General features: G+C 46.9%; 1 protein-coding gene across 4 annotated transcripts; it reads left to right on the top strand.

The window, feature by feature from the left end:
- Positions 1–6,832: 6,832 nt before the first annotated feature.
- LOC127007164 (uncharacterized) lies at positions 6,833–85,140 on the top strand. Of its 4 annotated transcripts, none has more exons than XM_050877874.1 (4): positions 6,833–6,954; positions 12,608–13,821; positions 42,258–46,588; positions 83,268–85,140. In XM_050877874.1, the coding sequence occupies exons 3-4, from the start codon at positions 42,444–42,446 to the stop codon at positions 84,316–84,318; spliced, it is 5,196 nt and encodes a 1,731-aa protein (XP_050733831.1). In that variant the 5' UTR covers positions 6,833–6,954; positions 12,608–13,821; positions 42,258–42,443; the 3' UTR covers positions 84,319–85,140. The 4 variants fall into 4 exon arrangements, with proteins under 4 accessions (XP_050733831.1, XP_050733834.1, XP_050733833.1 ...); XM_050877877.1 differs by lacking the exon at positions 83,268–85,140 and adding an exon at positions 54,778–55,251; XM_050877876.1 differs by lacking the exon at positions 83,268–85,140 and adding an exon at positions 53,357–53,562.
- The last annotated feature ends 58,041 nt before the right edge of the window (positions 85,141–143,181 follow it).

The raw sequence follows: 143,181 nt of genomic DNA on the forward strand, positions 1-143,181 counted from the left end.
AACGGATGTGTCAAGCCAGTCAGGGTCATCATTCATGACACTGCTCTTATTTTTCCCAAAACTAAGCATTAGTTAAACCCAATTAGAACTATAGGTACTATATTGATTATGAAAAAAATAATCTGATTGATAATCCTAATTTTCCAGATAATTTTTTGTTGTGAGGTGAACATCACTAAAGCTGCTGCATGATATAAATTCTTAATTGTCCTTTTGTTAGGATACACTGATGAGACAAACTGCTGAAACCACGGTAACACACAAGTGGAACTATTAACATAGGCTTCCCACCTTGCTTGTCCCAAGGTGGATAAAGAGTAAACTTACAAATACAGATTCCTTTCAACCATATTTACAATAAAAATATTCCTTCCACTATTCTCACATACCTTAGTGTGCTATTTAACCTTGCCCTCCATCAGACTCTTTCATTAACCACCTTCAGGAACATACCTAGTTATCAGTGACTGATTAACAATAATAAATTTGCAGCTTGGGACAAGCTCAACTGCTTATGCATACCATAAGCCATACCAAGGAGCATTGTACCATTAGCTATTTAAATAAGATACTGATTTGGCTGCTAGTGCTACATGTATGTTGCCTTGACACAGGAGCAACAGTAACTATGTAGGTTCAGAACAGCATAGTCCATGACTATTGCAAATACAGGAAGTATGTCTTTAGAGACTTTTACTGCCATATCAATAGAATTATGATATCTGGTGTTTAGAATGTAATTATATTATTTCCTCGTTTTGTAACAAGAAAGCTAAGTGCTTAGTCTGCTACAATATCGGAGGTAGAGCTAGTGACCAGACATCCCACTCCACCAATTCATCCAAATAGGTATTCAAAAGATATGATAGCTTTAGTTATAATGTGGAATGTGAGGCAGAAGAGTGCGGTCCACTATAGTTTCACAGCAACATAAAGAAGACCCACAATAAAGGTCATGGATAGAGGATCACTGTCTGTCAAGGTAAAAGTATAGTAGGGGCAACATGCTATAGTTTTTCATTGTCCCTCGTGCTCATCTATGTCCCATTGGCTCTGGACCTTTATCAACCACCCCAAAAGGTAGGATGAACAGCTGGGTGAGCTCTGTATCAAGTGCCCAGGCCCATGGATTTGTAGCTAGGTGTGCTAACCACTAAACCATGTAGTCAAGAGATTGTCTGGAATCTTAGGTGGAGGAAAATAGCGAGCTGTACTTGGAAGAAAAAGAAAAAAGGGAGGGGACAGGCCAATCTTCATAAAGGCCAGTTTAGCTTCAGAGGAGTTGTGATCATCATTTGAAAACTTTTGCATTTGAGAGTAGAATAAGTAATTCAAGTTTTTCCTAAGGCCTAGTGATTCTCGTAAGAAGTGAAGGAATTTTGATATTTTCTATTGGCAAAATGACCAGAATGAGGATAAAAGAAAGACTTCAGTAGCAGTGTTATACTTGGTAAGGGAATCATTCAGATAATCAGGTCAGAGAAGCAAGCATTTCAGTATTGGGAAGTGACCATTTTAATGAAAATCATGAGTAGGGAAAGTAAGGTAGAAAGCACATACTAAAACTGTTCAAAAATTGCACGAACACATGAGTAGGAAGCCTGTACTATACTTGTTCAGAAATTGCACTGAACGCCTTTCTTCAACCTCACATTTTGAAGAGTAGTTTATACAGGGTGGTCAAGGCCCCTGCGTGAAGTTAGCATCTGTGAGATAGAAGAGAACTGGTAGAGCAGAGAAAAAGTTAGGTGATATAGTTCAAGGAGGGAGAATGGAACAGAATCATCAGAACAAGAATAATTGCCAAGGAGATAGCAATTTTTTGAGGCATAATGCTGTCATAAAGAAGCTCGTTTCTGATGTGCAGTTTAGGGCATTCAGCATATAGGAGGCAAAATCGATTAATGGCATGTGCTTCACTTCACATTCAACCACCATGTCATTCACTGTTCCCCAGACCTTGATCAGAATATGATTACTACAGCTGCAGCATCATTACTACATACACGCTAATACAATAGTGGTTTCTTCAGCATCCTCCTTATCCATACCTCATTTGTATGCATGGATCTTACTAAAACTCATTAATCCTCTGTTTTCAAAGTTATAAACAAGATTTTCTTTCATTTCACAAATTTTTGGCTCCATACTTTTCAATATGATTCTACTTCAACATTCATCTTCCAATATTGCTTCCGCTTCGTTTCTAGCACACACTTCATCACACATTGGTATACATCAACATTAGAGCTCGTAAAAGCCTGACTGAGAAGATAGCATTGGTTCCTACTTTTAAATTAACAAATTTCATAAAAATCTGGCAAATACTAACAGGAATGATAAAAAAGATGATAGTTACGTAGATGAGGTGTGGCAAAACTATAAAAAATCAGGTACTCAACATCATAATTTGTGAAAAGCAACATTGCATTATTGAAAGTCCACCGTGGTTCAGCACCCAAATCAGACATTCTCAACAAGAGAGAAACTTATTATACAAGCAGTAGAAAGTGCAAAACTCGCCTGAAAATAGCAGACTATCATGAAACAAAGTAATGAGTTAAAAAAATTGCTAAGTAAAACACTGGTATGAGGGAAATGTTGCCACCTTTAAAAGTAATCTGGTCTTTCTTCAAAAATATATTAGAAGTGGGATTGGACATGTAACCGACAGCGTGGAGATTTCTACTTCTCGGGGATGGACCAGAATGACACCAGCATCCATGAATGTGTAGGTGTCAGTGTCTGCCATAGATTTGTGCCGAAACCCACACACCCTTGGTGGTGGGCAAATGGATGTCACTAGAAGTAGTGACATCCCTTTGCCCACCACCAAGGCTAATATTGCAAGGTCAAGAAGCTGTTGGGGGTCTGCAGTGATGACCACTGCATCTGTTGCTTTTGGACTATAGTGAAACCATTTTAGTGAGTCTGTTGAGGCGTTAGCTTCTGTGGGTCCTTTCCTCCCCTCAGCTCTGCCACACAATCCCAACACTTATCTCTTCCCCTCATGTTATAGGTAACATATGAGAGGAAAAGATAAGTGTTGGGACTGTGTGACAGAGCAGAGGGGAGGAAAGAACCTGTGGAAGCGAACACCTCAACGGACTCGCTAAAATGGTTTCACTAAAGTGGGGACCACTCTATCCTGCTTGGCTCTATCCTGCCCGGCACCACACCTGGAACCACTGCAGCCCTGCAATGTGTTGGAGGATCCATGCGAGCAGACCACCGTTGCTGGCTTGGCAGAAGGCATTTAGGCATCTACCTGGACTGCCAACATCACATAATCCCATTTTTAGACCCGCAGAATATGTACCTGGACCAGTGGACCAGTTGATGGTCAATAGGAGGAGGTGCCAGTGTACTTGAAGAAGACCTGGAACATCATTGCTCGCCATTACCAACCCCAGGCGGGGGCATGGAGTTTGAGACCAGCGATTATGGAAAGGTGATGACGTTGGAGACATCCAGGGTGTGGTTGCAGCGACCTGCGAAGAGGCATTTCACATGGTGCCTTCTCTTACCACCTTTGTTCTGATGACAGAGAAGCAGCTGCCTGCAGAGGCAGCCCCTGATGTGAGGAGACCACTCAGACAGTCAAGGATGTGGCTGCAGACAGGTCGTTAAGGGTGACTGGAGTGAGGGCAGCTCATATGTTACCTATAGTCGGCTACCTCTTTCGGGATTCTAAATGGTCAACCTCCTGATGATATACAAGCACTGATGAAGCAGACTGAGGGTAGAGCACTGTTACCACAAGATATTTGCGAGGAGGCTGCTGGTCAAGTGGAAGACAGTGCTGGCCATGATCTGCCCTCTTCTTGGCCACTGAAAAGGATGCTTGCCTTTTATGACTAGGTAGGGAAATCTTACTGGGTGGCCTCTCAGGCAGAGGACAGTGATGGTGAGGTCACATTTGGACGATGCTGCTCTTGGACGAGGGCAGTGGCCTGACCAGTGAGGAGCCACTGCAACTCATTGGCTAATTTTTCTGACTTTGTACATGTATGAGTACCATTTGTTTTTGTTACTTAACTCAGGTGGTTCCTCTGAGCCAAAACCAATTGGTAATTCAATTTTTTTTATTGCATTGTTTTCGGTATAGTATATGTTTTTGGTAAAATAAAACCTACATGAGTAGAAAGCCCTTTAATTAGCCATGAACACCACAACTGGTAGGTAACTTTGGCTCCATTTCAGTTATTCTATAGTGCTGTTGCTGCCCAATTATGTTACGCACCTATACAAGTGTCCTGCGCATTATCCATTGAGATCAAGTTCGAAAATTCATCATGCCTGACCTGGCAGATCAGTTAATTTAAATGTATTAGGTTGAAGTTGTAAGGAACTGTGTGTGTGTGTGTGTGTGAGAGAGAGAGAGAGAGAGAGAGAGAGATTTATGTCGTGTTCGTGTTCCAGAATGTGTGTATGTGTGTGTGTGTGTGTGTACTGCGTTTGCTTGTCTGTCTTTCGTGTTCACCTGTTGTGTGTGTGTATGTATTTGCCTATTTGTGGTTTACAGCTCGGGTAGTCCTATCTCCTTGTCTATATTTGTTCAACCTCTCCCTCATCTGATGGACACTCCACGCCTCCACAGTCTCCTCCTTTAGACCATTCCCCTCATCTACCCTTCTGTGTGTAAATTGTACTTTTTATCCTTCAGACATGTTCCCTATTTTTGCTTCTTATTGTGTCCTCTCTGCCCCCTCCTTCCCATTGTCACAACCAGGTTGCTTCTGTCTAATTTCCCCAATCCACTACAGTCTATTCCACTTCAGCTGACCCCAAATATGAAGAAACTTAGGTAAAATATGGAAGCACTATTGAGTGCCCACTCTCAATAAGGCTTTGCCCAATTTAGTTAGATGTAATCAATCACCAGCAACGGAGCGGCTATGTTCTTCCTACATTGTCTATAGGGAGGGGCTTCTCGCCTGATTTGGGGTCAACTGAGCTATTAAGTCTCCCCTTCGTCTCATCTCAAGCGTCGTCAGTTCCATTTCCTCCAATCTCTTCTCATATGGCAGACTCGACAGCTCCGGCACTATTTTGGTCTCTATCCTGCATGTGGGCGGACCAAACCAATGCTGCGTATTCCAATCTTGGTCATGATTCATTTCATCATATCCTTATCCATAAAATGAAATGTCATTCTAATGTTTTGCAACAAATTATGTCTCCAAATATTCTATTAATGTGCGGTCAGTGCATCTTGAACAATCACTCCAAGGTCCCTTTCGTTGTTTACTGCATCTATTACCATCGCACCCATCATATATGTAGCCATGGGTCTGTTCTTACTCTTCCCATTCTCATTATATGGCATTTCTCGATCTGGATCTGGACGATAATGCGCAGGGCACCCGTATAGGTGCATAACACGTGTTGAATTCCATTTCCCATTACTTACTCCATTCATGTATCTCATTTAAGTCATTTTGAAACCTCACAATCTTCTTTTTCCTTTATCCTCCTCAGAAGCTTGGCATCATCTACAAATATACTCGTATAGCCTAACACTTCCTCCGGCATATCATGTATATTAAGAACACCGAGCCCTGTGGCACTCCACTCGTCGCTGTTCACTCTGACTTTTCATCCCTCACCACCGTTCTTAGTTCTCTGTTCATCAAGTAATCCCTCATTTAGTTCCTTATACTTCGATCCCCCCACTTTCTCGCTGTTTCAATTTCCATAGTAATCTATTATGTGGTACTTTGTCAAATGCTTTTTTAAGTCCAGATATACGCAATCCGCCCATCCATCTCTCTCCTGTAATATGTCAATGTGTGTGTGTGTGTGTGTGTGTGTGTGTGTGTGTGTGTGTGTTACTATATGCCTGCTTGTCTGCCTTTCTTGTTCATCCATTGTGTGTGTGTGTGTGTGTGTGTGTCTAACAGAGGAGCTCATCTCGCGTGGACTCGCTTCTGGACAAGGATGCCGCGACAAGGTGGATGGTGTTCGTTACATACGTTCCTCCGTGCTCGGCCCGGCGCCTCCAGTCTCTGAAGTGCACCAGAATGCCACTTTTCATACCAGGCTGAACCATCTCCGCGCCGCCCACCTGACCGCCTGACCAGCCTGACACTCCCCCAGCTGGGCAGACGTCGGCTGCACTATGACTTTCTCGGTTTTTTTATCACATGCTTCCTGAGTGCTGGCTGCTGCTGCTGGTGTGTGTGTGTGTGTAAGATCAAATTAAGGCTAGGCCTGTACATGGAGAGTGAAGGACTGTCGTGAGGGTCTTATATCAATGGACCCGGAAGTTAGGGAAGCATCTCATAACTATGCCATTGATAGTCTCAAAACGCTTGCTTGCCTTATCTGACAGGCTTCTGATACGTGAAATAGTGGAAGAGGGCGAAGACACATGAAAAAAGGTTCATTGCGTATATTTTCCTCTAAGGCGAGATGCGTGTCACTATGAGGCGGGCGACAAGGCTACCCACCCTCCGTTAGCCGCCCCACCAGGCACCTCTAGGCCAGGCATACCCAGCGTTTCCATGCATCGTGCCAAAGGTTAGTGGGTGGCAGTAAAAGTGAGAGGGCAGGAGGCGTGGACCTTGAGGAATGCCTGATGTATAAGATGGCCAGTTGCAATGCGTGCCTTCCGTCTCTTGCTGTCGATCTTTTTTTATCTATAACGCTGATCGAGACGTAACTAACCACGGTGACAGACTTGCAGATCATAAACAGATATAAGGACATCACAACTGCGTGGCATTATCGGGGAAACACAACCAGCAACTATAAGAAAAAAGCTGTATAGGGGAGGAGCGAGGGAAATAAGTAGGTGGCAACTCCATGAAGGTAGAGGCTGGGCCGCGGGTGGAGGTGGAGGAAGGGGTACTGTCGACTCTGTTGTGGTTTGACACGCGCTCCGTCCCTCCGCACTTCTTCCTTCCTTCTGGTGTTTCCTCAAGGATTCAGCGGCGTGTTCCAGCGTCTGAGGTGCGCATGAATGTTTGTAGTACATAGTGTTCATCCTGTAAAGACGTTCGTGGTGCCTATAGAAGTGGAGAGGCTGGTTGAGGGCGTGTGAAGTTGTGTCGTGTTGTGATACAGTAACGTGGAGGAACCGAAACACCTTGACATTGAAGAGACTGGCATGTGTGGACGCCGCTAAGAGTGCCGACTGCAATGACAAATGTGTGGGGGCAGGTGTGTGTCTGTGCAAGGATCGGTGGTGTGGTTTAGACGAGTGAGCAATTAATAACCAGCAGGAGTTCTGTAACAAACTAATCCCCAAACCTTAGCACGCTATCAACTGGGAGGGATAAGTAGTGATCCGATGTAGTGACCCAGTGTTGTGTAATGTATCAGTAATAACCCGTGATGGTGACAGACACATCAGACTGGTGACAGCGATTTTAAAAGCAAGTAAGAACACTCGATCAGCTGGGAGGTTTGTATGTAAAGTGTCCGGCTATAGCAATCCAGTGAGCCAATTGTAGTGCAGTGCATGTGTTGTATCAGTGACCGTAACAGACACAGAGGGTGGAGCCAAGCCGTGCCAGGGGCCATCAGGGAGTCTCCTAGGGCCACGCCGCAGGGAACAATCAGACATACAGTAAGCAGCAGAAGTAGAGTTACCGCGAAGGAACTGATTAGAGGAAGTTGGTGTTCGTGTTGTTGTTGTGATCGACTTTTTTGGTGGTTCTAGGGCTCCAACACGCGCCACACTTTTTATAACCTTGCGTGCCGTGAAAGGATTAATAGTGATTGGCGGTTATTTGTGTACTTTTTTTTTTTTTTGTGTGTGTGTGTGTGTGAATTTGTCGACAACCTTGGTAGACGGGAAGAAATTAAGTTAGTGATGGACATACTTATCATTAATATTAGTGTGTGTGTGTGTGTGTGTGTGTGTGTTGACAACCTTGAACGGCACGGAAGGATTAACAGTAACGAACACCGCTTTATTTTTTTAATCATGAGCTAGACCAGCGGCACAATTCCTATGAGAATCGATGTAATTGAACGGGAAGTGTTGAGCAATTAACCAGCGATCGCTACAGGCAGTTATAGCGACATCAATTTCTTGCGTCACTATTTACTCTTGATTGTTACGCCCTGACGTGTGTACCCAGATACCTGAGGCGATGGCAGGAGGCAAGGACACCCAGACTACTACCTGTGTGCGTAAAGGGGCAGCAGGGCACTCATTTATTGGTACCACTGCCAATACGACGGAGATGAGCACTGAGGCCACGCGTAGCCATAGCGTATGCCCATAACCGTAACTTTACAGTGGATGAACTTCGTGCGTTTTCAAGTACGATCGAATACAATGTCAAGGCGACCAAGAGAATCACAATCCGTTCTTTCCCACGCTGCTGCTGGTAACTGGCTTGTATTATTATTATTATTTTTTTTTTACCTGCTGGGTTGAGTCAGCTCCACCACCACCACCACCACCGCCACAACCTGCTGGCGCCTCGAAGGTCTTGCCCCGAGCACAGGCCAGACGGGGTGTGTGTGCTCCTAACATTTCCTGTCCCCGCGAGTCCCGTAAACACTGCATGGTTGCCTTCCTTCCTTGCTCAGGCGATCAGCCTCAACCAATATCGTATAGGGGCAATGATTAGCGGCCTTTTTTTCTCATTACAATTTTTTGCCCTTGAGCTGCTTCCTTTGCTGTAAAAAAGTACAAGCAATGATGAACACTATGCTTTCCTTTCTCTCTTGTTCAGACGATCAATGTACGCAGGGTCTTAAGCAAGCAATAATGAACCTGTTTGAATATGTACAAGCGTGATTGATAGAGACGATCATAATTTGACGAGGGAGAACTTATAATTTCTGCTTGTGTAGTTTAGTAGATTCGCGTGTTCCCAGGAGGATGTTCAAGCAGAGGGGGAATGTTTGAATTCATGCACCTACTATGTGTGTGGATGTGGTGGAGGGAGGAGCTGATGATAAGATATAAGGTGAAAAAAGTAAACTACGGTACTGATTATTGCTTGGATGACGTTATGATACTAGCCTTGTTTATCCTCGTCCTCAGAACCATTTTTAGGCCGAGAAGAAACGTGTTTGAATCTGTGCAAACATGTGTGCGTGTTGAGGGAAGGGAGCAGAGAGTTATCAATAAGGAAATGATAAGTATTACCCTGCTTAATACTTGCATGAAGCTTAGACTATCGCCGACATTGTGATTTCACCATTAATCTTTTTAGTATGGGGGTACATTAAACGATAGAGATGTCATTGCTTATGAGTGCCTTTCTGCTTGATAAGTTCCGTTGCGGTGTTTAACGGGTTGTCTGGTATGCATGGGAAGCCCTGTTGATGCAAGATTACCGGTGTGCGTGTGTGTCGGGGGTAGGGGTGAAGGTAGGTAGGTGTGGGCGTGGCTGTGAGGGGAGGGGAGTATGTGTGTCTTGTATAGCGAGCAAGAACCAATATAGGAACACATGTCTGCTTGAGTATAGGCGTGAGGAACAGGAAAGAGGCGGTCCCAGACTCATATAAAGGCCTCGTTACATGGTCAGCGAACACTAGTGGTGATGAGACAAGGTAATGGAGCATTACCTGCAGTTGTCACGTAAATCTGATTGATTTTAGATTTCCTGCGATTAAGAAAGAGACAAGATTTAACCTTTAACTCGGTCCATTTAAACCCGCGCCAGACTTTTAAAGTGCGATAATCATTTTAAAATACGATAGTTAGCTCAGGTTTTAGGAACGTCGATTTATTCTTTCCGCTCGCCAAAATTCATCAGTAGTTAATGGTCTCAACACTAAGTATGATTAAAGTATCGTTATTTTTGTGGGTGCGACAGTTTCGGTGAGAAACCCAGCAAACATATTGTGCATAGTACAATAATCTGGTCACTCTGCCTCTGCTTCCCCCCGCCTCCTCCCCTCTACTCAAACAATAACAACCACAAAGGAACACAAAGGAAGAACAAACAACAGCAGACCTGCTGGTCCTTACGAGGTTGTTTGTGACAAGCTACACTAACTATCTAATCAAAGGTGGAAGATGAAGGACAGCAAAGGCGAAGGCAAAGCTGGCAGGAAAGGAAAAAAGTGAAGTGAAGATCATGGCCCGAGGCTTTTGGTGTTGGCGTCAAATTTATTCAAGACTAAAAGCAGTGTGTGACCGCCAGTGGCTGAACGCAGAATCCTGCAAAGGGTTGTTTTGTATGGATTAGAGGTACTGGTTATCTCTTGACTTAATAAATCATGACTATTTTTTTCTTTACTTGACAAACCATTATTCAATGATAAACTCGATAGGGCAGTTTGGAAAGGGTAAATAGATACCATAGAAGTAACCGTTGCCCCCAACAGGTGTCGTTTTCTCAGTCTATGTAGATGACGTTATTTGCAACTGCATCTAAACTTTTTTGAAGAGCCTTATCTCATTACGCATTGTCCTGTGGAATATTATGTTTGTTTGAGTATCGTTGCAGGATAAGTGAAGATGACGTACTTTTCCTGTTTCTCTTCCGCCATCATCTCCTCCTCCGCAATAAAACGTCTGTATACTCGTCCGTGTCATTGCTGGGAGGTGCTGAGCATGGATCCATAGATGTCGTACGGATCCTGGTGTTGAGGACCTAAAGACGTGAAGTGTGTAAGCATACATTCTCTCTCTCTCTCTCTCTCTCTCTCTCTCTCTCTCTCTCTCTCTCTCTCTCTCTCTCTCTCTCTCTCTCTCTCTCTCTCTCTCTCTCTCTCTCTGTGTGTGTGTGTGTGTGTGTGTAATTCACCACAGCCTGATCACGTGTTGGACTCGTGTGTGTGTGTGTGTGTGTGTGTGTGTGTTGGTTTCCAGAGATCATGCAGGTGCCGTGCTCACTAGACAGGTTTTTTCTGATGAACCGGAAAGAGCCGCTGACCGCCCGTTGACCGGCCGTAGCCAGCATGCGCGGCAGGTCCAGCAACAAGAGTTCGAGGGACGGTCACGCGTAAACTTCCAAGGTTCGCTATATTCGACCTCCAACTACCCCTCTATATATTCTGCCATCCACTTATCCTATGCATGGGGAAGCGGGGCGCGCTCGAGTGTCAAGCCCAAGAGAGCGGTAAATGTTGTCTCCTCGTGCGGAATGAGGGAAGGCGATGCTGGTGACGAGGCAGCCGCAGCGTGTCGGGTTTGTCGTGCTTGGAAGAGCTGACAACCGCGACGTGCACGCTCCAGCGTCGCTTCGTTCGCTTCTCGAGGCCAATGTTCTAACTTTTCTTAGTGACCCAGTTTTAATTTTAAGCGTTTCCCTCACGACCCTTCTGCAAGCCTGTCGATAGAGCACAGCACGGTCTGCCTCCCGTCGCCTGGTATTCAGTTGTCTATTTGTGAAGAAGCAGCAGGCGAGGGATGACAAATCAGTCGCGAAACCTAGAACCATATTGTGGCTCTGCTCTTGCCAGTAATCGACGGGTTCCTCATGTATTTATGAGCCTATTTTTGTTTTATCGTCAGCTGCTGTTGTTGTAATATAAAGCGTTAATGCTAAAGTTCACTTAGTTATAAAAAAAGGATTAGGCTAAGTGTAGTGCGCCATCTGGTTTGATCAATCATGAGCGTTGCATCACATGTCAAGACCCACCTTGGACGCGTTGTTTCCTCAAGCGAAAGTGAGGTGAAACAGAGGTGTGTGTGGGTGGAGGTGTGGGGGAGGGCAGTCACGAGTAGGGGCAGAGATATATTAGTCCATGATCAAAGCGGCAGGGAACTCACGGAGGCGGCGGTGGCAGGGAAAGTCATGAGCATGTGTTGTGGTGAAGGCGGAGGAGGAGGAGGTCATGTGAGGAGGGAGGGAGGGTCGAGGCGAGGCGACACTGCGGAGGAATTGTCTTTCTCGGGGTGACTTGCTCTTTTGCTCCCATCATGAATTAAAAAAAAAAGATTAAAAAAAAACTTCGCACGATGTTTCATGTTAGCGATAGGCCGTTATCTTTGCCTGTAATTACTGGTTTTGCTTGTAGGCTTTTATTTAAGAAGGTATGGATGAGGCTGTGGTTATGTCTTGGCTCAGGGAAATGGACGATCCTGCCCCCTTGTTTAATTTCGTTTCCTTAGCGTTAAATGGATTGGCGTTGGCCATTAAGGATATGTGGCCTGGAAAAAAAACAATGGTCCCGCTTCCTTATGGCGACTTGCTACCGTTAGGAGAGCAAGGCCAGCACATGGAAGATAGAACAGAGCTTTTTAAAATAACGACACGAAACGAAAACGGAGAATATTATTAAAAGATGCCGGTTAAGGTCAAATTAAGGAAAAGTGTCTACAATGGCAAAGACCGTTGGCAGAGATTTCCCAAACTTGAGTGCAGAGTTTGATCCTTTGAGCATATATTGTCGTACATGAAGCTGAGTAAATATTGCTGCTGCAGAAGAACAAAGATTTAGGTTTTCTTGCTCCTTTCAACGTTTCTGTCTTACCTTTTAACATACTAATCCACATTTCCGAAAGATCTAACAACAATTGGTCGGGTAGAACAGTGACTTTGCTTTCATGTGTGTTTTTATTCTTGTGCTTTCTTCGTTTTCTTCTCTTACTTGTCCGTTTTCTTCTTTTTTTGTTTTCTTGTACAACTCTTGTCCTATTCCATGTATAAAGTCCTAGAGCTGTTTATAATGTCCATGTATCTTGCAGGTGGAATGTGTCGGAACCCGTTGAGGAGAGTGACTATGAAAACACGAGAGGACAGTGCGAGTGGAGTGCAGCGCGGGTCGTGAACTATGTATGAGTGGTCGAAGAGTGACTGCGAGAACCCGGTGACTGGATAGACAAGTGGACAGTACAAGTGGAGTGGAGTGTCATGCGTGTGATGAACCGTGAGTCGTTGAAGAGTCACTACCAAAACCCGGTGACTGGATACACGCGTGTGAGTCGAGTGCCAGTGGAGTGTAGTGTTGCGCATGTGATGAACCGTGGGCTGGCGTCCTCCACCCGTCCTCCGCCCCGCCCATGAATGCCTCCCGTAAAGCTAACAAAAGAAAACGGTTAGCAAACAGTGTGTCACAAAGGTGTGTCAGGTTAATGGCAGCAACGAGGTGAAGTTAATGGCTCGCTTCCGTGTCGCCCGCCGCCGCTACTGCCTCTGCCCCGGGGACCCTCCTCAGGAATAGGCGATTGTGTGTTTGTTCATCCGCTGAAAGAGGAAATTTTGCCTCACTCAGGCTGAAAATTGAGGGTCCGAGTGTGGCGTCCTTGCATTGGCGTGTGTCCTGAAGTGATGTCGCCCCAGAAGTTTTGTTACACTGGTTCGTAAATAAGCCAAAGGAAGTTCTTCATTATTGAAAATTGTATATATGTAAAGAGCAGTAAATATTTTTATTGAGGAGTGTAAGCGAGATAGATAAGTGTGTAAAGCAAATATACTGAAAATCTATCCATCTAATTTTATGGTGATCCAACAAGTACATTTAAATAGAAGTGACGTCGGAAAAAAAAAAATGGAAACTAGATAGACAAAGAGTTACTGACCTTTGTACATGTGGTTAGGCAGAAGGGTTGCACAAGGAAACAAAGAAAGAAGAAAAGAGAGGCAAGTAAGAAAAGGAAACAATGAAAACACAAGAAGAAAACAAATAAAGGAAGTAAGTTTGAGCGTTGATAAGAAAACAGTTACGGTGAATAATAACATCCTGATAGAGTGTGTGTGTGTGTGTGTGTGTGTGTGTGTGTGTGTGTGTGTGTGTGTGTACGAGTGAGCGGGTGTGACCATCGCTTCTATTGTCGTCTTTATCGGAAGCAATAGTAATACCACCACCACCACCACCACAATCATCATCATCATCAGGACTATCTTGCCCTTCCACCTGTATGGCTCCTCGCTTCCACGTTTGCAACCCACGGAAAGCAAGGTAAGGAAGAGACGATAATTTTTTTTATACTTTATACTCTTTGTTATTACAAGACATATCGCCGCCAAAGAACACATATTTGACAAGGCTTTCGTAGGAGTGGTGGGCATTTCCAGGGGTAGTTTTATGACCCTGGTCGTAGTGTGAGTCTTCTTCTGTACCATGAACCTGAAAAAAGCACCCATTGGAGCCCGACTGACCCCCTCTTCGACCTTTAGAAATGGCTGATGTAAGAAGCGAGAGTGCCTTATAATACCAACCTATATATTTCTGTCCATGCAAGAACGTGGTTAGAATAGATTGTTACACACACACACACACACACACACACACACATACACCAATCCACACACCCTGCAGCATGTTTCCTCTTTAGGCTGTCGTATGCTGTCGCTGCGGTTGGTTCGTTCCCCTCGTGCTATCATGCTGTTAGTTCCACACGATTTCCCGCTTGGTTCCCTTAATTGCAGTGCTGGCCGCGCCTCCTCAGCCGTCTAGTCAGTGCCGTCTCGCTGCCAGCCTGTACCAAACACACTTGAGTCTCGTGGGGGAGCGAGAGCACCTTAAGAAAATGGAAATCAGAAGCGTATGATGGAGTTGCTAATCGTTGTTGGTCAAGAGAGAGGGAGAGTGTGGTTGGTTGTGTTGGTGTGCAGTTTTGGTTGTCATGGATGATGTATATGTTTGCTTACCCCTTTCCTCCCCGCCCCCCCCACACACAAACACAAGCACAGCAAGAGGCGTAGTCGGGTAGGTATCAAAATAGCAGTAAATAGATCCTGTATGAGTCGAACTAACGGTGGAATGTGCCAATAGACGTTAACATACTAGTAAAAGTGGCATAGATGCGTCAGATTAGTAGCATAAATATGAGGTAAGATAGTAGGGCTTCAAATTAGTCGTATAAGGTGTGTCTATGGGTCTAATTAGTAGCAAGACCAGGTGTGTACGGGTGCCCAATTAGTGTTAGCACCAGGTGGAGGCAACAGGTGAATGGAGGCTAGTCGGGCGGCGGGGCGGAAAAGCAGGAAGTCAGGAAAGCAGTCACGCTCCATAGCAGGAAGGCCAACACCCGGCAGACCGAAGCAGAAGGGGGGGAGGGGGGGGAAGGGAAAGGGAAGGGAGAAGGAAGGAAAGGAGAGGATTAAGACAGAGGTATGTGATTGAAAGTGACAGAAAGGGGGAAAGAAGGGGAGGAGAAGGGTGGAAAGGGGAAAGATTAAGAGGTAGAGAAGTTATGGGAAGGGGATGATGGATAGGAAAAGAAGGGGAAGGAAGCGGGAGGAGTACCTATAGGATTCAAAATGAGAGGAAGGGGTAAAGAAGGGGAGGAGAGAGATGGGAAGGGGAAAGAGTGAGAGGTAGAGAAGCATTAGAATAGGAAGGAAAAGGAGGGAAGGGGAAGGAAAAGGAAAGAAGCGGCAGGACTGTGGGATTGAAAGTGAGAGGGAGGGAGAAAGAAGGGATGGGAGGGATGGGAAGGGGAAAGATGTGAGTAGAGAAGATATTGGATGGGAATGAAAAAGAGGGGAGGGAGGGAAGGGAAAGGTAGCGGCAGGAATATGGGATTGAAAGTGAGAGGAAGGGAAAAAGCAGGAATGGGAGGAATGGAAAGGGGAAAGGTAGAGAAGATATAGGATGGGAAGGAGAAGGAGGGTAGGGAAGGAGGGGAAAGGAGTAGACAAGGATATGGAATTGAAAGTGACAGGGAGGGAAGGGAAGGAAAGAGTTGGAAGGGAAGGGATATAGGAAGGAAAAGGAAAGGAAAAACCGAAACAGGAAGGGAAAGGAAGAGACAGGGGTATGGAATTGAAAGTGAGAGGGAGGGAAGGGAAGGAAAAGGAAGAAAATGAAGGGAAGGGAACGAAACGGAATCAAGGGACGGTGGTGGGGAAGGGGGGGGGATAGAAGCCTCCTCCTCCTCCTCCTCCTCCTCAACTCATTCATTCAACTCGCAAGCGGCGTGTGAACGGCGCCGGCCACTGCCCTTTGCTGCTCACTGGCTCGCTCGTGCTGCCGCCACTTGACGGCTATCACGTTCTGGCCTCGAGTATTCAGTGACGAGTGGCCTAAGCGTGGGGGGCTTATGTAACTGGTAACTGGCTGTCTCGGGGTTTGTCTCTCTGTCTGTCTGTGGGATTGTCTGGTTTTCTTTGGTTTTATGTCTGTCTCTCTGTTTATCAGTTCTCTGTCAGTTGTAATGTAGGAGGATTATGCTAATATATATATTTGATTAACAATACTGGCATGTGGCATTTGGACATTTATCTCGTGCCAGTTATAATGATTCAGAGAGGAAGAGTGAAAAGGAAGGGAGGAAGAATGGAGGAAGAGAGAGAGAGAGAGAGAGAGAGAGAGAGAGAGAGAGAGAGAGAGAGAGAGAGAGAGAGAGAGAGAGAGAGAGAGAGAGAGAGAGAGAGAGAGAAGGAAGGAGCGGAGAATCATAAAGCAGTAAGGAAGGAAGGAAGGAAGGAAGGGAGGAGAGTCGAGAGGAAAGAGGGAAGAAATGAATGAAGGAGAAAACGGAAAGAAAGAGTAAAGGAAAAGGAAATTACTGGAGGAAGTTAGGGAGGAAGGAAGGGCATAATGAAAAAAATAACTCTATAAGATGAAGGAAAAAGAGGGAACGTACATAAGAAGTAGAAGGAGACGGAAGATGGAAGACGATGCGTGACTCATTCCTATTAAAAAGTGGCGGCGGCGGCGGGATGCTGAGGAGGAGGCTGCAGACCGGGAGATGAGGAGAGGACGGGGGGGGGGAGAGAGGGAGAGGGGGGGCAAGCATCCTGACAGCCTCATCTTCTCTCCCGTTTTATACCGAAGAGAAAGTGTGAAGGATCTGTGTATTTTGCGGCGGCCTTGAGCGAGTGAGGGAGACGGGTTAAGTAAGGAAGGTTTGGGGAAAAAAATGGACAGAGCTTACGGGTCAGCGGGTCACTTTCACTCTCTCGTGGGTCAGCTGGGCGTGAGTCATGGATATAGGGTGAGTAAGATGTCCCGAATTTACCTTACCTTACCTTATTTTACCCTACTTTTCCTTCCCTTCCTTTCCTTTCCTGCTCCTTTCCTTTCCTGCTCCTTTTCTTCCCTTCCCTTCCCTTCCTTTCCTTTCCTTTCCTTTCCTTTCCTTTCCTTCCCTCCCATCTCCCTTCCCTTCCTTTCCATCTCTCATCCCTTCCCTTTCCTTTCCTTCCCTTCCCTTCCCTACCCTTCCTTTCCCTTGCCTTGCCTTGCCTTGCCTTGCCTTCCCTTCCCTTCCATCTTCCTTCCCTTCTATTCCTTTCTCTTCCCTTCCCTTTCCGTTCCTCCTCTTCCCTTTCCTTTCCTCCTCTTCCCTCTCCTTTCCTCCTCCTCCTTTCCCTTTCCTACCATACCTTATCTCGCCTTGACCAATCTAACCTCACCTGACCTAAGACGCGTGAGTCAGGGATAGAGGGAGGCTGGGTAAGGGAAGATGATGCGCTAAGACGGTGGGTGCAGACTGTAGATGTTTGAACACACACAGAAGTAGAGCAAGAACAGGATGAACGAGAGGCACAAGAACAATAGTAGTAAAAAGAGAGAAAGAAAGAAGAAATGAAAGAACGAGAAGATTAGTATGAAGAGGATGACTATGCTGCTGGTGATGAAGATGAGGAGGAGGAGATGATGATGATGATGATACTCAGACAATGGGTGTGAATGCAAGGACACTGCGGGTAGTTGATGGCTTACTCGTGTTAGGCGTAATACTACACTAACTTATGGTGTTCAGGGTCACACTACACTTGCTAAACATGCTATACGGCGGGAGTTTTTATTTTTATTTTTACAGTAAAGGAAGTAGCTCAAGGGCAAAACAAAGTAATAATGAGGAAAAAAAGCCCGCTGAACACTGCCCCTATAAAAAAAGAGTTAAAAATAATGTTATCTTGAATAGTATATATGAGTACTGTATTTCTTTTTAGTATGATTTAACGCTTGTTGCCTCCCACCACTGCTCTCCTGTCGGCTCTGTCAGTCTTCGTTTTCCTTTTTTTACACTGTTTCTGATATTCTTAATTCTCTGTTTGCTTACGTATGTACCTTTAAAGAGAACTGCCAACTTTGATATGAGAAATTTACGAAAACCTTCTTAACTTGTATAACACACACACATACACACACACACAGTCCCTCATCATCCCAGCCAGGTCATTTTTCATTCATAATTAAACCCATTCCTTCCCTTTTCTTCTCTTCTTCTTCCCTCCCCTTCTGCTTCCTTCCCTTCCTTCTCCTCCCCTTCCTTCTCTTCCCCTTGCCCTTCCCTCCCCTTCTCTTTCCTCCCTTTCCTCTTCCCTTCTATTCCCCTTCCCCTTCCCTCTCCTTGCCCTTTCCTCCCCTTTTCTTTCCTCTCCTTCCTCTTCCCTTCTCTTCCCCTTCCCCTTCCCTCTTCATGCCCTTTCCTCCCATTCTCGTTCCTTCCTTCCTTCCTTCTCTTCCCTTCCCCCTTCCCTTCCCTTTCCTTTCCTTTCCTTTCTTTTCCTTTCCTTTCCTTTCCTTCCCTTCCCTTCCCTTATCTTCACGTTCATTTGCTCCAGTCTCAACACATTCCTTCACATGCCGCAACATTACCTTCCTTTTCGTTCCACACAGTCCAAACATTTTGAACATTCTCCATCAAAATACATAACGGAGAAAAATTATACCAGGTGTTTCGTGAGGCTAGGACTAAGGACACTATGCGACTAAGAAATCTTGGACCAACCTTCTGAAAACACTAACCTAATGTATATTCTTACCTTTTCTCACCCCTAATTACTTTCCCTTACCTAATCTTACCTGACTTACCTTACCTTACCTTAACTCACTTTACCTTACCTTACCTTACCGTACCTCACCTTACCTTACCTTGCCTCACCTTACCTTACCTCACCTTACCTCACCTTACCTTTAGATACCTTTCATTACCTTACCTTGTCTTACCTTATTTTCCTTACCTTACCCCACAATACCTTACCTTACTTTACCCAGATTAACCTAACCTAACTTAACCTAACTTACCCTAACTCATCTAAGAACAAATAGGAAATCGTGGTGCAAGGGAAGAGAGGGGCGAAAAATGCTGTTGTAAAAGGAAGTGAGGAGTTGAGCATCGAAATCTTAGGAGAGGGAAAGTGGAAGGGAGTGATGAAGGAAGGGAAGGAATGGAGGGAGGGAGGGAGGGCATGGGTAGTTACAATCCCCTATCCCCTATTCTTCAACAACACTCAGCTGTCACCTTCTTCAACACTAAACATCCTCGGTCTATCCTTAACTCAAAATCTTAACTGGAAACTTCACATCTCTTCTCTCACTAAATCAGCTTCCTCGAGGTTGGGCGTTCTGTATCGTCTCCGCCAGTTCTTCCCCCCCGCACAGATGCTATCCATATACAGGGGCCTCATCCGCCTTCGTATGGAGTTTACATCTCGTGTGTGGGGGCTCCACTTACATAGCTCTCTTGGACACTCTCACTTTGGACCAAATCTGGCGAGCACGAGCTTTTGCTGGCAGCTTTTGCTCGCGGGATGGCTTGCTCGCGAGTTTTTGCTCCTGCGTTTTACTCGCCGTTTGGACGGGGAGCAGCTCGGCGAGCCGCGAGCTTTGGTGCACTGATATGTGAATAATATATATTGCCTAGTGTATCGGATCCGTATACCCATGATATTAGAAAACTTATTCACATACTCGCTTTATGTTTGATGGTGTTTGTAATAATTTACGGTATGATGTTGTGAAAAGTAGTGTTGGTTTTTATTTTGATTACTGGATCCTTAGCCAAGACCAAGACCGCCCAGCTGAAATAAACACTCGCCATGGCCACCTTCGCTCCTAGTTCTAGAGTTCATTGGTCCTCCGGTATTGTGCATTCTTTAATATTTAGAGTCAGGGACCATCCCGAGTTATGGGACCACAGCCATCCACATTTCTGTGTCTAGGCTGAAGAAAGTTAGCTGGATGCAAATCACCATGGGTCTCCCTTCCGTTCAGTCATGACCGAGCCGAGACTCATCTTTTCTTCTTCTGCATTCGTTGAATAACGGCAAGTAATGCCGTCACAGCTGCACACTTAGCCGTAATGCGAAGCGTAGATGTAGTAGGCGCCATGGCTGAGGCTTTGTTTACAGTGTTGCTCGTCGTTTGCCGCTCGTCAGTGTGAGGACACCAGTGACTTGCTCACGAGCAAAAGCTGCCAGCAAGAGCTTGTGCTCACCAGATTTGGGTCCAGTGTGACGCCAGCTAAAGGCTCTTCGTCTCATCAGCTCTCCTCCTCTTACTGATAGTCTTCTACCTCTTAAATTCCGCCGCCGTGTTGCCACTCTTTCTATCTTCTATCGATATTTTCACGTTGACTGCTCTTCTGAACTTGCTAACTGCATGCCTCCCCCCCCTCCCGCGGCCTTGCCGCACACGACTTTCTACTCAAGCTCATCCCTTTACTGTCCAAATCCCTTACGCACGAGTTAACCAGCATCTTCACTCTCATCCCTCACGCAGGTAAACCTTAGAACAACCTTCCTTGCTTCCTTCATCTGTATTTCTTCCTGCCTACGACTTGAACTCTTTCAAGAGGAGTGTATCAGGACACCTCTCCTTCCGAAATCGACCTATTTTTCGGCCAATCATCTGAGCTTTTTATAGGAGCAGCGAATAGCGGGATTTTTTTTTTTTCCCTTGAGCTGTTTCCTCTGCTGTAAAAAAAAAAAAAAAAAGCTTGGAAAGGAGGCAAGGAAGGGAGGAATGGAGGGAAGGAGGGAGGGAGGGCATGGGTAGTTACAAGCTTGGGAGGGAGGGAGGGAGGGCATGGGTAATTACAAGCTTGGGAGGGAGGCAGGGAAGGGAGGAATGAAGGGAAGGTGGGAAGGAAGGAGGGCATGGGTAGTTACAAGCTTGGGAGGGAGGCAGGGAAGGGAGGAATGAAGGGAAGGAGGGAGGGAAGGTGGGAAGGAAGGAGGGCAGGGGTAGTAGTTACAAGCTTGAAACAGTGAATGAGCTTGGCGGGAAGGGGGCTGTTGCTTCTCCATTTCTTCCTCCTCCTCCTCCTCCTCCTCCTCCACGCAGGGTCACACTTCTTAACGGGACCCGCGTGTGGGAACAACTCCGTCTAGTTCCTCTGCCTCTGCCCCGACATGCCTGCCTACGTTCTCCCCTCCCTTCCTCCTTCCCTCCCTCCCCTTCCACTTATATCGGTGCCTCCGTGCTCCTCTGCAACCTTTTTTTCCTCCCTCCTGTGCCTTCCTGTCTCTGTCTGTCTGTCTGTTTGCTTGTCTCACCGTCTGTGTGCAATCTGTCTGCCTACCCACCTGCCCGTCTCTGCTCCTGCCGCCCTGTTTGTCTCCCTCTTCTACCTCCTCCTCCTTACCTCTCTGTCTCTTTGTCCGCCTCTTTGCTGGACTGTATCTCGCTGTATATTTCTGCATTCCTGTCTACCTGTCTCTGTCTGTCTGTCTGTCTGTCTGTCTATCTATCTATCTGTCTGTCTACCTGTTTGTCTGTCTGTCTGTCTGTCTGTCTGTCTTTCTGTCTGTTTGTCTGTCTGTCTGTCTGTCTGTCTGTCTGTCTATCTGTCTGTCTGTCTGTCTATCTATCTGTCTGTCTGTCTACCTGTTTGTCTGTCTGTCTGTCTGTCTATCTGTCTGTCTGTCTGTCTGTCTGTCTGTCTTTCTGTCTGTCTCTTTCCATGCCTTCGTTACCTGCCTTTCTGTCTGCCTCACCTGGTAATCTCGGGCACATTCTCTCGCACAGTAGTAATAGTCTAAGAATCGCGGCCTACCCAAGCCAGTACCCACCTCCTCCTCCTCCTCCTCCTCCTCCTCTTCCTCCTCCTCCACACAATACTGGAAGAGGTCGGCAAGGAGGCTGGAGGGTATGCTATGCCTCCTGCCTCTCCACCAGCGCCTCCACCTCCTCCTTACACCAGGCTCAACTTTTTTTTTCATGTAGCTGAAAGACTTGTCGAAAATAATTTTGTTTTCTTGCTATTTTTTACGTAAAGGGTCAACAGTATAAGGAAATAGTTAAAGGGACTGATATTGTCTTACCTTATATAATTATTAGTGTAAAATATGAGCGTTTTTGTGTGTTTGGTACTATTCGATTAGTTGTAACAGTTGTGGTGGTGATATAGTGATGATGGTGGTGGTGGTGGTGGTGGTAGTTGTGGTGGTAGTGGAATGTAACGAAGGATAGAAGGGGAGGGAGGGTGGAAGCTACGGGGTGAGGAGGCCGGGAGAGGGGGGGGGTAGGGGGGGTTTCAGGTTTAGTAACTTCCCCCCCTACTCCCCCTCCGTCATTCCTTTTCCAAACTCATTCATGCTTATAGTGTTTTCTTCATGCCTGGCAGTCACCACCACCACCACCACCACCTCCTCCTCCTTCTCTTATTTTCCACTTCCTCTTTTATAGTTTTCTCGTATTCATTCTCTTGTTCTCTCTTCCATCTCAGTATCTTCATCCATCTTCAAATCTTCATCCATATCTTCATCCAATCTTCTCCAGTCAAGTTCCAATCTTCTCCAATTCATCCAATATCTTCATCCATCTTCAAATCTTCATCCAATATCTTCATCCAATCTTCTCCAGTCAGTCTTCAATCTTCTCCAATTCATCCAATATCTTCCTCCATCTTCTCCAATGTTCTCCAATCAATCTCCAATCTTCTCCAATCAATCTCCAATCTTCTCCAATCAATCTCCAATCTTCTCCAATTCATCCAATATCTTCATCCATCTTCTCCAAACAATCTCCAATCTTCTCCAATTCATCCAATATCTTCATTCATCTTCTCTCTTCCATCTCAATAAATCTCCGCATCCACGCACGTTGAGACCAAGAATACCAATACCTGCTATAGTTTTTACCGCAAAGTCAGTACACACGAGTATGTAGGCTGCGAGTCTTGTGTGTTTAGTGGTTTTGAATTGAGGGGAGGGAGGGGACGCGTGCGTGGAAGAGGGTGCGGGAATGTGTGTGTGTGTGTGTGTGTGTGTGTGTGTGTTTGGAGAGAGAGAGAGAGAGAGAGAGAGAGAGAGAGAGAGAGAGAGAGAGAGAGAGAGAGAGAGAGAGAGAGAGAGAGAGAGAGAGAGAGAGAGGAAAAAAGTGGAGAAATCATACCAAATTTTTATGCAGTGAAAGTTTCCTGGGATACTTTTAACCCATGACCTGCTTGCTACCTCCTCCTCCTCCTCCTCCTCTTCCTCCTCCTCCTCCTCCTCCTCCTCCTCCTCCTCCTCCTCCTCCTCCTCCTCCTCCTCCTCCTCCTCCTCCTCCTCCTCCTCCTCCTCCTCCTCCTCCTCCTCCTCCTCTTCCTCCTTCTCCTCCTCCTCCTCTTCCTCTTCTTAAGCACTCGTGACCTCCTGTCATCACAAAACAGGAAATATTGAGCATGTAGACTCACTATTACCACTACTACTACTGAGATTCATGAAATAGCATCAAGGGAAAAAATGATGTAAACCCAGAGTCCTCTCAGAGAGCAGACATGGACATATAAAATAAGTCACAGTAGAATAAGAACAATGTAGAGAGTGCAATGTGGTGTTTTATTTTGTCATTCTTTTTGCCCCCCTCTTTTTTTCCTCCATGTTCTTTTTCTTTACTGTGACTGTTTTTTTATTTTTCATATCCATGTCTGATTTTGAAGAGATTCTGTTTGGGTTTATATATTTTTCCCCTGGTGCTATTTCATGGATCTTAGTATTAGTATTAGTATCCGCAGTAGTAGTAGTAGTAGTAGTAGTAGTAGTAGTAGTAGTAGTAGTAGTGTAGTCGTTATAGTAGTAGTAGTAGTAGTAGTGGTAGTGGTAACAGTTTAATAGTAGTAGTAGTGGTAGTAGTAGTAGTAGTAGTAGTAGTAGTAGTAGTAGTAGTAGTACTGGTTACAGTTCAATAGTAGTAGTAGTAGTAGTAGTAGTAATAAAAATGATAATGGTCGAGTAAGCGGGAGACCTAACCTCACGTATAACCGACTTACCTTTCAGACAATTAACCTGTTGGGAAACGTTGAAATTACACCCGGTGCGCATGTGTATACTTTGCAACGCACCTGTGCCGGGAGATTGCACACTTTCGATGCTTCCTTTGAATGCCGCTCATCCGCTAGGCTTCAAACTCTCTCTCGCCTGCGGTGGAAAGTGTTGCTCATGCCCCATATGCACATCGTTAGCTCATACCTTAATATTTCATGGTGTTAGTGTGTTAGTAAGTCGAGTTTGTCATTAATTTCATCTTGCCTGCAATGGAATGTGTTGCCCAAGTCCTCTATGCAATTCGTTAGCTCATACGTAATTATCTTATCGTGTTAGTGCGTTAGCAAGTCGAGTGTGTCATGGAATTCGTCACCTTTGTTCAGTCATCTATTCAGTCATGTATTCAGTCATCTATTGAGTCACGTATTCGGTCATCTATTCTGCATCGTATGTCGGAAAGTCTTTGGTTGTGTTTTTTCCTTGCTCTGGTACTTTTATTTTTTTACTGGAAAGAATACAGCTCAAGGCAATAAAAAAAAAAAAAAAAAACGAGAACGCTGAAAGAACACGCTGGCGCTTCTTCTGCAAATAGTACATAATGAGAATTCCAAAACAGAGGGTCAACTACAGGTGAAATTCGGTCATCCAATCAGCATCATCAGCCAGTCAGCGGGCGGGTGTTTTCCTCCTCCGCGCCGTGTCAGTGTAGTCAGCGGATGGCATTCAAGCGGCCGGTGCATGCATGGCCGGGGCATAATTAGGTGACTGGCGCTGTTGTTGGGGTCGCCCTCTCCTCGACCTCTTCCCAGGCGGCGGTGAAGACGGCCAGACGCTAGTTGTTGCCTCAGACATCCGCGGTGAAGGCATCCTCATCTCTGCTTCCTTCCTGTTGTATTGTTGATGTGTCTTGCCTCAAGGCTGGTTTGCTTGGCTTGGTTTGTTTAGAAAAATAAAGTGTGATTTTTTTTTTTTTAGCAGTGAACGTTTGTTATGATTTGCTTTGAAATTAAACTTTTACTATTTTTTTAGCAGCCAGCATTAATTATGATTTGCTTTCAGATTAAACTATGATCTGGTTTATTTAAGCAGGAAACGTTTATCATGATTGGCTTTTAGATTAAACGTTCATCATTATATTCTGGCACTAAATGTATATCATAGTTATTTTTAGCAGTAAGCCTCTTTATCATAATTGTATTATACAGAGTCTCTTGACCCTTCCTCCCCCCCCTCCCCCCTCCCCCCCCCACACACACAATACCGACATAAATATACTACTGTTCCCGTGAAGGTCGAGTAGAACAATATCAAAATAAAGAAAAATTAATACCGTTCACTGTTGCGTAACGGAAGACTTCAACAAAACGAGACTCTCCTCATAGGGGAAAAAAACTATGGAATGCTGCATTGGTATTTCGGACCTTAGTGTGTGTGTGTGTGTGTGGTATACAGTTAGTCACCTGGGTTGTCGACTTTCTGCGTGCGGCGTCCGTCCACCCGTCCACTACACCTTTCTCCTTCCCTCCGCCCTGTTCGTGTTGTCGTTCTTTTGTTTCGTATCCGGTTGCCGCCCTTCTCGCCCCGCCCTGCCTCGCCCTGCCCTACCGTAGCACCAGGCCTCGTATTCTCAAACTCTCGACTCTCGCAACGACTATTTTCTAAGACCACCACGCTCAGCTATTGCGTATGCCCCCAACTTTACTTTTACCTTACAGACAAGATTAGTCGGATTCTGAAGAGTGTTTTTTCCCCGTTCATGGCGTAGAAACCGTCGGATCACCACCGCGGTCTTGAAAACACCCATGGAAATCCCTACAACTTCTACGGGAGACTTTTGAAATATATTTACTAAAGCGTTGAGGAAATGTGTGAGAATGTGTGTCCTGGCCGCCTCTCAATCTACCACAAAAGACGAGAAGAAGAACGGGAGGAGGATGAGAAAGGGTGAGGGGAAGAGTGGCAGCGCGTCCCTGTCATAACATCGATAGGGGAGTAAAGGGGAGGGGGAGGAGTGAGTCGTGGCCGAGGCGGAGGGTGGACGACCGTGAAACTGGTACTACTGTCACCACTCCGTCCTCCTCGTGGTGGTGGTGGTTGTGTTGGTGGTCGACCCAGATTGCAAGGGAGGAAAAGGCGGGGATATTCACGCTGTTGTTTTGCGCTGAAGGTGTTGATGAGGTGAGGGAGGGCGCCGTATTAGCATCCTCAAGTCGGCCTTATTTTTATTTCTTTGGTGATGAAAGGAAGAGAGGACGGTACGGTACGTTAGCGTCTTTAAATCTGACATAGTTTTACTTCTTAGGTGTTTTTTTATATTGTGAATGTATTTGTTTTCTTATTATGGACCAAGAGAGAGAGAGAGAGAGAGAGAGAGAGAGAGAGAGAGAGAGAGAGAGAGAGAGAGAGAGAGAGAGAGAGAGAGAGAGAGAGAGAGAGAGAGAGAGAGAGAGAGAGAGAGAGAGAGAGAGAGAGAAGAAGAAGATGAGAATGCACTTTTGCCTTTACTAAGAGCCACGAGAGGGAGAAAAGGGAGGAAGGAAGAGAAGAGAAGGGAGCTAAATACGATACAAATAAAGGATGAGAAATGTCCCGTCAGTATTTTGTCACCGGGAGCTCACTTCAATTGTTATGTTATGTTATGTCGTTTATATTTTTACTTATTTTTCTTTTTCCTTCTATTTTAAAGCATGCTGGTGTTCCCTCTCTTCCTTCCCTTGGCTCATTAACGATACTCCACTCTTCACCACCACCACCACCACCACTATCATTATCATCATCATCATCATCAGCACCATCATCAGGGGCTCAATTTAAAGCATGTCTCATCTGCTCCCAGACTGTGACGTGTGCTCGGTCACGCCCTCTGCATTTCTTTTGTTTCCTGCTTCCTGTTTTCTCTTTCCTTAATCCCTTTTTTTTGTTTGTTTCTCGTGTTGCTTGTATGTATGATTATTTTCTTTATTTTCTCTCTTGGTTGTACTTTTACCTTAATCCTTTTCATTTTTTCCCTTTCTCTTATTTCATCATTTACTCCTTTTTATTTATTTCATCACTCCTTCCTCTTTCCTTGCCCCATTCTCGTCATTTTCCATTTCTTTTCTATTTACCATTTTCCCTTCATCTTATATTTGTTTTATATCTTGTCTCCTATTTTCTGAGGATAATTTTGGTAGTGATGATAGTGGTCGTTGTTTTCTTGTGGTGGCAATTAATTATGGTGATTGGGGTGATGGTGGTGATGGCGTTGGTGGTAATTATGGTGATGATGGTTGTGGTGGTGGTGGTGGTAATTATGGTGATGATGGTTGTGGTGGTGGTGGTGGTTGTAAAGGTGAAGGTAATGTCAGAGGAGGTGGTGGCGCAAAAGACACCTGGTGACTGATGGTTGTTCTGGACTGGTGGTGGTGGTAATTATGGTGATGATGGTTGTGTGTGTGTGGTGTGTGGTGGTAATTATGCAGAGGATGGTTGTGGTGGTGGTGGTGGTAATTATGGTGATGATGGTTGTTGTGGTGGTGGTGGTGGTAATTATGGTGATGATGGTTGTGGTGGTGGTGGTGGTAATTATGGTGATGATGGTTGTGGTGGTGGTGGTGGTAATTATGGTGATGATGGTTGTGGTGGTGGTATATATATATATATATATATATATATATATATATATATATATATATATATATATATATATATATATATATATATATATATATATATATATATATATATATATATATATATATATATATATATATATATATATATATATATATATATATATATATATATATATATATATATATATATATATATATATATATATATATATACAGCAAGGGAGACAGCTCAAAGGCAACGAAAAAAAAAAAAAAAAAGGTCCGCTAGGCGCTGCTCCAATAAAAGGAAACAGAATAAGAGCCCGTTTTATTTTATCTATTCATTCATATTTATGGTATTTTATGGTTCGTGTTCGTGAAGTCTGCTCATCTACCTATCTGCATGTAACGTGAAGATGCTGTCCGTCTCTCTCGTGATTGTTTTATAAGTAAAGAAACATACTGTCCAAAAGTTTCTGTCCCGCTGTTTGGATGCTGTTTTTACTATCCATTTCCTACCGTGAGTGTAGACTGTAGATGATTTCCGTCTTTGTGTGACTTTTTTTTATAAATAAATAATCGTATTGTCAAAAACTCTGTCTCTGTGAAAGATCTTGTTCTCTCTACTCTTGTCTGTCTGTGAGTGGGGATGTTGTTCTTTCTATTCTTGTCTGTCTGTGAGTGTGGCTGCTGTTCTTCCTATTCTTGTCTGTCTGTGAGTGTGGATGCTGTTCTTCCTATTCTTGTCTGTCTGTGAGTGTGGATGCTGTTCTTTCTATTCTTGTCTGTCTGTGAGTGTGGATGCTGTTCTTTCTATTCGTGTCTGTCTGTGAGAGTAGATGCTGTTCTCTCTATTCTTGTCTGTCTGTGAGTGGGGATGCTGTTCTTTCTATTCTTGTCTGTCTGTGAGTGTGGATGCTGTTCTTTCTTTATATCTGTGTGTCTATCTGTTCGTGTGTATGCTGTCCGTCTCTCTTTTGCCATAAAATTAATTGCAATCGCTCGTCCGTGTCCTCCTCTCTGCCTGGCCGGGTCGTTCTCCTCGTTAGCTTCCTCCTTATGCGTGCGGAGGTGTGGCTTGGCTGGCTGTTTGTTTACCTTCGTCCTGGCCGCTGCTAATGAGGTCACCGCCCGGATTAAGCACGTAAACAGCGGCGTGGCGGACCGCCTCGAAAATCAGCGCCCACCGAAGAATCGTGATTAGTTCCGATGGCTAAGTAACGTAACCGTGAAATTTGGCTGACGTGGGTTTGAGTTTAGTGTTGTTGTGATGTTTTCGTGACGTGACTGAGTTTTGGGAAGTGCGGGCGGGTAAGTGTGCCGTTGAGAACCAGAAACCGGGTGCGTGTGCGTGCATGTGTGCGTGCGTGCAGGGTGCTGAGACAACGGTGCGCCACGTTCCGGCTCTTTAATGTGCTGTTTTTTCCTCGGACAATCAGCAGCGCCTCGAGAGCCTCAAGAGTCTCGACAAACACACTCAGTTGAAGGTCGACTGAGGACGCGTGTGTGGTGAAGGATGGAGAGGCGAGGGGGATGTTGGGAGGGAGGGGCGAGGGAGGGGAGAAGGTAGAGGCTCGGAAGGAAAGGGAGAAGGATGGTAATGGGAGAGACTGAGAGGAAAGGGAAAGTCGGGGAAGAGGAGGAAAGGATAGAAGTTTGAAAAGAAAAGGAGTAGAGTAGAGAAAGATGCCGTGGGATGAGGTTTGGGAGTTAAGGGAGAGGCTGGGAAGGAAGGAGAGGAAAGGGTAGAGTCTGGGAAGGGAGAAGGAAAGAAGGATGGCGAGGGATGAGGCTGAGGAGGGAGAAAGGGAGATGGAGACAGTGTGTGTGTGTGGGGGGGGGGGGGGTAACGAGGGGAGAGAGGGAAGAAGAGGTGGTGAGGAGAAGAGGGGGGAGGTAACGAGGGGAGACAGGGAAGAAGAGGTGGTGAGTGAAGGGGACATGGTGGTGAGGGGAAGGGCATTGAGGGGAAGAAGGGCACAGGATCAGGTAGTGAGGGCGTGAGGCGAGTGCTTGTAAGAGAAGGGACACTGGACAACGGTAAGGGGGAGCAGGGGAAGGGGGAAGTCAGGGTGTTGGGAGACTGGGTGAGAGGAGAGACAAGGGTGAGGAAGTGCAGGAAGGAGCAGGAAGGTCAGTAGAGAGTAGACAGAGGAAAGCAGGTGAGAAAATGCAGGGATGAGAAGGAGTGGTTGAGTGGTTGAAGGAAGGGTAAGGGGGAGCTGGACTGGGCAGGGTGGCAAGGTGGGCAGTGTGTGGGTAGCAGGGTCGGTAATGGGAAAGACAGGGGATGACAAGGTTGAGGAGATGCAGGGGCGAGCAGGGTGGTCAGTACGTGGGCAGCAGGGTCGGTAATGGAAAAGACAGGGATGAGACGATTGGGTAAAGGGGCTGGCAAGGTTGACGAGATGCAGGGTGGTCAGTGTGAGTGTGTATGTGGGTGGGTGGGTCCCGATAAGGATGAGTGACAGACAAGCCGCCTCACCCTCCCTCCTTCCCCCGCCCTCCCTCTTGTGTGGCAGCCGCTCCTCGTGTGCCGCCCGCATTGAGACAACACTCCACTTTCTTCCCGCTTGTCCAGGCAGTTGACCATAAAGACAACCAGATGCCACGCGCCTAACTGGACCCTGAATTAGCCTTTTGTCTCTACTAGTCTTGAGGGGTGGAAAGAAGTCTGAAGGGCACGAGTTTATCCTCCGTGTGTTGCGTTGCTGCTGGGAAGAAGGACTCAAGGCCTCCTCAGACATGTGATGACAAAAAAGGCGACTCCTCCTCTTCGTGGATCTCTATTATATCATTACATGGGAAATTTGAAATGAAAGTGCAGACAGTTGCTTACAGAGTGGCCTTGTAGTGGCACTGTTATATATTTATTTAGTGTCTGGCACACCTCGATTATAATATTTTTAAATATTTACAAGATCAGTGAATGCGGAAGGATGACTTGACAAATTAATCTCGTCTAGTGTGCAAGAAGGCAGGCAGAAGGGAAGACAAAGAGCAGTGCCGGGCAAGTTCAAGTTAGTTTGTTCTTTACAGTCTTCTTGTCTGCTGAGGGGAAGAGGCGAAGAGGCAGAGAGGAGGGCAAGGAGGGAGGGAGAAGTGTTAGGTCGAGTTAGTTCGTTCTTTTCGGTATTCTTGTCTTCGAGAGGGAAGAGAGGGGTCCAGGGAGAGGGGTCCAGAGAGGGGTCCAGCCTGGTGTTTAGTGGTGATGCGTCGTCGTCACCCCCGGCACGTCACCGCCCGGGTCATCACCATAATTACTTAAGTGGTGTACTGTTGACGTCTGGCTCTCCTCACATATTTCCCCTCCACGCTCACCACCACTACTACTTCCACCACCTTCACCATAACCACCAGCGTCTCCTCCTCCTCCTCCTCCCTCCCCCTCTCCCCTGCACGTCGCTGAGGACACACCTAAATTACCCTGTCGCATCTCCACCCCGCAACATCCTTCACGGTGCAGGCTGGAGAGAGGTTGCGTGGGGGTGTGAGGGTGGCAGGGAGGGAGGAAGGGGGAGAGAGAGGGAGGGGAAGAGGGAGAGAGGAAGGGATGGAGGGAAGGGGGGGATGTGAGGCGCCATCCCTGCGCGCACACACACACACACACACACACACACGTCGGTAGTTTCTCGGTGGAGTCCTTAACAGCTCGATTGGGAAGGCAGCTTGTTCATTCATCTCGACACACACACACACACACACCAGTTACACTAAACTCGTCGATCTCCTTCATCACTCCCTTCTCCTTCCTCTCGTCTCCCTCTTCAAGGTCGTCCTCCTCGTCGTCTACTCTTTCCTCTACATGTCCTTCCCGTCCCTTTTGCGTGTATAGAGTTTCACGTTATTCCCCCAATCAACACGAGCCGCAATTCAGTGGGTGGAGGCATCACGCTGCCGCCTTGTCTGCTGTCTTGCCTCCTCGCTGCCTTGGGGTGGTGCGAGGTCGTGTAGTGGCGCGCCGAGGCAGTGGCCCGTGAGTGTCCTGTTGTTCTGGGTGAGGGTGACGGCGATCGCAAGTCACTGTGCAAACGTCAAAGCCTTCTGGATACTCTCTAGTGTTTTCTCAGGCAAGGCGTATATCCTGTGCGTCAGATAAAAGGGACACCACCGATTTGTACGTAAAGTCAAAGGCTGTTGGATGCTCTCAAGTGTTTTCTCAGGCAAGACGTTTATTCTCTGCGTCAGATAAAAGGGAACTCCGCCACTTGTGTGTAACGTTAAAGCTTCTTGGATAATCTTTGTGTTTTCTCAGCTAAGACCTTTATTCTGTGCGTCAAGATAAAAGAAAACCCACCGATTTGTATATTTGTCAGTCTGTGAAGTGAATACCTGGGAAACTTTACCTGTGATTGCGTTGAATATTATCCGTGCAAACTCATATTCAGTGTTTTCAGGTAAGATATTTGTACTGTTAGGTAAAGAAAAACTCACCTATTCGTTGCTTCACCAGTCTGTGAGTGCACGAGAAACAGTACCTTAAGTTTTCGTCCAAGGTAATTTCATGCGACTTGAAGGTGAGCAGGGAGGCGGGCAGGTGGTTAGCGGCGGCCCGAGGCAAGAGACAACTTTCATTACTTTGACAAGCAGAAAAATGTCTGAAGAGTCTCTGACCTTGAACTTTAACCTGCCGAATGTGGTGCGGCCAATTTGCACGGTGAGAAAGAGCTGTAGGATTTCCTGACCATCTTTCCCCTGTAGTATTTTCTGACTATCCACCGCCGCCACGCTCAGCTGTAACGTATGCTCCTAACTTTACCTACATTTTTAACCGTTAGTTTGTCTTAAAACATTTGAGGCTTTATGCACACACCCACGGAGAGACATTAATATCCCCCATCACACCACGCCCCTCATCCACGCCTCCTCTTGTAAGCTCTGTAGTATTTTCTGACTATCTATCCCTGTCATGTCCTTCTTAAAACATTCTAAGCCCAGAGAGACACAGTAACATCCCTCCTCTAGCCACGCCCCTCATCCACGCCTCCCCATGTAAGGCCTGTAGCATTTTCTGACCATCTATCTCCATCATGTCTCGTCTTCAAACATTCGAGGCCCAGAGACACACAGTTTGATACCCCGTCTCATCACACACCCCATGCACGCCTTCTCTTGTAGTTAGTTACATTCCTGCTTCATTCAACGCCTTAAGAGCGAACACCGCGGCCCTTGTTGGGAGCTGTAACTCGAGGTATTTGGTGATGGTCTGCGAAGTGTTCCTGGCCCACCGTGAACATGAGGGACGGGGGAGAGAGGGGAAGGGAAGGATGGAGGGGAGGGAAAGAGAGGAGAGGAAGGTAGGGCAGGACTGGGGGAGGCGGGGAAGGGGCAGGAAGGAAGGTTAGGACTGGTTATAGTAAGGGAAGGAAGGGAGGGTTAAATGAAGACAGGAAGGAAGGGAGGGAAGGGCTGATGGGAAGGTTGAAGGAAAGGCAGTAGGGGAGGGCAGAGCTTTAGGTGATGAGGGAAGGAAGGAACTTTTGAATGAAGGCAAGGAAGGGTACCGGGAGGAAAAAGTATATGAGGTATAGGGAGAGGGAACAGAGGGTAGGAAGGAGAGAACGGCGTGGGAGGCAGGGGTTGAGAGAAGTGGGAAGAGAAAGAAGAGGAAGAGCAGGACTGGAGGAAGGGAAGGAGGGCAAGAAGATAGGAAGTTCTCCAGTTCGTGAGTCTGATTCAGTCATTCACACTCAGACGAGACGAGGCGTCGGAGCACTGGCATGTTGTAAGGGCCACTGTGTTATCTCCTCCACGGGGGAAAGAAAACAATTGGACTCGTCACTGAAGCGTTCATTGCCTGTGTTTTGAATGGCATGGACGCGAGAGAGAAAGAGGGAGAGGGTCATTTGGGGGAGGAGGAGGAGGAAAAAGAGAGGGGGAGAAAAACCGGGTCTCCGACAAGTAGCAGGATGCGGAAGTGTAAAGAGCAGCGGGAGGTGGATGAGAGAAAAGGTTGTTGGGTATAAGAACAAAAAGAGTAAAAAAACGACTTTCAATGACCAGCGGCCGCGGAAGACTGATGACCGCTGGGCCCTCTGTGGGAGATAAGGGCCACACACACACACACACACACACACACACACACGAAAGAGGAGAGGGAGGAGGAGGGAAGGAATGGGATGTTACGGAAGGGGTGGAGGTGTGTGGGGGGTGAGGGTACGAGAGAAAGAGGAATTAAAGAAAGGGAAGCATAAAAGGACGGAAGGAAGGAAGGAAGGAGGGAAGGAAGGAAGGTTAGGGGAGAGAAGTAAAGGGTAAGGAAGGGAAATAAGAGAGTGAGAATCTAGGGAAGGAAAAAAAGGGAAGAAAAGGCTTAGCTATTATAGAAAAAAGAAGGGAAAGAAGGGGAGGAAGTGATAAAGGTTGGAGGGATGGAGGGAAGGCGTGGCAAGGTCGGCCTATACTAAAAGTGGGTGGGCGGGGGTGGGAGGGGGAGGTAATTTCTATCAGCGTGGGTGGAGTGCACGTGTGTGTGTGTGTGTGTGTGTGTGTGTGTGTGTGTGTGTGTGTGTGTGTGTGCGTGCTTAAAACCCTCACTTCCCTTCAGTCACGTTTGTATAATGAAGTTAAAAGTTCACACGAGAAAAAAAAAACACGTATTCAATTTTCGAGAGAACATTTTCGTAATATAGAAAGTCACTGCAATTCTTTTCCCACGTATTTAGTGTCATGTTTAATGTTTTGATTTGTAGGCTTTCAATGCAACTTTCTGACGTTCTTTTAATATATATTCTGTCGATTTTGTTCTCATTTTAATATATATTGTGTCGATTTTGTTCTCATTTTAATATATATTCTGTCGATTTTGTTCTCATTTTAATATATATTCTGTCGATTTTGTTCTCATTTTAATATATATTCTGTCGATTTTGTTCTCATTTTAATATATATTCTGTCGATTTTGTTCTCATTTTAATATATATTGTGTCGATTTTGTTCTCATTTTAATATATATTCTGTTTATTTTGTTCTCATTTTAATATATATTCTGTCGATTTTGTTCTCATTTTAATATATATTCTGTCGATTTTGTTCTCATTTTAATATATATTGTGTCGATTTTGGTCTCATTTTAATATATATTGTGTCGATTTTGTTCTCATTTTCGTCTACTAAATTTTCTAAAACTTGGTCGTCGAACTTTCAGATTTATTCTTCTCGTTGTATCGTATTCCCATCATGCTTTCTTTCTCCATGCCAGAGTTGCCGGTTTGTCAACATGTAACGGCTCGGGTATCACCAATTTCACGCGTAACGCAAACCTAACCTATGCCTAGTGTGTTTTCCTAACGATGGCCACAATATTTCTCGTTGTTTCCCATTTTCGTTCATCCCTGACGTTGTATGTTTTTGTTTGTATTATCAGTCGCATAATTTATAACTGAACGCTCCTGACTCTTTCTTATCATTATCTGAGCTTTTGTTTCATTATTTTAAAGACCCTAGAATATAAGCCTGAACATTCGATGAAAATAACTTTACTGACAAGCACCGTTAGAGTCTGGCGGCCGTGTTTGTGCCATTTTGACGAAGACCCCGAGTTCAGCATTCATGTAGGTGTGTGAGGCGATCCGTGGATGCTGCAAGAGTTTATAAATAGCTATTGACAAGCACCTTTGAAATGTAGTGGGGTCGTGTCTATAACAATTTGGCCAGTGATTTGCGGGCTTTTTTTTCATTGTTCTTTTTTGCCCTTGAGCTTTTTCCTTTACTGTAAAAAAAAAAAAAAAAAAAAAAGAGCCCCGAGTTTAGCTTTTCTGTGGGTGTTTGCAGCGGTCCGTGGGTGGTGCTGATGTTCCTGTGTGGCCCGTGGGTGTAGCCAGCGGCGGGGGAGGGCGGTGTCGCTTTGGGTGGAGGGGGATGTGGTGGGTGGAAAGGGATGTGGTGAGTCGAGGGGGATGTTGTGAATCGAGGGGGATATGGAGGGTGGAGGGGAATGTGGAGGATGGAGGGGGATGTGAAGGGTGGAGGATGGAGGGGGATGTGGGGGATGGAGGGAGATGTGATGGGTGGAGGGGAATCTTGATGTGGTGGGTAGAGGGGGAAGTAGTGGGTGCAGGGGGATGTGGTGTGTAGAAGTGGATGTAGTGGGTGGAGGTGTGTGTGAAGGGTGGAGGGGGATGTGGTGGGTGGAGGGGGATGTGGAGGGTGGTGGCACGCCGCGTGGTTTTGTTCCGCTGTGCCGCTTCGAAACACAAAAACTGCCACAACTCGCCCAAAATCAGTCTGCGCAGCGACCGTAACCCGCGGCAAAACATGAGGCGGAAGCGATGCATCTTGATGAGGTCATGGCGACGTGCTGGGGGTTGTTGTTCCACCGCCTCGCCCCAGGGAAGGACGCCACCCCGTGACTGCCTGCCTGTGTTTTTGACGGACTACACCTGACAGAACAGAATCAAACGAGAATCAAACGACAAACGGCAACTTACTCTGGCGTCTCCCTTCTCGTTTGGTTGCCTTGTTAGTTAGAGAAGGCCCGACAATTGTCCTATCTGCCTGCATGTGTTTTTTGGCATTAATATAACACTTAGAGGAACACCGTCCGTCTCTCGCGCTATAGACCTTTTATCGATAATCATGGAGCGTTCCTGGGCCAGGCAATCGTCACTGAGTCTTCCTTTTCTCGCATTTCTATTTGTGGGGGTCGTTTCTTATTGTTCGTTCCTTCCTTCCTTCCTCCCTTCCTGTAATGTCTCTCCTGCGAGCTGGCGAAGACCCGTTCAGCTCTAATTACGTTGTTCCGTGGTAATGCTTGGTGGGTCGCCGTGACGGAGATACGGAAATAGCTGCGTTATAATTGTTTCGTGACGTAAGCGGAGCCAAAGAAGCTGGAAAGTAAGGAATGTGCACGTGCCGGCAGAACCATAGCTGGGGCAGCCATTGGGAACTAACGAGGAGGGCAGGAATAGAGGGGAAAGGACCTGAACTGGATGACTGGCTGAGTGACTGACTGGCTGGATGTCTGACTGTCTGCCTGGGTGACTGACTGACTGGCTTGAGGACTGACTGACTTGGTGACTGGATGAATGACTGACTGGATGGCTGGATGACTGACTGACTGGGTGGCTGAATGACTGACTGACTGGGTGGCTGGATGACTGACTGATTGGGTGGCTGGATGACTGACTGACTGGATGACTGACTGACTGACAGACTGATTGACTGCTTGACTGACGGACTGGATGACTGACTGACTGTCCCTGGCACTTTCCATTTTAACCAGGACAGGAAGAGATTATATATTAGTACCTTTTTTTGTATACTGTGGAATCATTGTGTGTGTGTGTGTGTGTGTGTGTGTGTGTGTATGTGTGTGTGTGTGTGTGTGTGTGTGTGCTCGCAGATCAGCGCTACAGTGTTTCCTTGGAGAGAGAGAGAGAGAGAGAGAGAGAGAGAGAGAGAGAGAGAGAGAGAGAGAGAGAGAGAGAGAGAGAGAGAGAGAGAATAAAGATTAGGCAGATAAAAATGGCATTAACCTTCACCCAAATTACCTTCCCTTGAGGGACTGGCTTCGGGCAGGCAGGCAGGAAGGGAGGGACAGGGGGGAAGGGGGAGGGCTGCCATCAGTGCCCTCCGGCGGCGGTGCTGTCAACTGTCAACACGAACTCGTTGTGACAACTTAACTTTTATGTATTTATTAATTTATTCATTCTTGAAAAGATGCAGTGTTTCGATCACCTGTAGTACAATGGTGGAACTTAAGAGACACAAGACTTCAAAGTAAAAAATAATCATTGCAAGAGGTCTTCAAAACGTCAGAATTAAATTGTCAGATATTATTGAGATGCGCTGAGGCTGAGTCCTGTCAAGTGTCGGCGGTGGACGTGGCTGACTGACTGACTTGCTGACCGGCTGACTGACGGGCTGAAGGAATGACGTAACAAGAGCAAGACAAGTACACGGAGCGAAAAAAAAAGACAACATGAACAACATTTAATAAAACATGGAATAGGATGAACTCATGATTACTAGAAATGCAATGAATGATGTTTGAATGTGCAAAATTAATGTGCGTGTGTGTGTGTGTGTGTGTGTGTGTGTGTGTGTGTGTGTGTGTGTGTGTGTAGGCACCGTACGTAATAATTAAAGCGCTTGGTATCATTATCATTGCTTCAAGGCCACGTAATGAAGACAAGAAGGAGTGCAAGGGGAGGGAGGGAGAGGGTGGAGAGGGGTGGAAGGCTGTAAGTGGGTTGATGATGGGTGGGGGGAAGGCAACGTGGGGGTGATGGAGAGGGAGGGAAGGAGGGTAAGGGAGGAGAAGGAAAGGGAGCAGGATGATGGGTGGGGTGGCAGCTAACGTGGGGGTGATGGGGAGGGAGAAAAGGAGGGGTGAGGAGGAGGATAATGGGAGCGGTGGAAGTTATCGTGATGGTGGGGAGGAAAGGGAGAGGGAGGGATGGGGGGGAAGGGGTGAGGAGCAGGATGATGGGTGGGGTGGAAGCTGTCGTGATGGTGGGGAGGAAAGGGAGAGGAAGGGATGGGGGGGAAGGGGTGAGGAGCAGGATGATGGGTGGGGTGGAAGCTATCGTGATGGTGGGGAGGAAAGGGAGAGGGAGGGATGGGGGGAAAGGGGTGAGGAGCAGGATGATGGGTGGGGTGGAAGCTATCGTGATGGTGGGGAGGAAAGGGAGAGGGAGGGATGGGGGGGAAGGGGTGAGGAGCAGGATGACGTGAGCTTCCAGTACTTCTTGCTCACCTTTCTTCTCCCCTTTATTATCATCCCCAAAGTGCCTCGATGGTCTCCCTTTGGGCATAGCTTAGTAGTGTATGACTGTATGCCCTCGGGATGTCCTGCTCGCGGCCTTGACTTGATGCTGCGGTTGCTGCCTCGTCCAACATAATCCCACTGTTTTCCTCTTTCTACCTCCATTCCTTCTTTCTCTCCTCTCCCTTCTCTCTTCCCTATCTACCTATCTATCTATCTATATCTATTTAACTATGTCTCTCTTGTCCAGTATCTCTTCTTCTGTTCTGCTTGCTGGTAAGAAGTGGAGAAAATAAATGATGGGGATAGAAACGTGTTGTAGAATGCAGATATGAGACACAGCATGAACGTGGAGTTAAAATTAAAGAAGTCTGAATAAAGCAAGTTAGATAAGCGAAATAGTGATTGAACAGAAAATTAAACTGAAAAAGAACGATTGTGGTTTATGGGCTTCCAAAAACTTACCCTAGAGGAAATGTGTGAACGTGAAATGTGAAAAAGTCTGATAAAATACGGCTTTCAAGTGTGTTAGAGTGAAGGAAAATGTGTTATAAAAGATTAGTGCTATTTATTCATGGTCTTATTCTTATTCTCATTGAAGATTGTGGTGTTTCTGCCGCCGCTTTGCCTTGACTTTTTCCTTACATCATTATTAGTGTAGAATTATATCTCCTTCCTCTAGTTTTCTGTATTGCAACACTCGAGTCTGTTTAAACGCTTCCTCAATCTCATGTGATATTACTGACTAGCTCTTCCTTCCTTCATCCATCTGTTTTCCTTTTTATTCTCTCTTTTCCTCTCATCCTCTCCCTTTTACTTTCTTCCTCCCTCCTCCTCTTACTTTTTTCTACTCTCTTCATTCTGCTCTTCTTGCTTCCTCCCTTCATCTTCCTTTTGTCCTCTCTTATCTCTTATCCATCTCGTGTCTCAACCACTCCATTCAATTAAGTTTCCCTCTCGTCCTCCTCCTCCTCCTCCCCCTCTTTCTCTCTCTCCTCTTCCGGTATTTACTTCTTTTCCTCAACATCTCTCTCTCTTTTTCATTGTCGCTCTTTTTTTTAATTCTTTTCTAGTTTTTGTTCCTTCTCTCCCTCCTCGTCACTGTCATTATCATCATCATCATCATTACTCTCTTCCTCTGTCGTCTCTCTCCCTCCCTTCCTCATTCCTCCTCCTCCTCCTCCTCCTCCTCCTCTCATCTCCCATCCATTGTTGTCGATAGTAATTACTCTACACCTTTTTCCTCTTTTTGCACGCTTTCTCTCTCTCTCTCTCTCTCTCTCTCTCTCTCTCTCTCCTTCCGTTTCCTTTCCTCATCTTCCTCGCATTTTTCCCTCTATTTTTTTCTTTTTCTTTCCTTTTCTCATAATTTTTGTTTCATTTTATTTGCTTCTACCCATACCCTTTCCTTATCTACCTCCATCACTTCTTCCCCTACTCTCCTTTCTTTTTTCCCTATCTATCCATATCTTTCTAGCTACCTATGCCTTTCTATCTATCTATGTCTTTCTATCTCTCTATCTATCCATCTATCTATCTAACACTATGTCTGCCTATCCATCTCCACCAAGAGCTACACACACCCATCACTTTAACTTATTTACTCTGGCCGGCACTCGTGTTTTATGGCGGGCAAAGAAAACAAGGACTCAGAACCAGCGTGAGTCAAATTGTTCATCTCAAGTGACGGGAAAAACAGGCCAGGCGACGAGGAGCGAGTGCAGGGCGGGGCAGAGGCGGAGAAAGGGAGTTGGGTGACTTTACTTGAGGGTGAAGAAGAGGAATTATGTGCAGGGTCTTTACTGTATGAAAATGTAAGTTTGTGTTGGTATGTGTATGAGAATGTGTGTGTAGGGTTCGTTATGGTACGTCTAGAAAACAAAGGGGAGGCTTATAAGAGATGTTACTGTATATAAGGAAGCTATTGTTGTGTGTACTTGATATATGCCATGACACACACATACGTATAGCCTACATGCTTACATACATACATACACGTAGATAGGTGGGTTAATAGTTTATTGAGCAAAGAACTATTATATATCGTACAGAATATATTGATAAGATGTATCGTACACATTCAGTGATCCAGCGTGAAAATTCTAATAATAGGAACAACAGTAATAATCGGAAGGCCTAATTAAAACGACCTAAAGTAAAATAAAAGAGTAATAAGAAAGAAAATGGAAAAAAAAATGTATGTAAAAAAGACAAATTAAGAAGTTATATCGTCTATGAAAATATTAAGCTTGAAGAGAGAGAGAGAGAGAGAGAGAGAGAGAGAGAGAGAGAGAGAGAGAGAGAGAGAGAGAGAGAGAGAGAGAGAGAGAGAGAGAGAGAGAGAGAGAGAGAGAGAGAGAGAGAGAGAGAGAGAGAGAGAGAGAGAGAGAGAGAGAGATTGCGTTGATTGTCCTGGAGAAATTAAACACACACACACACACAAAAAAAAAAAAAAATGGAGCAAGTGGATAGCAATGGGCACGAATGGAACAGAAAGCGACTACAAAGAAAAAAAAAACAGAAAACGGGCCTGTGGGGAAGTAGGTGGACATTAGCATACAAAAAGTGGAAGTGGTGTGCGAGGCGGAGGAAGGGAAGGCGGGGGAGTACACCTTTGCTCCTTGAGGCAGTGTAACGAGCCAGGCAGGTGTGTTCCCAGCCACGGTTACAGGTGTGTGTTGCTCTGAACCCCAGGTGAAGCTCGGGGGCACAGGTGGAGGACGGGGGCGAGGGGGGGGTGAGTGCCGACCTTGGAAGAGAGAGAAGGAGAAGGGGGGAGGGGAGGCGGGAGGAGAGGTGAGGAGAGGTGGGTGTAGGGGGGTGAAGGGATTGGAGGACAGGAGAGGAGGAGGAGGAATAAGGACTGTGAGGGGTGGGAGGTGTGTGTAGGAGTTAATGTTATGTTGGGGGAAGGGAGGGAAGGGATGTGGATGGGAGAGGGAATGCTGGGTAGGTGGAAGAGTGGAGGGGGAAGACTGAAGGGGATGGGGGTCGTAAAAAGGCTGGGGGAAGGATGAGGATGGGGAGGGAGGCATGAGTGTGTGTGTGGAGGGGTTGGGTAAGGAGGGAGGGAGGGAGGTAGGGAAGGGAGGTAAGAATGATGATGTGGGTGGCTGGTCGGGGAGGAATGAATGGGAAAGAGTTAAGGGCTGTGGTATGTAGAGGAGTGGTGAGGGTGAGGGGGATGGTGTGGGCGATGTTAGGATAGGACCGAAGAGGGAGTGGCGGTGATGGTGGTGAGGGTGGGGATGATTCAAGTGGCGAGTGCTATGTTGGGCGGTGACAGAGGAAGGGAAGAAGGAAGGAAGGGAGATGAGAATGTCAATAGCGCGAAACGAAGGGAAGAGAATGATAGAGGGTAGAAATAGGTAGAGGAAATAGGAGGGTAGAAATCAACACCTCTCATTGTTCGTTCGACTGTCGACTGAGGGAGTAAGCCGTAATATAGGTTGTAGCCATTACCTCCCTAACCAAGACCAACGCCAGATGTTTCGTCACCCATAACTGATCAGGATTTCTTGGACAGTCGAGTGAGCAAGGAAGTCATCTCGGGCAGAGTGGTGAGGATGTTTCGTCACTCAACGCCTCGCCTTCCCTCGCCTCTCCGTTCCTCGCCTTGTCGGGGTGAAGCCTCTCGTTCAGGGCCATTTAGGTGGTGGTGTCCTAAGGTTGGGAGTCACGTGGGTCGAGAGGGAACATTACGTGTGGGTGTTTATGTAACCCTGGTGTACGTACATGGTGTGTGTGCGTGTGTTTGTATTCGCTTTGTTGTGGAAATGATATTGTTTACGTGTTGAAGTGTTGGAAAGATAAGATGCAAGGTTTTGTGGCCTTCATCGTTGGGAGTGAGGTGTATCGAGATTTTACATCTTTTTGAGAGCGCCTCGTTCACTTCTAGTCAGTCCGGTGGTGGTGTCAAGCATACTTCCTGTTTTACGGCCGCATGACAAGCTGTTTTGTTGAGAGAGGTAACGGGTGTCAAACACAACCCTGTACATTGTTTCATCACCCTAGCGTTAATTACATCAGACCAGACCCCGCAGGTTCCGCACATAAACATCCTCTAATCCCTTGTTACTTGTATTTTGATCTCCGTAAAGCTTATTTTTAGCAGTTAGTGCTGGGAGTGTCTCGGTGATGGTCTGACTCAGTGTTGTGTTTCAGGAACGAGGAGGACGAGGCCGCCTCAGGGACAGTGACCTTCCCGGCCCTCACGACGCCCCCGCCGCTGCCCTCTGCCCTCGGCCGCCGCCCTGCTCCAGCCCTCCAGCGGTCCATCACACACACGCTCATCCATTGTTCGTCTCTCAACTCTCGGAATGATTGTGAAGTGTTCTCGAGGCCTTGACAATGCCAAGCAGCAGAAGAGCAGGGCAGCATGAGCCGCTCTATGCCACGCCAACCCACCCGACGACTGGTTCAGAGGTGAGAATGGCCCACTCCGGTGCGTGGGTCGGCTGTGAGGGTCCCGGGGAGTCCGAGGCTCCAGTGGTCGGCCCTGCCCATAGGGAGGCTCCTTGGATACGAACGTCGGAGGTGAGGAAACAAGGACAGTTCGTCACGGTGGTGGAAGTTGAGAAGGACGGCGAGGAAACAGCCGATACGACGTGCCATGCTTGGCGGGCCACGACCCAGCCGGTTCCCCGCCCCGCCCCCAGAGGGTTCGTTACGGTGGTGGCCGTGGGGACCAACACCAACACTAGTCTTCACCTCGACCACGCAGGCAACCTCGCCGTCGACTCCAACGTCAAGCTACACATGGAGCTTCCCGGCGCGACGAACGCAGACTATGTTAACCAGGAGACGATTGACAGGGAACGGAAGGCCGCCGAGGAGCAAGAGAGGGACGCAGACACCCCCTCGAGTGTGCCGGACCAGGTGGTGGTGTACCGTCTGCCCGGGGAGCGGCTCGGGCTGGGCCTCAAGTTTGACGGCGGGATGGGGGCGCAGGAGTGCGTGAGGCGGCTCTTCATTCAGAGTGTTGCGCCCGACTCCCCCGCCGCTCGGGCCGCTGTGCCTTGGGGTGAACTGCATCCCGGTGACCAGATCCTGAACATCGAGGGTTGTAGCGTCTCCTCCATGACCAGAGTGCAGTGCGTGTCCTTCCTCAAAGATGCTGCCATGAAGATTACCATCGGTGTGCTGAAGGGGAACGGACAGCTGCCGGACTTGGACACGTGCACGGCGAAGGGCCAAGACTACGGGAAGGAGGAAGGGGATTATGTCAATAACGGTTCGGCACACCCACCGCCGCTAATCGTTGGGGAGATGAGAAAACGGATGCCGCCCCCGCCTCTCCCACCCAGAGCAAAACCCAGGAAATCCCCGGCCCGCCCCCCCAAGGACCCGCTGCCTCCCCCGCCGAGTGGCTTCCAGGACTTGGAGGATGAATCGTCAGGTCAAAAGGTCGCCGGCAGGAGTCGCCCTGAAGACAAGGATCACCCAGAATGGCGCGAGTTACTCTCACGTCGAGGTCGTTCCGGTGATCTTGAGGAGCTACTCGAGGACCTGGAGTTTCACCTCCCCAGCTCTTGGGCCGCAAAGAGGCTAGAGGATTCCAACGAACGTGGCCTCCCTCCACGACCCTCATTCTACCTGGACCTTGTGGGGGAGGAGGACGCTGCGGGGCCTTGTGAGAGTGAGAGTGACGAGACTAGCAGCTCCGTGTCCACCGTGATCGACAGGCTCTCCCTCTCCTCCTCCACCACAGTGTCGCGGAACTCCTCCTTCAACGCCTCCGCTGACGCCTCGAGGTTCGATTTGGCCCGTGCGTTGAGTCCATTCGAGCAGTTGGAGAAAGAACTCGAGACGGAGGTGAGTCAAGAGGCCCAGCCAGCCAGCCCTGCCACCGCGCCCCGGGAGGAAGTGGCTTCGGCGCCCCCTGTTGACCGCAGCACCAAGCCCGCCGCAACAACACCGGCCCCTGACCCAGCACCTGCCGTCGAGGCGGAGGTGACGACAGCCTCGGATAAAACTGTGTCCAAAACTAAGACTCGTTCCTCTATCAAGTCCTTTGCGTTGAGCTTGAAGGGACGTCCATTCTCGTGGCAGCAAGGGAAAAATAACACCGAGAGAGCAGAGCGTGGGGGCGGCAGCCGAGGAGAAGGTTTAGTGTCGATCAGAAGGCCTGGAAAGCGACCTGCGCCGCCTCCTCCCCCGCGGTCCGTTGCCGGCGGCGCCGACCCCGCCAGCACCCCGCCGTGCACCACTTCCGCCTCCGCCACTGCCGGCGTCAAGGAAACAGGTGCAACGTCAGACAGCACCGATACCGTAGCAAGAAACGATGATAGTTACATTGATATAGCTGCCGAAGTTGCTAAAGAGGCTGATATACATAAATCAGCGACCTTGCGGAGGAACAGACTTGAGAGACAACCCGCTATTGACCTCACAACGGAGGAAGAAACTGAAGACTTTTCCATTTCCGCCCCGAGTGAGCGGCCCAAGCCTGAGGCAGAATATCTTATGCTTCTTGACTCCCCAACCGGTGTGGATCAAGTGGACGCTCTGCTTGTGTCTGCACAAGATGATAAAGAGGAAAATAATGAAGGTGATGGTAAAGAGTGCGAGAAAGACTCCTTAGATCGATCAGAGTCATTAGTAAACTCTGAATCTAAGGCGGAGGAGGCTGAGGACGATGTCACTAGCCAGTCATCAGAAGATCACGATGCATCCTCAGTAGTGGAAGAGAATAGTTATACCGCTGTTCACGAGGAGACTCAAGCTCTTACTCTGTCGCGCAGCTATGTAGAAACGCAGGCTGAAGTCCATCACCAGCCTCGGGAGGGTCGCTTGAGAGGTCTAGAGGTGGAAACAGAGGGTCAGTGCGGAGAGGTGGCTCAGAAGGATGAGGGTGTGAAGGTTGACTCCTTACAAGACTCTGACACAGAGGCTGATGGTGATGATGAAGGCAGTGGAGACGAGCATCGAGGAGGAAGTGAGTCCGAAGTCTGTGATACGATTTTGCTTGGCGACGCAGCGACTTCTGATGATGATGATGATGGTAATAAAGCGAGTTCTGATGCTGTGTGTCACAAGCTTGGTCAAGAAACTAAGTTAGACGACACTGCTGAACGCAAAGAGGTCACCAATATTGACCTTAAAGACGGAAATGTTGCACTAGTCACTGAAAAGGAAGAGACTGCTAATGTAAAACTGCATAGCGAAAAGATTGATAACGAACTGAACGATTCATTAGTTAGTGAAGGGACTGAGTCAGATGATGTAAATGATAAAGGCGAACTGAAGGTAGAAGAGAACAGTCAAGTTAGTGATGCTGAAGGAGGGAGTGAAACTGACGTCAGCATGATAGAACACAGCACGAGGTCTGACGTCAGCATGATAGAACACAGCACGAGGTCTGACGTCAGCATGATAGAACACAGCACGAGGTCTGACGTCAGCATGATAGAACACAGCACGAGGTCTGACGTCAGCATGATAGAACACAGCACGAGGTCTGACGTCAGCATGATAGAACACAGCACGAGGTCTGACGTCAGCATGATAGAACACAGCACGAGGTCTGAGGACAGCATGAAGGCGGAAGGCGAGCCGGATGGTGAGAGAGAAGAGGAACATACAGACAAGGAGGCACCCGCAGAAGATGGAGGCGGTAGAGACGATTCACGGGAAGCAGAAGGAGATCAGAACCTTTACGAGGAGATTGACGATACGACCTGCTGCGAGAACCAGGACCAAGAAGATCAAGAACAGGAAATCTTCTACTCGTGCTCCTCGCCGAAACAATCGGCCGAAAACTCTCCGCGGGACCTTATTCTTAACGACTCGGCAACCGGAGAAGAAGAAGAAGACCGTGAACTGTATGACGACGTGCTTGGGCCGCCTTCAGACCAAGCATGGAGTGAGTCTCAGGATTCCAGCGACCTTCAGGGCCTTAAACTGAGCGGCCCAGAGGAGGAGAGCGGCGAGCAGGACACCGTGGACGAGTCATTCGAGTCTTTGTATGATGACGTTCTGGAGGGCGACGGAAGCGGCGTGACAGAGGGCGTGAAAGGAAGCACAGAGAACACGTACGAGAATGTGGAGGAGAGTGAACTGACAGAGGGGAAGGCAGATGACGTTGTTGTGAATGGTGACGGGGTTCGGGAGAGTAATGGAGGCAGTGTAATAAAGGGCGTGAAGGGAAGCATGGAGACAGTATATGAGAACGTGGAGGAGAGTGAAATGACGGAGGATACAGAGGTAACATTGGACGAAGGTGTAACTAGCGAGGCGAGTGAGTGTGTGGCCTCAGGAGGGGAGAGTGAGGCGCACCATGGCAGTGTGAAGACCGTGACGGAGTGTGTGCGGCACCGGAGGCTGCGGCAGGACATTGGTGACCTGATCCGCCGGGAGATGAACCTGGAGGATGACGTGACGGTGGAGGTGGAGGAGGAGGAGGAGGTGGAGTCGACGGTGGAGTGTGAGAACGAGGAGGAGCTGCTGCTGGTGATGCGGGCGCTGCGGAGGGACCAGCCCGGGGACAGCCTGAGGTAAGCATCCCATTCTTTCCTTCTTCAGCCCCTTCAGTAGCATTACTTAGTAGCTATGCATTAGAACTAAGATGGAAGTTTTTCGATTTATTCATATATATTTCACTTTAATCTCTCTTATATCGCTTATGTATCTTTGCCTTATAACCCTTCTCGTCATAATACTTAACTCATTATGGTTTGAAGAGCTTCCAACCCTTTCCCAATCCTGTTAATCGTCATCCTTCGTCGTTAGCATCCTTTCCAGACGTCCCCCTGAAAAGGAATAGTTGGTGGTGTTGCGTGGGAGAGAAAATGTTCCCACGTCCGCTTTCTCTGAACCATCTTAGGGCAGACTCAAGTGTAAGGCGAGGCAGTCGTGTCGCTCAGCATCCCAATCAACTCATTTCATGGTCTGCTACTGTGAGAAAGAAAAAAAAGAGAAATGCCCTCCTGGTTATTAGGACAGAAAAAAAGGACGAGTTACCATTCAGGAGGGTTACAGAAACACTTGGATGAGGCTAGACCTATAATACTATTTAAAGGGATTAAGTTATCATTTACCAAGGAGAGGGGCGAGTATGCTGTAAATTAGGTGGGGTGGCATTGATGTTTTGGTCTGGGATTTGATCAACGGCCGTAGCAACATGAAGACGCCATGCAAGGGGTACTGTGTATATTGCCGTGAAGCAAAGATAGTCTCCCCTTAAATTATTCGTTCTTTCTGGCAAATAAGTGACTAGATCTGGAGAGAGCAAACCCGTAATGTGCGTTGTCGTAGTATAGGCCCGTGTTAACGAGCTCATAAGGAAGTATAAAGGAATTTGTTGACTGATTATCGTATAAATTCTCAATGCAATGGCTTTTGTAGAACATATTCTCTTGAAGCCACTGTATTTATGACTGAAAAAACTGAGCTTCTGTTTGCCGTAAGAATGGTTTTGGTGGTCCTTTGGTAACCTATGATGCCCAATAACTTAAAATAGACCCCCCCCTTCTCTCTCTCTCTCTCTCTCTCTCAGCAGGTTAAAGGTCATGGCTCTCTCCTTCCCTTCCCTCCCTTTCCCCATCTTCCCCTTCCTCCGTTCCTCCCTCTGCCCCGCCGTGACCCAGGCCTGTCGAGGGGCAGCTCCAGGCCGCTCCAGTTTGCCTCACGCACCGCCACTAACTCATTCCCGCCCATCATTTATCTGGCCGTCCACAATGCGAACCTCTAGACGCCCTTGTATTATCATTTCCCTCTATTTCTTTCAGGTTTATTTCGTCTTTATTTCTTTCTGACCTTCGTTTTCTTTTCTCTCTGTTTCTTTTACTTTGGTTCCCCTCCCTCGGCTTTGCATTGCGTGATTGACTGCTACTCTCCTTCCTTCCATTCCTGCTTTTTTCCCTTTCTCCCTTTCTAGAAATAAAGTAAAAAGAAAACATGAACGTGGAAGTGTAGAAAACCAGGGAAAGAACAAAGGAAAATAGAACAGAAGAAGAATCAACAAGGACTTCATATTGGGAGCCGTTGCAAAGGCTTATCCCACGCCTTACAACTACCGGAATATAATTTACGGCTTCCTTTCTTACTGGATTCATAACTCAAAATCGACCCCGTACGGTAAATCTCCCGTGCTCCTGTTGCTGTCACTGCCCTTTTGTCCCTCCCTATTTTATTTCATTTTCGCCTTTCCTCGTCTTAACCCACCTGCTTTCTTGCCTACATGCGTGCCTGCTTGCCTCCTCCTCTTCCTGACTCATTACTCAGCATCCACCATTGATCATGAACTAACCCATCCATCACTCCCTTGCTGCCCCCAACCCTTCTGCCCCCTGCCCTTCGATCTTAACGCCCCCTGCCTACCCACCCCACTTGTGTATTGCCTCTCATTGCCCTCCTACCCTTCCCCTCCTCCACCCCATCGACCAGTCTGATGCACACGTCTGATGATGCAGCATAACAGGCCCCGGATTTATGACTGTTTGTACGGGTCGCATTACCTTAGCTTCGGCCTCCTCTTCCTCCTCCTCCTCCTTAACCATCACCACAGCAGTCATCATCACCATGTCTTTCGTATCCTCTACCTTTAATCTTCTCTTTTCCTCACCTCTTCCATTACATAACGTCACTATCACCACACTATCACCACCACCATTCAGCACTCTATACCTATTCACTATCACCACCTATACCCGTCCATTCATCAACCTCTTGTCTTTTGTGTGTATCCTCCTTCTCTTTCTCCATCTTCTTTTTCTCGTCTTCTTCCTCCTGGTCTTCCTCGTGCTCCTCATTTTCCTTCTCCTCCTCCTCCTCCTCCTCCTCCTTTTCCTTTCCCTGCCCTTTTTCTTCCTGACATTCGTGACTCTCCATCGGCCATCCATTACGTGCGTCGCCGTCCTGCCTCGGTAATTACATCCTGGCCCGCTATTTACGTTTTCTTCTCCGCGTTTTAATCAGAAAACGGAACTCCAGCTTCACGGAAATCCATCAAAGTGTTTTTTCCCCGTTTTATATTTCATGTTTTTGTTTCCCGCTATGCCAACACTCTGCGGGCATACGAAAAACGTTATGGTGAGGTAAAGCGAATAACGAAGACATAACTTTTTTGGGGTGGGTGGGAGAGTGGGAAGGGGGGGGCTTGTGTTGTTGTTTTAGCGGTTTATATTTAAAGTAAAATGAATTGACTGTATACTTGGGGGGTGAGATGAGTGTGTGTGTGTGTAAAACTAAATAGAGTAAAACTTCTTCGCCTCTTTCAAATACAACAAACACGAACGCGCAAGGGACGGCGAGGTCATATATAAACGTTGGTATATTCGGGTGCTGAGGTAGGTATCGGGATGAACCTCGGAGCAAGGGAAAGGCAGAAGGAACGAGGAAAGTCTTACATAAAATTTGCCGTGTGACTGACTTCGATGTACTCTTCGCAAAGGCTCGTGTTGACCTCTTAGCTTAGCCGCTGTTCCACCTGCTGACTCTGCCTCGCCTCCGCTACGCCATTACGAAACTAAGCCCATGTGGAGCCAGTCACGGGTGGCGGACACGGGGCCAGGCGATGATAGAGGTAAATATTGGCTAATGAAGGGAGGAACGTGGTGATGGTAGTGGTGGTGGTGGTGGGGATGGTGCTCTGTGTTCGTAACGGGGCTGGTTGGTGTGTTCCGTGATGTTGCCTGATGTGTTGATGAGTGTGACTGACTGAAACGCTGTGATTTGTGACTGACTGGAAAGGTGCGACTTGTGACTGACTGACTTGACTGACTGTGACTTGTGACTGATTGTGAATTGTGACTGACTGAAAAAGGTGGGACTTGACTGTGACTTGTGAGGGACTGTAAAGCGGACTGACTGAACATGTCTCTTTCCTGTGGGATAGAACGACGGAATTAAGCGTTAAAAAGAAGACCCATAACTCCTTCCTTCCCGCCTTCGCTATTCATAGGAAAGACAAATTAGGTTGTGACAAGACATACTGAGAAGAAAGATTGAATTATGCGTTAAAAAAGATCAGAGAGAGAGAGAGAGAGAGAGAGAGAGAGAGAGAGAGAGAGAGAGAGAGATGTCTCCTTCCTTCCTTTCTTCGATGCCTCATAACAACGGGAAAAAAAAAGAAGCATCGACAAAACAGATTTAAAAACACTTATCACTCGTGTTGAAAGTGTTGGGTTGAAGTGATAATTTTTTTCTGTTGATTTTCGGGCTTTTTTCCCATTGATTTTTCGCCTTGACCGCCTTCTCTGATGTAAAAAAAAAAAAAAAAAAATCGTACTGGGTCGTGGTGGATGAGGAATTTGAGGTTATCAGAGTCCAGAAGTGTAAGAATAGCAAGATAAACTCGGACCAACACACTAACCAGGTAACAAAAACACCAGGTAACAGACGCCTCCTCACCTGTCGACATCCTAAGCCTCCTAACCTCCCATTATCAGCTTCATAACTCCGCATAACTTCGTACCTATCATCGGCAGGTCCTCCACGCTAATTACAAGGCGTACAAGAGGCTCTACGTGTTCCCCCGGAGGCCTCACTGGTTGTCTAGCTGGCGTAGGGGTGTCTGACGCGACTAATCTCCCTATCAGTGATGTGGGCTCAGGTAACATCGACCTTACCTGCCCCGCCATGCTTCCTTGGGCGATGCTACGGGTGAAAGGGTGAGAGGGAAGGGAAGGGGAATGGTCTGTGTGAAGGTGAGGTATGGCGGGTGTATGGAGGGAGAGGAGGGAAGTGTATGTGTGCGTATGTGTGTGTTCAAAGAGGAGGGACACAGACAGACACACAGGGATTAAGGGAAGAGGAGGGAGGAAGAAAGGGATAGAGGAACAAAGGGAGGGGAAGAAAGGAAGGCAGAAAGGAGGAAATGAGCAAGGGGTAGAGAGATCAAAGATAGGAGAGAAAGAAGAGATGTGGGAGCAAGGGGTAGAAAAATAGAGATAGAGAAGAAAGGAAGATGAGAAGGAGGAGGGAAAGGAGGAAGGTGACAAAAGGTAGAGAGATAGGTAAGAAAGAAGAGAAAAGAAAAGACTGAGGCAGCAAGGGGTAGAGGGAAAGAGGAAAGAAAGGAAGGAAAGAAGGGAGGGGGGAAATACTTGGAAGGGATAGAGGTTCAAAGAGAGGAGGAAAAGAAAGTGGAAGAGAGCAAGGGGTAGGAAAATACAGATAAGAAAGAAAGGAAAAAAAGAAGGCAAGATATAAAAGAGATATATAAGGGAAGGGGGAAAGACTTGGAATGGATAGAGGTTCAAAGAGAGGAGGGAAAGAAAGTGGAAGAGAACAAGGGCTAGGAAAATAGAGAGATAAGAAAGAAAGGAAAGAAAGAGGGCAAGATATAAAAGAGAGATATACTTAAAGAGAGGAACAGAGAGGTGAGGGCGGGTGCAGCGTCCAGCAGAAGGGCGAGGCAGGTTCTTCAGCTTGGATGCCCGCCAGACGAGAACCGCCGCCAATGTGACACAAGCTTGACAACGCTAAATAAAGTCGCGTGTATAACTCCTCCCAGAGACAGAAGCGAAGGTCTGTTGAAGGGCGGAGGGGAAACAGAAGCAGCTAGTGATGGATCTATACAAGGAAATGAGGAAGGGAAGGGAGGAAGGAGGGAACGAGGGATGGGAAGGGAAAGGGAGGAGCGAAAAGGGTGTTGCGTGTCTGTGTTCATGGGTGTAGCGATGAGAGAGAGAGAGAGAGAGAGAGAGAGAGAGAGAGAGAGATTGTTAATAAAAGAAGTGAACGGGAGACGGACGACCCTGATTAGATTTATACGGATATTTTTCGTTTGTTAGTTCCTCTTGTTCTCTGCCCTGCTTTGTGTGCCATTACTTTCTCTCTCTCTCTCTCCTAACAAATGTCGTTTAAAGAATGAAATTTATATTTGTAGAGAAACTGCATGAAACTTGAGCTCATTCCGTCAGGTGAGAAATGTGAACGTAATTACTGCCAAACCGGCTTGCGAAAAAGAAAGACAGAGAAAAAGAACGAAAAATCCCAAGGCAAAATAGTGAAAACTGCATTTCTCGTTTCCTTTTTTTTTCCTTTTCACTCACGTCTTGTTTTACTCTTGTAAGTGAAAGGAAGGGAAGGGACCTTGATGTTTTTTTTTTTTTCTGAGGTGCGGGAAAGATCAGATGAGGTATTCTAGGTATTCATAAATGATTGAAAAGATAGGTTGTATAAATTCGTTTACGTTAAAGTTTCAGACGTACACGAAGGCCCACACACACAGACACACACACACACACACAGGATACTGAGTAATAGTAATAGAGATAAAGAAGACACGAAAGAATGTAAAGCAAGGGAGAGTTTACTTCAAGCAGATACGATGCACACCTTTCCCGGCCTGAACACGTGTGCCGAAACGCAGGTAAACGGGAGGGGAAGAGGAGGAGAAAGGTGAGGTGTGAAGGGATAGGGAGAGGAGAGGAAAGGAGTCTGTGGAGGATGACAAAGCGCTTCGCAAACAATGGTAGGCAGCGCAAAGTGACCAGCATGAGGGGAAAGCCGAGCGTGAGGAGGAAAAATGATAATAAAGTCAGAAAAATGCTCATTAAATGTTCGTCTTAAGGTGGTGGGTTGATTCCGCATGTGTGCGTGTGTGGGAGGGAAGACAAGGGGGGGTCGATGTCCGGCTTTGTGGCATGGAAGATGGTTGTAAAGGTTTGAATTCCACTCAAAGAGATGGTTAGAACTTTCGTTTGCTCACCTTTGTCTTATCACCAAAGGCCTTGAAAGAATGTATATAGAAAAAATTTGGAAGGTTGAAGTCTTCGTTTTTCTATTCAACATAAGGAAACTTTAGGAATATACTCAAAATAAGATAATTCGTACGTTTGTTTAAGCCTTTGCACTTGTTAAGGTCAAATATTATTTTTTGAGCTATTGAAGATTGTGATCATGGACCTTTTAGATGATTATGAATTCGGTCGTGTCTTCCAACGTGATAGGCAGAAACTCAGAAGGAGGGGAAGAAGAAAGCATGAGTAGTAAGGAAAAACCGGTACGTACTGTTTTATGGGTCTTTTCATCTTTCAATTTTCTGTCTGTCTCACCAAGATATTTCTTATGACCCGAGTATTCCCCTAAACCCGCAATCAGTGTCTTTATCAGGCTTCTCGCTCGTACTACTAACCGCTATTTGTTCCCGCAGGTCGTAACACCCGTCTGGCTGTGATATTATTCTCTTGTCAAACTCCACCTCCATCTCTTTCTTGTTTCTCTGTCGCGGTCATTCCTGTATCTCATATTCGATGTCATTTTCTCCTCGTTCGTGTCCAGTTCAAAGTTAGTGAACTGGTCTCTGTTCATTGCAGTTCGGAGGGATTGCCTCTTCAACGGCCCCTCCTCTTGGTACTCTTAGGGTTGGTTGTGCTGCCTTCTCTTCACTGCCTTCGAACGTTTGGACCAGAATTCTTGAATGTAATATTTAATTTCTTCCCTTCTGTTTATGTTTTCTAATTGTAGTTCACTAAGAATATTTTCTTTGTATGGTTGGCTAAATAAATCGCATTTGTTTCTATTTTCTTCGTATAAACTGCAATATAATAAAAAATATTGTAGATATTCTATTTCTGCCCCGCATTCCTTACAAGTTGTATCACCGTTATGAAATCTGTTTCTATCATTGAGAGCAACCATGTTGGCTCCACACCTGAAAAATGTCACTGATGAGGGCTGGTTGTCCATTACATCCTTGACGAGGACACTGCTGGCCACACAGTAGTCAGTTAGACTTTTTCTGCCTCTTGCTGTCCATGTATACGTTCCCTCACACTCTGTCATAGCATTTAACATTGTTAAATCATAATTATCCATCTCCTCCAATATAATTTCATCATTTTTATCTAGTGGTTGTTCTCCCAGAAAACCAACATGTCCATTCAAATCTCCCAGCATTATCAGTTTTTTTTTTATGTTTTCTTCCACCGTCAGCTCCTCTTCTATACGTTTCTTTATTTTTCTGTTTCTCTCACCCTCATTCACCGACATATAGAATAATATTAGTTCCATGGTTTATCTCAACATGTTAAAACAGTCACGTGCATGACGTCCGGGTGTTTCGCAGGTTTTTTGTATATTTCCAATTTGTTTCCATTATACAAAGTCATTAATCCTTCCCCTTTTCTGTCATTTACCTCCCTAAAACTTTCCACCTTGTTTAATTCTTTTGTTAATACATATTTATCAAATTTTTGTTGTGTCTCTGTGACACATACTGTATCCAAATAATTTTCTATTAGATTTTCCACCTCTACTAATTTAGATTTACTAAGCCCTTGTATATTAATCAACTTCATATTGTATTTACTAATTACCTGTGTGTTTTCTCTTTATGATTATATGTGCTACTTGTGTTTTCCTCTTTTCCCTATTCACGGGAAATTGCTTTCCTCTCATGAGTTTACCGTCCCTGATGTACCAGCCCAGTTCTCCATTAATTCTCTTTTCAAGTAACTTTTCATACAAAATCATATTTTCCCTCCTTTCTTTCTGAGTCAAGTCCTTCTGATATGACTAAAGGGGCTATTACACTGGGCAAATTTTCCGAGGATCTTGTCATAAAATCGTCGATTTTTGCCTACGTGAACACGCTACCGTCGTCTTCCCATCACACTTGCCCCGCACTCTCTCAGCGTTCCGTGGTCTCAACCGACGCATTTTCACAAGTATGGCTGACGTCCCTGTTTCCACCCCCGTTTTCACTGCTTTAACTCTAGTGACTCTCAATTTACAGAAGCAACGGAAAAAGAAAAGAATGTGGAGGCGGCAATGGCTTGCAAGAAGAGAGGAGGGCAGTGAACTGATGCAGTTGTTGCAAGAATTCGTCTAGAAGACGAAGAATGCGTGTCCCGTATTTTCTCAATTAAAGTGACCTCGGAGGCCTTGCTCCAGGCAACAACACTCATAGCTGAGCGAATGTATAGGGACAGTAGGGTGTAGCTTCTTCCTCTTCTTCATATGTTTCTTGTTATTGCTGATGATGATGATTGTGAATACCGTCGTCCTTCGGTGAAATCAACCGTAGCTACGGAAGATCGTGGACACGTCAGAAAACCATGGAAATGAGAACCACGCCAGCGGAAATCGTGCTTTGACTGAAGATCCACGGAAAATTTGCCAGTGTAATAGCCCCTCAAGTCATCTCCTCCTCCTCCTGCTCCTCTTCCTCCTCCTCTTCCTCTTCCTCCTCCTCTTCCTCTTCCTCTTCTTTCTCCTCCCCCTCCTCCTCCCTTTCCTCCTCCTCCTCCTCCTCCTCCCTCTCCCCCTCCTCCTCCCCCTCCTCCTCCTCCTCCTCCTCCTCTTTCTCTTCTTTCTCCTACCCCTCCTCCTCCTCCTCCTCCAGAAGATTGGTCTCTTGGCACCGAGCCCTGGATGCCTTCTCTTGGGTGGTGCCTCAGAGAGAAGGGGAGGGAAGGGCAAAGGAGGAGGAGGAGGAGGAGGCGAAGGAAGAGGCGGGGGAGGGATGGAGGGGGTTCGAGGTTACTCCGCTCGGCCGTTATCTTGTGTCCAGGTGGAAGGCAGGAAGGTCACGGTTGGTTGGAAGGTCATTTTTCAGAGCACGGGGTCAGAGTTCATCGCGTGTTCTCGCTGACCGCTGGCGTAACTTCCTACCGGCACGGAGGAGAGAGATTTTACCTATAAATGGAGTCTTCTATTTATGTAAGCCCGTCAAGAAAGTGTTATCATATCCCGGACCATTGAGAAGAGGATTTATTTATCACTTTGTTCTGTTTAGCAAAGTCTGTCAAGAAAATATCCTTCTCCAGAATATGAAGGAGAAAAGATGTATGTATTAATGTATTTTATGTATTAAAGTCAGCCTGGAAAGTGAAATTCAACCCAAGAACATGAGGGAGAAAAAGATGTATGTATTAATGTATTCTTCCATTTAGTAGTAAGCTAAGAAAATGATATCCTACCCCAGGCCTTGAAGGAGAAAAGGATGTATGTGTTAATGTATTCTTCTGTCGAGTAAAGTCAGTCAAGAAAATTATATCCCACCAAAGGACATTAAGGATGAAGGAATTTATCTATCAGTGTATTCTGCTATTCAGTAAAGGCATCCAAGAAAGTGTTTTCCCACCCTGTATCATGAAGCAAAAAGAAAAAATTCTCTCTCTCTCTCTCTCTCTCTCTCTCTCTCTCTCTCTCTCTCTCTCTCTCTCTCTCGAATAGAAAGCTCGTAAGAAAAGGCGTATTAAATAGAATTACGATAAAACCTAAGCGAAAAAAGAGACCCCCAAAAATAACAAAGAAAAAAAAAAAAGACATATGAAAGAGAGAAAGAAAAGTTACGGGACCGCCTCGCGCATGCCGACATATTTCACTTCATCCTTATTGTTATCACTTCCCCGCGCTCGGCAGGTCTTCCGGAATCTCTGTGATGATAATTTGCGACCACGACTACACGCTCGCCGAACGCACGCCCCGACCCGCTCCAGTGACCCCCGATTCCGCCCTCACGACCTCGCCCTCTCGCCGTTCTGTAGCTGCGTCAGGGGGCGAGAGGAACGCATTAAAATCTGCCCGAAGTGACCCCGCCAAAAGAAGACGAGAGAGGGAGGAATGGAAAGGAATGCTGGAAAGGGGAGATAAATAAAACTTGGGGCACGGGAGGGAGGGAGAGAAAGGGTGAAGAGGGGAGATAAATAAAGTAAAGTTGGAGGAAGGAGAGGTAAGGAGAGGAAAGATGAAAAAGAGGAGAATATAAAAGTAAAGTTGGGGGTATAGGAGGGGGAGAGGAAGGCTGAAAAAGGGAGGTAAGTAAAGTTGGAGTATAGGAGAGGGAGAAGAAGGAAGGATGAAAAAGGGGAGAATAGAAAAGCAAAGTTGGGGGTATAGATAGGGGAGAATAAGGGTGAAAAGGGGAGAGAAATAAAGTTAGGGGCACTGAAGGGAAGGAGAGGAAAGGGTGAGAAAAGGGAGACAAGTAAAGCAAAGTTGGGGAAGGGAGGGTAAGGACAGGAAGGGTGAGAAGTGGAGACAAAGTTAAGGGCAGGGGAGGGAGGGAAAGGGAGGGTGAAAAGTGGAAACAAAATAGTTTTGGGTAAAGGAGGAAGGGAGAGGAAGGCTTAAAAAAGGGAGACAATAGAGTTGGGAGAAGGCGAGAGAGGGAGAGGAATACTGGAAAGAGGAGACCAGTAAATTTTGGGGGGATACACTATAGGTGCGCGTGGCCTCGGTGCTCATCTCCGTCGCATTAGCCCTTGAGCCTGTGGTGGGTATGAAATATTTAGTGACTTAAATGTTGTCAGTGCTTCGTGGAGACAGTGGAGAGAGGAGATTGTGGTGGTTGTGGGTGTATAAGTGGAGGCTGGTTTGGTTGATTCTGGTGGTGGTGGTTGTGGTAGGCGTGTTGACTTGACATTGCTACCAGAAGAAGAAGAAGAAGAAGAAGCGGGTGTTGGTGTTTATATCTCCTGCTTTTTTCGGTTCCTCCCTTATCATGTTTTCGCTTTTTTTTCCTCCTCCTCTCCCCTCCTCCTCCTTTCCCCTCCTCCTCATTCTCCTGCGACTTGTCTTCTCCATTTGTTGTTCTTCCTCCTCTTTCTCCATCTCCTTCATTTCCTCTTTTCAATTAACCTCTCCACTATTCTCTCTTCTCCTCCTTCTCCTTTCTGCTCTTTGACTTTTCATTACTGCGCCACCTCATTTTCATACCGTCTCTCTCTCTCTCTCTCTCTCTCTCTCTCTTTTTCAGTTGATCTGCTCGCTCATTTTTTTTTTTTTCGATTATCACTACCCCCTTTTTCTTTCTTGCCCTCCTCCTCCTCCTCCTCCTCCTCCATCATCTCTCTTTCTCTGTTTCTCCTTTCTCCTCCGTCTTCTCTTGCGGTATAATGTTTTTCGGTAGCAGCGTGCAGAGCGGGTTCACCACCACCACCACTGGTACCACTACCGCCGTCACTGTTGTTTCGCTGTTTCTCATCCTCCGCTCACGACGTAGGGAAGGAGCCTTGTTCTGCGCGAGGGAGAGCTTATTGGCTTGTGATTTACAGCGCTGGTACCTCCGTGTTTGTGTTCAGTTCGCTTGCCCTCGCTCGCCCCCGCTTCCTCGCTTCCCCGCCCTCCTCTCCCTCGCCTCCGCCTCCGACTCCACCCCCGCCTCCATGCACAACACGTACGCACGCACACATGCATATTCATGGGCGGAAACACGTCAGGGGCGGGTACACACACACACACACACACACACACACACACACACACACACACACACACACACACACACACACACACACACACACACACACACACACACGCACACACGTAGCTCGTCAGTTGATAAGTAAAGTCCTTCATGTCCTCCTCCTTCACCTTCTTCACCTCCTCCTTCCGTGCACCGATAACGCCACCAGGTACACGCCCCTCCCCCCCTCACCCTCCACAAGCACACCTGCGGCAGCTCACCTTTGCCTGTCGCTGTAAACTCGGCTAACACATTGTCTCGATAATTGCCTCCTGAAGGTGGCGGCGGCCTTAAGGGGCGTGAAGGGCGGCCCCCGAAATAACGCTTGGAGGAGAGAGAGACAAAGGAGGAGGAGGAGAAGGAGATATAGTTAGAGAAGGAGACAAAGGAGGAGGAGAAGGTAACAAAGAGAGTGAGAGAGAGAGAGGAGGGAAAGGAGGAGACATTGTTAGATAGCGTGGAGAAAAAGAAGAGAGGGAGGAAAGAAGAGGGAGAGGGGGAGGAGGAGAGTTTGAGGAAGAAGTAGGGAGAGGAGGAAATGGGGAGAGACAAGTAGAGAGGGGGATGAAGAATTGAAGGAATAAGAGCAGGAGAGAAGAGTTAAGAGGGCTACGGGCGAAGAGTGAGGAGGAAAGGGGGGTGGTGGGGAGAGGTCATGTAAAAGAAGGTATATTATTGCACCCACTTCACTTATTTTAATCTACATTTCACCTTTACACCTTTATAGACGGAGAGTGGCAGCGTCCAGGTAGAAGAGAAGATAGGCAAGAGTCACCGTCTATCGCCCACTTTGACCCAATTAGTTTAAGGAGTCTTTATCTCACAATCATGGACGCGGGTCAGGCGGAAGAAAGGGCCATCAATTTCCCAGCCGTTCACGTCTCTGTTAACTCCGGGCCGTAACTCACCTCTCGCCTGCCACTTAGCGCTCTGGTGCAGCATCCCGAGTCGCTCTGATGCATGCCTCCTCCTCCTCTTCTACCCATCTCTTCCTCGTTCTCCTGCTCCACCTTAATTACTATGTAGTCGCCTAGTCGTATGCCTCCTCTACTTCTACTCCTCTCTTTCTCTTTGTTCTCCTACATTTCTAGTCACCTAAATGCATGCCTCTTACTCCCGACGAAGGCTATTCTTAACTCCTACTCCTCTTTCTCTTCCTCCACCTTGATCTCCTTCTCTAACAGTTTCTACCATTCCGGACGATGGCGATTCTTACCTCCCGGTCCTTCTTCTCCTCATACTCCTTCCTCCAACTCCTTAATCTCTTTCTAGCGGTCTTTATGTAGTTGAGGTCACGCTGGGGTCACGGGGAATCAGGGGAAGGGCTGGGGGAGGTAAAGAATGCATTGTAGGTGATGGAGATGAAGCGATTGAAGGAGAAGAGCGAGGAGAGGAGGATGCTGATAAGTGGAGAGGCAGGGATCGTAGGTTATAAGCGAAGGAAAGGAGTTTGATTAATTGGCGTTTATCGCAGGTGATGTTGAATAGATTGCCACGTGCGGTGTGTGAGAAGAGATTTTGAGGTTAATAATGGTGCGAGCAACGAGAGAGAGAGAGAGGGAGAGAGAGAGGGAGAGGGAGGAGTGGAAACATGGCTGGTTCGTTATTGATATTTTAACTTTGATATTATTCCGATAGCGTGCAGGACCTGTCTGTGTATATTCTCTCTCTCTCTCTCTCTCTCTCTCTCTCTCTCTCTCTCTCTCTCTCTCTCTCTCTCTCCGTTTTTTTTTCTCTCTGGGTATTAAGTGTCTTCTTGCGTGTGTGCGTGTGTGTGTTCTTTTTGGTGTGAGGGCGGGGCACGCAGACCAAAGAGGAGGAAGAAAAATGTTAGAAGAAAAGTCAGGTGAAGAGAAGAAAGAAAGAAGGTATGAAGGGAATGAGGAGGACTGGAAAGAGGGAAGAAAGGAAGGAAGAAAGGAAGGGATAAAAGGGAGGAACAAAAGCAGGAAGAAAGGAATGAGGGAAATAGAGGGAAGAAGGAAGGAAGGAAGGAATAAGTTAAAGAAAAGGGAAGGAAGGAAGGAAGGAAGGCAGAAAGAAAGTCTTCGAAATGTAAAAGAGAGGAAGAAAAAGATAAAGCCCCAAATTTAAGATCTCGTAGAAAATGTGGAAGTGAAAGAATGAAAACAAACAAGAACGGAAAAGGAGCCAGGCAAAGAAAAAAAAAAAGGTCGTTGAAAGAAAACGTTTAACAAGTCTTACGGGTCAAGAAACAGAGATCGAGGAGGGGGCACTGACCTATTCTCTGAAAGTGGTGGTGGTGGTGGTCTTGTTTCGCAAGCGGCATTTCCTCTTATCTAAAATTCTGACGATCTGAGTGAGAAAACCGAAAGAAAACGGACACTCCTTCTGGCCAAGTCGGGGTTACAGGAGCGGATCATATGAAGTAAAGGGGCCACTGACTTATTTTCTGGAAGTGGTGGTCGTGTATCTCAAGCAATGTTTCCTCTTATTCAAAACACTGACGACCTAAGAGAAGCGAGAGAAAACGGACACTCCTTCTGGCCAAGTCGCGGTTACAGGAGCGGTTACCTGAAGGGGGCACTGACCTATTTTCTGGAAGTATAAGTGGTGGTCGTGGTTTTCTAGCGCCATTTCCTCTTTTCCAAAACTCTGACGACCTAACTTAGAAAAGCGAAAGAAAACGAACACTCCCTTCTGGGCCAAGTCGTGGTTATAGAGGCGGATCAGTTGACTCGGAGGGGGCACTGAACTATTTTCTGGAAGTGGTGGTTATCGTATTTCTGAAGTGATATTTTTTCATAACCAACACACTTACGGCAGAATTAAGAGAGCCGGAAGAAAACGAACACTTCTCTGAGCCAATCAAAACATTAGACGCAAAGGGAATGGAGGGAAAGGATAGTAGGAAGAAAAAAAGGGTGAAACAAAAGTAGGAAGAAGAGCGAGAAGAAAGCTCTAGAGGAGAAAGGAAGAAAGGAATGGACGGAAAAGGAAGAAAGGAAGGAAGGGAAAAGGAAGAAAGGAAGGAACGGAAAAGGAAGAAAGGATTGATTGATGGAAGGAACGAAAAAGGAAGAAAGAAAGGAACGGAAAAGGAAGAAAGGTGAGACGGAAGCTTAAGAGAAAGAAAGGAAGGAAGGAAAGAAAGATAGAAGAAATTAAGGAAAGAAGGAGGGAATGGGTAAGGCTTGGGGAGAAGGTGAGAGGAAGGGGTAGAGGGTGACCAAGGGCTCCGGGGGTGAGGGGGAAGACAATGGAGGCTGAGAGTGACCTTGCTTGGGGGTCAGGCCACGAAACCAAGGCGGGGAACTCGTCCTGGCATGGAGCCGTTGACCTTGGCGACTTGGAAAGCAGAGTGCGGAGGAGGAGGTTAGGGTGTGGGGGTCAGGGGGGTGAGGGGAGAGGAGGGGATGGGAGAGAGAAAGGTTAGGGAAGGGAGGGGAGGGTAGGGAGGGGAAGGTAAAGGAGGGGAGGGGAGGAGAGAGTAAAGGGTTGGGTTGGGCTGGGCGGGTTACAAAGGGTGACAGGTCAGAGAGATAGAGTGAGTGGGGGAGGGAGAGAGAGAGAGAGAGAGAGAGAGAGAGAGAGAGAGAGAGAGAGAGGGAGAGGGAGAGGGAGAGGGAGAGGCAGAGGGAGACAGAGAGAGGCAAGAATCTTAACTCCCAAATCCCGTTTCCTATCCTTTAGTATAATTTACAGACTGAGGAAAGGAAAGAAGGAAGTGTCGAAGTGAAGGAGTAAACAGGAAAAAGGATAAACACGATAGAAGAGAAGAGGGTGATAAGACTGCTTCTCTCTTTGACTATTTCCCCTTCCTGAATCATCCAGTCAGTCAGTCAGTCAACCAGTCAGTCAGTCAATCAGTCAACCAGGGATATACGGACATGATATACGGCGCAAGCATCTTTCTTTCCGAACTCATGATGAATATTAACAACTCGCATATTACACGTATTAAAAAAGATCTCAGTCACGCCCCAGAGGGATAACCACGGCCGAGGGGAGATATATGGCCCTCTAAGTCTTGGCGGCCACATTTCGGGTGTAAAATATGATTGGCCCGAGATGAACGGTTTCTCTGCTCCGGCGCAAGTAGGGCAGCGCGGTGATCTATGAGTGGCGGCCGATCTATAGCCTTGGCATGGGAGGGGAAGGTAGGGAGAAGGAGGTAAAAGGAAAGAAAGGAACGAAGGAAGGAAAAATAGGAGGAGCAAAAGAAGTATGAAGAAAGGAGAGAGGAAAATAGAGGGAGGAAGGAAGCTTGGAAGAAAGAGTTAGAGAAAAGGGAAGGAAGGAAGAAAGGATAGAGGGAAATAGAGGGAGGGAGAAAACTTGGAAGAAAGAGTTACAGTTAGAGAACAGGAAATGAAGGAATGAAGGAAGAAAGAAAGGAAAGAGGGAAATAGAGGGACGAAGGAAGCTTGGAAGGAATGGGTTAGAGAAAAGGGAGGGAAGGAAGGAAGGAAGGAAGGAAGAAAAAAAAAGAATGAAAGAAAGGAAGAAAGTAGAAAAAAGGGAAGAACGAAGAACGAATGAAGAAAGGAAAGAGGGAAATAGAGAGAGGAAGGAAGCTAGGTAGGAATAAATTAAAGAAAAGAAAAGGGAAGGAAGGAAGGAAGGGAGGCAGCCAAAAAGAAAATAAGGAAATAAGAAAAAAAGAGATAGAGAAAACCCTAATGTGGAGGTGAAAGAAAGCAAGCAAACAAGAACGAAAAAAGGAGTTGCCGTAAAAGGGGAAGGGGGAAGGGGATAAGAGGAGGGGAAGATAAGGTTGCTGAGACTGGAAAAGGGAGGGGAAAGGAGGTAAGAAGGGAAGGTAATGTTGCCGTGGGAGTGGAAGAGAGAGGGAAAGGAGTTAAGAGGGAAAGGTAAGGATGCTGCGAGAGGGGAAAAGGGGGAAAAGGAGGTAAGAAGGGATAGATAAGGTTGCCGTGAAGGGAAGGGGGGGGGGGGGGCAGAAGAAGGCAAGAAAGCATGGAAAAGGAGGTACAGTAGAGGGTAAAGGATTGATTTAGTTAGGATGTGTGTAGTGGATTGGGATGAGGTGGAGATGGTGATGGTGGGAGGAAGAACAGTCAAGTCTTCCTCCTCCTCCTCCTCCTCCTCCTCCTCCTCCTCCTCCTCCTCCTCCTCCTCCTCCTCCTTTTCCCCTTCTCATTACTTCGCTGTTGCATCCCATGACTTGTTAATTTCGCGGTGCTAATTATCTATGGACGGCATAATTATCTCGCTCGAAAACACGCGCTTGAAGTCGTTATTAATTCTCGTTGCGGTGAGCGAGTACACATTTTTCCTTGCTCTAATTTTTTTTCTTCTGGTTCTTAATGTGTTTCTTTTGCCTCTCGCTCTTACATCTGTGGTCTAGACTCTAGGTGGATGGGTAAAGGGTTATAAGGAAGATATGCTAACCAGATATTGGGTTTTAAGATAGCATGTCAAAGGAACCCGAAATTTGTACCCAAGAAAGTAAAGAAAAACGTATCTTATTGTATTTCTTCAGAGCTGCTCCTCGCCGCCTCAGACCTGGGAAAGAACTCAAATTTATTACGTGTAGATTTATTTTCCTAATTTTTTTACGCTATTATTCTCACTGCGCGGGGAGGTGAGGGGCATATTTTTAGGTGTGTGGGGGGGGGGGGGAGAAGGGAGGGTTGTTGGGCGCCTGTGTGTGTGTGTGTGTGTGTGTGTGTGTGTGTGTGTGTGTGTGTGTGTGTGTGTGTGTGTGTGTGTGTGTGTGTGTGTGTGTCCGGAACAAATGGCCACACATAGGAAGCAACGAACACACACACACACACACACACACACACACACACACACACACACACGCACACGCGCACACACTTCTCCCAGGTATTTTGGTGACCCGAGGAGCATAACACACCATGGCGCCACCTCCTCTCTCACTCAGACGACTCTTTTTGAGCTTCAGTTTGGTGGCCACGAGGGGGCGTTGAAAAAGACGGTCCTTGGCCACTGGTATATATGCTTAGGAAGGGCAACTAACGGGAGAGGAGGAGGAGGAGGAGGAGGAGGGACAGCGGTGTTGGGTGTGGCCGAGGGTGGGTTGAATGCGCGCCAGAGGGACATTTGCAACAGTGACGAGGCAACATTGAAACATCTTTGCGCTCCCCACCACCTTCAGCGTCCCCCCCTTCTCCTCCTCCTCCTCCTCCTCCTCCTCCTCCTCCACTGTACCCTTTTCACGCACTCCCCTTCCTCCTCCACCTTCCTCTGCCTTTCCACACATCCACCCACACACAGATAAATAGTTCCTCTTTTTCTCTTTTCTTTCCCTTTTTTTCTTGTTTATTTTTCCATTTTTTTCTCATTCTTCTTTCCTTTTTTTTTCGTTTCCTTTCTGCTCGTTTCTTTTTTTTACTGTTCGGGTCTTTATTTTCAACTTTCTTTTTTCAGTCTTTTGTCTCTTTGTTCTGCTCTCTCTCTCTCTCTCTCTCTCTCTCTCTCTCTCTCTCTCTCTCTTCTAAATCATTCACAGTCATATATTTAAAAAGATTAATTCATGAAAACGCTTGCATGAGAAGGGGAGGCGAAGGCAAAGGCAAAGGAGGAGGAGGAGGAGAAGAAGGAGGTGGAGGAGGAGGAGGAGGAGGAGGAGGAGGAGGAGGAGGAGGAGGAACTCATTGGGATGCTGATAGATTTTGGTTTGACACGCGGAAGAAGGAGGGTGTGGCTCTTTTACACTCTCTCTCTCTCTCTCTCTCTCTCTCTCTCTCTCTCTCTCTCTCTCTCTCTCTCTCTCTCGTGTACGTAACTAGTTTTAAGGAAGGTTCTGCTTATAATTATCACATTACCTTCCATTTACAAGCTTAGTAGACTGCACAGGTGAGGGAGTCAGTCATCTCTCAGCCCTAGCAATAGTACACTTAGGTCAGGTCATATTAGGTCAGCTGGGGTGAAGCTTGTATTGGTTAGGCCATTATATTATTAGGTCAGGTGTGGTTATGTTTGGTAGGCCACATTAGTTTAGCTCTGTGGAGGTTTGTACAGATTAGATCATATTAGTTTAGCTGTTGTTATGCCTGTATAGGTTAGATCACTAAGCCACCTGGGGTTAGGCTTGTATTGGTTAGGTCATGTTAGGTTAGCTGAAATGAGGATTGGTAAGGTTTGATTATGGGTTGTAAGGTTTGCCTCTAAGGTTAAATATACTAGGCTGGAAAGAGGGTCTGGAATTATTTCATAGGCCAGGACATGAACTCGTGAGGGTCAGGTCAGATAGTAGCCGTGTCAGTGGTTAAGAGAGAGGAGGGAAAAGTGAGGTGAGGAGGAGAAGGGGGAAGAGGACGATGAAAGGGCAAGGCAGGAAAGGCAGGAATAGAGAGGGAAAGGAGGAAGAGGAAGAGGCAGGGAAAGTGAAGTGAGGAGGAAGAGGAAAAAGAGGAATAGGAGGATGAAAAAACAAGTCAGAATAGAGATGGAAAGAAGAAAGAGGAATGGGCAGTGTAATGTAACGGACAGGAAGAACAGGTCACGTGAGGAGAAAGGGGATGATGATGAAAAAGTCTCGACAAAGAGGAGGAGGAGGAGGAGGAGGAGAAGAGGGCAAAGGAACGGATGAAGGGGGAGAGGGGAAAGGGAGAGAAAAAACCGCCACCAAAACAAAGACTGTGTAACTAATTAATTCATCCTGACGCAAGTTCCGATAAGCAAAAGTGTGAAGGAGAGAAGAGGGAAGAAGGACGGAGGAAAGGAGGGAGGGAGGGACAGGAAAAAAGGAGGAAATACCAATGTCGTGTATGGGTATTGAAGGTTGACCGTCTCGTGTGTGTGTGTGTGTGTGTGTGTGTGTGTGTGTGGTAGAGCTAAGATTCTTCAACCAGACCAAACAACCAATTACACGAGCGGTTACTCTTTTATCGATATTGAATCAAGAAAAGGGAAGAAAGGGGGCGGAGAGTAGAGAGGAAGAGGAAGAGAGTAGAAGGAAGGAGGAGAAAAGGAAAAGGAGGAGAAGAAAGTAGAAAAGCGAAAGAAGGGATGAAGAAGGGTACAGGGGGCGAAGAAGAGGAAAAAGAGAAGAAAGAAGAAGAAGAGTAAGAAGAGGAGTAAGAAGAAGAAGAAGAAGAAGAAGAAGAAGAAGAAGAAGAAGAAGAAGAAGAAGAAGAAGAAGAAGAAGAAGAAGAAAAAAACCAAGAGATTTGGATCCTTGCTTTGCAGAAGAACGCCCCGAGTGACCTGAGTTGCCTCGTCTTGCCTCTTAATGACCACATCAGGAACTCGTGTGGCGGCTAATTGTCCTCATGGCGTGATGGTGCAGGAGGAGGAGGAGGAGGAGGAGCAGCAGCAAGAGTTCATGGTTTAAGCTGTGATGGTCCTGCATTGTCCCCGAGCTTTAAACGATTCCTCTTGCACCATCTCGATTTTATATATATTCCTCCTTTTTTCCATTTTTTTTTTTACCAAGAGAACTTATTTTGCATGTTAACAGAACCACCAAGAAATACAGGGTGAAAGAAATATATGTTTGCCGTTATTTGTAAACTCACATGCAAAGACAGCTCGCGTATACATAAGTAAATTCATGTGTATTTTCATTGTTTTATGCGAAGTTCATGAAATATTTCCGTCGGCTTGTGGTTTCGACATTCCCGTGGGAAGATTAGATGCCAGGTGAAGGAGAGATTGGTCTGGCGTGTGTATATATATTAGAGAGAGAGAGAGAGAGAGAGAGAGAGAGAGAGAGAGAGAGAGAGAGAGAGAGAGAGAGAGAGAGAGAGAGAGAGAGAGAGAGAGAGAGAGAGAGAGAGAGAGAGAGAGAGCAAGTCATAACATCATCACCGTTGCCGCAAAAACTGAGGACAGACCGTCGACTTTATACTTTTCCCCGGTGACTCTTAGGGTCTTAAGAATGACACGTTCAATTATAAAGAAAAAAATGATGTTGCCAAATCTGGAGAGAATGTCAGGTCGTGGTGAGGCTGCTGCGAGGAGGTAATGAGACACACCTGGGTTTTGTAGGTGAGATGAGAGGGGAGGAAGGATGGGGGGGTCATTACCGGGACAGGGGTTGTAGGAAGAGAGGACTGCAGGAAGGGAAGAGGGAGGGGAGGGAAATCAAGACGAGGGATTAAAACGAAAGGAGGAAAATGGAAAGGGAAAGAAAGAAAGGGGTGGAGAGGACTGCAGGAAAGGAAGAGGAAGGCGAGGGAAGTCAAGACGAGGGATAAAAAGGAGAGGAAGAAAAGGGAAAGGCAAGGAAAGGACAGGGAGTGGTGTGGAGATCTCTTTGGGAAGGGCGGAGACACACACAGAAAAGATCATTATTATTTGTTGCGTTGAAATTTCCTGAATAATTAATTTTGACATTAATATTCATCGGTGGTGGCGGTGGCGCAGTAAGTGACAGGAGGAACTGAATTGAACTGAATTGAAATGTTACATCTAGTTTTTCATGAGTCAATTGTATATGTATTACAAACGTAAAATAATTGTGGACCTGAGGATTTACACGTGACCTGACCTCACCGTCATCTGAAGAGACCGCACCACCGCACTGCACTCCCCTCGCCCCCCCTCCTCCCCACCCCAAGCTCCATCGCCCCAGCCTCCCCGCACACATCAGACCCCCGATCCCCATCCCCCTTCTTTTTGTACTTGTTTCTTTAGCGAAGTTAAAATGTATTTATAATATTGAGAGCCTGACGGCTGCCGCAACTAAATAAACCGTTTATTATTTATTTATTTATTTATTTATTATTATTATTATTATTATTATTATTATTATTATTATTATTATTATTATTATTATTATTATTACACTGCTATAGTGCAGTACTCACATACACACACATATACACATTTATACCACTTGCATATCATGTTACTTAATGCTACATAATTACAAGTTTTCCTTGCTTATCTAGTTTACACACTGAATAATAATTCTGACCCAATTTTTAATATTTGTGTAATAGGCAAGATTTTAGCGAGTTCTTAAAATTAGATGTTGTTGATTTATTTTGTATATCAATTGGTATTTGATTCCAAACTTTAACGCCGTGGTATCAGATCGACGTTTGGGATTGATTTGTATTTAGAAGTGGGATTTCTAAGGGATTAGAGTTCGTAAATTATATCTTTCGTTAAACAAACCTGCATTACTATAGTTGTATACTGACTTACATACGAAGATACCACTGCTATAAATATCAATATCATTTAGTTATAGTAGTTAAGACACTTGAACTAATCATTTGTGTGAGCATATTTACCTCTGTATGTAATTATTCTTGCAACCTTCTTTTGTGCTACTGGAATGCGATCCAACTTTGTTTTGCCTGCTGCTCCCCATACGGTGTGGGAATAGGAGAGAAACGGGTATGTTAGTGAATAGTATACCTGTTTGTGCCTTAGAATTGAAGTAGTTTCGGGTGAGGTATGAAATACCACACTGTTTATTTTGTTAATTATGTTTTGCATATGGATAAGAAAACAAAGAGGAGGAGGAAGAGGAGGAGGAGCTTAGAGGAAAAGGAAGAGGAGGCTGAGAAATAGCAGAAGGAGGAGAGAGTTTCGTCATGTCTTTGGTTGACTGTCCGGCCTCTTGAAGAGCAGGAGGCTGAGGCATTGTAATAATAAAACAACAGTGCAAATAGTAACAAGAAAAAGCATAGATAAATAAAGACAAAGAGGAAAAAGAGCACAAGGATCAGGACAAAGAGAAGAAAGAGCAGGACAAGGAGAGGCAAGAGAAGGACAATACAAAAGATAAGGAGGAGGAGGAAGAGGAGGACAAGGAAGATAGGAAGGAGGAGGAGGAGGCGTCGGCGGCATCAGATGAGTCACGATTCGTCGGTGTATCGTGTGCAGGAGACAAACAGAAGAGGTCGCAGGAGCACGGCCTGACCTTGGCTGACTCTGCTGCCGCTGCTGCAAGTCACGTGGTCTAGGCTGAGGCGTGGCGGGGCGAGGCAGCAAGCAAACCAAACGTGTTGTGTGCAAAAATAATACACGTCCTGCTCCGTCACATATCCCTTTCTCGCCCTCTGTGTCCTGTATATATGTGTGTATGTACGTATGTGTTTGTTCAAGGGGCGGGTCACTCTTGCAACCAGTCACCACCATCACCACCACCTCCACATCCACCACCACCACCTCCACCTCCGCCGCCGCCCATTCACAACTCTTCCTCCCTTGACTCCCTCCCACTCGAGTGACGTCATTGGCCTTTGTCCCTTCTCGTCGGTTTTGGCTTCGGCTCCAAGTTGAGGATCACGAGGGACGGGTTAGCTATATCCTGTGATGTATGATGGGAAAGGGACGAGAAGTGTAGAAGGGAAGAAAAGAGGAAAAAAGGGAGAAAGAGAGAGGAAATAACGGAAGAAAAGAGAAGAAAAGGGAAGGAAAGAGAAGGGAAGAAAAGAAGAAAAAAGGGAGAAAGAGAGAGGGAATAACGGAAGAAAAAAGAAGAAAAGGGAGGGGGAAAGAAGAAAGGGAAAGGTAGGGGGCGGACAGGGATGTAATACAGAAAAAAAAGAGGGAAAAGGAAAGGATGGGATAGGAAGGAGAGGTAAGGAAAGTAAAGAAAAAAATGGAATGGAAGGAAAGGAATAAGAACGTAAAGATAAAGAAAGGGAAAGGAGGAGAGGGGAAGGATAGCTAAGGAAAGGAAAGAGATGGGAGATGAAGGGAGGAAATAAAATGGAAACGGCAAGTAAGAAAATGAAGGGAAAATTAAGGGAAGGGACACAACACGAGCCTCTCTTCAACATTGCTTCATACCCCTTATTTATCACTTCTCTCTATGTCCCTTATCCCGTTCCTCTTCTCTGCTATTTGTTTACCCTCCCATCTCTCTCTTTCGGCCATATTTTTACGTTCTTTTACATTCCTTTCAGTTTCTCCGTTCTGTTACTCAAGTTCTTATCCTTCACATCTTTGCGGCTTTCAACGTCACTTTCCTCTTTGTCTTTTGCTTTCCTCTTTGTCTTTTCCTTTCTTCTATTTCTTCAATCCAGTTTCCCTTTTCCTTATTCGTACGGCCATACATCCATCTTCGTTAGTCTTTGTTTCCCTCTTTTGGTTGCTCGCTTCTGTTATTCATTCTTTGTATCTTCGTGATGTTACGTGTTATTACATCCCCTTTATTTCTCCTTCATGTCAGGTTTAACCTACTCATTAACTTTCGTCTTCTTGGTTTCCTTTGTTCTTTGCCTTCTTCCTCAGTTGTCATATGTTTCAACTATTTTCCCTTTTCTCTCTCTCTTCTCATTTAGTCAACTCTTCCATCGTCTTCGTTTTCTCCTCATTTCTTTGCGTATTCCTTTGTTTCTATTTTCGCATCCTCATGTTTTTGCTCTTTTCCCTTCCTATATTCCTTTCTCTTTCCTTCCCTCGTCTTCATATCCTCCTCATTTCTTCCCTTATTCATCCTCCTTCTTTATCCACGTATCCCTTTTGGTTCTCTTCGCATCCTCATGGCTAGCATTCCTCCCTCCTGAAGAAGAATTTCCTTGCGGTTGGGCAGCGTGACCTTTGCCCTCCGCTGCGCCGTGGCTCTAGTGCTTCAGCCTACCTCAGGACCTACTATACGCTCCCTCAATGCCTCAGTATTTTAGGCTAAGTCTGTCTCTCCCCTCCGAGCGCCTGTTATCTCTCTCCCCGTAAGTCCGTATCTCCCTTGCCCCTTTTGACTTTATCTTTTCCTCCTGTTTGTTTTCTTAAAGAGTATTTGCTCCTTCCGCATTTTTCCCGCCACTCTTTTCTCTTATCTTCCGCTGCCTCCTCCACTTTATTCCCGATGGTATCTTTTATAGGCCTTTATCTTCTTCCTGGAGGTTGTGTTTTGTGTACATGACCTTTAACACGCCTTGGGATTCTTTTATCTCGGCCGTCGCCTTGGTTGGCCCGAAACACCACAAAGAAAGGCGTACATGAGGTCACTTTTTTTCTTCTCGCGATAATGAAAGTCAAGGTTTAAGGCCAAGTATTTACGAGGGAGAGAGAGAGAGAAGGAAAATGGGTTTCGAGCGAGCGGCGGGAAACACCAGTGGCTCCGCTCACAAAGAGAAAACCTTGTAAGTAGGAAATCTGTGCCGAAAGAGTTTTCTTTTCATCGATGATTTAGAACGCTGACGACTGCTCTTTATCTTCCCATCAAGCGAGTATCTAAAATTATAATCGCTGTTACCTCGACGAAATAAATAAAGGTTTTCTTAATTCACTTCACCAGGCATCGGAAATAATCGCTGTTACCTTTGGAGAATAAATAAAGGTTCTCTTAGTTTACTGCACCATTACGGCATATTCTCCGCGTGCAGTGATCAGAAGTAATATTAGCTGCGTTGTCTTGGGAGTGGAAATAATCGCTGTTACCTTCCCTGTATACATTGAGAGCTTCCTTCGTTTACCATTCCATTAACTCGTGTTCTTTGGTTCCCGTGTTTACAAGTATTACTGGCGTGGCGGTGTCTCGGGCGCGGAGAGGCGAATAGGCTGGCCTCGTTAAAATGGACGTGGGAGGAGAGCGTGTGGTAGTAATTTAGGGCGTGGAGGGCTGGGTGTAGGAGCAGGTGGAATGCCGTGGGTGAAGGGGAGGTGGGTGGGTGGATGTGGGATGAGACTGGAAGTATTGAGTTTGTGTGTGGAACTTTTTGGTGGAGGTGGAATGCAGCAGATGTATGGGTAAATGTGGACCTCCGGAGATGAGAGAGGAGCGGATGAGGGTGAGTGTAGGAGTGACTAAGGTTATGTAGTGGATGAAGAAGAGATGGATGAATGAATGGGTGGACGAAGGAATAGGGGGGCAGGAGGGAAAAGAGAGGGAGAGGGGAATAGAAGTTAAGGGAATTGAAGAAAAAAACAAAACAATAGGAGGGAAGGATATAGATGGATGTATGGGGTTATGAAATGGATGAAGGAGAGCTGGATGAGTGGATGAAAGAATAAGGGGATAGAGTTGAAGAGAGGAGGGAGGGAGGGAATGGAAGCTAAGGGAATAGAATAGTAAAAAACAACAACAACAAGAGGAAAGTGTGTGTGTGTGTGTGTGTGTGTGTGTGTGTGTGTGTTAGGGATTATGGAATGGGTGAAGGAGAGATGGATGAGTGGATGAAGTAATTAGGGGATAGAGTGGAAGAGAGGAGGGAGGGTGGAAATGGAAGCTAAGGGAATAGAATAGTAAAAAAAAAAGAATGAAGTGGGTGGATGGGTGTGTTAGGGGTTATGAAGTGGGTGAAGGCGAGGTGGATGGGGTGATAAAGCAATAAGGAAGCAGAACGGAAGAGAGAAGGGAAGGCTGGAGTGGAAGTCGAGGGAATAGATGAGAAAACAATAACAGCAACAACAGACGGAAGGGCTTGTAACGTGAAGGCATTTGTTTGTCTTTCATATTTCTTGTATTTGTGTTGTTGTTTGCCGGAATTTATGCAGTGTCAACAACTTCATTTTTTCAGTTGGAGAATTAATCTTTGAAGTCACTAAAAGATGAATCGTTTATTTCTATTTTGCTTAATTCTCCATACACCGAACGCTCCTTGTCCTTGCCAGTCGGTGTATTTGTCGTCACTGTTAGCAGCTTGACGGGGCAGTTACACGGTACAGTGACGAGCATAACGCCAGCTTCCAACTAAGGGGCGAAGACAACATCAGCCTCCACCGTGTAGGGCTGCGGAGGCTCAAAAATTCGGTGCCTTTGTCATGTTTCTTCTAGCTATTTGATGCTGTCCTTTCCGCCCCTCTCCCTCTCCTCCTGTATTGCTCCATCCCTCCCTCTCTCCTTCTCCCCCCCCCCTTAGCCTCTAGATCGCGGGGGTAGGGCATCCAGCGGTATGTTGACACGCCCGGGTAGTGAGGATAATCCAGGCTCGTTGGAGCGGCAGAAGGACGTGATATAAGAGGCGATAAAGCAGGCGGGGGTTGTCTCGGTGTGGCGTGCCGCGGTGCCAGGGGCGGGGAGAAGCCAGGCACGGGGGAGGCAGGTCGAGGTAGGTCTTGGGTGGGTCTTGGGGGGGTCGCCCGTCATTACAGCGGCGGTTTATCGAAGACTTACTGTCGGGGAGCCTCGGAGCAGCCTGGGCGATCGGAAAGAAAGTGTACTACTCGCCGTCGCTTGATCGTGAGAGGCGCGCGGCTAAGTGGCCAAGATTAAAGATCATAGGCAAAGAAAAGACCCGCGTCGGTAATTTCAGAGGGTTAAAAGCTCACGAAAAAGCGGCAGCGGAACAGTTGAAGCAAAGGTAAGGGAGGCACCGAGGGAGGGAGGGCTGGCTGGCTAGGACGAGATAAGAGATGATGTATTACTCGTCGTGTTTGTCTGAAGAAATCGATCCAAGTAAGCGGGAAAAGGAAGCGAACACAGAGGGGAAAGAAAGAAACAAGTGATTGGGCGAGCGTTCGTGGAGGCCGGAGGAAGGAAGGAAGGAAAGGTAGGCGGAGGGGAAAAGTAAGAAAAATCGAGCGATTTGTTGAGAGTTCGGGGACGTAGGAAGAGGGATAGAAAGAAAGGAGGAGGGGAAATGAAAGAAAAAAGCAAGCGATTGGTTGAGAGTTCAGGGAGGTAGGAATAGGGATGGAAAGGAAAGCGGAGGGGAAACGAAAGAAAGAAGGAAGGTTGGAGGAAGGAAGGGAAGGAAGGCGGAGTGGAAACGAAAGAAAGAAGCGATTGGGCGAGGGTTTAAGGAGGCCGAAGGTAGGGAGGAAATGAAGGCGGAGGGGAAAAGAAAAAAAGGAAGTAAGCGACTGGGCGAGGGTTCAGAGAGACATGAGGAAGGAAGGGGTGGCCGACAGGAAAAGGAAGCGAAGGAAAGCCAAGAGAAAAAAAAGCAAGCGATTGGTCGAAGGGCTTGAGGAGGTTGAAGGAAGGAAGGAAGGGAACCAAGGGGTGGATGGCCATGCACCTCACGCCACTCTCTGCTGTTTTATTGGACGTGTGGGCTGTGGGGGGCGCCTAGCTAAGGGACACACGAGAAAGGAATGAGTCACTATAATCGCCTGTAATACCTCTTTTGAAGATTGATGAAGCCTTGTAATAGGAGGATCCATGTTTAGAGGCTGCAGGCGGGCGGGCAGCGGCGACCCGGGGATGCAGGAGAGGGAAAGACGATGCGGTGAGCTTGAATTGTGGGTAGTCTCGGCTTGAAGGGCTTCTATATATATGTTAGAGGCTGCAGAGGGCGAGGATCAGTAATGGTGCTGAGACTAGAAGAGAGACACTTTCGATGTAATGAAGAACGACAAGGATAAAAGTAATAATGACAGCAACAGGAACGGAGCCGTGCAGTGAAAAAGATGGATCGATAGATAGATAGAAAGATAGAAAGAGAGAGAGAGAGAGAGAGAGAGAGAGAGAGAGAGAGAGAGAGAGAGAGAGAGAGGTCAACTTATTTAAAAACCTGCTCGATCGTTAATGAGGCACGACAGAGGGATGGCAGGCTGCGGGAAACGACTTACAGACCTTCCTCTCTCTGCCCCGCCCTGAACGAGTAACAGACGGAGTAATCAATCAGTCTCTCTCTCTCTCTCTCTCTCTGTGGACTGGTAAGTGAAGCTGCTGACCCTGTTTGAACTTTAACCTCTCTTCGGCCTTACTGGAAATGGCGGAGGTCTGAAGTGGAGCCCTGCATGACCCCACGCGCTGCCTTGCTCGGTCACGGGGTCACTGGTGGTGGTGATGGTGGTGGTGGTGGTAGTGATGAACCGAAATAGTTGAATAGATTGGAATAATAAAGTATAGGAACAGCAGCAGCGGGGAAAGCTACTTGTATGGTAGCATTTTTATTTTTATTTTTCATAAGTGATGCCTGTAGCAAAGGTAGGCTCACTTGAGGGGCCTCTTGGACGGCCCCAGCCCGTTAGTGGCGTAGACAAATTTCATTTATAGTGGCTGCCGTGACATACTACCTTTGCTTGGCCCATGCTGGCCCCCGGTGCTCCTCTTGAACGAAATCGCTGAAGTTAGGGTTGATTGAAATTCTTGACAGCATGTGAGTAATCTTCCGCCATTCTGTGGTGGTAGTAGTAGTAGTAGCAATAGTAGTAGTAGTAGTAGTAGTAGTAGTAGTAGTAATAGTAGTAGTTGTAGTAGTAGTAGTAATAGTAGTAGTAGTAGTAGTAGTAATAGTAGTAGTAGTAGTAATAGTAATAGTAATAGTAGCAGTAGTAGTAGTAGGAAAAGTAGTACGGAGCGGCGATAGGATGAGGATTTACGACAATGGAAAGAAGGCAGGAAGGAAAGAAGGGAGGAATGAGGAAAGGAAACGAAAGGAAAATAAAGGAAAGGACAATAATAAGTGACCCTGATGAACTTGAGGGCAAGAGGTTAGGACTCGGCCACAAGAAGCTAACGGAGAGAGGGAGAGACACACACAGACACACATACATACATACACACCGCCACCACCACCACCGCCGCCGCCGCCGCCGCCACCACCCACACACAACACTACTTCATTTATTCCCAGCACACTCGGGAGGCGTGGTCAAGCCTTCATTTATATACACTTAAGACCTGGTGGGCATGACGCATACACACTACACAGCATTTTATAGCATCTTCTTCCTCCTCTTCCTCTTCCCTATCTCCTCTTCTTCCTTTTCTATTTCTTCATATTCCATTACTTTCTGCCTTTTCTCCTTCACTCGCTTCGTTTCTTCTTCCATCTTATTGAGTTTTCATTTCATTCTAATTTCTTTGCCGCTTTCTCTTCTTTCCCTTTATCTTCCTTTCTTTCCACCCCATTTCTCTTTCGTGTACTCATTTTCCTCTTTCAGTTTATCGATTTTTCATTTGTTTTCTCGCTCCTTCTACACTTCCTTTTCCTATACACATCTCCATATCCCCTTTTTCCTCTTTCATCCTCTCGATTTCTCAATTTTTCTTCACCCTTTTCCCACTTTCTCTTCTTCACCATCTTCCTTTCCGTATACTTTTCTCCACATCCTCCTCTGCCTCCTCCACCTTATCGATTTCACAACTTCGTTTCACCTCTTTCCTCACCTCGTTATCTTATCGGCCATCACATTTTGTTATAGAGTAGGCAACGCAGACACCACCGCAGGCGCTTCATCCCTCACGCTCTAAGGGGGACACTAATGCCTCGCCCCACACAAGGAAGTCGTTCAATTAGAGGGGAAGTGGACCCGTTTCTTGTGTTTATAGGGCCGAGTCGCCGCCGCCGCCGCCGCTCCTGCCAACGCCGCCGCCTCTCGGTTTTGGTCGTCGCAAATGTCTTGGTTCCCGATGAGGCGCGAGGGCTGTGGGAAAGGCCGGTTATGGCTCGGTAAATTTGTGTTGTCTCTTATACGTATGCATATGATTTGTTTTTCTTTCTCATCCTTCCTTAGTATTCATTTCCAGCGCCTCTCTCTCACTTTGTTCTTCTCTCTCTCTCTCTCTCTCTCTCTCTCTCTCTCTCTCTCTCTTTATTCTCTTCTTCCTCTCTCTTGTTTTGGCATGGAACGACCGACTAGCTCTTTTTTTTAATCTGTTTCCTTCTCTTCATATGCACTGCCTTTCTTTCGCGTAGTTTTTGTTTTGGCAAGGAACCGCGGCCCGCTATTTTTATGTTTTGTCCCTGTGTTTTCTTCTATTCCTATGCAGCGCCTTTCTCTCTGTATCTCTTTGTGTTTTTAATGTGGCGTAGGCAGGGCCGGTTTTTTGTTTACTAATTGGGTAATCGATAAGGTGGAATATGAAGAGGAAAAGAGCATGTGGAGGTGAATGGTGGAAGGTAATAAAGATGAAGAAGAGAAGGAAGAAGAAGAGAAAGGTGAGAATGGAGAATCGCAGTAGTGGAAGAAGGATAATAAGGATAATAAAAGACAGAGGGTGGAAAGAAACAAAGATAAAGAAGAGGAAGAAGAAGAACAGAAAGACGAGAGTTACGAGTCACAATGGAGGAGGAAAAGCAGAGGATGATAAAAGTGAAGGCAGGGTTTAGGATGATTAAAAAAGAGGAAAGATATACAGTAATAACAGCAGAGGAAGAGTATACGTGAGACAATAAAACATCTTTCTCTTCGGCTCATTGGCAAGGCACAACACACTACCTCCTCACCCCCAGCAAACCTCAGTCCAGTCCAGCAAGCAAGTCAACCCACCTCGCCTCTCCTCGCCTCCCCTCGCCTCCTCTCTGGCCGGGAAAGGCGTCTAGACAAGTGTAAAATTGCAAAGAGAAGCGCATCGCCCGGCCAGTCTCTCTCCGTAAGCGATGAACTCCTTCTTGGCTTTCATCGTTAGTACGCACCATTTACTTCGTTCCTCCTCCTCCTCCACCTCTTCCTCCTCCTCGTCCTGACCTCCTACCTCCTCCTTGTGGATGCTAAAACACTCGGGAACTCTACCAGATGGCGGGAGAATAGACCGGCATCACTGCATCTTATCCACCCACTCACCCACCCACCCACTTTGCCCCCACTCGCCGCCTTCTTTCCCCCTTCGCTCTCATCTGGTACGGTTTTCGGCGCCTGCTCGTGATGGTGGGGTCCTGTGTCACCGATTTGCGTTCTGTTCCGCCCTTTGTAGTTTAGTCGTAAGCCGCCCATCGCCAGGGAAGTGCGTCGTGCTGTTTGCCCTGCGGTACGCCTTTGTGGTAACTTAAGTTTTACAGTTGCTTGCCACAAGTGGTGGCGGCGCTTCAGTGAGGTGGAGGGAAAGGAAGGAAAGGTCAAGGGGAGTTGGTGAGAGGAGGAGGGGTATGAGGAGGAGAAGGAAGAACGAAGTGATAGAGAAAGAGGGGGAGAACGAGTAAAGGGGAAAGGGAAAGGAAGAGGTGGATGAACGGGAGAGGCAAGTGAAAAAAGGGGATAAACAGAAAGAAAAGAGAAAGGATTATGGAGAAAAAAAAGAGACGCTGAAGAGGACACCAAATAAAAGAAGGAAGGAGATGAGGGAATGGAGAAGGATTAATATAGTAAAAAGGAATAGAAGGAGGAGTCAAAGATGCGTTGGTTGCAGGGTTGAAGAAAGAGGAGGAAAAGGAAGAGGAACAACGAGGTGATGGAGGAAGTGGAGGAGGACGAGGTGAAGAAGGGGAAGGGGAGGAGAGGGATGGTAGAGGTGAGGAAGGAGAAAGGGTTGTCGAGGATGAATAGACACTGGAGAAGGAAAATAGGAGAAGAGGTGATGAAGGAACGAAGAAGAGGTAAGAGGAATAGAACGAGGAGTGAAAGATGGAAAGAAAGAAAGAGGGAGAAGGAATTATACACAAGAAACCAGGAAGGAGGAGCAGCAGGAAGAGGAGAAGGATAGGAGGTGGAGGAAGAAGGGTAGGATGTCTCAGGACCGGTAGGAGAGCCAGGGGTCAGGAGTTATTGCTTTCAAGGATCAGGAAATCGCCGCTCCTTGGTTCCCTCACGCTCCTTCACTCACTGATTGCCTTTCCTGCCTTGGACTTTCGTGTTTTTCTTCGCGTTTTTGCTTTACTGTTTTTTCTATTCCTTTGTTATTGTGGTTGTCAAAGGCTCGAAGTCACTGGCTCTCCTTTTGACCTCTCTCATATGTCTTTCGATAATTCCTTTGCTGTGTGTTTATATGTATTTTCTCTCTCTCTCTCTCTCTCTCTCTCTCTCTCTCTCTCTCTCTCTCTCTCTCTCTCTCTCTTACGGTAATTATTCAGAATCACGATTGCAAAACTTAATGGCCTCGCTTGCCTTAATATGCTCCTTCGAAGGGACCCTCCCCCTCTCTCCTTCTCCTTCTTCTCCTCCTTCTCCACCTCCTCCTCCTCCTCCTCCTCCTCTTGCTCCTCCATGCCTGCTCTCAGTGACCCTCTGCATATCGCGTAGCAGTCGTCGTCTTTTTCAAGTTGTGGAGGAGGAGGAGAAGGAGAAAGAGGAGAAGGAGGAGGAGGAGGAGGAGGAGAAAGAGGAAGAAGAAAAAGAAGTAGAAAAAAGATGTGGAGAAAATTATCTAAAGAGGCTTATTTTGGAAGGATTCACAGGGTGGGGAAGAGAGGGAAAGAGGGGGAGAGGAGAAAGAGTGTGGGAAAAAGTGGGAGGAAAATGGGGGAGGGGGAGGGGGAGACATGACGCGGGCTAACACACAGCATTTACACTAACCCTCCTCCTGGTCCTCCTCCGCCTCGTCTTCTCCTTCTCCTCCTCTTCCTCCTCCTGCACGCCGTCCTTGATGCCTTGTTTACCTTCTTCTACGTGTGATAATTTGTTTACACGTCGGTGGTTGCTTGGTTTCTTGGTTACTTTTCCCTTACGTTTATTTGGTCTGGGTTGGTCTTGCTTGTTGGTTTGGTCTGGGTTGGTCTTGCTTGTTGGTTTGGTCTGGGTTGGTTTTGCTTGTTTATTTGGTCTGGGTTGGGCTTGCTTGTTGGTTTGGTCTGGGTTGGTTTTGCTTGTTTATTTGGTCTGGGTTGGGCTTGCTTGTTGGTTTGGTCTGGGTTGGTTTTGCTTGTTTATTTGGTCTGGGTTGGTCTTGCTTGTTGGTTTGGTCTGGGTTGGTCTTGCTTGTTGGTTTGGTCTGGGTTGGTCTTGCTTGTTGGTTTGGTCTGGGTTGGGCTTGATTGTTGGTTTGGTCTTGCTTGGTCTTGCTTGCTTGTTCTCCTCTTTCTGAATCCACACTCCCTTTGATTAATTATTTTTCCTCTCTCCTCTCGTATACCATTTTCATATATCATTTCTTTGTTTATCTTTCTGCCCTATGGTTATTTTTTTTTTTATCCTGCCCTGTATACTTTTTCCTATATTATTCTACTTTTATACCTTTTTTTTCCTTCTGGGTTAGTTCGTTTCTCTCCTTTCTTATGCCTTTTCTTATGTTGTTCCATTTGTTTTGTCTCTGTCTTTTTTATGTATCTCTCTTTCCCTATTCCCTTTTTAAAGCACAAACATTAACTGAGCACTTGCACCTCCACAAACCTTTCTCTCTCTCTCTCTCTCTCTCTCTCTCTCTCTCTCTCTCTCTCTCTCTCTCTCTCTCTCTCTCATATCCTTCAACCCCCCCAACCTGCAGCATCCTTATCCGGCAACGCCCGTTTCTTTCCCCTTTGCGAGCGGTGTGACCCCTCCAAAAGCGAAGTAGGAAGTGTGTGGTGAATATACTCAGCCCTCCTCCACCCTTCCCTTCGCTCTTTTACCATCTTTCTCAACCTCCTATGTATTGCTCTAGGTAACACTCAACCACCTATTACAACTACTACTATAATCAGCTCTCCTTCTCTTTTTCCTCCTCGTCCTTCTCCTCCAATCTGCCTACCAGTCTGATAACCTCGTCCTCAACCTTCCATGTATTCCACTAGCTATTACGCCTTCAGCACTACCCTGGGAAGCTCTCGTCCTCGTCCTCCTCCTCCAACCTACTCAGCAGTATTTTAACCTCATCCTCAACCTTCCATGTATTCCACCGGCTATTACTCCATCTGTACTACCCTACACATCTCTCGTCCTCGTCCTCCTTCTCCAACCTACCTAACAGTCTTTTACCCTCATCCTCCACCACTCACTACCACCCACTACTACTACTATACCCTTCGTCTCTTCCTCCTCCTCCTCCTCCTCCTCCTCCTCCTCCTCCTTCTCCTGGTCCGTAACTCACTCACGTAAGCGCACGAGTAATTAAGACGACGCATAAATCACAAGCTCATGTCCGGCGCTTAATATTCACGGCCGGGAGCGGGTCGGTGGGCCTTCCTCAGCGTTGATTGAATATTTTTCACGCGGAGATTTACGAGCAGGTGCTGGGGGCGGCGCTCCCCTCCCCGCCGCTATCTGACGTCCGGGAGATATATTCTATTGGCCTGCCTTCCTTATCTTTCTTTATGTGCTTAACTATGTGGTGGATATACTGGTTAGGTTAAGAGGCTTGGCCGGGGAGGTGGTGGCGGTGCGTGTGTGTATGTGTGTGTGTGTGTGTGTGTGTGTGTGTGTGTGTGTGTATATATATATATATATATATATATATATATATATATATATATATATATATATATATATATATATATATATATATATATATATATATATATATATATATATATATATATATATATATATATATTATCACCTCTGAGTGTCTGGAGTTGAACATTCTAACATCGTGTTCCACCAACCTTTTGCTGAATGGTTAATCTAAAATTTTCGGATAGACGCTTTGTATAATACCATAACTATAGTATTTTTGGGCTAATATGAAGATGAGTACCGAGGTCACGTCTGCCCCTAAATTTACATTATCTAAGTATTTCGTCACCGCAGAGACAACACTTTAAACCATACAGGCGCTCAATTTTCAGGAAAATGTGACAGAAAAGGCTAAACTATTATCATCATTATTGTCTTTTTTCCTGTCTCACTGTTCCATTCTTTTCCTTTCCCATCTTATAATCATTACATCTCTGCCTCACGTCCCGAGCCGCGTCTCTTCTTTTTGGCGTCATAGGCAGTGGGTTAGGATCGAGTTAGTGGAAGGTGAATGTGGGTAGCAGGAGGCTCAGTCACATAAACCACAAGGAGAAGAAGGGAGTCTCTTGTCGCCAGCCAGCCAGTTAAGACCCTCTCCCAGCCTCCCTCCCTTCTATTCCTACTACTATATCATCCTTTATCCTCTCCTTCACCACCTTCTCTTCTTTGTATTTTTTTCCTCCCAAGCGTTTCTTCTTCCTCCACAACCCTTCGTACTTTCTTCCCGCGTGAAAGCTCTGAGCCTGAAGTAAAAGAAGAACCAGTTATTTCCCTCTTCCTCGCCCCGACCATTCATGCCTCACCTCGCCGCTCCCCGTCCTGGCTGACTTTTCTGTTGTTTTAGCACTTTGCCGAGCACCATTCTCGTGTTTTTCTTCGTCTCCAGCTTATTGACTCGCTCTCGTCTTCGTTACGCAAGACTAGTGCCTTCTCAATAGATGTTCTTCGGTTTTGACCTTTCCTTCGTTTGCCGGGGCCCTCCTCCTTCCCCTCCTCCTCCTCCTACTACTAATGTTTGTCTTTTCTTCTTCCTTCTCCTCCGCCGCCTTTCTTAAGATTTGTGGGTTGCGGGCGGTGGGCGGTGCTGGGCGAGGAAGGGCAGGGAGGTTGTGCTGAGTCACGCTCGAGGAAATGGCATGGAGGGAACATTAAGTGTGGCTGGTGCAATATGGTGGTGGTGGGGGTGGTGGTGGACCGGTCGTCTCACCTCACCTCACCTCACGCCCTCACCTCCAGCCATTACTTAAAGAATGATGAAGCTCTCGTGTACTGTCTCATTATGTCTGTGTGTGTGTGTGTGTGTGTGTGTGTGTGTGTGTGTGTGTGTGTGTGTGTGACTTAAATCTTTCATATACTCTTTGTTGCTCGTTTTCCTTCTTCTCTCAGGATCCCAAAGAGCTCGGGAGTCTTATTATAATTTACGGTGACAAAGTAGTACTGGTCAAAAACTCCCTCCGTTCCTATATAGGGGCTTTGGTAATGGGGACGGTAGTGGTGGTGAGTCGAGTGAACGGTGGGGCTTAATTCTGGTTGACAGGTAGAGCTGGTTTTCCGGTAGCAAAGGTTACGGTGGAGGGCGTGGCGGGTTAGTAGTGGTGGTGAGGGAAAGGACAGCAGTGATTTTGTGTATATGGGTGTGGGTGGGTGCCGGTGTGGGATATGCAATGGAGTAAGAGAAGGGAGTGGTCGTTTTGGTGTTAGTCTGTTGTGGTTGTAGCTGTTGGTGGTTGTTGTGGTGGCGGGGCGTTACATTGGTCTTGGTTGGGTGAAAATTTATTAATGAGGTGGGGTAACAATTTATTGATGAGGTGGCGGCTCGAAAGGGGACGAGGGAGATGGGGGTGAAAGGCAACAGATGCGAGGGGTATTTGTGGTAGTTTTGGTGGCTGTGGTGGGGATGTATGATCGTGTGTTTGTTGTGGTGGGGGCGTTGGTGGTGTTGGGGATGGTGTTATGATCGTGTGTTTGTTGTGGTGGGGGCGTTGGTGGTGTTGGGGATGCATGTGGTGGTGGGTGGCACTCAGGCGGTGAGCTGGCGCCTGGCGGAGTGGAAGGCAGCAGGTGTGACTTTTTGTGGAGACTGCAGCAGATGTGATGCCTTTTTCTGGCGGCTGCCGCTCCGCCTCCCCACTTGTACAGCTTTCCCTTTGTGTCGGGGACTTGGCAATGACTCACGGCTTGTTTTCCCCCTGCAGATGGCTGGAGGACGATAGTGACGAGGACGAGGGTGCGGGGGGCGCTGATGGAGACAAGGAGGGCACGGAGGAGAGCGGGGGCGAAACGGAAAAGAGAGGTCAGGACCCGTCAGGGAGCGCGGGCGACCCCCAGCCAGCACCGCCTCCCTCTAGGGGTCAGAGTGCTCAGGGGGACACAGGGGTGGTGGTGGCGCGTGCCCTGAGCGACCCCACGGGAAGGAGGGAGTGCCCCCGCGCCCCCCCTCCCTCCCCGCCCGCCCTCTCCGCTGCCGCTGCCCAGAGCCCAGTCTTCCCCGCCAGCACTGCCGCTGCCGCCGTCCTCCACAGTCTTGCACGGGGCACTAGCCGTCACCCACACCAGACCGCCGCCCTGCACCACCGCTCGCAGCCGCTCGCCCTCCCACGCTTCGTCGGCCCTCGCCCCGCGGACAGGGAGGCTGCGATCAGTGACGGATCGTGTGTCAGAGCCGCGGACAAGGCCAGGACTACCTTCCTCACGCCCATAGACGAGACTGAACTGGACTCCACGTGTGAGGACGCGAGTGTAGTGGCTGACGAAACACTCGGAGTCACAGAAAGTGCCAAAGTGAAGGACAGTGCGTCGTCTGAGGCTGGTGTGCCGCGTGTGGATGCTGCGCGGGGCCTCCAGGCACTGACACTCCCCGGGACACGCCACACGAGCCCCCCGAGCACCGCCGCGGCCATGGTGGCGCGCACAGACACCAACCAGGGCGGGAAGGTCGCCTCCTGCCCTGACGACCTGCAGTCCCTGTCCGTGCTGGCACTGCAGGGCAAAGAGGAGGTGGGCGCCCCCCTCCTGCCTGCCACGCATCTAACTTCCGCCTCTCCCCTGCACTTGGCACCTCAGGATTCTGAGGGAGCCGCCAGTGCCACATCATCAGGGGATGCTGCTAGTGACGGCCCCTCGACGCCCTCCACCTTCTGCAGCGACGGGGAGGAGCTGGACGATCTTGAGGATGAAGGACGCAGCAGCGACAACACTCCCGAGCCCCCGGACTTCACCACACACCCCGACATGACAGGTAAGTAAGTTGTCTGCCTCTGGTCAGCACCAGCGGCCACACTAATCACCAACACTTGCTGGCGTGCCCTATAATTCTTCATGAGCACCATCACAGAGCGCCGATGTAATGATAGCTAAGCCGCATCAACGTGGCACTTACGACATTCCACATTATTTTTACTTGGCTGCTTCTCCGCTTCCGTAAATTGGTAGTGAGTGTGATGAGGACCTCCCGGGCGGCCCATTCGTCAGGGTGGTCCTCGTGTGACGCTAATGACACTGTTGTGCGGCGTCGTCATTGTGAGGGAGCGTAACGATGAGTGGGAGGGGCCGGGGGAGGTGGTGGGTGGCCGCGGCGGTGCTTGGCGAATTCCTTGGTAACGCTTCCCGCCTCGCACAAACACTCGTCCTTCAGATACCCAGAGAACCAACCCCGACCCTGTCCCTCTGATACTGCCGCAGGTGATTAGACTGACATGTGTGGTGTAGGTAAGGTCCAGGCCGTGACAGGTGGTAGGAGAGTCTGCCACAGGTGTAATTCAGTGCTTGGCGGCGGCGGGCAGGTGGCGACGTTGAGGCTGACTCGTTAAAAGCCTTCGTCCAAGTGGCTGCGACGTTGACAATTCCATCACGTAGTTTATCAGGTAATATATCAGAGTTATGAGGAGGTGATGTCCGCCCTGCTACGTGAGATGACGTCGAATATAACCTTTTTTTAGTGACATGGTCGAGGGCATCGTCTGTCTCTCTGTGTCCGCGAGTGCACAGTAGCGAGGCGAATTTAGAGTCTTTGTCCTCTTGATAAAATTGTATTGCTGTTTTTTATGCGCTGGAGTGGCGGTTTGTGGCGGCCGGGAAGGGAACGTTTTATCATTGTGTGTGTCTGTTTTGAGATTGTATTCACCGTGTAGAGATTGTATTCACCGTGGAGAGATTGTATTCACCGTGGAGAGATTGTATTCACCGTAAAGAGATTGTATTAACCGTGGAGAGATAGTATTCACCGTGGAGAGATTAAATTCACCGTGAAGAGATAGAACTGTGAGATGAAGGACGGCTAGGGTAAGCAATCGAGTAGAATTTGTTTTAACTGTCAATAACATAGAGATATAGTATTTAAAATTTAGAGTCGCATCCGTTCGACAAGTAACATTGAACACACTCTCTCTCTCTCTCTCTCTCTCTCTCTCTCTCTCTCTCTCTCTCGATAACTTAACATAATAACCGCAGCATTACCACCTGACGCGGCTGCTGGGTGAGGGAACTCGGTACCAATCACGGCGGGCCCACGCGTGACGGCCGGGTCCTGTTCTGGCTGACGGGGAAGCAACAGTTTTTCACTTTCCTTCACGCGCCGCCTCGAGTGAGTCCAAGCGGCCGCGTGTGTGTCAGCGAGGTCATGTGTGTGTGTGTGCCTTTGGGGGGTGTTTGGGAGTTCGTGCGGTGGTTTTTGTATTTCGTAAAGAGAGGTGAGGTTGCGATATACCCTTTAGAGTGAATGTTTGCGCTCTAAATGGTTGTCGTAAGCTGTTGTACAGATCGCAAGGGTAATATTGTTTCATTTTATTGAGTAGTTCGTGCAGTGGTGTTTGTATGTTGTATGTAAAGGGAGGTGAGGATGTGAAATTGACTTTGGAGTAGATGTATAGGTTTTATATGTTTATAGTTAGTCTGAAGATTAAAAAAGGAAAATGTTGCAGCGTCATTTTGTATCACTGAGTTATAGCCAAGAATATAAACAAGTTGGCTGATAGATTTCTTTTAAAAGGAAGGAAAACGTAATTGCCTTAAGAGTGGCTGTGTGTGTCAACTGTTCTGTTGATTGAAAGGAATAAAATATCGCGGCGTCATTTTGTAACCTTGCGTTGCGGTAAAAACAAAACAAAACAAAAACAAAAAACAAAAACAAAACCAGCTGTCGTATGAATTTTTTTTAAAAGGGAGGAAAACAAATTGAAGTCATGTTAGCCCGGTGATTCCATGGTTCTACTAGTCTCTGTCCTTGTTCTTCGTCCTGACGCCATAAGCTGCTTTCAAAGGCGTCACCAGGGAATGTCTTTGCGGGTTCAGCAGGACGTGGCTCCGAAGAATAATTGTATGATATGATGCCTTACCGACCGTCACCCGCCGCGCCGAGGCCACGCGATGACTTGATGCTTTTTTTGTGTGTGACTTCGCCATAACGCTGGTCATTACTGGGGCCTGACCTCTCTTGGCCCGCTCTCTCTGCACCCCTCCCTCTTTATCCCCTTGTTTCTTTATTTCCTTCTTACTCCTTATTCTCCCTTCCCTCTCTTCTCTTTCTCGTATCGTTATTATTATGTCTACCACTGCCTACCACGTTCTTCCACTTCTTTCACTTTTTCCTTCCTCCTCGTCCTCGACCTCGTACTTCTCCTCGTACTTGTCTTTGTCCTCCTCTCTCTCCTCCTCCTCCTCCTCCCTTTCCTCCACTCGATATATCTCTGTTTACCGCTAAAATAAGGCTAATACGAAATACAAATTCATATTACGTCATTTTCTTCTTACCTGGAGGCCACAGCGACAGTAAGTTATCTAGGGAACTGAAGATCGGCAGGGGTTGATTTTTTCTCTTGGGAAGGACAGCGCAGTGCCCTAGAAACTTTCCTTCACTGGTCTTTATGTAACGGAGGGGGGGGGGGGATGATAGTGACGGTATGAAGGGGCGTGCAGGGGACTTAATACCTGTGAGAAGAATCACTAACATTTAAATGGCTTGAGAAGAATGTTGGTATTTCCTCACCGAAGGACATAGAGATCAGCACCATTTAAAAGGCTTCATGGAGACAGTGAATTTTCCCACAGGAGGAGGAAGAGAAGGAAGAGGTGGAGGAAAAGAAAACGGAAGTAATATTATGGTAGACTTTGATTTCCAGGGTTCATTATTCTCTCTCGGCAGGACTCGAGGCTGTGTGCTGACTGTCAATAGCTGGATTATACTATCACGCCTTCCTTCATTCGCCCGTTCCTTCGTTGATCAGTACCGTTTAAAAGACTTGACAAAGGACGTTAATTATTCTTGTGGGAAAGACAGACAAACATTACTTAGAAACATTACTTTACTGGTGGCGGTGGAAGTTGTGTAGTGTGGGAATGGCCGAGGAAGGTTAGGGGTTAGTTTGACCGGACTGAGAGGGGCGGACAGCTGAGAATAGGGGACAGTGCTGAGCGTGGGCCGGAATCTATTAACTTACACACACACACACACACACACACACACACACTGATCAAAATAAGACTTCGCTAGAAATTAAACTTCATCCTCCTCCACCCTCCCCCATCCCCTCCATTTCCTCCCCCTTCCTCTCCTCCTCCTCCTTCCCTCCATTCCCCAAGGCACGAAACCTGTGTGGTCGTAAGAGGGCTGGTAATAATGCTCGTGTGTGTGTGTGTGTGTGTGTGTGTGTGTGTGTGTGTGTGTGTGTGTGTGTGTGTGTGTATTAAACTCTGCTCATGCACGGAGGGAAGAAAACATGGCGTAGAGAGAGAGAGAGAGAGAGAGAGAGAGAGAGAGAGAGAGAGAGAGAGAGAGAGAGAGAGAGAGAGAGCAAGGTAGGAAGAAAGGAAGGAAGAAAGAAGGAAAGGAAGAAGAAAAGAAAGTAAAATGAAGGAGAGGTGAGTGGAAGGAAGAATTTAAGGAGGAGAGAAAGGAAGGGATTAAGGAACGATGGACCAGGCGAATGAAGGAAGGCGTGATAGTATAATCCACCTATTGACAGTAAGCACACAGCCTCGAGTCCTGCCGAGAGAGAATAATGAACTCTGGAAATCAAAGTCTACCATAATACTACTTCGTTTTCTTTTCCTCCACCTCTTCTTTCTCTCCTCCTCCTCCTCCTCCTCCTCTTCCTCCTCCTCCTCCACCTCCTCCTCCTCCACCTCCTCCTTTTAAGTGTGGTTCGTCTTGGACCTGACAACGCCTCTTTACGCCTCTCTGGAAATGCTTTTTTAGGTTTTGTAAATATTATCACACGTTTTCTTTGCCCGGCCACGTTTTTCGGCCCCGGAGCAAACGTTTTATCAGCTTTTTCCAAACTATTTTACGGACTTTTTATTTGCTAATGTTCCTATTTTTCTGTCAGTTATCTTGCCTAGGCTCTCCCTCCCTCTCCCTTTCCTACCTACCCTACCTACTCCATACCTGTCTGTCTGTGTCTTTTTGTCTGTTTGTCTGTTTGTCTGTTCAAGCCCCGTCAGGTAATATATTCCTTCCTCCTCCTCCTCCTCCTTCTCCTCCTGTTTACCTTCCTTTTTTTCGCGTTTCCCCGGAATACCTTTTTTTTTCTGCACCATCGTCTGTCAATCTGAGCTGCAGGTGTGCCAAGGGTTTCTCCCTCCTCTAACGTCCTTCTCTCCTTTTTCTCCATTTCTTTCTTCTCTTAGCTTTCCCTTCTTTTCCATTCCTTCCATCTCTTCCGTCCATTCTCTCCTCATTTTCTCCTGCCTCTCTCCTCTCCCAGATTTCCCTTCGCTCCTTTCCTCTCTTCTCTCATTTTTTTTCCATTTTTTCCCTTGTCTCTCCTCTCTAAGCTTTCCCTTCTCCTTCCCTCCCTTGCGTCCTCACTCTCTCCTCTCCTAGACATCCCTTCTTTCCTTTCTTCTCTCATATTTTTTCCATCTTCTCCCTTCTCCTTCCCTCCCTTGCGTCCTCACTCTCTCCTCTCCTAGACATCCCTTCTTTCCTTTCTTCTCTCATATTTTTTCCATTTTCTCCCTTCTCACTCCCCTCTAAGCTTTCCCTTCTCCTTCCCTTCCTCCCGCACTCTTTCCACCTCCTCCTCCACTTCCTGACCTCCCACCTTGCCAGGCTAGTCAGCGTCAGCGTACTTGACGACACAACGTAAGAGGCTTGGGAGGGTCAATCCGGTCTCTGCCCCCTCGCCCTTACCTCCCGTCACCTTTCCCTTACGTGTAGCGGGTCAGGGCGGCGGCACACGGGCGCACACGGGGGGCACACGGGTCTCAGCTCAGCCTCGTGACCAATCGCGCTCCGAACGGCAGGATCATTAAGGCGGAATGGCATGTTAATGAACGTTTACAAGGAGGAAGCGGGTTTTGATGGTCCTAATTAAGGCGGGAGTTATGAAGTGCGCTATTGTCAGCCGCGCGATCCGCCGGCGCTGGGGGTTAATGGCTGACTGGTGACGGGGGGGGGGGGGGGTTAAGTCGTCGATTATCCTTCTTTCGTTTCTCTTCTCTTTCTCCTCTTCTTCTCTTCCTCCCTTCACTCATCTCTCTCATTTCATCCTCTTTAATCCTTTTGGTGTCTCCATTCTTCTCTTCCCCTTCTCTTCTTTATTTCTCCCTTCCTCCCTTCACTCATCTTCATTTCATCCTCCTCTATTCTTTTGCTATTTCCAGTCTTCTCTTTTCTTCTCTTCTTTTTTACTCCGTTCTTCCTTTCACTCATCCCCCTTATTTCATCCTCTTCTCTCTCCCTTCTCTTCTTTATTACACCCCTCTTCCCTTATATCGTCTCATCTATTTTCTTCACTCTTGTCTTCTTGGGGTCTCATTCTTGTGTTGCCCTTCTCTTCTTTTTTAATTCCCTTCTTCCCTTCTCTCGTCTCCCTTCTTTCATCCTGTTGGTTAATGGCTAACTGGCTAGTTGGTGGTGGTGGTGGTGGAAGAGGAGGAGGAGGAGGGTAGTGGAGGGGGTGGGGGTTGATGGGTCCGGGAGGCCAGAATCAAACACAGCTCCACTAACAAAGGGCCGCTGATGGATGAATAGCGGGAGGCATCAGCGTGACCAGATATACGATAATTATCATATTAATGCGAGAAATTAGTGTCTGGTAGAATATACGATAACGTCCATGGGAGATACGATAATTTCTTGACGGCATTAAAACGAGTAACTCACATAATAGGACTGACTAGGAACGCGCCCGTACCTCGCTTCCTTCCTTACGAAGCACTCTTGTAATGTCATAAAGGCCCATATTTTTAAACGTTTCGGGCTCCCATTACGTTTATTTTCCATGGCCACAGAGAAGATGAACCGGGTTTTCATATGTGTTCTTCCCGTCCATGGTGCAGAGGTATAAAACTATCACTGGGATCACGAAACTGTCCATGGAAAACCCGGCAACTTCTACGAGAGGCTTTTCAAACATGCGAACTGGGGCGCAGAGAGGCTTAGAAATGCTACAGTCTTCTACTAACCTTCAAACCTGTCGGAAAACCATGAAAACGCGTGAAAAAAAGCCAGGAATTGACCGCACTGACATGTTCGTACCGCAAATATTGGTTTTATAATTCAGTACGATAGTTTAGGCCAGACCGGTACGATATCACTGTCACTGCCATCTGGTCACGCTGGAAGACATACGTAGACAGTGACGTAATGCCCGGGCCGAAGAGAGGTGGACGCGCCGCCTCACCCAGGGACACCACCAGCGCCCTCTCGCGGCTTATAAGGAAGGTTAAAAGTAAAGCTTGATTATAATGCGCCGCCCCGACCCACCGACCGACCGGATTACTCGACGCTGAAGAAAGTTGTGGAGGAAAGAGGGAAAGCGATTAGCCAGCAGGAGGAACTTGCGGTCAAAGGTCAAAGAAATCGCTTGGTTGGGGAGGGAACTGGAGGAAAGAAGGAAGGAAGGAGAGGAAAAAAGAGGAGAGAGTTGGACGAGGGAAATAGGGGAGTGAGAAGAGGGAATAGGTGAAAGGAAGGTGCGATTAGAAGAAAGGAAAAAAAAGGAAGAGAGGAGAGAACAGAATAGAACGGGAGGAATAAGGGAGGAAAAGAGAAGAATAGTGGAAGGGATAGAGAAATGTGAGATACGAGATAAAAGAAGGAGGAATAGGGAAGAGAAAAGAGAGAAGAGAGAATAGGCGAAGGGGAAGAGAGGGAAGAGAGGATTAAAGAGAGTAGGATAGCAGGAAAAAGAAAGAGATAAGAGAAGAGGAGAAAAGAAAGGAAGGGAAGAGAAAAGGAGGATAGAAGATTAGAAAGGGAGGAATAGGAAAGAGAGAAATGGAGAGAAAAGAGGAGAGAAGAGAGGAAGGGAAGAGAAAAGGAGGATAGAAGATTAGAAAGGGAGGAATAGGAAAGAGAGAAAAGGAGAGAAAAGAGGAGTGGAAAAAGAAAAGGAGGATAGGAGAGAAGATTAGAAAGGGAGGAAGAAGAAAGATGGAAAAGGAGAGAGAAGAGTGAAGAATGGAAGGGGAAGAGAAAGGGAGGATAGACCACCACTACCACCACCACCACCACCAACGCCAACACCACCACCAACACCACCACCACCACCACCACCAATCATCTGCAATTCTTTCCGGGTCACATTCCAGGGTCAAAAGAGGTCACGCTCTGGCTGGTGTTGGTCATGGCAGGTCAGATGGGTCACCACACTCAGCTTCCCCGCCCCCATTGTCTCTCTCTTCCTCCTCCTTCTCCTCCTCCTCCTCCTCCTCCTTGAATCATTGGACATCGGGCGAGGTTTCCTATTCTGGCGTGTCTTTGTGCTTCCCTTTCCTCCTCCTCCTCCTCCTCCTCCTCCTCCTCCTCCTCCTATTCCATACTTTCTCTTCTTATCCACCCCCACCCCTCCTATTCCTCTTTCTCTTCTCTCTTCATCGCATCTTTAAATCCAACATCCTCCTTGTAATTCTCTTTTATTCCATTCTTTTATTTATTCTTTGCATATATTGTTTTTTTTGTTTGTTCTTTGTCTCCTCGTTTTTCACAATTATTTCTCCTTTTTCCTTATCTTTTCCTTTTCGTCACGGTTTCCTTACTCGCATCTTTTTTTCCCTTTCTCTACCAGCTCCTCATGATCTTCTGTGTCTTTCGTCTATTGTTCGTGTCTATTTTTTCTTGTAGCCTTCTTTTCCTTATTTTTTTAATCAACCTTTCTCTCGTCCACTCCTTCCTCTTCTGCCGTCTTCAGTATCCCTCTTAGTTTGATCTCTCTGCAGCTTTATTCTTTTCCCTCCTCCTATTCCTCCTTATCAACATCATCATCATCATCATCATCATCTTAGTAATACCTGTCGCATGTAGACACAAATGACCTGGTGTATACGAGGCATCATAAATACATACATACATACGTACATACAAGCATACTGTGAATCATGTTTTCTTTGATTTTTTGACATTACAAAGACTTATTTTTCTCTCTCAGCGGTAGACGAGGCAGTGTTAGCTAAAAAGAAAAAAAGAAAACGGGCCCTGTAAGCGTCAACTCCCCCCCCCTTTATCTCCTGTTGTCTCCCCTCCTGCAGTGTGTGTGTGTGTGTGTGTGTGTGTGTGTGTGTAAGTTGAGGTTCCGCTGGTTTGGTTTGCTACATGAGGCTGGGAGAGAGGAGGAGGAGGAAGAGGGGTAGGGGGAGGGGGATTTGTGCTCCTCCTCCTCCTCCTCCTCCTCCTCCGTCAGGGGTGGATGGGCCTAGGTCAACACCACGCCACTCACAATTCCCGCTATAGTTTACTCGCCTATTCTCCTCCTCCTCCTCCTCCTCCTCCTCTCCCTCCTCCTTCCTCTATAATTCATCCTTTTCCATTTCTTCTTCCTGCTCGTCCTTCTCTTTCTGTTTTACTTCGTTTACGCTCTCCTCCTCCTCCTCCTCCTCTATCAGAACATGACTTTTTCCTTTTTGTTTTTGCCTTCGATTTTTTTTTTTTTTTTAACTTCAGGTCATTCCTTTGTTTCTGTTTTTGACGCAAATGTCGAAGTAACTGAGTATCTTTCTTCCTGGGCTTGTCAATGTTACACTCAATCTGTATTTTTTTCTTTTTGTTCGATAGGTTTGATAATTAGTCTTTTAACGTCACGCTGTTTAACAAGTTGGCAACATTGAGCGAGTTTTGCGTCTTCGAATTTATGGTTTCTTTGTGTTTGTGAGGGGAGGGGGGAGGGGGTAGGTAGGGGGGACAGGGAGGTTGGCGTTATAAGTCTTGTGAATTATCAAGTATTGTGTGGGGGAAGGGGAGGGAGGAGGGGAGAGGGGGGACTATGTAAAGTGAATTATTATGTATTGTAACGTTTCATTCGCGGACAAATACCAGTGTTTATCAATCCCACGCATTCCTTTACTTAACTTGCAACCCACCTCACGTTATCGCCCAATATTTGCAAATTACCCGAAGGAGAGATTTTTCTTATATGTATATTTAGACGTCTTGCTCGGCTGGGAAGCGTGAGACAAGAGCTGTGTATGAACTTGCACTCTCGATCCGTCACCATTGCATGAGAAGAGTGCAAGTGTGACCCGGACGAAGGTGGGATAACTGTATTAATGATATGTTCGTCTGTGTTTGCTTTACGGGACTTTGCCAGAGACCGACCGCGAGGCATCTTTTTCATTTTTGTGTTCAGAAGGAATGAGGAAAGGAAAGGAAAGAGGAGGAGGAGGAGGAGGAGGTCAGATGAAGTGCTCTTATTGGTAATGTTGTTGTTGATGGTGCTGGTGTTATTGGTGTTGTACAGTAATAGTCACAGTAGCAGCAATACCAAAAGGAACAACACCAGGACACGCTAGTTACTGCGAGGCATCTTTTTCATTATGTTCAGATGGAATGAGGAAAGGAAAGGAAAGATAAGGAGGAGGAGGTCAGACGACGTGCTCTGACTGGTAATGTTGGTGTTGATGCTGTTGCTGGTGGTGTTGTTGAAGTAATAATTTTTGTAGCACCAATACCAAAAGGAACAACACCAGGACACGCTAGTTACGTACCTTTACCTATCCCTTCACTCATCCACCCTTTAGAACCTTTTAGAACGCTTACGTAAGGAAGTAAAACCGACGGAAAGAGGGAGGGAGAGGGAGAGGAAGAGGAGGTTCAGCGGCCGTCTTGGAGCAAACATACAATCTTCATCTCCCCTCCTCTCTCCTCTCCTCCCCACGGCCACCTGCTTCAGCCCTACCAATGCAAACACGACCGAGCGGCGATCACGAGGACAAAGACAGAAGGAAAGAATGCCTCTGACAACACGAGACCTAACGGGATCAGGACCAGAAGGAGGAGTTTTCGGTGCATCTGACCAGACCTTAATTCTAAATGATGGGTCAGGGGAAGGGAAGGGAAAGGAAGGGCAGAGGAAGGGAAGGGGGAAGGGACAGAGGAAGGGAAGGGGGAAGGGACAGAGGAAGGGTAGGGGAAAGGAAGGGCAGAGGAAGGGAAGGGGAAAGGAAGGGACAGAGAAAGGGAAGGGGAAAGGAAGGGCTGAGGAAGGGAAGGGGAAAGGAAAGGGCAGAGGAAGGGAAGGGGAAAGGAAGAGAAGGGGGAAGGGATAGAGGGTCATATTCTTAAGCAATTCGGCGCCCAAACACACATATTTGACAAGGCTTTCGTTGGAGTCGTGGGCATATCCAGGGGTAGTTGTATGACCCTTTTGGTAGTATGATCCTTCTGTGCCAAGAACCTAAAACTTTCCCCCTAGAACTCGACTTATCTTCTTTTCGGTCTCAGGAAGTGGCTGATGTGAGAGGTGGAATCGTCTGAAAATACCAATTAGAAGAAGGGAAAGAGGAAGGGGCAGAGGAAGGGAAAGGGGAACGGGTAGGGAAGAAAGAGGGAGGGAGGTAAGAACAGTTCCTTCAAAAAAATAATAAATCCAGCCATCACGTTCTGGTCGCCATGTTCGCTGTCTTGCTCGCTGGTTTAAATTAATTCGACTTGTGGTGACGGTCGCGCCTGTTTAGTCTCCTTTTCTCGTCCTCCACCCCCGCTTCTGAGCTAACCTTGTCACCTGGCTCCCCAGTAGAGGCTGTCTGACAATGGGGTGCACGACTGAAACTCGGGCCAGGCGAGGTTAGGTGTGTGGGGGGCGTGGGGGGGGGCAGTTCCGTAACCAAAACAATAGCATTAGAAATATTACTGATGTGATGCACCTCAACACGACTCAGCGCACTCACCACCCTCGGGTCTTATTGAGAGTTACAAGTGTACAGACGAAGAGAGACAAGGAGAGTATCGATACACCTCTCCTCCAGAAATTGACCTCTCTTTTTGGCCACTCTTTTAAACTCTCCTCTGTAGGGTCAGTGATTAGCGGGCTTTTTTTCTCATTATTTCTTTTGCCCTTGAGCTGCTTGGTTTACTGTAAAAAAACAACAACAACGCAGCAGCAAGACCAAGCGACCAAGACCAAGACCAAGCCACAGCAAACAATCATTTCAAACCACTCGATAAATTTTATTAATGGGACTGGCGATTACATGAACAACGTTTCTTAAATCTCGAAGCGTCTGTGTTTACATCTCTTGAGCTTATGAGGCGATCTGAGTTGCATCTATTCCTGCCTCGCTTTGCTTAGTTACGTTGGCAGAGGGCGCTGTCGGTGGGGCTGACGGGAGGAAGTGAGGGAGAGAGGGAGGGAGGCAAGGGCGAGCGTGACCCCTGCAGAGCCCCCACCTAGACTCCCTTCCTAGGCGGCATCAGGCAAGGCGGGGAAGCAGGTTTAGCTCTGTGTACTGCCTTGATTACACCACTAGGGAAGGAAGGAGGGGAGGGGGACGGGAGGGAGAGAGAGAGGGGGGAGGATAGGAGGCTAGCACACAGAGGAGCTTGTATTGAGTTGCACACACGGAGATGGAAAATTTATTAGCCGACTCGTGTGATGGATTAACAACGCTGAGGGAGTGGCTGGTGTGTGTGTGTGTGTGTGTGTGTGTGTGTGTGTGTGTGGTAATGAAAGATACAGAAGGTAAATAGAGTGTGTTGGTGTAAGAGGATGCGAAGTGCGAGCGAGGAGTAATTTCACTGGACTCTGGAGGCGATAAAGAAGTTGAAGGAAGTGTGAGGTGGTGATGAGGTGGCGAGGAAGAGGAGGCGAGGAGGTGGCGAAGAGGAGGCGAAGCATGACAACAGAAGTGGGAAAGAATCACCTCCCCCCTTCTTTCCTTCCCTCCCTCTTCCCCTTTCCTCCCTCCCTCTCTAAAACCTCTCCCTATCATATTTCTTGGGAGGCGAGATGAGATGCTGAGATCCATTACAAGGTTTAGTGTCGGTTCTGTAAAGTGAAGAAGACATCGTTGGTTTTTGCTCGAAGATTTTTATGACCATATAAGGAAGGTAGAGAGAAGGAGAGAGAGAAGGTTTGAGGTGTAAGAAGGGAATGGTATGGCTGTATGTGTGTGGAGAGAGCGAGAGGGAGAGAGTGGGGAGGGAGGAAAGAGAGTGAAGAGAGATAGAGAGAGGAAGGAGAGAAGACCATTGTGTGTGTAAGACTGTACTGATGGAGGGAGAGCCTTGTGCAGGAAGTAACACACACACACACACACACACACACACACACACACACACACACATACACTAATGTTCCACACACGCCACGCCGCTGGGAGATAAGAGGATGAGGGGGAGGAAGAGATTATTACTCCTCCCCTCACTCACTCCCCTCCCCACCCCTCCCCTCAACCTCCCCTCCCCTCCTTAACTCCCCTCTCCCCACCCTATACAAGGCGAGGATGGGTGATGGGGTGATGAGTAAGGAAGGAACACTCTGCCTCAGCTTCTTAACAGCATAGAATCGGTAAACCTACATCGATTTTCTTTGCTTTATTTTCAAACCTTGCAATAAAAAAATTAAAAAAACCGGAAGTCGGATAATTGACGCCATTCACGTATCTTATAGGGTTCGGTAAATAGACTAAAAGGAAGGTAGGGAGGAAAGGAAGACGAAAAGAATAGAAAAAACAGTAAGAAAGAAGGGGTGGGGAGGGGGGAAGGAAAGGAAAGTAAGGGGATGGAAAGGGAAGTAAGGAGAAGAAGGGGGTGGAGGAAAGGAGAGTAAGGAGAGAGAAAGGAAGGAGGTATTTGTGGTTTATTACGCTTTCTATGGTAAGAGGAGTCGGATTTAAACCTTAATACAGAAGATAGTTGCCCATTACGTAAAAAAAGGACGGGAGAGAGAGCGGAGAGAGAGTTAATTAAAGGAAAAGGAGGAAAAATAAGAAAGAAGGAGAGGAAAAGGAAAGAATAAATAAATAGGAACCAAAGAAAGACGAACAGAATAGAAAGAAAAGTAAGAAAGTAAGAAAGAAGAAGGAAGGGGAGAGGGGAAGGCAAGGAAAGTAAGGTGGATGGAGGAAGGGGGTGGAGGGAAGGAAAGTAAGGGGAAGGAAGAGTTACAGAAGGAGAGTCTCATAGCTAAAGGAAGGAAGAAAGGAGAGATAACATACAGTAGGCAATCCATCTATATATTCAACTATGTATTCTATGTATCTCTGTAATCTATCTATTCCTCTATTGTGCTTCCTTTTCTTCCTTTTCTTTTCTTCCTCTTCTTACATCAGTCATTTCTAAAGACTAAAATAGGGGTTAAACGTGTTCCCATGAGTGTTTCTTTACGTTCATGGTGTAGAAAGTTTGTCAGAATACCACAAGGCTCATAGAACTACCCCTGGAAAGGCCCCAAACTCCTACGGAAGTCTTGTCAAATACGTGTGCTTGAGCGCATGTATCTTGGCGGCGGCCGTGGGTCATGTTCTAAAAAGCTGGTCCGAGAACGTTGCCCCCTCCGTGACCCGCCGATCTGACCACCACCGCCTCATGCATAAGATTCGTGTGTGTGCCCTCCTACCCCTCCCTCTCACCCACCCCCATCGCCTCCCCCATCCCCCAAACTCCTCCTGCTTTCCCTAACGTTCCTCCCGTCCATCCCCTTCCTCCATCCCCTTACTTCTCTTCTTTCCACCCCTTTCCTCCATCCCCTTACTTATCTTCCCTCCACCCCCTTCCTCCTCTTACTTCCCCTTCCTCCATCCCCTTCCTCCATCCCCTTACTTCCCTTCTCTCCGCCCCCTTCCTCCATTCTCTTACATCTCTTTCCTCCACCCCCTTCTTCCCCTTACTTCCTTTCCTCCATCCCCTTACTTTCCTTTCCTCCCCCCTTCCCCACCCATTCTTTCTTACATTTTTTCTTTCTATTCTTTTCGTTTTCCTTTCCTCCCTATTTATTTATTCTTTCCCTTTCCTTTCCTCCACATTTTTCCTCCTTTTTTCTTCCTACTCGTTTATTTTCCTCCCATCTTTCCTTCATCCCTCTTTCTTCTCTCTTCTTTTCTTCCTACCCCCTTCGTCCTCCTCCTTTCCTTTCTTTCCGTTCATTTTCTTCCTTTCTCCTTCCGCTTCCTTTCATTTCTCTTCTTTCCTTCCTACCCATTCCTTTTGATCCTCCTTTCCCTCCTTCACCCTCTTATTTCTGTTCCTTACTATCACTCCTTTTCCTCCCCCTCTCCTTCCTACCCTCTCTTTTTCTCTCCCCTTCCTATTTACCTTTTCTTCTTTACTCTCCCCTTCCTCCATACCTTCTCCTCTCCTACCCCTTCACTCCTTTTCCTTCTCTCCTTCCTACCCTTTCCTTTTCTCTCCTCTTCCTATCTACCCATTCTTCTTTACTCTCCCTTCCTCCATCCCCTTTCCTATCCCATCCTTTCACTCCCTTCCTCCCTCCCTCGCACCGCCACCACCACCACCACCACCACCTCCCTCTCCCTCTCCCCACTCTTGATTATAATGAACCATAATTACACGAGATCTTAATTGCCACAACGTGCGCCCCTTGTAATTGGACACCGGGCCACCCAGCTCCCGTTTTCTCTCATAATAGCTCGGCGGCCGTTTTCTGTTACGCCCAAGGGGAGGGTTAACTTAAAGAGAAGGGGTTAGAGAGGGGAGGGGGTAAGTGGAGGGAGGGAGGGTTTAAAGGGAGGGGTGTGTTATTGTTGCTTGTTGTGTAGTTGTAACAATGCAAAAAATACCCCACCCTCTTTTTCCTGATCCCCCTCTCCTTACCCTGCCTTACCTTACTTTACCTTACCTTACCTTACTTTACCTTACCTTACCTTACCTTACCTTACCTTACCTTTCTTTACCTATCTCCTGAAACATAAGAACTAGCCCCCGACAATCGCTAAGTAACTCCATTTCTTTCCCCTATCCCCACAAAACAACCCATCTCTATCTTCCCTTCCACCCCTTCCCTCCCATTTCTTTTCCCATCCACACAAAACAACACTTCTATATATCCCCTCTCACCCCTTCCCTCCCATTCATTCCTCCATCCCCACTAAACAGCCCTTTCATTTTTCCTTCCATCCCTTTCCTCCCATTCCTACCCTATTCCCACAAAATAACTGCTCTCTATCTCCCTTCCCACCTTTCCTCCCTTTCCTTTCCCCATCCCCACAAAACAGTCCCTCTTTTATTTCCCCTTCCACCCCTTCCCTCCCATTTCTTCCTCCATCCCCACTAAACATTTGTCTCCCATTTCTTTCTCCGCCCTCACAAAACACCCCTTCTTTGATATTCCCTTTCACTTCTCCCTTCCCCTCCTCCCCACTCTCAAACACCCCTTCTTTGTCTTCCCTCCAATCCTCCCTTCCCCTCCTCCCCACCCATACAGAACAAAAATAAAGGCAACTCTCGAACCACCCCTTCCACCTCTCTCTTCGACTCCTACTCACACTCCTCTTCCTCCTCCTCCTCTTCCTCCTTCTCCTCCTCGGTCAGGTCGCACGGTCATCACGGCTCATTAGGGTTCTCTTGAAGGAGGTCGGTCTTGAGGTGCAGGAGCAGTAAGCGGGTGACGAGGTGCAGGTGGCCGGTGATCGATCTCGGGTGCTGTTAAGTCGACGTGCAACCACTCAGCCAGCCAGTGCCTTTCCTCCTCTTAGGTTAGGTTAGGTTAGGTTAGGTTAGGTTAGGTTAGGTTACTTTTCTCCTGCCTCATTCTTTCTTATGTCTTTCTTCCTTATTCCCTTCTTATGCTTTTCTTATGTCCTTCTTTCTTATGCCTTTCTTATGCTATTATTTCTTTCCTTATGCTCCTCTCTCTCTTCCTACTTATTATCTATTTATCCTCATCGTATTTTCTCCTCCCTTCTTTGCATGCCCTTTCGTCTTCCCTTCTTTACGTCCCTTCTTTCCACCTCTGCATCCAACACTCCAGCCAAAGAGAGAGAGAGAGAGAGAGAGAGAGAGAGAGAGAGAGAGAGAGAGAGAGAGAGAGAGAGCAAGTGCGAAATAAAAAAAAGAAAAAGAAAACGAGAATCTTAATTTCGAGGTAAAACTATTTTGATAACGTGCTCCGTCGCCCACTTAACAGGTGTTGACGAGGAAAGGTTCTGCCCCTTCCCCCCCCCCCACCTTCTCCCTTTTGCCTTCCCTTCCCCTTCCCCCTTCCTTCCCCTCCCCGAGTACCGCACATCCTGGTCAGCCGAGTTTCTCTCCTTTCTTTCTCCTGAGCATGGGAGGTTGGGGGGCGGGAAGGGAAGGGGGGGGGGGGGGGATGTCTGCCGTTACCGATAAGGAGAAAAAATAGCGAGAGATCGGAACACTCGGCTGACGATAAGGGAATGTCTGGAGGAGTGCAGGACCGCGATGTGTTTAGCGATAGTGCAGTTAGGGAGGCAAAGAGATTGGAACGCCTGCATGGTTAAGATACGCTTCCTTCCTTGTTTTGCTTTGATTTTGTTTTCCTTTCTTGAGTCTGTTTCATTTCTTCGGTGTTTCTTTTTCTTAATTTGCTGATTTCTTTCTTTGAGTGAGTGTTTTTTCCTTCCGTGTTTTCATTGTCGGTTTTCTTCCTTGTTTTCCCTCGCGTTAGTTTCTATGTTTTTCCTCGAGTCCGTTTCTTTGTTTTTCCTTGAGTCTGTTTATTCCCTTATCGAGCCTTTTTCTTCCTGTTTTTTTTTTTTTAAGTCCTGTTTCTTCATTGTTTTCCATTGTCCGTTCCTTCCTTGTTTTCCCATGTCTGTTCCTAAACGTGAATCTTCTGCAAACTCACTTCAGTCTCATCTCTCTCTCTCTCTCTCTCTCTCTCTCTCTCTCTCTCTCTCTCTCTCTCTCTCTCTCTCTCTCTCTCTCTCTCTCTCTCTCTCTCTCTCTCTCTCTCTCTCTCTCTCTCTCTCTCTCTCTCTCTCTCTCTCTCTCTCTCTCTCTCTCTCTCTCTCTCTCTCTCTCTCTTATCCTCTTTTGCCTCCCGATCCTTTACTTAGCTAGGCAAAAATTGGAATTCTCAGTCAGGACTCGCATCCCAGCTTATTTTCTTCGCCCAGCACCAATTGAAGCCCCAGCGTTTCATTCACCTCCGTATATTCAACGAGGCAAAAAGTTAAATTCCTGGCCTGCTTTGCCTTTTCACGCGCCTCGGTCCTGTGTCGGTATTCTCAGACTCTTCCACCTCTCACATCATCTATTTCCAAAGGTCAAAAAGGAGATTAATCCGGTTCTCATGAGGGTTTTCTTAAGTTCAGAGTACAGAAGAAGGGTCAAACTACCAGCAGGGTCATAAAAGTACCTCTGGAAATGCCCCAAATCTCTGCGAAAGCCTTGTCAAATATGTGTTCTAGGGCGCCGATCTGTCTGAGAATACGCCCCTATGTCGGTACTGTTAGACGTTTCCTCCCCTTACATCAACTATTTTCAAAGGCCAAAATGGAGATCAGTCGGGTTCTTATGAGTAGTATTTTAGGTTCATGGTACAGAAAAAGGCTCAGACTACCACTAGGGTCATAAAACTACCCCTGGAAATGCCTACAACTCCTGCGAAAGCCTTGTTAAATATGTGTGCTTGGGCGACGCAATGTTTAAGAGTGCGACCCTTAGCCTCCTCCCCCTTCCTCAGCCGTGCCCAGTTCCCTTCGCTATTGCCGTGGTAGAGCAAGGCACCGAGAAGCGGACTCGAGTGTTTAAACAACGTGGCGAGGCGGGCGGGGGGACTCGAACCGGCTAACGGCGATGCGGAAAACGATGCAGATTAAAAGAAGAGTTCAGCGTGCAGTGTCTATATGCACACCTGAGGCGCCTGCAGGAGTGCGGAGGGATGCATGGGCCATTAGGGGTGAAACCTGGTGAGGAATGTGTCTCTGTGTGGTGGTCTGCGTGTAAGACGAGACGAAAAAGAGAGCCAACAGATGCTCTTGTCATTTCTGCGCTCTCGTCTGCCACCTGGGTTGATATCTCTTTCTTTCTCTCTTTCTCTCCTCTTGTTCGTGTGTCCCCCATTCATGCACGCTACCTACCCTCCATGCCTCCTCCTCCTCCTCCTCCTCTTTTTCCTCCTTCTTCCACTCGTCTTTGTTGCGATTTCACCCCCCACAGTGTTTCCTCCTCCTCCTCCTCCTCCTCCTCCTCTCACATGTATATTTTTGTCCCCAATACTATTTTTCTGTCCTCCCTGGTGTGTTTTTCCTCCCTGTCACCTATCGGCCCCTCGTGAGACAGAACCTTCTTTCTCTCTTTCTCTCTCTTCTCAGCCCCACAAACATCAGTCTTTCTCTCCTGATCAATCTTTCTTCGTCAGTTCAACCTTACGTGCCTGCTCTCTCTCTTTCTCTTCTCTCCTTTCCCTCCTGCTCCACCACCCAGCCTCCGTCTTTTCTCTTCTTTCGCCACACCAAGAGCACGGCACGGACCTCAAGGCGCCGTGATCCATCTCTCCCGTGGCCTCGTGAACCCTTGCCAGCAGCCCCACAAGGCATATGTACCTATGCAGATGACATTCAACACAAGGGGGGATCAATTACTTGCCTCACGTACTTCGGCGTCTTGCAGGAGGAACAGTCAAGCTACCCAATCGTTCTGGCTCAAAAGGAGGAGGAGAAGGAGGAGCAGGAGGAGGAGGAGCAAGCAGACGTTGAAAAAGAAGTGAGATCGAAGAAGAAAGGCAAGAGCGTTCGTTGTAGGATGTGATCAGCTTCAACTTTCCTCTTATGCTTAGCTTGGATGACTCCTCTCGCACTCCCGCTGTTTGTCCTGCTCCTCGTCAGGGGTGGCGGGCTCAGGGGAGTGCTGCGCCGCGTTATCTGATCCCAGGGGGCGGAGGAGGGAGTGTTGAGGCAGCAGGAGCGAGGAGGAGGAGGGTCTTGAGGGCCGGTTCAGAGGCGGGAAGGCAAGGCAAACGAACCAGACAGAGTTAAGAGGGAGGAGAGTGTTATAACGGGAAGCAGATGGCCAGTCAGTGAGGAAACTAGGCTATGGAGGTGTTAGATAACCGTCAGACAACCAAAACCATGCACACACACGAGAAGCAATTACATAATGCATTAATACTTGGGAATCCGGCGACCTAATAATAACCTCAAAATCAATCCCGCTCTGAAAGTACTCCGTCCGGCCTGCATATTCCCGACCTCTCTACCTGTATGTGGCGCCACTTCTTGAACAGGTCAGATTGGGTTAGGTTAGTTTAGGGATGGATTGATAAGGGTTTCACATTGAGAGTATTTGCTAGTACACCCATGGTTAGTTTCGAAGCTATAGCTAAGTGTCTTCATTTGGGAACCACGTATAAAAGTCTTCGTACTAAATTGGTCCAGAAGTCCCGCTACCTCCCTCACCCTCCCTTCATAGTAACATTGACTCCTAACTCCAAGCTCCTTTTATCCAACCAGTCAGCTCATAGAAATGGAAGACGGGGCGAGGCTTCTGATTCAGTTTAGTGTATGGTGACGGGCCGCGACACGAAGACCGACCGCCGATGGATGCCTGCTATCTGTTCCCGTTGGCGCTCAAAGCTGGCGGGTGATGGTGAGTGATGATCCCGCCCGCTGCCGCCGTCCGGGGGTCCCGCTCAATCTGGCTCCCGTCCCTGCCGCGGTGGAGGAAGGGGGGAGGGATGAGGAGGAAGGAGGATACTAAAGAGGTTTTGGAGGGAGAGAGACGGAGGAAAGAGAAAGGCATGCTAGGAAAGAGGAAGGAAAAAGTGAATTGGAGAGGGAGAAAGAAGGGAGGGAAGAGGAAGGGAAGATTGTTTAAGAGAGAGAGAGAGAGAGAGAGAGGCGTATTACACTAGAAAGGAGGAAGGTACCGTACAAGTGTATTGGAGAGGGAGAAGGAAGGAAGAGAAGAGGAAGGGAAGAGTGCTTGAATTTTTTTTGAAGGGAGGAATAAGGAGACATATACTAGGAAGGAGGGAGGGAGAATGGTCTAGGTAAGAGGAAGGGAAGATGGAAAAAATGAGAAGAGAAATGAACTAGAGAAAAGGAAAGTAGAGAGAGAGAGGGGGAAGGGAGGAGACTGATACTAAAGGCTGCTGAGGGAGGGAGAGAGTGAGGAAATAGTGTACATAAAAAGAGAGAGAGAAGGGAAGGGAGGGAAGGGAAGGGAAGGGAATGGAAGGGAAGGGAGGGAAGCACTAAAGAAGTCAGGTGTGCCGGGGAGGGAGGGGAGGGATCAGGTGCCATTCTTAGGTCAAGTAGGAACTGGTGAAGGAGGAGGAGGAGGAGGAGGAGGCGGAGTGAGTGAGTGTCTCTCTGAGTAGTTTCATAAATGCATAATGCAGTTCGTATGCATATGACTAGCTAGCTTGCGTGGCCCGCCTATTTCCTATATATAAATTTAACTATATGTCAATTTTAATTTATTCTTTTGCATATTATAAAGTATTACGAAAGAGGACGAATGAAAAGGGAAGTAAGAGGGACAGTAGGAGGAGGAGGAGGAGGAGGAGGAGAAACAAAAGAAACAGGAGGAGGAGAAAAGAAAAGAAAGTGAGATAAATGTAGAGGAAGGAGAGGAGACAAGGGAGTGAGAAGTGAGGAAGATAAATTGAGAGAAACAAAAGGGTGTGAGGAGGAGGAGGAGGAGGAGGAGGAGGAGGAGGAGAGAAAGACTGAATAAGGGAGAGAGAGAGAGAGAGAGAGAGAGACAGGTATGCATGCAACAGGTGGTGATTGCTCGCCCTCGCCTTTGTCCTCGGCTCCTCCTCCTCCTCACTAGGACACCCTGCCCACATGGTCCTGATGGAGGAGACATTCTCTCTCTCTCTCTCTCTCTCTCTCTCTCTCTCTCTCTCTCTCTCTCTCTCTCTCTCTCTCTCTCAATGCACATCCTGCAATGCAGTATTGTTTGCTTTCTCTCTTTATCTCTTTCTCTTCTTCTTCTTTTTCTTCTTCTTCTTCTTCATCTTCTTCTTGTGGCCAAAAACTTGAAATCATAGAAAATCATTAAGGAAGAAAAATTGAGATGATTATTAAGTTTCTCTGCTTGTCATTTACTGTCCACATCACTTACTCACCACACAAGAATATGATGATAATAATAATAAAAATATCTCGTTGAAATATAATGACCAAAATTTCCAACAACAACAATAAAATGATTAAAAAGAAACTGTTACGAGAACATCTTTGATTATTATATCTCTGTCTCCTCTTCTTTTTCCCTCCGTCCTCCTCCTCCTCCTCCTCCTCCTCCTCCTCCTCCAAATCTTCCAATGTCAGTCAACGCTGACAAATGTAAAGTCATGCACTTTGGTTCCAGAAATAGTAACCGTATATACAACATGCGTGGGAATCCTTTGAAGGTCGTGCAGGAGGAATCGGATCTTGGAGTCACAATCAGCAGTGAACTGCAAAACGCAAAGCACTGTAAAACCATCATAAAAAAACAAAGCCAACACTATGCTCGAGTTTATAGCAAGATACTTCGTATATAGACGCCGGAAGTAATGTTGTCCTTATATAATTCAATGGTAAGACCTCACCTCGAGTATGTGGTACAATTCTGATCCCCTAACTACAGAAAAGACATTGAATTATTAGAAAAAATTCAGTGACGTGCTACGAAGATGATTCCACCCTTGAAAGCCCTGCCGTATGAAGAACGACTCAGGCGACTCAACCTTTTCACGCTGGAAAAGAGACGCTTTCGAGGGGATATGATTGAGGTCTTCAAGTACCTAAAGAACTTCGGTAACGTCGATCACTCCAAGCTCTTTGAGCTACAGACCAACTCATGGGAATGGAAGGGAAGGGAAGGAATGGAAAGGGACGGATCCTTTTCTCTTTCTCCTCCTTTCTTAAATATTTCCCTTATCGTCTCCTTCCCTCTCATCCTTCGATTACGCATCTCATCCATTCAAGCGAAGCTATGCAATACCGACATTGGTGGGAGTTTATTCTCTAACCGAGTCATAAGCCATTGGAATAACCTCCCTGCTGAAGTAGTAAGTGCAGAAACCATCAACTCCTTCAATAATCGTATCGACCGTTAATTCGTGACAACAGGAGTAAACTGACGTTACTCACCGAAGTGATTTGAACTGCTCTGCGGGCACCAAGTGACTCAGGCAGATCACGGCCCTAGAGCAGGCAACCTCATAAGGCCGCGGTCACACAGTCACGATCATGACTCCCGGCGCCCTCCCGACGTCGGATCACGCACCGACAGGTTTGGAAATTTCAAAACAATCGGCCCCCTTCCCGACATCTGTCACCCGTCGCCATTAACCACGACCGTCGGATGTCCATCTCAACAGCGTCTCAACAACGTCGTTTCGGCGTGGTCTATTTTCGATGGTCTGGCAGCGCGATATTTTTAACGTCGGAAGGAAAGATCGTGACTGTGTGACCGCGGCCTAATGAGACAATAGACTTTCTGTTGCCTGTCTTTCCATGTTTCCTCCTCGACCTGAGATAACCCAGGTCTTCTTGTCTTCGTGTGTGCTCCTATTCCATTCTCTCCCCCTTCCCCTCCTTCCCCCTATTACCTTGTCTTTGTTCAGCTTTTGCCTTCCTTTCTCCTCTTCATTATTCTCTCTCTCTCTCTCTCTCTCTCTCTCACATACATATTTAATTTTCCTTCTTCCTTATTTTTTCCTTTGTTCTTTCCTCCTTTTTTTCTTTCTTTTCTTTTGTAACTCGCCCTTCTGAACACTGTTTCATCCCATCCACATTTTTTTTATTTTCTCCTATCACGTCAACCTTATTCTTTGTTTTCCTCCTCCTCCTCCTCCTCCTTCTCTGCCTCCTTCCCTGCAAGCCACTCCTATGGCTGACGGATTGATTAAATCACTGAAAGCAGACAGCCTTGTAATGAGCCAACAGACTTTCTGCTGCCTGCTACTCCATGTTTCCATGTTAATTCCTCCTCCTCCTCCTCCTCCTCGTCTTCCTCCCCCTTCGTTTACTGTTCTTGTTTTTCAATCCTTTCTTTCCCTTCATCATTTTATTTTTACTATTTTCACTTCGTTTTTAGGATTTTCATCATTATTGAAGGATTTGAGTTTTTTTTTTTTCAGTGACAAAAAATAAAGCATTCCAGTTTCTCACTCTTATAAATATTTAATGATTTGATTTTTCGCTCTTGACGAGATTCATGAAGTAAAACAGAGGTCATGTTCTTCCTCTGCATGATTTCTCTTGGTCTCTGTCTGTTTGTCTGTCTGTCTCTGTCTCTTCTCTCCCTCATTATCCAGGTCAAAAAGTAAGTTGGGTACTGGACACTCACCTTTAGGATCACCCGTCATTAATTTAGGGTTATATGAATGTTTTCCCTTCCCTTCTATTCCCTTTTTCGTGTTCCTTTCCTTTTCCCTTTCTTTCCTTTCCTTTCCTTCGCTTTCCTATCCTATCCCTTCATTTTCCCTTCCCTTCTAATCCCTTATCCCCTTTCCTTTCTCTTCTCCTTTTTCTTACCCGTTCTCCCGTTCTCTCCCCTTCCCATCCCTTCCCTTGTCTTGCCTTGCCTTGCCTTGCCTTGCCTTGCCTTGCCTTCCCTTCCTTTCCCATCTCTTCTCTTCCCTTCTTTGCCCTTCCCATCCCTTACCTTCCTTTCGTTTCCCATCCCCTTCCTTCCCCTCCCTTCCCTTAACTTCTCTTCTCTCTTCCCTTCCCTTCCTTTCCCTTCCCTCCCCTCCCCTCCCCTCCCCTCCCTTCCCTTCCCTTCCCTTCCCTTCCCTTCCACGCCTCTCCTCCGCGGGGCACCAAATAAGGGGAAGGAGGCAGGGGCGGCATAGAGGCTGCTTCAAAGGGGTATCTCATAATAATTCACTGTATCTACCGTTAGAACACCTGTGAATACGTGCTACCTGGCCGAAGGTATACAAAAGACCACCTCTCCCTTGTCCCTCTTCTCTCTCTCCCTCTTGCTCTCTCTTTCTCTGTCCATCTATCTTTTTTTATCTATCTATCTATCTTTGCGTGTCTCAGTCTCTGCATCATTTTACGTGTGTGTGTGTGTGTGTGTGTGTGTGTGTGTGTGTGTGTGTGTGTGTGTGTGTGTGTGTGTGTGCGCGTGTGGCCTCTTATCTAGTTTAACGATTTATATTGACATTGCTTTTGAGGTGGCGGAGGTCATGAGGGAAGAGGAGGAGAAGGAAGAAGAGGAGAAGGAGGAGGAGAGGTTCTTAAGGTTGGGGTCATGACCTCTGTTGGTTTAGAGGCCCAGTAAGCCCTTAGTAAACCGTTAGTGAGGTCAATTATATTCTAGGCGAGTGAAAGGAAATAATGTGAAATTGTTTGCGTGTTTGGCGACGAGGAGGAGGAGAAAGAAGACGACGACGAGACGAAGGATGAAGAGGAGAATGAAGAGGAGGGAAAGCCAAGAGAACCAAAGAGAAGGAAGCGGTGGAGGGAAAAAGGGCGACGAGGAAGAGGAGGAAGAAAGGAAACGACGAGGAGGAGGATGAATAGGAGGACGACGGAGAGGAAGGGAAGGAGGAAGAGGCAAGGGAGAGAAGGATAAGTTACCAAGAGAACCATAGAGAACCAAACAGGAAGGAAATGGCAGAGAGAAAAAGGGAGATGAGAAAGTCAATAGAGAAAGAAAACGATGAAAGAAGAGAAGAAGAGAAGGAGGAAATGATGAAACGAAGATGAGGAATAATATGTATAGGAAGATAACGAAATCAGAAAGGGAAGAAGGAAAAGAAGAACATGAGAAGACAAGAAGAGGGAAAAGAAAAAAATAATGGTAAGAAGATGAGTATAGGAAGATAAGGAGAAAGTTTGAACCAAAAAAGGATGACCACCAGAGAGAAAATAGATGGAAAAATAGGAGGAGGAAAAAGAATAAAAGAAAAACAGATGGTGATGATAATGATGGATTTGATGATAACATGAATAAGTGTCAAAAAAAACACGAAACAGCTATGACGTTAAAAAACAATAGTCCCGCAAAACCACCACCACCACCACCACCACCGCCATAACAACAACAACAACGACATCAACAACAATAACAGTGCATGATGTGGAAAGGTTCATGACGGCTAAATTAAGCACTCACGATGGTGTTTTTTTGTTATTTTTTTCTTGTGTGTGTGTGTGTGTGTGTGTGTGTGTGTGTGTGTGTGTGTGTGTGTGTGGCAAACAGGTTAACCGTATTTTTACTATTTTTCTCAACTATTTTCTCTCTCTCTCTCTCTCTCTCTCTCTCTCTCTCTCTCTCTCTCTCTCTCTCTCTCTCTCTCTCTCCACGTAATTCCTTCATTATTTTGATTCAGACCCAAATTATTTACTTATTTAATTTTATTTCCGTGGAGGAGAGAAAAGAAGTTAAGTAAATAATTAGAGTTGCTTAACCTCTCTCTCTCTCTCTCTCTCTCTCTCTCTCTCTCATTCGTCTTCTTTCTTTGCATTATTCTTTTCCGTCGTTCATTATATCATCCATCATCTTCTTTCTTCTTTCTTCATTCCATCCCCTCTTCTTCATCCTTCTGGTTCCCCTTGTCGTTGTTCCTAGCTCCTCTTCCTCCTTCTCCTCCTCCTCCTCCTCCTCCTCATCATCATCATCATCCTCTTTTTTCTTCTTTCCTTCACTAACTACCTAATACCTCCTCCCCTTTCTCTTGTTTAAACGTCTGTCCATTTCTCTTTTTTTTTTCCCTTATTGCCAAGTGGTTTAAGATCCTTTGCATGTTGTCCATTTACCGCTTGATTGATGACGGCCTAGTAAAACAGAGTGTCGTTTCATGGAGGCTTAAAAGGAGTTAAAACCTAAGTCTGCCATTGTATATATTCCGTTACCCTTCATCAGCTCCGGCCTCGTGTTCAATTCCTTATATGACTAATGGCGCTGACACGGATCTCGGTGCAAAAAAGTGTGTGTGTGAGAGAGGGGCTTCGCTAAACACACCACGACAGGTTAGGTTTACACTCAGTTTCTTCGTTGTTTTCACCGGCAAGTCTGTATATAAAAAAAAATCTTTCCTTTACCTAAGTCTGGTTCCGTGTTCGCCTCCTTATATGCTTGCTAAAGAGCCCTCGGTTTTAAGACTATCCTTAAACGCAAAAATCTGGATAAACGGGTTGTTAAGTCAGGCTCATGGCTTAAGTTAGGTGAGGTTAGGTCAGCTTAGGTTAGGTCAGGTAACAGTCAGCTTCTTCACGTTTTTTTCTTGACTATAGTTTGGTTATGTTAGGTCAGACCATGAAGCTAATAGTGAGGTTAGGTTAGCTTGGGTTAGGTCTTGTAAAAGTCAGCTTTTTTATCGTATATTCTTGGCTAAAGGCTTGCTTACGTTAGGTCAGGATATGAAGCAACAGTCACTTCCTTCACAATGACCTCGAGGGCAGCGGTTCATGGGGCATCGTCAGTGAGGTTAGGTCAGTTTACTTTAGATCAGGTTCCAAGTCATCTTCATTGTTTCTTCTAGGGTACTGGCTTGGTTACGTTGGCTTAGGTCAGGCCATGAATCTAACAGTCACCTCCTCCACTGTGTTCTCGAGTCTAGCGGTTCTTGGGGCAACGTCGGCGAGTGGGCTGTCATGAGCCTCGCCCCGGGAACTGGGTTAAGGGAGGAGAGGGTCATCCTCAAGGGGCCTCTGTTGATATAAACATGAAGCGAGTCACGGTGAAGGGAAGGGCGGCGAAGGTAGGAAGGAGGAGAAGGGAGACGAAAGGAAAGACTGACTGGGAAAATGAAGGGAAGAAAGAATGAGGAACAGAAGGGAATGGGTGACTGGGGACGTGGTAGGAAGCAAGGAAAGGCAGAAGAAGGAAAAGGAGAAATGATACACTGGTTAGGAAGAAGAAACGAAGAATGAATGAAGAGAAGGAAGGAAGGAAGGAAGAAGGGAAGGAAGGAGTCGGAAGGGAGAAAGGGAGGAAGCGGGGAAAAGATGGAGGGACGAGAATGAGCGACTGACTGAGAGATCACGTAGCAAGGGAGGGAATGTTAATTAAGAGCAGAGAAGGAGAGACAGTGAGTGAGTGAGTGAGGGAGAAATAAAGTGAGTGAATGATGTTCTTTATATTGGGACAAATGAAAGTACAACAAAGTGACCGATTAACTGACAGATTGGGAGAAAAAAATATTAGAAAGAGGTATAAAGAATAAATGACTGCGTTATAAGTTAAAGGAATGGCAAGTAATCAGAATCGACCTCGAGTGACTGACAGATTGAGTAGAAAACGATAACAAAGAAATGGAAGGAATGCGTGGCTGTACGTCCAAGCGGAAGAAAAATAAACAAAAAGAGATTGACCAGCTAACTGACAGAGCAAATGATAAAAATGATACTTGAGGATAGGAAGAAAGGAAAGAAGGAGGAGAAAGAGCAAAAGAAAAAAACGACGAAATGAATAGCTTTAGTTTAATAATTAAGGAGGCGGTGGCTGAACGGATAGCGAGACAGCCCCGCGTTCAGGAGGACGCGAGTTCAATCCCCGACCGGTGCCACCAAGCTGGGATTTTTCAGCCGCCGCCGAGTGGCTTAAAACTACCCACATGCTGTCCAGAAGACCACCTATCAACCCGGACTCTAGATTCTAGGATTAAAGATGAGCTCCGGGAGGGCAGCATGAGCCAATGCAAGAGGGCGCCACTATAAACACTCGCCTGCGCCAGAACGGGCTGGGTCGACCATCAGGCCCCACCGGGGAGAAGCTTTGGAGCGACCATCAGGAATCCAGGATCCACCGGGAAGAAGCTTACCGGCGCACTAGGCCAAGACATAAAAAAAAAAAAAAATATATATATATATATATATATATATATATATATATATATATATATATATATATATATATATATATATATAAGGAAGGAAGAGGAAACTTTAAGAGAAGGAAAAGGAAAACGAAGGGACAAAAAAAATGTAGCATATCAGGAAGTAAAAAAAAATGATAAGCATAAAGGAATAGGAGGAAGGAAGAAAGAAAGAAGGAAAAAGAGAATGAGGGACTGGGTGGAGAGGTGGGCTGGGGAGGTGAACAGGGCGTGAGGCAACGGTTTCAAGCGGCTGGACTCTGCTTGCCTTGGTGGTGGTGGTGATGGTGGTGGTGGTGGTGGTAGCACATTGCGTGAGATTCATAGTTTGCCTTCGTTACGTTGGCACTTTGAGGGTGAAAGGAGAGTGGTGGTGGTGGTGGTGGTGGTGGTGTTTACTTCTGTTTGCTCCTGTTGCTTCTGTTCGCTTCTCTGTTTGTTTTTCTTGCTTGCTCATCCTCGTGTTTCTTCCTCTGTGTTTTACTTTCTCTCCTTTGAGGTTGCACGCCGGTTTGTTTGTTTTTTATTTTTATTTTATTTTCGAGTCCGTCACGAATTACTTTTCACTGTTATTCTTGGTTGTATTTTTGGGGCTTTTGTTTGTTGTTGCATTTTTTTTGTTACTTTGTGAGGGAGAACGCTTTTGTTGTTGTTGTTGTTGTTGTTGTTGTTGTTGTTGTTGTTCGCTGTTTTTGTTGATGTTGCTACTACTACTACTACCACTACTACTACTACTACTACTACTACTACCACGATTACGACTACGACTGCTACAGTACCATCCACAACACACGAAGCCACAAGTTCCTCACCCCCCCCCCCCCTACACACACACACACACACACACACACACACACACACACACACACACACACACACACACACACACACACACACACACACTCCTTCCCCTTCCCTTCCTCTATCTTGTTCCCCTTTTCACCTCGCTCCTTGCCTTACAATCTCCGACCTGTATCTTTACGAACACTGCTCTTTTGAACTCGCTAATTGCATGCCTGCCCTCACCTTACCCACCTCACCAGCCCTTTCCCCTTCCCTCTCGCCCTCTCTCCCTCTCTCTCTCTCAATCTCCTCACCCCGTCTCCCGCGACCTCGCTGAACAAGACTTGCTACTCAAACTCTTGCCAATTTTGCTTATCTCTCCCTCTCTCTCTCTCCCTCTCTTTCTCTCGTATGTGGTAGCCAGTTTCCTCACACCTCTTTTGCACTTAGTGGTGAGAAATTTGGTGTCCTCCAGATTATCTCCTTTTAACTTAGAGCCTAATAGAGCGGGAGTTTGGTTGACAGTTGGCTCAAGAAGTATATTGCTGGTAATGTGATCATGTTGAGTTCTTTATTTCTTTCTTTACTCTTAAATCTCTCTCGCTGAAAGATACTTGACTTGTCTCCACTTGAGAAAAAGATAATATTTGTTGATTTATCCAGAGGGAGGGAAGTGAGGAGGTGGAGGGAGGGAGAATAAGAGAGGGAGGGGATGAAGGATGAGACTAAGAAGAAGAAAAGAAAAGAGCAAGAGAAAGAGAGAGAGAGGGAGGGGTCAGAGGGAGGGAAAAGTGAAGGCAAACGTGAGGAGGAGAAAAAGGGAAGAGAATGGAGAGGGGAAGAGGAAAGAAAAGATGAGAGACGGACAGTAGCAGGCGAAAGAAATAAGGAAAGGAGAGAAAGAAAAAGAGAAGGAAGAACACAGAAGAGAAATGAAGCAAGAAAGAACATAAAGGAATATTTACTCTGCTTGGGTCGTGGAGGCTTATGAAAAAAAGGTTCGAATAGACTTGCAAGAACTTTAGGTTAATTGGGTTTTGTTTGCCCATTCTCTCTCTCTCTCTCTCTCTCTCTCTCTCTCCAGGATATACAATTATTCTTTCCTGTAACAATATATTCACGTGTCCAGTCTCTTATTTATGTCCGTGATTTGCATTTCCTGCTAATAACCTTTTACTTAGCTATCAATTTGTAAAGATTTATCAAACTCTCACTTATCTTTTTTATCTCTCTCCTCTTCCTCTCTTTTAATTTCTTTTATATCTTCTCCCATTTCTTCATTACTTTATCATATTTTCTCTTGTTCTCTCTGCCTTCTTTTCTTCTCTCTTCTTTTCTTTCTCCTTTCCTTTCGTTCTTTTCACTCATTCTTCCTTTCCTTCATTCTCTCTCCCTCGTCCTTTGTTCTTTCTGATTTTCTTCTCTTTGTCTTCTTTCTCTTCAGCATTCTTAATCTCCCATCGACTCTCTCCTCTTGTCGCTTCCCCTTTTACATTTTCGCTCCTTTCTCCTTCCCTTTCTTTTCTTCCAGCTTCTTAATTTTTCCTTCACTCCCCATACCCTCGTTCATCTTTCCTTTCATTCCCAATATATTCCCTTCTATCCCTCCCTCCCTTTCCCTTCCTACCTCCACGTCACTCCCTTCCCCTTCTCTCCCCTCCTTTTCCCTTCATCCACCACCTCTCGAACCTGTCTGGCCTAACCCCTTCCTCCTCCTCCTCTTCCTCCTCCTCCTCCTCCCCTTATCTGACCTATGGGAGCGTTGAGGAGGAGGAGGGGGAGGAGGGAGGACGAGCCGGAACCCTTTGATGCCTCCCCCTTCCCCTTTTCTCCGTCAAGACCTCCTCCCCTTCTTCCCCTTCTTTCTCCCCCTTTCCTTCCTTCTCTCTCCCTTTCTCTTCTTCTCCTTTTTGTGAGAAGGAATAAATTGCCTTAATGAGAGAGAGAGAGAGAGAGAGAGAGAGAGAGAGAGAGAGAGAGAGAGAGAACCATTTTTATTTGCCTTTCTCTTTGTTTCTTTTTTTTTTTTTTGTTTGTCTGTAGCGTGTCAGAGGCGAATTAATAATACTTGTACATTTGTCCCTCCACCCCCAACCCCCCTTCTCTCTCTCTCTCTCTCGCTCTCTCTCTCTCTCTCTCAAGGCGTAAATGATATACAATTAAAAAGTAGCACAGGTGATTGATGTCCCTCGCGTCGTTAGCACCATCATCAACTTTCGCATTTTGTCCCCGCGGCGCCGAATAAATATTATGTTGTGTTGGACAATTACACGGGCGTTTTGATAAGCGTTGGGGGGCACTCATTTATTTTGCTTTGTCTCTCGTTTTCTTTTCCGTTTTCTTTTCTCTTTTATTTTAAGGGTTACGATGCACAATCGATGCCTTTTGGTAGTGTGTTTGTTGATGTTTTCTTTTACTTTTTTTCTGTGTGTGTGTGTGTGTGAGTGTGTGTGTGACGGACCTCCGATACACAGAGAAGCCCTACAGAGAGAGAGAGAGAGAGAGAGAGAGAGAGAGAGAGAGAAGACGCCACTGTTTCTTAATGATATCTGTTCTCGAGGGAATTTTCTCTGAGGTGGTCTAGAGGAGGAGGAGGAGGAGGAGGAGGCGTAGGAGGAGGAGGAGAGGAGCATAAGGTTAATGTGAAGAAAAAGAAAAAAAACTGAACTGTAATTTGGTGAAATGTATACGTGGAGAGAGAGAGAGAGAGAGAGAGAGAGAGAGAGAGAGAGAGTTTTTCGGAACCTTACCGGTAACTTTAGTTGTATGATGCCAATTCCATGTACCACCTTATGTAATCATGCTTAGTAAATAAAATAAAAAAAGAAAGAGAGAAACGCCCTGACCACTTACTTTCTCGGTCTGTCACGAAGAGAGGGCGGCTGTGTCATTGTGTTTCTCTCTCTCTCTCTCTCTCTCTCTCTCTCTCTCTCTCTCTCTCTCTCTCTCTCTCTCTCTCTCTCTCTCTCTCTCTCTCTCTCTCTCTCTCTCTCTCTCTCTCTCTCTTTTTTTCTCTCTCTCCTTTTTCTCTCTTTCTATCTTCCTTAACGGCTCTCTCTTCTCTCTCTTCTTTCTCTTTTCCATGCAGTCCGTTTCTCTTCAATATCTTTCCTGCAGTCTCTTCTGAACTAAAAAATGTGAAGGGGTTGCAAGGGAGAGACGTGAAGAGAAAAAAAGAGAAGAGAAGAGAAAAGAAGAGAGGAGAAGAGGAGAGTAGAAGAGACAAGGGGGATGGGGGGATGCAAGGGAGGGCAAGTAATAGGCGGTCAACGACATATGTATTTATTTGACGCTTAATATTCAGAAAAGTCGTGGATAATTATTTCTTACCTGATTCTTAGATGTGTCGATGTGCCTGTTCGTGAGTGTCGTTCTAATCTGTCCTCTTGTCAGGTAAGGTAAAATCAGGTGAGTAAAGGCGGAAAAGAAAGCTACGAAGAAGGTGATTAAACGTAATGATTGTCGGTTTTCTCTTCTCTAGTCTTTTTATTTCGTTTTTCTTCTCTTCTCTTGCCTTCCTTTCCCTCCCCCTCTCCTTACCGTCCCATCCCTTTCCATCCCATATCATCCACTCCCTTCCCTTCCCTTCCCCTTTCTTCCCTTCCCCTCCCCTCCCTTCCCTTCCCTTCCCTTCCCTTTCCTTTCCTCCCCGTTCTATTCCACCCCCTCCCTTCCCTTTCCTTCCTTTCCCAGTGCTTACTCTCCCTCTTTTTCCCTTCTCATCCCATCCCATCCTATCCCATCCCATCCCTTCCCTTCCCTTCCCTTCTCTTCCCTTATCATCCCATCCCATCCCACCAATTTCCATCCCATCCCATCCCATCCCATCCCATTTCTTTCTTCCCCATTCCTTCTCTTCCCTTCCCATCTCTTCCCTTTCCTTCGCTTCTCTTCCCATCCCATCCCTTCCCTTCCCTTCCCTTCCTTTCCCATCCCATCCCATCCCATCCCATCCCAATCCCTTACCTTCCCTTCCCTTCCCCTCTCCCATACAAGACAGATGGCCATAGGAATCAACAGGGCAGCCTTTGATCACTCTAGCCAAGGGAACAACTAAGAAGGGGATGATTAGGCCCATAGCGAAGCGCAGCAGGTGATGGGGCTTATGTTAAACAGCCTGGTACTTCGAAGGGAGGAGAAGGGCGTGTTGATGCTAGTCACCATGGGGGCGTATGGTAAGGAAGAGAGTGTTAATGTGTTGGTCTAGGGAGGAGGCCAGGATTCAAGTCGCCGCTAATATAATCGCGTTGAGTTTAAATTCGTTTCATGTGCAAATGTAAGAGGGATAAAGAGGTTAGTCAAGTTGTGATGGTGTTATTGTGTTTGTATAGAGAGGAGCTTTGCATCCAACTCCCCGTTAATGTAATCGAGTTCAGCTTAGATTCGCTTCATGTGTAAATGCTAGAGGGATGAAGTCATGGCTCTCGTTGGTGGTGTGAATAGGATCGACTACTTGGTTATTCGCGTCACCTAGCGGCCGTCGAGCTAAGTGCCATCTTGAATTTCACCTTTCTTTACCTGTAGCTGAGTTTTCTACAGCACCGTTACCGTGACATCATCTGAACGTGGAAATGGGGAGGTGGTGGACAAGGGGTCAGCGTCCGGATGTGATACTACCAAGGATTATGTTCAGAGTTACAAGCCTATGAACTTACCCTATAATTGAGTTCATAGTTTCAAGCCCGTAAATTTACTACGAGGAATCGGTTCTAGGTTACAACGAGGTATAGGTTCTAAGTTACAACGAGGTATAGGTTCTAAGTTACAACGAGGTATAGGTTCTAAGTTACAACGAGGTATAGGCTCGAAGTTACAACGAGGTATAAATTCTAAGTTACAACGAGGTATAGGTTCGAAGTTACAACGAGGTATAAATTCTAAGTTACAACGAGGTATAGGTTCGAAGTTACAACGAGGTATAGGTTCTAAGTTACAACGAGGTATAGGTTCTAAGTTACAACGAGGTATAGGTTCTAAGTTACAACGAGGTATAGGTTCTAAGTTACAACGAGGTATAGGTTCTAAGTTACAACGAGGTATAGGTTCTAAGTTACAACGAGGTATAGGTTCGAAGTTACAACGAGGTATAGGTTCGAAGTTACAACGAGGTATAGGTTCGAAGTTACAACGAGGTATAGGTTCGAGGCTCCATGTACTTTTTAGGAGAGGTCAGGTCAAAGTTTCAGGCCCATTAACTTGACCTCCCTTGCGACTTGTGTCATGTGGAGCACCGAGGCGAGGCGTGAGTCGAGCAGCAATATAGGTTAAGGAGTCACTTTAAAAATCCATCCACGCCTCCAACGAGAAACTGACGCCAATCACATGTAGGCAACCCGAGACAACCTACCAGCGAGAAAAGAAAAAGATGATATTAATTTTGTAATGCCAACCAAACCTTTCCCGAGATGACACGACGCGGCTCCTTACCTCAGTCTCATACATTTGAAAATAACATATACCTGGAAAGTAAGAAAGAAAAGGTGATATTCATTTTGTAAAACCAACCAAACTTTTCCCAAGACGACACGACGCGGCTCCGTCCCTCAATAGCGTGTCATTACGAAGAATAGAGACGTGGAGAGACAAATGTGACTGTCATTATACGGGATGATAAACACACACACACACACACACACACACACACACACACACACACACACACACAGACACCCCGTCCATTCTTATGTGCGTAGCTCCCCCTCGCGGCGCTGTAATTGTCATCAGTGTGATTATAGGAGGAGGAGGAGGAGGAGGAGGAGGAGAAGGAGGAATTTAGCCTTGTCTTACCTTACCTTACCTTACCTTACCTTACCTCACACCCGCCCCTCATGTGTGTGTGTATATATGTTACTTTTTTTGTGTGTGTGTGATCGTACCCCGCAAGGCACCCCCGGGACACACTCACACTCACCCGCCCACCTGTGTTCCTGTCTCCCACCTGGGCACGCACGGGGCTTTACTACCATGAACCCTGCCCCCCCCCCCACACACACACCACCCCCGAGGTAAACGATAAGAATAGCCCGTGGAATTGCGTGTCAGTCAGTTTCCTTTTCTTTTTGTTTCAAGTGTTAAGAAAACCTAATAACTCGCATGTATATATTTTTTTCTTTCTTTTCGTTTTCTTTGCATGTTCATTGAGTCGAAGAGATACTTAAGTCTTTCAGTCCTATACAATCCCCTAAGATAAAAAAAAAATAAAGCTTATGATCTCGCATATTTTTTTTTTATCATGTTCATTGTACGGAGAAGTAACGTTAAATGTAAACCACAGGAAGAGGACGGTAAAAAAAAACCTGAAATGTAAAAGAACAAAAACGGAAGACGAAAAATCCAGTTATGGTATTCTGCTTGTCGTGTGGCCCGTGTATGGAAAGGAAGGAGGGAGGGAAGAAGGGAAAGAGAAGAGGGAAGTAAAGAAGGAGGGAGTTAGAGAGGGAGGGTCGCTTTCTGGTTGAGGCCAAGGGGAAGTAAGGAATGAGAGAGGGTAGGAAGGAGGGCATGAAGAGAGGGGGGGGGGGCATGGGGGAGGGAGGGACGGAGGAAGAGGACGTGGGCAAGGGGTTGTTACTGTGTCACGGAGATTTTTACGACATTTTTACGATAAATTGTTTGGAGGCGGCGCGTGGGACGGGAAGGGGAGTGAGAAGGAGTGAGGGGGAGATAGAGGAAGAGAGAGAGAGAGAGAGAGAGAGAGAGAGAGAGAGAGAGAGAGAGAGAGAGAGAGAGAGAGAGAGAGGCGTAACCACAACGCATAACTGAAGCTCAGACAATTATTTCTTTTTTCGTTTTTCTGTTACAAAAATTCAAAAGACGCCGCCGCGGTGAATCCCGACTTTACAATAGAATAAATAAGTAAGTAAATAAATAAATAAACCACATCATATACCATACACATACACATTCATACACACATACATACTCACACACTTCCATCCATTTCCTCTTACCTCTCCAACACATACAGTCATTAGAATATGTTTTGGTGTTTGTATTTCTTTCTTACCCCCCAAACCTATAAGAAAAATATACGTCATTTGTAAGAAGAACCACGTTGAAAGCGGGACCAGTAGTATGGAGCACAGACTCGTGTATGTAGGTACGTTATATAGAGGCATGTTGGTGTGTGTGTAGGTATGTTGTTACGTGGCCTATCAGGAAGTGTGTATGAGGGAGTGTCCGCATGAAGAGGTCGGGGTGGAGGAGAGGCTTTGGGATACAGGTTGTCTTGTTACCAGCTGGCAGGGGAGGAGGAATGGGAGGGGAGATGTAAGGTCATGGCAGCTGGGTAGTCTGTCAGGGGAGGGATAGAACGAGGTAAGGTAAGGATGGAGGGGGCACAGGTGGGCGTGAGGGAGGCTGTGGATTCTTCAGGTGTCAGGTGCCGGTGTGGTGGCGTGATAGGGCTCTGCTAGGTTGGGCTATTCATGGTCTAGAGGTGTGATGGTATGTAGTATATGCCCGGATGTGCTGTGTTTGATGGCCCCGTGTTGTTATTTTACTCTCAGGAAGACACATACCCGCACACATTGATTTTGCTCTCCCTCCCGTTTTCCTTATGTAGTTTTTACGTAAAGGTCGTGTAAGTGCGTCTTGAAGGAAGGGGAATGGTTGTGAAATTGGGCAAAGATCTAACTATACAGCTTCACATGCGCATTCTCTTTCTCACTCTATGTTCAGATAATAATGACCTCAAGACACATATACATACATACACGTACGCATCAATACCTAGCCAAAGTGCAAGTCAGAACGGTATTGTGCATCAGCTTGGCACAGTATAATAAGGCACCTTTGTGAGTGAAGGTCCTGGCGTTTCTGTGAACTAAAGGAATTTGTTAGGCGTAGTACGTGTGTGTGAGTCCATTGTGAAGGGGATTGTGGAGGCTGGGTCGAGGAAGAGGAGGCGCAGATTGGGTGGCTAAAGTAGAGGTTCTAGGAAGGGGAGGTGAACAGCACAGGTAACGACGCGCAGGTGTCTGTGAGGCGAGGTGCGTTAATGAGGTGAAAGATGATATTCTGGAAGAGGGTTAGAGTTACAGAGGTCGCTTCTTATAAGTTCTTACATCTATTATCTCGTCATAACTGCCATGTTCACCTTGGTCACCATCTCTGCTCTTCTCTCCTTCTTCCTCCTCCTCCTCATCCTATTTTTATTTTTATTTTCTTTCTCTGGCCTTACTAATAGCCAGGAAAGACATAAAAACACAGACGAAATGACAGACACAGAAAAAGACTGGCAAACAGACAGACACAGTAACACACACACACACACACACACACACACACACACGACCCCCAACAACACCTCCTCCCCCCCATCTCCCAACCCCTCCCCCCCAACACAGATCAGGTTACATTCTCGGCTGGACGGTCAACCTGCTGGGGGCAAGGGTCAGGAGGTCACTGCCTACACACGCTCTAACGAGATTCACATCGATGCCGAAAGGAGGCCCTGTCGTGGAGGTGGTGGTGGTGGTGGTGGGGATGTATTGTGGTCGAGATAGGGTGAGGTGATGAGGGTTATGGAGAGAAGGGGAGGGGAGATAAAGAGGTAAAGACAAGGGAGAAGGAAGGGAAGGAAAATAGGTTGATAGAGGTACAGGAACGTTAAAAGTAAAGAAAAAGTAAAGAAGGGAAGGACGAAGGAGATAGGAAAGAAGAGAGATAGAGAAGCCAATGGGTAGAAAATTGAAGGGATGAAATGGGTAAGGAAGAAGATAGGGAAGAAGGGAGAGGAGGAGGATTTCACCACACCAAGACCATGCAGCAAAGCCTCCCTTCTCCCCTGATCTTCCTCCTCCTCCTCCTCCTCCTCCTCCTCCTCCTCCTCCTCCTCTACTCCTCCTCCTGGCATCGGAGCCAATCTGATCGCGTGGATAAGAGATTGGCTCACCGACAGAAAACAACGAGTACTACTCAACGGACAGCCTTCCGATTGGCTACCAGTCACTAGTGGAGTGCCTCAAGGGTCAGTGCTGGGACCCATCCTCTTTATCATATATATCAATGACCTAGAATCAGGACTGAAATCCACAATATCGAAATTTGCAGATGACACCAAGGTGGGTGGAGATGCCCTCACAAAGACCGACTGCGAAATCATTCAGAAAGACCTCAATCACATTATCGAATGGTCGGAAAAATGGCAAATGTCTTTTAATGTTGACAAATGCAAAGTCATGCACATTGGGTCCCAAAATAGTAACCACACATACATCATGAATGGGAGACCTCTGCAAGCGATGCAGGAGGAAAAGGATCTTGGAGTCACTATCAGCAGTGACCTGAAACACGCGAATCACTGTAAAAAAGCATACAACAAGGCCAACATTATGCTCGGGTTCATAGCGAGGAACTTCGAGTGTAAAACACCAGACGTGATGCTATCCTTGTATAATTCCATGGTAAGACCGCACCTCGAGTATGCAGTGCAGTTCTGGTCTCCCAATTACAGAAAGGACATTGCTTTACTGGAAAGGATTCAACGACGCGCCACAAAGATGATTCCAACCTTAAGGGCTCAACCGTACGAGGAACGACTCAAGCGACTCAATCTCTTTACATTGGAGAAAAGACGCCTACGAGGGGATATGATTCAAGTCTTCAAGTATATTTTAAAGTTCAATAACGTCGATTACTCCAAATTCTTTGAACTGCAAACCAACTCAAGAACTAGAAATAACGGTTTACCCATTCAGTCGAGTCGATGTAACACAGACATTGGAAGGAGTTTCTTTTCAAACCGAGTCATCCGCCACTGGAACAATCTTCCCTCAGAAGTAGTAAATGCGAATACCATCAACTCCTTCAAATATAGAATCGACCGTCATTTCGCTGCGTCAGGAGTAAACTGAATAACGAGGGGCTTCCATCTGCTCCTCAATATCGAGGTGCTTTCATCTGCTCACCAAGCCCCAAGTGGCGGTCGAGCAGATTAAATCACCCAAGCGGGCGACCTCGTAATGAGCCAATAGGCTTTCTGTTGCCTGCATTTCCATGTTTCCATGTTTCCATGTTTCCTCTGCATCTCAAGTTTCTCTCTGCCTCCTATCAGCACCAACTTGGCCGTGTCCTTGCCGCCATCCTCGGGTTCTTTACGACTTCTGTAGACCAAGGACGGCTGTGTGTGTGCTTGCCAGGGAGGTCATGCGAGGGAGCTGAGATGCGAGATAGCTCCAGGGGCGTCACGTAGCCAGCCAGCCAACCAGTAACATGTGGGACGAGGAAGGGATGGGGGATGGGAGGGAGGGGTTGAGATTGAGAGAGGTTGGTTGGTTAGGATTGGGTCGTAAGGTATTTGTTATTTAGGAGAGGTGTGGGTATAGGTAGGTGTGTGGTGTGGGTGTTATGATTTGGGAAGGTGTGTATATGTGTGGGGTTCGATTTTTTTTTTTTTTTTTTTTTTTGAGAATAATGTTTTTTCGTGTTTTTTTTTTCAACCTCATCGTTCTCCTCACTATCAGCCTCACAAGCCTCCTTTCTCCTCCTCCCATTTTCTATTTTTTTCTGCTGTTTTTTTTTCCCCTTTGCTCTCTTTTTTGTTCTTGTTATCGGTTCTGTTCTGCTTGTTCTTTATATTCCTCTTCTTCTTTTTCTTCTATTTGTACTTTTTACCTCAATTTTTTTTTCGTTTACGTTTCAAATAACCGCCTCGCTTCTCTTCTTCCCTTTTCTCGACCTGACACCTATCTCTTTTTTATTTCTTTACATGTTATTCTTATCATTCTCTCTCTCTCTCTCTCTCTCTCTCTCTCTCTCTCTCTCTCTCTCTCTCTCTCTCTCTGTCATAATTTTTTTTTCTTTCTTTCTTTTTTGTTTTTCTTTTTTGTCTCATTCATTCATTCTTTCTTTCCTTCTTTTTCTTTCTTTCTTTTTCTTTCTTTCTTTCTTTCTTCCTCCCTTTATTTCTTCGTTTTTTTCTTTCTTTCTTTGTCTTTTTCTTTTTCTTTTTTCTTTCATTATCTCTCTCTCTCTCTCTCTCTCTCTCTCTCTCTCTCTCTCTCTCTCTCTCTCTCTCTCTCTCTCTCTCTCACACACACTCTTCACACCTTCCTTCCTTCCCTTTCTCTGTATATTTCTTTCCAACACGTTTTCTTTCTGCATATCATAAGCTCTCTGTTCCTTTTTTTTTACCTTTGTCTTTTTTTTTCTCTCCCGATCTCTTCTTGTACTGATCATACGCTATCTCTCTTTTTCTCCTTGTCGCTTTTTCCTTCTCTTTCTCTCTTCTCCTACTTTTTTTTTTTTCGATTTACCAGAACACAACCGGTTCGTTTTCATTTCGGACTGGAATGTACCGTACCTTCCGTCGAGAGAGAGAGAGAGAGAGAGAGAGAGAGAGAGAGAGAGAGAGAGAGAGAGAGAGAGAGAGAGAGAGAGAGATGGGGAGTGTAGGAGAGGAGGGAGAGAGAGAGAGCGAGAGAGCGAGCGAGAGAGATAGAAAATTGTCCGTATTGTGCGATACTTTTCATTTACATTATCTCTTTCTCTTCCTCCCCCTCCCTCCCCCCCTTCTCTCTATCTCTTTCTCGTGTAATGGCGCTGGGTTCAGATCTTGCAATAACATTTTTCCAAGTCACTGCATGCCAACCCGTTGCTGAACCCTGTCTGTTGCATTTGGCAGCTTCCCTCTCTCTCCCGTTCCTTCTCCTCCTCCTTTTCCTCTCCTCCTTCTCCTTCTCCTCCTTCCTCAGGGCGTCAAGGAGTGCAATAACAGGCCGTATGATAACTAGACAGGTGTTCTCTTCGTATTGGTATGGTTGTGAAGGCTGCTGTCGACTCCTACCTCTGTATATTTCTTTGTTTGCAGGGAAAGATTATCCACCTTGCACTCATTTCTACGGGTTCTGACCTTTTAGTATATTGGGGTTAGTATACGTTTGGTGGAAGAGCGTATGACTCCTCTCCTTTGATATATACAAAATACGCATTACCTTAAGGAACTGAGAGCAAAAAGTGATGGAAGTAGATGGAGGTGAAGGAAGGATCATCAGGAACGGAAATAAAAGTCGGAGAAAGAGGATGAAAAATGAGGAAGGGCCATAAGGAACAGAGAAGGTGGATAAAGGAAGGAGATGGAGGAGGAAGAGAAGGAGGATTAAGAGGAGGAGGAGGAGGAGGAGGAAGAGAATCACCCAAACACGGAACTATTGCAGGTGAAAGCTTTGCGGGGGGGAGGAAACCGAAGGGAAGGGAAGGGAAGGAGGAGGTGGGGTGAGGCTGATGAAGAGAAGCCGCGGTCGTGATTCTCTTCCTCCTCCTCCTCCTCCTCCTGCTCCTCCTGTCCTCCCTTGGTCTTGAGTCTTTCCTCATTACTCTCTCCTTTATTTTCTTACTATTCTTTCTCACCTAATCTCCGTTGCAGCGACCAACAAAAGCAGTGTCTCATTATTGGCCTTGGTGATTAGTTGTGGTTATCTAAATGTTAAGGGATATGCGCTGAAGTAAACTGCTGTCCTCCTCGTCCTCCTCCTCCTCCTCTTCCTCCTTCCCCTCATCTCCTGTTACTCTATACCAAGCAGCAACACCTTCCCTCTCCCCCTCTGTAAGCACACTGCCTCGACAGGTGTGGCACAGGTGGTTAATACTGTATTCTTTTCTTTACAGGTATGCACGTAATTTTTGGTGTTCTTCTTCTTCCCTGATGGTGGTGAGTACCCTGAGTGTGTGTTTATTTACTTATTTATTGATCCAGGTTTTTATGTGCCACTGGGTCAGGCTGCCACGTGGAGTTAGTCACCCAGCAAAATTTTTTTCGCCAGTACTTTGTTGGCTTCTTCGAGACCTTAAGACGCCGAGCTGGGTTTTGTTGGGTCACGTTTCTTGGCGTGTATTTGTGGGGTGTGAGGGGTTGAGGAGGGAGGGTTGTAGGAGAGAGAGGGAGGGATCCATATGTATTCTGTAATGGACAGTTCTTTAAAGGGTATTTATGAAGAGAGAGAGAGAGAGAGAGAGAGAGAGAGAGAGAGAGAGAGAATGAATCCATACGTATTTGCAGGTAATTCGTAAATTCTTAGAAGGATATTTACGTAAACAGGGAAGCAGGACACGGAGCATGAGGGAAGGTAGGGGAGAGATTACAGGGATAGAAGGAAGCAGGAGACGGAGGAAAAGGGAAGGTAGGGGAGAGATTAAAGGGAGAGAAGGAAGTATAAGACAGGGAGCAAGAGGGAGGGTAGGGGAGGGGTCACAGGGATAGAAGGAAACGGGAGACAGGGAGCAAAAGGGAAAGTAGGGGAGTGATCACAGGAAAACAGGAGACAGGAGGCAAAAGGGAAGGCAACTGTACCCTAAACCAGAGAATGATAGGAGCACCGAAAGCAACGTGATGGAAAATTTCTTGAGCCACCCCTCCAATCGATAAGCCGGTGCGGCGGACTGAACGGCCTCATTTTCTCCGTGTTTGAGAGAACGGCCAAGCGCCAGGCATGACTTTCTTATTTGTGGAACATGACCGGGGGGAGAGGGGGGGAAATAATGGGAAGAAGTGAAAGTAAAAGGTGATTTGTTTATGTAAGAATGCTAAATATGATAAAGCTATTTGGGTGTAAAGACCTCATCCTCAGCAGCAGATGGATGACTTTAGAGAAAATAGTGAGTGTCCGCTATGACTTTGTGGAATTTTCTTTGGTCTATCATGTAACTTTGTACGAATGTCATTTTCACGACTGGAATATCGAAACACCTCAGGATTTAGCTTGTATCATCGTTTTATTATTTTCTTCCGTTTGATTTTGAGAAGCACGTGTTTTGGACTTTCTCTTATATCCTTTTGGTCCTTAGCCAGTCTTCCTTACCATAACAAGCCTCATAACACGCATCTAAGTATTGTTATCAGTTGTCTAAGTCACTGACACTCCTGCTGGCTTGTCAGGATGTGTGTTAATCCCATGAGTGCCTTACGAGCCCCTGGCAATGCCTAGGAAGTATCTAAGGAGGTGACACAGTTCCGGGTGCCAGACAAGGAGGCATAAGGTGGTGGGGAGGGGAGCTTGTGACCTTGAAGCCGGCCTAGTCATGGGCCACGTGCATTACGAGACAAGGTGAAGCCCCGCAGATGTGTGGTGACGAACGGTCTTTGTCTTGGGAGAGTTTGGTTGCTGGTGTGTGCCTGTCGCGCGTGAGGCGGACAGTAGCTTGTGTTGCTGCGGTGGTGAAGGTCTTCTCTCAGCCTGGAAGACGCGTTGCTTTCGATAGATAACAAAGCAAGTGTGTGTGGGTCTTGTGTCTCCTTATCGAGATCTATTTGTACTGATAAGGCAGCGAATCGAGTGGCATCCCCTAGTGAATAGCGCACCTCGTTACTTTGTCTTGGTTGATGATTACTGGCCGCGAATTGAATGCCGTTTCGTACCATTTCGTGCCAGTCAACCCCTAGAAAATAGCGTTTCCCTTTAACCTTTCATCATCACCAGTCCTGCCCCTAAATACTTGCCCTGAGCTCTTCAACTTTCCAACTTACTCGCAGAACCAACCAACCCTCCTAAAACTATATGCTGTTGTTTGACGCGAACTGAGTGCCATTTCGTGCCACAACGCTCCTAGTGAGTAGCGTTTCCCCGTTACCTTCCTTCATCACCAATCCTGTTCCTCAAGACTCATCCGTCGCTCCTTAACTTCACCCAAAACACGTCCACCTCTTCAGCCTGCCAAGATGTTCAGGCCCACCCCAAACAGCCTACTGAGGAAGAAGCTGCAGGGCCTCTCCCAACGATATCAAGAACCTCCTGATAATCTGCTCTTTGTCCCTTCACCGCTGAGTCACATGCCGTACGATACAGGACCTTTGGCTTCGATTCCAGGCACCCAGAATGCTGCCAGTCTTCCTCCCTATGACAGTGAATCACATACCCCGACGACGTGGTGTTCAACGTCCTGTACCTCGGTGCCCTGCTACCCTAAGTCCCAAAGCCCGGTACCTGAAGTGGCCGTGTCCCAGAGTAAGTTGCTGTACTACCAGATCGCCACCTCCAGCCCAGTTCCCGCGTGTCCTAGGATTGAGTGCCAGCTGCCAGAAAGCCCGATTTCACCCGGCACCATTCCAGGCAAGGATATGGAAATGTTTATGATGTCTGGCACTCAAGGAACGGACTTTTCGATGCCACCGCCGCCTTATTACCCCATGCCACCAAGCCCGATGTCCTCGTACCCGATGCCACCAAGCCCAATGTCCTCGTACCCGATGCCACCAAGCCCATTATCTTCCAACCCGAATTCGCCAAGCCATATAATACCTCACCCCATGCCTTCAAGCCCTCTACCCTTCGATCCCACCTCATACTTACCACCTTACTCGGTATCCCAAAGCCCGTTGCATCCATATCCAGTCCCTCCCAGCCCAATTCCCATGTGTCAATTAACAAGCCCTTTAACTCCTCCCTACCCGACTCCGCCAAGCCCGGTTCCTCCCTTCCCGATTCCAACCTGTTTCCCGCCACCATACTCCGTTCCAGAAAACCCGATGCCTTCGTTCCCAGCACCTCCAAGCCCTTTACATCACATTCCATTTCCAGTTAGTCCATTACCTCCATTTTCGATTCCTAATGGCCCTGTGCCTCCTCCATCTTCGATACCACGAAACTCGAGTTCTACGCTTCCGTTTCCAAGTAATGGTATGCCGCCACCTGTTATGCCTTTAAGTTCAGTTCCTCCTTGCATGACTCCAGCCTACCAACGATATGATTCCCAGACATCTAATGGTGGAATGACTGACCCTCCTTCTTCACCAATGAGAAACTCTCCCTGTCCGCTTCCAGCAAGTAAAGTCTCGTCCAGGGCTTTGCAGCATATTCCAATACCGACCACTGAAACGGAGACTCTCCTCCTACCAAATGGACCTATTCCTGAAAGCCCTACTCCAGACAAGCGGCCACAAGGTTACCTGGAACCTGAGACGTCAAACTTTTTCGGTCTTATTCCCGTCAGCCCTGTTCCTCCCAGGCACTTTTTCAGTAGGCGTAGGAAAGCCAGCCAGACCAGAAGAGGCCACATACCAATCAGTCCAGCTCCCAGTCCAACTCCAGGCAGTCCGATTCCAGCCAGACACAAAAGAGAAAGGTCAAGAGGGAGAGAGCTGATCCCCACTAGTCCCATTCCAACAAGCCCTTTCCGAAGTAGCCGAAGTAGAGAAAATACGACCAAGGAAAGGACCATGCCAGTCAGCCCTATTCCAAGCAGCCCTTACTCTAGCAGGAAGGGAAAGGATGGGGCTACCAGGAGAGGCCTGATTCCAAGCCGCCAGGAAACATCCAGTCCAGCGCCAGTTCCATGCAGTCCGATTCGAGACAAACTGCTGTCAGGCTGGAGGAATCAAGAAGGTTGGAATGACAGAGAACGCATTCCTAAAAAGTTCATTCCAGGTAGTCCAGCTCCACCCTCTCCGACCTCAACAAGCCCGATCCCACCCAGACTGCTTTCAAGGAGGAGGAAAGGAAGCCCGGGTGGAAGGAGGGAGACTGCAAACAGCCCAATCCCACCCAGTCCACTTACATCCAGTTCAATTTCAGCCAGACTCCTTTATGGGGGAAAAGAAAGCCCGGTTGGGAGGAAGTACTACTCAGGCAGTCCAGCGCCGCCCAGCCCGACATCAACGAGCCCTATTCCAGCTAGGCTACTTTCTAGAAGAAGGAAGAAAAGTCCTGGGGGAAGAATGCATTCCCCAAGCAGCCCACGCCCAGCCAGTCCACTTCGAGTCAGCCAGCTTCCCACCAGCCCGGTCCCTGTCAGCCCAACTCCAACCAGAATGACTTCAAGAAGGAGGAAGGAAAGTTCAGAGAGGAGAAGGAGAAATTCTTCAAGCAGCCCAAATCCAAGCCCAATTCGATCCCAATTGCTCCTAAGAAAAAAGAAGGAAAGTCCGAATGGTAGGAGGTATTCCCCTGCCAGCCCAGTTCCTGCCAGCCCACTTTCAACAAGCCCTATTCCAGCCAGACTTCTCTCAAGGAAGAGGAGAGAAAGCCCAAGTAGAAGTAGGCATTCCGCAAAAAGTCCGATCCCACCCAGACTGCAGTCAAGTGGAAGGGAAAGCCCGGCAAGAAGTAGACTTTCCCAAGGTAGCCCAGCCCGAGCCAGCCCGATTCCTAAAAGCCCGAATCCGGCACAAAAATTTTCAGTGAGGATGGAAAGCCCGGATACGAGGAGGCAGGCATCAAAAAGTCCGATTCCTACCAAATATATCTTAAGGAGAAGGAAAGAAAGCCCGGATAGAAGGAGACGAACATCAAACAGCCCGGCCTCAAACAGTCCAGGCCCTGCCCAATCCGTCACGAGACAAAGGAAAGAAAGCCCGAGCAGGGGAAGACATTTCCAGAGGAGTCCACGCCCAGTAAGTCCACTCCTGACCAGTCCGATGCCAAGTTGCCGGATTCAATCCCGAATTCTCTCAAACGGAAGAACAGAAAGTCCGACTGGGAGGAGGGGGAGGCAAAACACAGACAGCCCAGTTCTGACCCGTCCAATTCCAGGCAGCCCGTCACCATATAGACAGACGAGGGAAGGGATGGGTGGAAGAGGCCAGATTCCTATTTCTTCCGGTCAAATTCCCAATCCTGCTGGTCAAAATCCCATTCCAGACAGTCAAACCCCCATTCCCATTAATAAAAATCTCATTCCCACCAATCGAAATCCCATTCCCTCCAACCAAGCTCCCATTCCTTCCAACCAAAATCTCATTCCCACCAATCAAAATCTCATTCCCACCAATCGAAATCCCATTCCCGCCAATCAAAATCCCATTCCCACTGGTCAAATTCCTATTCCCATTAGTCAAATTCCATCCAACTCTACATCAATCAACCAAGTCCTGGAAAAATCAACGCCACGGAGGTCAGTGTCACGTGGCCTCATTCCAAAGCAGGTCACTCCAAGCAGGTCAGGTATACAAAGCCCGACACGCAGCAGGCCAGCCCCAGGGGACGCCACGAGCACGCCTCAGCAGCGAGTAGTACAGGGCAACGTGGTGATCAGAAACTCCACCGTCAATCGTTCTGTCCCGATCAATACAAGAGGTTCAGCGAGTGTTGTGATGACTCGTGAGGAATCAAAGCCTCTGAAGCCCGTTAACTCAGCATCCGACTCTGCATCAAGGACCCTGAAACCCGTCAACTCAGCATCCGACTCTGCATCAAGGACCCTGAAACCCGTCAACTCAGCATCCGACTCTGCATCAAGGACCCTGAAACCCGTCAACTCAGCATCCGACTCTGCATCAAGGACCCTGAAACCCGTCAACTCAGCATCCGACTCTGCATCAAGGACCCTGAAACCCGTCAATTCAGCAACCAATTCTGCTTTATCAGCCGTCAGCCCAGCATCCAACATCACAAAACCGGTCAACACAGCATCCAACTCTACGTTATCACCCGTTAATTCAGCATCCAACATTGCAAAGCCCGTCAACTCAGCCGTCAGTTCAGCATCCAACTCTGCTTTATCAACCATAAGATCAGCTTCCAACTCTACATTATCAGCCGTCAGTTCAGCATGCAGCATCACAAAACTATGCAGACCAACAAGTTTGCCTCTAGACCAACGGAGAATAACGAGTTCAGGCTTGATTCCCCACTACCGGAGCACAGCAACAATCACGGTGAAATCTTGCCCTAAGCCTTGCCAGTCCCCACCTGCGGACGCCCTCACGCACCACCTGCCGGGCCCCTCACCTGACCCCCTACCTGCCGGCGTCCTGCCCCAAGCAACCGCGTCACTAATCCCAGGTAAGAAAAGCGTCTTTGCACTTTTGTATCTTCCACGAAGGTTCTTGGTGCCCGGGGTAAGTCTTGTCTTGCCTTTGTACCTTTGTGTGATTTTTATATGATATTCTTGACGTTGGAGACACACGGGCAGTAAATAACGTTGATGAGTGTAATATAACAATTAGAGTTGAGTATCTTTTTGTCCTCCAGAGTCTTATAATTACACTTTCTTAACGTTTTTAGTATCGTAGGTATCTTCTTTGCCATTTTCTTAACCATCATTGCACCATTTTCTAGAGGAGTTCCATGGCAGTTGGATTCCATTAATATGAATTTCGCTGGGTGCCCCAATATTCTTACTCAACGTACTGTAACATAACTTTTTTTTATTCCATTATTCAGGGCTTTTCCACCATTGTACCTTTATCCGGAGGTATTCAATGGTGTAAGGACGCAGCACATTATATGTAGAGGCGTCCCTTAAAGCAGTGATGAACATAGCGTCTACCTTCACTCCGTCAGGCCTACATTTCTTCACGTTTTGTCCTCATTATCGCCAATCACGAGAGGCACGCGTGTTCAGGTGTTAATTGCTTCGTGTGAGGGTGGAGAGATCGATCTTGTGATTGAGACGCACGAGGCCTACTTGAGAGGGCATGAGGCGAGAGGAGAGAAAGGGAAGTGGATGAGGTAGCAAGGTGGAATGGTAAGAGGAAAGTGGTTGATAGATGGATATAGTGTAAGGGATGGAAGGCGAATGAGAAAGATCGGTAGATGGTTAAGAAGAATGGAGCAGAGAGATGGATGATGTTAGGGATGGAGGGGGGACGAGAGAGGAGGGAGGAAGGGTAAGAAGAATGTAATAAAGAGATCGATGGTGTGGTGATGGTAAAAAAGAGCGAGAAAAAAAAGATAGACGGATAGAAAAGGAGCAGAACCGCCACTATACCTCCCTCTCTCTGCCGCCTCCGAAGCCTTGGCAAAAGCTATAAACAGCTCCCACAAGACAGTCATCGCCCCTCAGCAGGGAGGTCCTCCCTCCTGCCTCCTGGACGCTGCCTTCGCGGACTCTGCGCCATCTGCTGCGGACGCCTCCAGCTGTAGGAAGTACCGAAGATAGCTTGATGACCTCACCACCTGTCACCCGCGGCCGCCCCCCACACAGCCACCGGGTGAAAACAAGGCCCTCGAGAAAGCCACGCCTCGAGCCACATTCCTGAACGCATTAGCCATACCGTCACCAGCCAGCCCCGCAGCCCGCAGGACTCACGCCACAGTCGCAGCGTCGGTCCCCTCGCGGCGGGGGAAGGGCGTGACGCGGCTCCTGTACGCCGCCAGATTCAGCGATACCAAGCAGCGGGGCGCGGCGAGGCGCAGGGCGTGGCGGCTGGCGTGGCCTGATAAGGCTGTGATGTGTGCCGGGTGTGGCTCGCCGGACGAAGGGGATGCAATACAATGCTGGTGTCGTTTGTGTGTGTGTGTGTGTGTGTGTGTGTGTGTGTGTGTGTGTGTGTTTCCATAAGAGCATATATATGTAGTATAAGAAGGGCATGAGGTCTGTGTACCTTGTTATCAGTCGTCCAGCCGCACCTGCCCGGCCTCAGACAGGGCTCATGTTTTGCCTTGAGTATCTCTGCAAGCTTGGCGCCTCGCCCCATGGGGCCCACTCGGGTCACCGCATTTGTCTCACTAAACCCACACTGAAAAATACAATGTCGTGAATATTAGGGGGAATATAAAGGGAGCTGTGTTGTGTGTGGTCCAGCTCCCCCCCCACACCCCCACAAACACACGCACATTTCCACCACCCTCCACGCAGTGCTCGCAGCCAATCACTCGCTTTCGTACAGCACTACCAGATGGCGTGGCAGAAAGCGGCGTGGAGGCACAGGCATAACATCCTTACTCACGTGTTTAAGTGTGTCAGACTCATAATGACCTGACGAAGGGCTTAGGTGTGAGCAGGTGCGGAGGAGTCGTGATTAAGAGGCTGAGGCAGTGGCCGCGGTGTGTGAGGCTCGGCTTAACCCCGTAATGGACATGAATCAGCCTTAGCGTCGGTGTGGCCGTAATTCATCACATAAAGAGGCTGTTCATTCCACGCGTGCTAAATGGGGTGCCGTAATCTCTCCTGTAACCTCGCCTGTACGCCCCTATTCCCTCCTCCCCCGGCTTGAGGTCCCATCCTTGCCCTGGGAAGCCTTAGCAGGGGTTCGGGTCTTTATACCACCATTACGGTCGCCTGAAGGTTGCCTATGAGATTTTTTTTCTTCTTCCTGATTTGACTTGAGCAGATTATCGCGATCGAGTGCTGACCAAGACTTCCTTCGCCTCCTCCCCTCCTCCACTTCCTCAGCCGCGTTCCCAGTTATTATCCCCAGACGGATCTCACGAGGAGCGCATTTAGGCTACCGAGAGAAGGGCCCATCGCGTGTCTCAAGGCCAGGCCGCCACGAGTTATAGTTCACGAGAGGGAGAAGGAAAGGCAAGGGATTCTGTCAGCACCCCCGCGAGGCTGTGTGTGTGTGCGTGTGTGTGTGCTCGTGTTCAGTGGCGTGTGAAGGGAATGTATCTTCTTCTTCTTGGTGTGGTTGTTGCTGTTGATTTTTTTTTTTATTGTTATTGTTGTTGTTGTTATCTTTATTTCTCCTCCTCCTCCTCTTCGTCTTCCTCAAATGCCTTTCAAATATTCACCACGTAGCCTAATTCATATAATTGTGTGTGTGTGTGTGTGTGTGTGTGTGTGTGTGTGTGTGTGTGTTTTCCCCACACACACACACACACACACACACACACACACACACACACACACACACACACACATACACACACACGGTCACATTGCGTTCCTTGACCTTCCACACACCCAAGACAGGTTTGGAGAAGACGGGAAACCTTGACTCTGGGAGTAGGAGTGGGAGGAGGAGGAGGAGGAGGAGGGGGTGGAGGTGGAGGTGGAGTAGTGCAGAGTAAGTTGAAAAACGTGGTATAGAAGGAGGTATTAATGTGAGAGAGAGAGAGAGAGAGAGAGAGAGAGAGAGAGAGAGAGAGAGAGAGAGAGAGAGAGAGAGAGAGAGAGAGAGAGAGAGAAAGCAGACAGCAGAAAATACTTAAAGAAACTCGAAAGAATCTTGATTATAAAACGCATAAATGAATTCACTTAAGAGATCGTGTACTAGAATGAAGAAGAAAGAAAGAATAGAAGAGACAGAGCTATAGAGAGAGGAGAGAAGAGAGGAGAAAAGAGCAGAGCAGCAGAGGAGATAGAAGGCAAAAGTTTAGTGGCGTGGATTTTGATATACTCTTCACCCTCGCCAAAGTTTACACGGCTCGTAATTTCACCCAAAGGAAGACACCTAAATGATGTCACTTACAATTTTCAACGTCTCGTCTTATCATGGCGAGAGAGAGAAAGAGTGTGTGTGAGAGAGAGAGAGAGAGAGAGAGAGAGAGAGAGAGAGTGTGTGTGTGTATCAGGCACATGCAACATTCTCGGGTATTACTCAAAGTGTTTCGACTTCTCCACAGACTTAAATATAATGGCGGGAAATATTTACGAGAAACCCCGCGGTGTTGTCAAGATTGTGCTGAGGGCTGAGGGTGAAGGGGGGCGGGGGGGGTTACATCTCCCTCACCTCCCCCCAGTCTCTCCTCCATGTTTACTTACTTAATTATTGCAAGATTGTCCCTCGGTTGCTGTGGCTGTCCTGGAACTGGTCTATTTACCCCTGTGGCCTTACCAGTGCATGCATATCCCTCCTATTCTCCTTTGGTAGTAGTCGGGTAGGATCATAAATTATGTTCTTTTCTCATCCCTGTGTGTAAGGATATGTAGGGGGATGTTCTAGGGATGACAGAGGAATAGAATAGGATGATAGTGTGATAGGATGAGGGATAGGTTGATAGGGGGGTAGGGGGATATTCTAGGGATGACAGAGGGATAGGATAGGATGATAGTGTGATAGGATGATGGGATAGGGGGATTGGGGGATGTTCTGATTTTCCGAGTGTGTGTTAGGGTAAGGCTCTTCTCTTTCTCCGTGGGCGTGGGTGAATAACTTTCAAGCGTGTATTCATAAAAGTATCGACACCTCAATTCGGCTGTTTAAATGCGCTTTTCGGGGAAGTTGCCGGGGTTGTCATGGACTGTTTTGCGACCCCAGCGATAGTTTTACACGACTTCTGCATCTTCAACGGAAAAAAATCACCCGGTTAGTCTTCTCTGTGGCCTTGGAAAATCGTCGTAATGGGAGCACGAAAAGAACATATGATCCTGCCCCATCACTGCCAAAGGGGACATGCATGAACCGATAAAGCCAGAGGGGTGAAGAGACCAGTTCTAGCGTAGCCACAGGAACCGATGGAACTAAATTAAGGTTATACTCTTAGAGACATTTCGGCGCCCAAACTCACACATTTGTTAAGGCTTCCATAGGAGTTTTGAGCATTTCCATTGGTAGGTTTATGACTTTTTTTTTTTTTACAGCAAAGGAGACAGCACAAGGGCACAAAAAAAGGAAACAATAATAAAAAAAAATCCCGCTACTTGCTGCTCATGTAAAGAATCCGAAGAGGTGGCCGAAAGAGGGGTCAATGCCGGTAGCTTGGCCCTTTTTCTGTACCGTGAACTGAGAAAAAAAACCCACCCACTGGAATTCGAATGATCTCCTTTTTTTGGCCTTTGGAAATAGCTGATGTGAAAAGCGGAAGCCTCTGAGAATACCGACCTAAGCTTCTCCTCGTTCCCCCGTGTTCCTATCTTCCCTTCGTCCCTCCAAGGCTGCGTCGAGGCGCCACGTGGACGGGCCGAGACGAGGAGGGGCGAAGCGCGCGGTACAGGAATCAATTTGCACTTAAGATCAGGTAACAGTGTCCTGGGCGGGGTAATGAGGGTGTAAGGGGGCTTGTCTCCTAATGCACCGCCTCCCCTTGCATGCACGCTGCCTCCACCGCCGCCGCCGTCTCCTCCGTCTCTTCGCTCCATTTCACCTCCGTCCCATCCTGGCCTTCCCCTCCCTCCTCCTCCTCCTCCTCCTCCTGGACCCTTGTTTGTCTCGAGTTTTGTCTTACATGTTCTCCAGTGCAGGTTTACTAGTTCAATCATGCCTCGGACGCTCAACCTCTTTCTGTCTTTCTCTCTCAATGTCCTGATTCCTCATTGCGTTTTCCTGGCTCTAGTTTCCTCTGCCTCCTACTCTCCTTCCTCCTCCTCCTCCACGTGTTAACTTTTATTTATTCTACTCATATATGCACTGCTTGTCTGCCTCTCTCCTTGCCCTCATTAATGCTGTAGATCTGTTGTATTATTTGGTTTTCTTTAATCCCCCTTAATCATTCCCTCTCTGTTAGTTCACGCTCATGTCCGCCAGAATGCCTCCCAGTGACGGTACATTTCTCTTATCCTCCTCTTTCTCCTCCTTCTCCTCCTCTTCCTCCTCCTCCTCCTCCTCTCTCCTGCTGTCCTCCACCTTCACTTCACAGTCATCCGTCTCTCCCTATCTCCTTCATCGTCTACAGTTGACCTCCTCATCTGTTTCCAGTTCTCCTATGTCCGAATCAACTCCCTCCTTAGCAACTCCCTCAATGCACGTAGGCAATGGGAGTGCACGTAGCAATGGAACTCTCACTCCCTCCTCCTCCTCCTCCTCCTCCTCCTCCTCCTTTTTGTCTTTAGCTTCTCTTCCTCCTCCCCTTCCTTGTCTCTAGCTTCTCTTGCCTCCCCGCCGCCCTCCTCTCCAAATAACAGTGATTTGGGCACAGGGTGAGGGAGACTCGAGCCAGGGCGGCGCCGGCTGTCTCCTGGCGATTTTATAGTCACCAAGCCACGCCCCAACCTTCCTGCCCGGCCACGACCTGAGCCTGTCCTGCCCTGGTCTTCTGTACTCCAGCCTATGCAACCTGCCCTGTTCAAAACCACCCCCAGGACGACGACGACCTTTTCTTACCCCTTTGCCCTGCCTGTCCAAAACTAGACTGCCTTTCCTGACCAACTCTTGTCACGACCTAAGCCTGCCCTGGTTTTCTATACTCCCATCTATGCAACCTAAATGCCAAACACTGCCCCAAGATGACCTATTCCACCACAGTCTGATCCTCCTTACCCTGTTCCAGCGTCTGTCCAACCCTGTAATATCACGATCAAAAACTACATTACATTCCCTGCCGAACTGTGTCTAACTACCATATCTATGCAACCCTCTCTGCCAGAAACCACCTTAAAACATCCTATTTCACTAAAGTCTTATCCTTCTTACAGTACTTCTACCTTTGTCCAACCTTGTCCCATCACTTCTCTCTGTCTCAACCCTGCCCGACCCCCAACCTATCTATCCTGTCCCATCCCCGTCTCAACCCTGTCCTACCATTCTATCAAAACTAAACTATCCTTCCTATCCCAACTCAGTCTTAACTCAGTCCAATCTCTGCTTCAACCTATCCTATCCCATCCCATCCCCGTCCCAGCACTTCCTCACCTCCGTCCAAACCTCTGTCCACCTCTGCCCTTCTCTTCCATAAACCTCGCCCCTGTTCAACCCTTAACCCAATCTTGCCCAACCCGTGGCCCTCCCTCGCCCCTCCCCTCCACGCCTCGCCAAACCTTGCATCCCTTCACCTTGCCAGTCCTCATGCACTCCTTCCCCTCACCCCCTCACCCCCACGTCAGCCCTACCTCGCCACACCCCAGTCAGCCCCTCTTTGGTCTGCCCTGTCCAGCCCTAGTCCATAACCACATCCAGCCCCGCCCAGCCACCCAAATTCAGCCCACTCGAGGTTTTGCATTTTATTGTGAAAGTAACTGATTGTGAATAATAATAATAATAATAATAATAATAATAATAATAATAATAATAATAATAATAATAATAAAGATGATGATAATGATGATGATGATGATGATGATGGTTTGTGTGCGTGTTTGTGTGTGTGAAAGCGAATTAGAGTGACCAGTTTAGGAAGAAGGGGTCAAAGAAAGTGAGAGGCAGTCAGAGAGAGAGAGAGAGAAAGAGGAAAAAAAAGCTATTATCAGAGTGGCTATGTTGGGACACTGTGGGTGAGCCAGTTTTAGGGCGAGATGCAGATTACTTTCTCCTCGCCTAAACTCACTCTCGTTCTCTCTCTTTCACCGCCTACCTAACTTGTCCCTTTCTCTTTCCTCTCCTCTCTTCTCTACCTTTCACCTGTCCCACTACACCTTATCCTTTCTCAGCTTCCTTTCAATATTAAGTTCTTTCCCATTTTCATTCGTCTTTTCCTAGGTTTCTTTCGATTCTTCTTTTCGTCTTTTCCCAGCTTTATACCTATGTAAACTCTCTCCATTTTTTCCCAGCTTTAAATCTATACTCTTCATCTTTTCCCAGCTTTATATTTATACTCCATCTTTTCCCAGCTTTATATCTATACTTTCCATCTTTTCTCAGCTTTATATCAATACTCTTCATCTTTTCCCAGCTTTATATCTATACTCTCCATCTTTTCCCAGCTTTATATCTATACTCTTCATCTTTTCCCAGCTTTATATCTATACTCTTCATCTTTTCCCAGCTTTTTATCAATACTCTCCACCTTTTCCCAGCTTTATATCTATACTTTCCATCTTTTCTCAGCTTTATATCAATACTCTCCATCTTTTCCCAGCTTTATATCAATACTCTCCATCTTTTCCCAGCTTTATATGTATACTTTCTCCATTTTTTCCCAGCTTTATATCAATACTCTCTCCATCTTTTCCCAGCTTTATATCTATACTCTCCATCTTTTCCCAGCTTTATATCTATACTCTTCATCTTTTCCCAGCTTTATATCTATACTCTCCATCTTTTCCCAGCTTTATATCTATACTCTCCATCTTTTCCCAGCTTTATATCAATACTCTCCATCTTTTCCCAGCTTTATATCTATACTCTCCATCTTTTCCCAGCTTTATATCAATACTCTCCATCTTTTCCCAGCTTTATATCTATACTCTCCATCTTTTCCCAGCTTTATATCAATACTCTCCATCTTTTCCCAGCTTTATATCTATACTCTCCATCTTTTCCCAGCTTTATATCTATACTCTCCATCTTTTCCCAGCTTTATATCTATACTTTCCATCTTTTCTCAGCTTTATATCTATACTTTCCATCTTTTCTCAGCTTTATATCTATACTTTCCATCTTTTCTCAGCTTTATATCTATACTTTCCATCTTTTCTCAGCTTTATATCTATACTCTCCATCTTTTTACAACTTTATATCTATACTCTCCATCTTTTCCCAGCTTTATATCTATACTCTCCATCTTTTTCCAGCTTTATATCTATACTCTTCATCTTTTCCCAGCTTTATATCTATACTCTCCATCTTTTCCCAGCTTTATATCTATACTCTTCATCTTTTCCCAGTTTTTTATCAATACTCTCCATCTTTTTCCAGCTTTATATATATACTCTCCATCCTTTCCCAGCTTTATATCAATACTCTCTCCATCTTTTCCCAGCTTTATATTTATACTCTCCATCCTTTCCCAGCTTTATATCTGTACTTTCCATCTTTTTCCAACTTTATACCAATACTCTCCATCTTTTCCCAGCTTTATATCTATACTCTTCATCTTTTCCCAGCTTTATATCTATGCTCTTTTCATCTTTCCCCAGCTTTCTTTCCATACTGTTCGTTCTTTCCCAGCTTCCTCTCATACTCTTTTTGTCCTTTCCCAGTTTACCGTTTTTACTCTCCGACTTTTCCCAGCTTCTCCTCTTACTCTTTTGCTCCATCTCTAGTGTGCATTTCTTTACTTCTTTCCTTATTTTCGACTTTCCCATCTCCTTCCACGGTTTTGCTCTATCTCTAGTGTGTATATTCTTACTTTTATCCCCTATTTTCGACTTTCCTTCACCTCACTGAACACACGTTCCTCACAACCTCACAAACTGCATGGGTGAGGCTTTAAGGGACGGTGGTAATGGTAATGGCTGCTTGCACGACCGCTGAATGCCTCTCGTAATGCGTTAGTACTTTGCTGTCGCTGGAAATGTGACGCTCAGTTCTGCTTCACTGCCTTCGTACATGTCTGGAAAGGCCTCACCGACCGCTGCCTGCATCACGTGAAAAGACAGAGGATACGAGCGGTTATTGTCGCCTTTATGCACTCTAAATGACGCTGGACATCGCCTCTGATTCCGCATAATGCCAAGTCTAATGTGGTGAAAGGTATGTACGACGGAGAAACTTTATAATACTCACGTGAAGAGAGGATACACAGGGTTTAGATCGCCTATGCCCACTCCAGATGACTTGTTATATCGCCTCTTATTCTGCATAATGCCAAGTTTGATGTGGTGAAAGGTATGTATAGAACGGAGAAACTTTATAATACTCACGTGAAGAGAGGATACACAAGGTTTAGATCGCCTATGCCCACTCCAAATGACTTGTTACATCGCCTCTGGTTCTGCATAATGTAAAGTTTGATGCTAAACCAAGGTGGGGAAAGCTGACACGATGGGAAACCTTATAATACTCATGTATAGAGATAATACAAAAGGTTATTATCGCCCTAATGCACTTCAAATGACGCTTAACATCGCCTCTGATTCTGCATAATGCCAAATCTGATTCGGAAGCAAGTGGTAGAAGGGAGACGGGATGTGAAACCTTTGTGATGCTCATGTGAAGAGAAATTACAAAGGGGTTTAGATCGCCCATGACCACTCCACACGATACGTAACCACTTTTGATTCTGCATAATGGAAGCAAACGCGAAATCAAACAATGGGAAGCAGACGGAACGAGGAAATCTTATATCACTTAAATTAAGCGAAGAGAAGTTCCAAATGGTTATGATCTCCGCCGCAAGTAACGCGTACCATCAACTCTAATTCTACATAATGGAATCTCTAACGCGAAATGATATGGTGAGAGGCAGAGAGGGTTGAAAACTCTTATAACACCCAAGTGAGGAGAGATTACAAAGGGGTTATGATGTCCCAATTCACCCCAAGTAACGTGTACCATCAACTCTAATTCTACATAATGGAATCTCTAACGCGAAATGATATGGTGAGAGGCAGAGAGGGTTGAAAACTCTTATAACACCCAAGTGAGGAGAGAGTACAAAGGGGTTATGATGTCCCAATTCACCCCAAGTAACGTGTACCATCAACTCTGATTCTACATAATGGAATCTCTAACGGGAAATGATATGGTAAGAGGCAGAGAGGGTTGAAAACTCTTATTTCGTCCAAGTGAGGAGAGATTACAAAGGGGTTATGATGTCCCAATTCACCCCAAGTAACGTGTACCATCAACTCTAATTCTACATAATGGAATCTCTAACGCGAAATGATATGGTGAGAGGCAGAGAGGGTTGAAAACTTTTATAACACCCAAGTGAGGAGAGAGTACAAAGGGGTTATGATGTCCCAATTCACCCCAAGTAACGTGTACCATCAACTCTAATTCTACATAATGGAATCTCTAACGCGAAATGATATGGTGAGGGGCAGAGAGGGTTGAAAACTCTTATAACACCCAAGTGAGGAGAGAGTACAAAGGGGTTATGATGTCCCAATTCACCCCAAGTAACGCGGACTATCAACTCTAATTCTACATAATGGAATCTCTAACGCGAAATGATATGGTGAGAGGCAGAGAGGGTTGAAAACTCTTATAACACCCAAGTGAGGAGAGATTACAAAGGGGTTATGATGTCCCAATTCACCCCAAGTAACGCATAAAGAAATCTCTAACGCAGAACCGGCTAGTGTGTCAGGCCGGCGGTACGGGGCCGAGAAGGCTTAATAATACTCATCAGGCGACAAGTTTAGCCCCTCCAGCGCCTCGAAGATTGACGCAAAGTTGGCTAAGAGTTCTCCATTAACTTGTTCTTCATCCCATTAACTCGTTCTTCTTCCTTCCCTTACGCGTCTGACGGTCCGGAGACGTTATATCTTCTTCATAGCTTTTTGCCTCCTCGTTTTGATTTGCCTTTCGTGTAAAAAAGAAGATTGGTGGCGCCGTGGAGAACGCGTGTAACTAATGGACGACATGATGATGATGCCCCCGTCACCTGAATGCATCCCTGCCTTGCCCCTATAGTCTGCCCTTCCTCCTTCCTTCCCTCCCTCCCTCCGCCTGCAACGTTTAGTCTGCCCTTCCTCCTTCCCTCCCTCCCTCCCTCCCTCCGCCTGTAACGTATACCACTCCTTCTCCTCTTATATTCATAGAGGAAGTATATTAAGGGTGAAGATGTTGAGGGCGACTTAAAGATTACTGATATTTTTTGTTTGTTAGAATTAGAGGAGTTGTAATATTCAAAACGTCAGACCACGGCATCATACTTTGCCGGATTATATTTTGAATGGTAAGCATTAGATCTTAACACTGAGAAGCTTGACCAATAAAAAAAATACAGATGTGCAGATAATATGACTTTACGTTTTATTCAGATGAGAGGTAGGGAGAACACAAATGGCCGGTAAATTCAAAGAACCACATAATTAGTTCTTCAACAAAAGAAAACTTGGATAGATAGAGAGAAAGAGATAGAGGATGAGGGACAAAAAGATGAGAATTCTACTGAAGTTTAAAGAGAAAGAAAAGCACAAATAAACAACAAACACAACGGACCAATGACCACACTATTAAGTTTTCACACTGAGAAGAACTTGACAAAAGATAAAGACGAAAAAATGCAAATCCAACCAGTTTTTTTTCCAGAGGGAGGACGGCGAACACATACAG

Source organism: Eriocheir sinensis, chromosome 34, assembly GCF_024679095.1.
Source record: "Eriocheir sinensis breed Jianghai 21 chromosome 34, ASM2467909v1, whole genome shotgun sequence".
NCBI lineage: Eukaryota > Metazoa > Arthropoda > Malacostraca > Decapoda > Varunidae > Eriocheir > Eriocheir sinensis.

Excerpts from the sequence above, each read along its gene's own strand:
- LOC127007164 (XM_050877874.1), top strand. The coding sequence starts at position 42,444 with ATGCCAAGCAGCAGAAGAGCAGGGCAGCATGAGCCGCTCTATGCCACG. Across the intron at positions 46,589-83,267 it reads CAGCCCGGGGACAGCCTGAG|ATGGCTGGAGGACGATAGTG; the intron begins GTAAGCATCCCA and ends TTCCCCCTGCAG.